The sequence below is a fragment of the Misgurnus anguillicaudatus genome, chromosome 23 (genome assembly GCF_027580225.2).
Source record: "Misgurnus anguillicaudatus chromosome 23, ASM2758022v2, whole genome shotgun sequence".
NCBI classification, from domain to species: Eukaryota; Metazoa; Chordata; class Actinopteri; order Cypriniformes; family Cobitidae; genus Misgurnus; species Misgurnus anguillicaudatus.
Genome location: NC_073359.2, coordinates 8,722,130 through 8,828,458, shown reverse-complemented (window position 1 = coordinate 8,828,458; position 106,329 = coordinate 8,722,130). Strand labels below are relative to the sequence as shown.

The 106,329-nt window shown below is 37.5% G+C and overlaps 6 protein-coding genes and 2 long non-coding RNA genes across 13 annotated transcripts; 2 read left to right on the top strand and 6 right to left on the bottom strand.

The window, feature by feature from the left end:
• Positions 1-2,603: 2,603 nt before the first annotated feature.
• On the bottom strand, positions 2,604-9,450 carry LOC129454048 (vitellogenin). Its single transcript, XM_073862218.1, has 28 exons — positions 9,325-9,450; positions 9,168-9,188; positions 8,908-9,059; positions 8,564-8,815; positions 8,326-8,487; positions 8,098-8,246; positions 7,859-8,009; positions 7,601-7,758; positions 7,324-7,489; positions 7,108-7,233; positions 6,809-7,027; positions 6,511-6,728; positions 6,303-6,400; positions 6,050-6,174; positions 5,864-5,965; positions 5,651-5,770; positions 5,384-5,564; positions 5,189-5,297; positions 4,906-5,091; positions 4,676-4,787; positions 4,382-4,589; positions 3,975-4,300; positions 3,838-3,882; positions 3,666-3,743; positions 3,379-3,585; positions 3,151-3,293; positions 2,927-3,065; positions 2,604-2,827 (listed from the first exon to the last, which is right to left on the bottom strand). Exons 1-28 carry the CDS (start codon positions 9,362-9,364, stop codon positions 2,705-2,707), a joined length of 4,116 nt encoding a protein of 1,371 aa, XP_073718319.1. The 5' UTR covers positions 9,365-9,450; the 3' UTR covers positions 2,604-2,704.
• Positions 9,451-14,911: 5,461 nt separating this feature from the next.
• LOC129453184 (vitellogenin) lies at positions 14,912-21,765 on the bottom strand. The gene is made up of 28 exons (XM_073862217.1): positions 21,629-21,765; positions 21,482-21,502; positions 21,235-21,386; positions 20,891-21,142; positions 20,657-20,814; positions 20,424-20,576; positions 20,185-20,335; positions 19,927-20,084; positions 19,650-19,815; positions 19,434-19,559; positions 19,135-19,353; positions 18,837-19,054; positions 18,629-18,726; positions 18,376-18,500; positions 18,190-18,291; positions 17,977-18,096; positions 17,710-17,890; positions 17,515-17,623; positions 17,229-17,414; positions 16,999-17,110; positions 16,705-16,912; positions 16,283-16,623; positions 16,146-16,190; positions 15,974-16,051; positions 15,687-15,893; positions 15,459-15,601; positions 15,235-15,373; positions 14,912-15,135 (listed from the first exon to the last, which is right to left on the bottom strand). The coding sequence occupies exons 1-28, from the start codon at positions 21,666-21,668 to the stop codon at positions 15,013-15,015; spliced, it is 4,131 nt and encodes a 1,376-aa protein (XP_073718318.1). The 5' UTR covers positions 21,669-21,765; the 3' UTR covers positions 14,912-15,012.
• Positions 21,766-26,271: 4,506 nt separating this feature from the next.
• Positions 26,272-39,896, bottom strand: vtg8 (vitellogenin 8). 2 transcript variants are annotated; one of them, XM_055217149.2, is made up of 30 exons: positions 39,750-39,896; positions 38,608-38,856; positions 38,366-38,527; positions 38,153-38,289; positions 37,908-38,058; positions 36,832-36,989; positions 36,592-36,757; positions 36,371-36,496; positions 36,005-36,208; positions 35,680-35,897; positions 34,012-34,109; positions 33,811-33,935; positions 33,639-33,734; positions 33,278-33,397; positions 32,497-32,683; positions 32,151-32,430; positions 31,921-32,053; positions 31,289-31,490; positions 30,923-31,194; positions 30,196-30,246; positions 29,869-30,075; positions 29,647-29,789; positions 29,298-29,436; positions 28,150-28,276; positions 27,890-28,073; positions 27,720-27,814; positions 27,507-27,601; positions 27,258-27,423; positions 27,010-27,168; positions 26,272-26,921 (listed from the first exon to the last, which is right to left on the bottom strand). In XM_055217149.2, the coding sequence occupies exons 3-30, from the start codon at positions 38,414-38,416 to the stop codon at positions 26,812-26,814; spliced, it is 4,200 nt and encodes a 1,399-aa protein (XP_055073124.2). In that variant the 5' UTR covers positions 38,417-38,527; positions 38,608-38,856; positions 39,750-39,896; the 3' UTR covers positions 26,272-26,811. The 2 variants fall into 2 exon arrangements, with proteins under 2 accessions (XP_055073124.2, XP_073718097.1); XM_073861996.1 differs by lacking the exons at positions 30,196-30,246; positions 38,153-38,289; positions 38,366-38,527; positions 38,608-38,856; positions 39,750-39,896 and having other exon boundaries at positions 37,908-38,056.
• Positions 39,897-41,804: 1,908 nt separating this feature from the next.
• LOC129453451 (sialoadhesin) lies at positions 41,805-62,823 on the bottom strand. The gene is made up of 9 exons (XM_073862018.1): positions 62,469-62,823; positions 62,302-62,354; positions 45,288-45,635; positions 45,002-45,214; positions 44,540-44,869; positions 42,871-43,080; positions 42,685-42,775; positions 42,175-42,229; positions 41,805-42,095 (listed from the first exon to the last, which is right to left on the bottom strand). The coding sequence occupies exons 2-9, from the start codon at positions 62,348-62,350 to the stop codon at positions 41,913-41,915; spliced, it is 1,479 nt and encodes a 492-aa protein (XP_073718119.1). The 5' UTR covers positions 62,351-62,354; positions 62,469-62,823; the 3' UTR covers positions 41,805-41,912.
• On the top strand, positions 51,897-59,548 carry LOC129430914 (uncharacterized). Of its 2 annotated transcripts, none has more exons than XR_012365855.1 (3): positions 51,897-52,080; positions 52,787-52,876; positions 57,992-59,548. It is a non-coding gene; the product is annotated as an uncharacterized lncRNA (long non-coding RNA). The 2 variants fall into 2 exon arrangements; XR_012365854.1 differs by having other exon boundaries at positions 51,901-52,511.
• A 1,605-nt stretch (positions 62,824-64,428) lies between the features above and the next one.
• On the bottom strand, positions 64,429-68,656 carry LOC141359478 (uncharacterized). The gene is made up of 5 exons (XM_073862021.1): positions 68,330-68,656; positions 67,852-68,061; positions 67,666-67,756; positions 65,156-65,210; positions 64,429-65,058 (listed from the first exon to the last, which is right to left on the bottom strand). Exons 1-5 carry the CDS (start codon positions 68,583-68,585, stop codon positions 64,876-64,878), a joined length of 795 nt encoding a protein of 264 aa, XP_073718122.1. The 5' UTR covers positions 68,586-68,656; the 3' UTR covers positions 64,429-64,875.
• Positions 68,657-70,861: 2,205 nt separating this feature from the next.
• On the bottom strand, positions 70,862-104,521 carry LOC129453456 (sialoadhesin-like). Of its 4 annotated transcripts, none has more exons than XM_073862016.1 (11): positions 104,409-104,521; positions 101,753-101,805; positions 78,169-78,516; positions 77,882-78,094; positions 76,098-76,412; positions 75,193-75,402; positions 74,984-75,095; positions 74,718-74,772; positions 71,928-74,624; positions 71,428-71,511; positions 70,862-70,944 (listed from the first exon to the last, which is right to left on the bottom strand). In XM_073862016.1, the coding sequence occupies exons 2-9, from the start codon at positions 101,799-101,801 to the stop codon at positions 74,442-74,444; spliced, it is 1,485 nt and encodes a 494-aa protein (XP_073718117.1). In that variant the 5' UTR covers positions 101,802-101,805; positions 104,409-104,521; the 3' UTR covers positions 70,862-70,944; positions 71,428-71,511; positions 71,928-74,441. The 4 variants fall into 4 exon arrangements, with proteins under 4 accessions (XP_073718117.1, XP_073718116.1, XP_073718115.1 ...); XM_073862015.1 differs by lacking the exons at positions 76,098-76,412; positions 77,882-78,094; positions 78,169-78,516 and adding exons at positions 99,439-99,759; positions 100,330-100,536; positions 100,610-100,957 and having other exon boundaries at positions 104,409-104,520; XM_073862014.1 differs by lacking the exons at positions 101,753-101,805; positions 104,409-104,521 and adding exons at positions 89,241-89,293; positions 91,876-92,093.
• Positions 96,209-96,653, top strand: LOC141359479 (uncharacterized). Its single transcript, XR_012365947.1, has 2 exons — positions 96,209-96,473; positions 96,572-96,653. It is a non-coding gene; the product is annotated as an uncharacterized lncRNA (long non-coding RNA).
• Positions 104,522-106,329: the final 1,808 nt, after the last annotated feature.

The window sequence follows — 106,329 nt, the reverse complement described above, 5'->3', positions numbered from 1 at the left end:
GACCCCATGATTTACTCACCCTCAAGCCATTCTTGATGTACATCATTATCTTTAGTCAAAGTTTGTTTTTTAATTTCCTGGATTTTCCAAGCTTTATAAGGTTTTAAACAGGATCCAGGGAACAACTTTTGACTTTAAAGTAATCCACACGGCTTCAGGGGGTTAATAAAGGACTTCTGATGGTAATCACTGTGATGTTGTAAGAACATATTCAGATCTTCATAAACTACAATAAGGTTTACAATAAGGTTGTATTTGTAAACATTAATAAATGCATTAACTAAAATGAACAAACAATGAAGGATATAGTTTTCAGTATGTATTAAAGAGCCCCTATTACGTTGCCAAAAATAATGAATAAAATATGGTTTAATAAAAATGTGTTTGCGTGGTTTATGGTTAAAAACACATTGTTGCTCCTCTATGCTCCGCCTTTCTGAAACACGTTGGTTTGTACAAAGGTCATTGGCTGTGTCCGCAATTCTTGACCTACTGAACAGTAAACTGTAAATTGTTTAAGGTGAAAGATGGCATACTATAGTATATTTGTGATTTTTCTGTAAAACACGTACAGTATTTATGGCTAACATGGGAGCTTCTTTAAGCTCACATACGTCGCTAAAGGATTTACACACCACATTCTAAACCATATACATGTTAAAGACACTTACTAAATGTCTATTTAACATCTGTATGCTACAGAAATGAATGAAAACACTTATTTAAATTTGAAGTTGTAGTTTATTTGAACTGTTTTAGTTATTAACAAGAGTTGATTTCTGTGCAGTTGCTTGATCACGGTCTTCCTTAAACCATGTCCCCATTAATAAGAGCAAGATTGTGAGGTGATTAGGGTATGGAGTGATTAGGCAGATGGGTGCACTTAGACAAGAGGATATAGCCACCATCTTTGAGGATGCAAAAAGGAAATTGCATTAACTCATGCATTAATCATTGCTTAACCGAAAATGAATGTATTAACATCACCTGCATTTATCTAGTTTGTATTCAAGCATAGCTGTCATCTGACAATACATATTAAATTACAGTTTTATTATTTTACTCATACTAATATAATGAAATATTGGTCAGCAGTTGTCATTGTTATTGTGCATAACTGTTGGGGTAGGCTAGCAATGTAATTCTGGGGGTATGATATCTTAGAGATCTTATTATTTTTCAGACTATAAAACCCCAGTCTTCTCCAAAAGCGAGCTTTTCGAGCAGCTGCCCGACCTATCCAGACAATCATCATCTTTGTCCAGACATGTTCATCTGAAAAAAGATAATCATCGAGGGTGGCTTGAGGGTGAGTAAATCATGAGGTAATTTTCATTTTTCATTATTAAAGGTCCCGATTATCTTGATGGTTCTACAGATTATCTTATCAGATTTTTCCTTGGTGTGAGGTGTGTTGAGAGTGTCCAAACCCGACCGGAAGAACGTCTGAGCCGCCCCGATCGCGAAACGTATGTATTAAACATGTTTAATATTTACGATCAGAAATCCTGATATGTGGGGGGAACCCCGAGGACAATTCTCATGTTTGTGGTCTATCAGATTTTGAAAGTCTTATAAGATGTAAAATATCTTTTGTTGTGTATCCAGCATAAGCTTATAATGATTTTTATTTTTAGTGGTTCGGTCAGATATCGCAGGAAATATTTGAAGTCATTTGTCTTGGTTAATAGAAAGAACAACACTCGGCTATGTGGGTGTTCTGCAGATAGTGGAGCATTGTAGGCCTACATACACTTAAAATTGAAAAGTCACCTAACTAGTAGTATATTATGTATTTGTTAGTATATTCATCTAACACATCTAAAACTTTCTGGAAGGGGGTCCTCCAGGACCAGGGTTGAAGAACACTGCAGTACTGTATCCGACCCAGAGTCGTCTGCTGTCTGGGTGAGAGCTGAGAAGTAAAGTAAACCTTATTCTCCGACCTCAAGAGGTGCTCTAGTGACAAACACTAGAGGTCAAAACCTTCAGCCTCCATTTTAGAACCATTGACTCCTGCGCCAGTCCTGTTCAAGTCCCACTCGGGGACTAGTAGATCCGGTTACATAAACATGTCAATTTTTTAAGCACTTTCTCTGATTTCATGTGGGGAATCAACGGTTACTAAAACCTCAAATTGTGGAGAGCTTCCAGTGAAAAAGGGAAAGTGATAGAGCCAGTGCAAGTTAAGATTGGCAGGAAAAAGGCTTAGGAAATCCACAGCAACAGAGTTAAGACAAGGAAATTCCTGTTTACAGCATTAAGGTAGGCATTAACTTTTTCATTGTGTCTGAATGATGTCCTAACATCATTCAATGGCACTTTGATGGTTATGCTTTGTGTGTTTTAAATGTCCTTAAAAGTCTTTTGGTATAATTGTTTTGATAAGAGAAGTAGTTATAGTTTCATTTAATACAATATGTACAGTATTCCTGCTACAGTATGTCCATTTGTACAGTAGCAAGTATTTCCTTTCATTTAAACACTTCAACATGCACGCTTTGATGTAACAAAAGACTTTGAGCTAAAGGCTGACAATTTATATTGCATTCATTATGGGTGTTGCAGGTTGTAATAATAAAAATAAGAATTTACAAATCACGGATGCTTGCTGAAAATTTATTAGGATCACATTACAAACATTTTTAATTAAAATGTCAATAACAATTATATAAACATTTTTTATTTAAGTCTAATTTGTTAATTATTCCTCCAGTTGCTTCTTAAGCCAGGTCAGAATGTCCTCATCAATATGAATGGAAAAGGTTCCATCTGGATTGATGGGAACAGCATACGGGAGATGAATCGCCATTCTTGACATTGTCATCTAAAGCAGCAGAAACAAAAATAAATTAGTTGTTTTTCAAGTTATATATTACTCTTTGTGAGTCATAAACATTTAAATGAATGATTCTTGTCTTCTCACCTCTGGAATCCTAGCCATGACATTCAGAGTCCTTTGATTTGGCAAGGCTGCAGTCAGTTCAATCTCTTTATCGCTGTTTGTGGCTCTTTCAAGTTTGAATCCTGCCTGGAGAGCTGCCATAGAGATTTGCTTAGACAGCCTATTTGAGAAGTGATACAAAGAGCAGAGGTTATATTAATTTTTTTAAATAGCCTAATAATATGTTGTGTGTTGATTAACATTACTTTTTGGCATAGTTGGTGACACTTATTGGAAGTCTTTCCCATTCCAGCTCCAAACGGACGGCAGGGAATTCTCCAAGAACACCAGCCTCAGCTTTGGCAGTGACTTGATATTGTTGACACTCTGGACCCCAAGCAACCTTTGCCTAAAAAGGACATTTGAGGTGTGTTAAATTTACTTCAATTCAACTTAAATCTGTTTAGTTGGATTTTTTCAAGATCCACTCCTACCACAACTTTGTGCTTGCTAAGCAGGGCACCATCAGCACAAATCTTCATGTTGTCATTTTCAGCAATTGCGGCCACAACAAGCTGCACTCTCGCAGTTGGCTTGTCAAAATATGCAGCAAGTTGGTAGCCCAGGAGTTTTCGGTCAACTCTCACAGCACGGGCAAAAACAGCAAAAACAGGTGGGATAGAGTTTCCAAGGAACTTGGCCTAAAAAGATATGTTACTTTAGTAAGATAATAGTAGTTTTTGGATTTGTATTATGAACAACACAACACAAATTGACTCACTTGTTTCTGAATGACCTCAAAACTAGATCCAGTGCTTCCACTGCTTCTTGCCTTTGAGGCTCCATGGGGTGCCATGAACTGTAAGCAGAACAATGTTTTGTAACAAATGTTGTATTGGAAATCATAAAACTGTTTTACATTGCTGTTAACAACTATAATTTTGTATAGTTACCCGATCTTTGTGGAATTTCCTAAAAGGCTCAATGATGGTGGGATTCTGAAAATGCATATAAAATTATTGTACCTGTTTCTTAGAGAAACTTTATGACATCTAATACCTAACCTGTAAGCAACAATCCATCTCCTCACCTTACTCATGCGAGAGCTGGAGATGGAGGAGCTTGAACTGCTGGAACTGCTGGAACGGTTGATGCGGCTGCTGCTGCTTCTGCTGCTACTGCTGCTGCTTTTGCTGCTTCTGCTGTTTCTGCTGCTTCGGCTGCTGCTGCTGCTGCTGCTACTCTTAGAAGTAGCATTTTTGGCTTGAGCCTCCAGGATTTCCCTCAGTTTCAACAGGATGGTCTTTCCCTCTGAAGTCTCCTCATCAATAAGGTTGATTTGCTTATTGAGCATCTCAGCTGCTTTAGGGCCAACTTGGACTTCAAACTCCAATCTTTCAACTGCAGGACCATCACCTGCAGACAAAACAACAAATTTTTATATTTTTCTCTAAATGATTTTGATTTGCATGAATGTTATGTTGTTCATAAGTATACCTCTTGCTATAGCAACACGTGCTGAATGCTGTCCAATTATGTAATATAGAGGAGCATTCCTGATGAATGCAGCATTGCGGGAGTTCACCTCAACACATCCCTTGATTTCGATGTATGGGACAACATGACACATAGTCTTGTGGAGTGGAGCCGAAGTTCTCACAGACCGGACCTCAGCCGATGCACTATTATAATGTCTCTCTGAAGACTATCCAGAAAAAATTAAAACTTCAAGTAAATTAAATTTTAGGATGTTTCTGCATATCCAGGTTCAGGAGTTGATTAAAAACTTACCTGTTCACCAGAATTAGTCTGAGAGTTTTGAACAGATAACTCTGATACCAAAGGAACAATTCTCTCAGCAGTGGGATCTTCAATATTTCTGACCACAGCAAAAGTCTCAAAGCTGTCCAAAAAAGATATGAGATCCTTTTAGCTGTCTTTATTTTACTTTTTGTTACTTTGTTTGGTTCAGTTCTTACATTTTTGTATACATTTTATACCAGCTCTACCAACTGTGTTACCTCATGGTAGCAATATGTTCAGGAACCTCAACAGGCAGGGCCTCCACCTTGTAGTTGCCCTTGAGAAGGTCTGCTCTCGCAACTACTTTTCCAGGGACGATAGTACGAAGCTTTCCTTTGGCCATTACAGCAGCTTGGATCAAGGCAGTGTTTACTCCCATCACAGCAAAGGTCTGCAGAGCAATACTGAAAGAAGAGATATATAGAATCATTATATTTGTAAAAATATGTTTTATATTCTATCTCTGTCTGCATGTAAAGGTATGCAGCTTTTATGGTCAACCTTGGTTTAGCTTCAGCTTGCAGATGAATATCAGTCCTCTTCAGCTGGTCAAGAGTTAAGCTGTCATGTTGCTCAGGAAGAGGAGGTGTGATAGTGGCCTTAACATTGAAGGATGAACAGATCAAAATTAAAACAAGATGCCTTTTATAAAATAGGACAGAAAATGAAAAATAACCCACAAAAACGTACCATTGACAGTTGCGGCAGCAACAGCAGCAGTGTACAAACTGAGCTCCATGGGCACACCAACTGCTGTTGGCAAGATACGACGCACTTCAGCTGCTAACAGGGGTTTGGCATACTGCATGGCAAATCCTTCCTGCAGTGCTTTAAGGGCTTCCCTTAACAGTTCACGCTGTTTTTGTCCTGTAGCAAGCTGATGATAGTATTGATGAAAAATTAAGCATTCTGATGGTAACAGATCTGAAATTTATAGCAATCAGCGAGAGGACATCACAATACCGGTATTGCTTGTTCAATGAGAGTCTTGTCAATGTTGACAAAAGCCACTTCTTGTCCAAATAATTTCATGTAGACTGAAGCCAATGGCTGATTGTCTGGCAGAGACTTCCAGTTGGTGATCTTAAGGAATTGAAAGAGAAATCATGATGTATGCAAAATGCCATGCTGTTTTTTAATGATAACAATTAAACTCTAAACTTAGACATAACTTACTGCTTTTAGTGTGCGCCTTATCTTTGTGATATGGTCAGCACTTTGATCTGCAGCAGGTGATTGCTGAAGAGCTTCTTGGATTCCTTCAGTTCTCACACCAATCTGTTTTAAAGATGACACCAAGTAAATGCAATAAAAGTATCTTAAACCAGTCGGATATTTAGGAAAATACTACTAATTGTTCACCTCAAGAACATCAGCAGCAGCTCCAGCCAGGTAGGCACGTGTTTTAGCTATGACAGCTCTGGGCAGGATGGTGGCGGCATCATTGATCATATAGGCACTACCAGCAGCTCCAATCATTAGAGGAGCTTCACATTGACAGAGAAACCAATAAAATTAGTCAATAACATATTGTAGTTTCACATAATAAAGAATTAAACAATTGCTTATGGTGCATCTTTGATGACTATTATGATGTACTATTATTTTGACTTACTATGATAGATGTCAAGCTCAAGGGCTCTGCTGAAATGGTAACTAAGCCTGCCCAGCTTGCAGCTCAGGAGTTTGATAGCAACATTTGCTGCACCAGCACTGAAAATAGAAGCCATGATTATCTCTTGTGCTCAAATATTATTATATCTATATTATGTATTATAAAATATTATAAAATACTTAATTTGAAAATGGTTTCTTATACTTACACGTATGCCATATCAGGAGCAGAGATTCTGGTCAGTGACTTAATGTGAGAATAGGCAAAGCTTGCCACGTGCATGTTGGTCTCAAGTCTCAAAGCACCAGCAAGGCTGGAGACAAGAGCCACTGAGGGCTTTGACTCAAACAACACAATGCAAGCAACCATGCGCACTTCAGGGTGGAGAGCCCTGTCCACTAAGAGCTGCAAGGCCAGTGGCTGAACCTGAGGTGAGAAACAAAGAGTTAGAGAAATGTACACAGTTGGTTTTCTATGACTGAATTCCAACCATTTCTGAAATTTACCAATTTTGGCTCCTTCTTGGCAATGTTCCTCAGGGCCAGGATGGCATCAACCTGGACTTTAATGGGCAGAGTAGTAGCCGCAGTTCTCAGTCCTGGAAGGACCTTTGTGATTGTTTTAAGACTAGCAGGGTGACCAGCATTGCCCAGAACTTTCAGAACCAATGAGATTTCACGAATGTCGTTTTTGGCAATGGCTTCTGCAGCAATATCATGAATAGGCTGTGGAGTTTGATGGAGGCACAATCAGAAAACATTAAATAGTTAAAATCCTTATCAGAATGGTAGATTGATGTGTTCACCTTGAGGAGCTCAGGATTGCAGGTGGGTACTGCATCACAGTATTTGGCAATCATAGAACCATATCCAAGCATGACTATTTCACGTGCTGCTGGGATTGCGGCGACTTTCTCGTTCATTGCCAAACTCTGTTCAAAAAGATTATAATAAAAGAAACTGTAATCAAGTTTGGCTCAGGCAATATTTACAAATCTTTGATAAGAGTAAAATGTACCCACAGCAGTGAACTTGATTGTGTCCAAATCAGCAGTGACCATTTGCAGAGCCATCACAAGAGCCTGAATGAATTCATAATTTTTAAGTTCCCCAGCCAGAAACTTCTCCTTAAGGAATTTTACAACGACTGGTGTCCCAACAGCAGGAAGAGCATCCAGAAGCCAGCGCCTAACAGATTGATTGTTTTAATAGAAAATAAGAACAAAAGGAATATAAGAATAAAAAAAACTGATCTCAATGTATATTCTTATTGACATTACATGAAATTATAATTTTTACCTGTAAACTGGTTTGTCCTTGAATTGAGCCCAAATAGCCTCAGTATTCTCCATGGTGGCGACACGCAGAAGGTGAACGAGCTGAATAAACTTCAGTGGAGCATCATCATGGACCATGACCACATTGTTAGTGACCAAGTGTTTTAGGACCTCTATGATCTAATTAAAGACAATATTCAGGTGTTGTCCTGGTTAACAATATTCATGCCCTTTCTTAACATGAAAATTCGTAATTCGTAAATTAACTTTAATATTTAACCTGGGCTGGTGCATCACTGATCCTCATGAGTTGAATTGGGGATTGAAGAACCTCAGTTGCAAACTCGTACTGCAGGGATCCACGGTGCAGGTAATCGCCTTTATTGGCAACAACTGGGTTCTTCTCAACCTCAACAAAAGCCAATGTTTGTCTGAAACAAATTGTCATTTCTTAATCTTAACTCCTTAAAAATTGCTTATTCAATTTGTTTGTAGAATTTTTAACAGGACCAATCATACTTTGCCTCCATCAGAGCAGCACCATGCATCTCATTGAAGGGTGAAAACTGATGCACTTCCTCAACTGTTGCTTCAGTTATCAGTACACCATTTGCAGATGGTTTCATGATGTAGTTGTAAGTTGCAGTTTCAATCAGACTCTTATCCCTCTGTTGAAATAGAGAAAGTGCCATTTTTTAATATAATATAATATATAAAGTCTTTTAGTTCTTTTGTATTTTGTATTACCCGTGTGCATTCAGAACATCTCTCAGTGTATGCCAAGCCAATGTCCTTTATGATTCTGTCATGACAGTGGCTGAGGTCCTTAGACTTGGTGACAATAATGTGGTTTGTCTTTTGATCCTCATTGATGACATAGTGCGTCCTGCACACTCCCTGAGCTCCAGCCTTTCAAGAAAAGTATAAACAAATTAGATAGCAGATCTTCAAATGGATTATAAAGGTACGTTGGTCACGTTCTTACCTCTTGCAGTTCATAAATGTTCTGGGTCTTCTTGAGGTTGAGCTGAAGGATGTTGAGGATTCCTCTGTGCAAGTTCATGACAGTAGGGGAAACTCCTGCTGGGGCAAATACCTTTCCAACCACACCATTAGCATACTCAAACTTGATGGGAATTTGAAGCTGAGCAGCCAGTGCTGCAGTGAGCTTAGTGGCAGGAATGAAAGAATCCTTGGGCCAGATGCCACCATACTCGTGGAGCAGAGGATCCATGAGCTGTACAGAAACATTTTTACTTAAATATAGTAATGCTATTAGAGCTGGGGTCTGCTACTCCCAAAACATTTTAGGTTCTTAACAGTGTATACCTTCATCAGAAAGATATTTTCTGTCACAGCGGTGAGATGAACCTTGCTGCTGACTTTTATTCCTGCTCTGGCCAGACCTTCTTGAGGAAGACCGCCCAAGAGCTGAGCCTCATAGTTGTACACATAGGTCTTATCAGGAGCAAACTCAGGAACTGAAACGAGTTGAGATCATTATCAGGGTCAATTTTTAAATATTACATTTATGTTTAAAACAGCAAGGTTTAAAAGGAAAAATGTTTTAACAAAATCATAATACATACCAAGGTTAATCTGTTGACATGCTATAAGAAACAAAACAAGCAATCACATTTAGTTGTTTAATTAAGGATTATAAAGCTTTTCTTTAAACTGCTAATAAATGCATCTAAAGAGTTATTATATTTAAATAAAACATTCAAAATGTAAACTCTGACTTACCCACAAGGGCGACTGTCAAGGCTAGCACTACAGCTCTCATGGCTGGTGGTTTGTGAAAACTTCACAGAGGGATAGAGTTTTTATAGTGAATTTTTGCTGACAAAGTTTTGTTTGTTAAATCAATTATTAACATTTTGTCAAATGATTTGTACATAGATATCAATTAGATCCATATCAATTTGTACTTGAGACAAGTCAACTGATTTGAACATAGAGGTTAGGTTACCCTGGCCTGTCATCTGGTCATCCACTAGGACAATGTCCAGAGTACATCGTCAGCTCATGCAAAAAGTCCAATTAGGCAAAACTAATCACACATTGAATTCTCTAATATTTGTTTTTTAAATATTGCCAAAACGACAGTTTGATATGGGTCTGTGCATGCTTTAGTTTTCAGACTTCCGGTGAAACGTTGGCTGCCGCTTCTCCGTCCGCAATCTACTTTTAATTTTCTACGCTAACACACTCGTTTAATTTAATAAATTGGGATTTTATCACTTGGTGGTTTTATATTGTTTCATTGATACTGGAGTTCCACTGTTGGAGTGCTTTGTGATTTTGATTTAGCGCCGTGGGACTGATTCTGCTGACTGTGAACGCTAGCTGTGACTTGTGATCGGCTTTCTATATGCCGGGGTGTGATAACTACTTGTCTGGATTCTATCTCACGTGTGATTCAGTTTGGATATTACTGCTCTGATCATGTGGATTTCGTTGCTGTCCGTTGTCATCATCATTGTTTTGACCCTGTCTGGGCTTTGTGGAGAGTGGGTCCTTCAACAGTTGGATTTCATCATGATAAGGTCTCTTTTTCCGAACCTCGCTCATTGGAACATCATACTTCCTGACGTCTGTGTTCAAAAGACCTTGAAATCATGTCGGCTTTTACGTCGGCCGAAATATTTACACAGAGGATCACGACGAAATGTTTATACTACTGGGACTGGCATTAAAGTTTTATGTTCTCGATCCAAGGACTCTGAAACAAAAAAGCGTTTTCTTCGTGGCGTTTGCCATGGAAACTTGATATATCCACAACTAACTCATCAGAAAATGAAAAACTTGAAACTGCTCGATTTGCACATTTAAATGTGCGTTCATTGTCTAATAAGACTGCTGTACTCCATGATATCATACTAAACAATGCTCTGGATTTCTTTTGTATCTGTGAGACTTGGCACCAGCCAAATGACTTTATAAATTTAAACATGAGTGCCCCACCGGGATACACGTACATTGAGAAGCCACGGTTAAGTGGCAAAGGTGGCGGTGTCGTTGTTATCTACAGAGCTAATATATCTGTCACGGAAATTACTGTTCCTTGTGTATCATCATTTGAGTGCATTGCTTTTAAAATGAATGGTGTTTCACCTGTTCTTATTGTACTTATTTATCAACCTCCTAAACCAAACCCTCTGTTTTTTACAGAACTCTCAGAGCTACTTAGATCTTTTAGCTCGGTTTGTGAAACGATGGATGTGACTGGCAACATTAATATCCACGTGGATGACTCTAATCGTAATCTAACTGTTGATTTTATGGATGTGTTAGACTGTTTTAATATGACTCAACATGTGACATTTCCAACTCACAATAAAGGTCATACACTTGATCTGGTCTGTTCTGTTGGTGTGGACATTGATCAGCTTGATAGCAATGACTTGTGCATTAGTGATCATAAGCTTTTTAGTTTTAATATAAAAGTCTAACTTTTAAGAAGTACTCATAAAAGGGTCATTAATTTTAGAAATATCAAGAATGTTAACTTTGACAGTCTCTCCTGTCTGATTTCAGAGCATTCAGCTGTTGAAACGGTTGATCACTATAATTTCATTTTGTCATCTGCTTTGGATGTACTAGCCTCTATGAAAGAACGTGTTGTTTCATTTAGTAAATCATCTCCATGGTACACTACTGAGTTAAGGGCTATTAAGACGAAAGGAAGGCAGCTTGAACGCCAATATAAGAAATCTGGTTTAACTGTTCATAAGCTTATGTATGATGAGCATTTGAGTGTATATGCTGAAGCACTCAAAGCAGCAAGAACACAGTATTATTCGGCTATCATTAGTGATGGTGCTGCAAACCCTTATAAGATTTTTAAAACGATCAACAGCATTCTTGCACCTGTTAAGTTGCCTATCTGTTCTTCTGTTCAGGAGTGCAACAAGTTTCTTCGTTTTTTTATGGAAAAATTTTAAAATATACACAAGTCAATCAGTTTGTTACCCTGCTCTACAGCTATTGAGATCTATCCATCAAGTTTCCTGGAAAGCTCATTTTCTGGTTTTAACATTGTCACTGATAATTGTATTCTAAAATTGGTGATGGCAATGAACACAACTACATGTACTCTTGACCCAATTCCAACATCAGTTTTAAAGGGGTGTCTTCCTTCAATTAGTTCCTTTATCATGAACATTGTGAACACCTCTCTTACTACTGGTATAGTTCCAAAAGCTCTTAAAGTTGTAATAAAGCCCGGATGTAATAAATCTGATCTATCAAATTATAGACCCATCTCTAATTTACCCTTTCTTGCTAAAGTTCTAGAACGTGTTGTTGCGGCACAACTCGACTCACACTTGTCTTCCAACAAGCTTTTTGAACCTTTTCAGTCTGGGTTTAGAAAGGGACATAGTACAGAGAAAGCTTTGGTTCGAGTTATGAACGACCTGCTCATCTCAGCTGACTCTGGAGCCTCTACCATCTTGGTCTTGTTAGATCTTAGTGCTGCATTTGATACAGTGTGCCATTCTATCCTGATAAATAGGTTGGAGAGGTGGCTTGGTATAACTGGTACTGTGCTGAGCTGGTTTAAATCTTACCTTACTGATCGTTCCCAGTTTGTTGTCCTGGGAAACAACAAATCTCAAGTTGGACAGGCCTCTCACGGTGTTCCTCAGGGATCAATTTTGGGTCCCATTTTGTTTAGTGTCTATATGCTTCCTCTGGGGCAAATTATTAGGAAATATGGCTTGGGGTATCATTTCTATGCTGATGACACCCAAATCTACATCAGCTCCAAGTCTGATCCTACTCGCACCTCCACAATTCTATCTGAGTGTGGGCAGGAAATAAGAACATGGATGCACCATAATTTGTTAAAATTAAATTGCTCGAAAACAGAGGTGCTACTCATTGGCACACCAGCAGTCATTCACAAAGGGAATAATCTTAATTTAATTATGGATGACAGTCTAGTACTTCCATCTGTTCAGGTTTGTAACCTTGGAGTGATTTTTGACACTCACCTGACACTAGACTCTCACATTAAGAGTATTACAAAGTCTGCTTTCCATCATCTTAGAAACATTGCAAGGATTAGACCTTTTCTAACACCACCTGATGCTGAAAGGCTTACTCATGCTTTTGTTACTTACAGAATTGACTACTGTAATGCTCTGTTTGTTGGCTTGCCGGCTAAATCAATTAAACGGCTGCAGTATGTACAGAACTCAGCGGCACGTGTTCTTACACATACTTCATCACGTCAACATATAACAGGCGTGCTTTATAGTCTGCATTGGCTTCCTGTGCAGTCGCGTATTGTTTTTAAAACACTCACTATAACTTACAAAGCTTTGCATGGAATTGCCCCTTCCTATATTTGTGACTTAGTCAGTCGTTACAAGGCTCATCGCTCCCTTAGGTCTGCTGATTCTCTCACTCTCCAACAGCCTTTGTGTAGATTGAAATCTATGGGGGAAAGATTGTTGTCTTTTGCTGCACCCAGGTTATGGAATGTACTTCCCCTGGCTATCAGAGAAGCGAATTCACTATCCAGTTTTAATCCAGTGTAGTGGCCTTTACCTACATGTTTTTGGCCTGTGGGAGAAAACTGGAGTCGAGTAAACCCACAGGGAGAACATGCAAACTCTACTCAGAAAGGCCGCCACTTGACCTAACCAGGGCTTGAACTGGGGACCTTCATGCTGTGAGGCAACATTGCTACTGGGCTGCCCCAATTATAAAGTAAAACATAATCAAAAAGTTAGCATTTTGTTTGATAGAGCTGTGTAAATAAGTTAAACTCTAAGTAATATGTGCCATTTTACCTTAATACCATTAGGCGTTTAAACAATTTTAAGAGTTTGGTTAAAAGGTTATATTGAATAAACGAAAAAGCATTTTTCCTTTAATCTCGCTTTTAAACTGCTTTAAATAAAAGTAGAGCAAAATATGACATAAATCGTATTTTAATGCAGCTGACCTATTGCCTTTATTGTACTTTTTTCCTTTGATAAGCTGGACAGCATCAAGCTGGTGTGTCTCAACTTGATTACTGTAACGTGGGTGCTTAAAGAAAGCGAAGGAGAGTGGAATCCATGTGCAAAAGAGGTTTAATAAAGTTAATCCCAAAAGGGCAGGCAAACACATCCAGTAGCAATCCAAAACGTAATCCAATAACAGGCAATAAGTCAGGGCAGGCAGTAAAACAAACAATATCCAGATGAACAGGCTCGGGTCAAAAACAGGCAGACAAAGAACAAAAACAGACAGACAAAGAACAAAATAAAAGCCGGAACAGAACAGGGTGTCAAAATAAAAGTACAAAACACAAGACAAAACCCTTACAATTACATTTGAAAAATAATCATGATGTTAAGTTGGCTTGATCAGTTTTTATTTTTTTCCAAAACCATGCATATAGACATTTTTCTCTCAAAAATACAAACATGTACATACATCTAGCTCATATAGAATTGTAGCCCAGTTTGTGCTGAACACAGTGTTTTTTGCCATTAATATGTTTTTAAGCAACTGAAAAAAAGCACAAATGTCAGTGCATGTCAATAACTTCCCCAGGGCCCTAAAAAGCCCTTAGACCCCAGAGGGTTAAGAATATAAAAAGTCAGTGTTCAAAACTCGTAACCTTACCCCAATTCACAACAGTAATGCTGGGTAAACACCAAAAGATAATCAGGCTGATTTTGGGCCGATTTCCCTTCTTCCGACAATCCTAGCTTTGTCCTGATTATCGTGATGGTGCTATAGATTTTCTTATCAGATTTTCCCTTGGTGTGAGGTGTGTTAAGAGTGTCCGTTTTATAATTTTTCATTATTTTAATAAATTAAAAACATTGTTTTTAAGTATATGAGAACTATTATAATTTTAAATTACAGACCCTAAGTAAATTCCATTAATATATTTAATCAGTACTGTATATGCCCGACTCATGTATCGGACCGGTTTGAGCCCCACTCAAGCAAGTAGGACCGGTAACATTGGTGTTGTGACCCCATATGGGATTGAGGTTTGGGGGGTGAGTGTAATGTGCCCAGCTAGTCAGTAAGAGCTGAGAAGTAAACCAAACCTTACTCTCTGACCTCAACCTAGGTGATCTAGTGACAGACACTAGAGGTCAAAACCTTTAGCCTCCATGTTAGAGCCAGTTTTTAAGTGCTTTCTCTGATTTCATGTGGGGAATCAACGGTTGCTAAAACCTCAAATTGTGGAGAGCTTGCAGTCAACATGCACGCTTTGATGTAACAAAAGACTTTGAGCTAAAGGCTGACAATTTATATTGCATTCATTATGGGTGTTGCAGGTTGTAATAATAAAAATAAGAATTTACAAATCACGGATGCTTGCTGAAAATTTATTAGGATCACATTACAAACATTTTTAATTAAAATGTCAACAACAATTATATAAACATTTTTTATTTAAGTCTAATTTGTTAATTATTCCTCCAGTTGCTTCTTAAGCCAGGTCAGAATGTCCTCATCAATATGAATGGAAAAGGTTCCATCTGGATTGATGGGAACAGCATACGGGAGATGAATCGCCATTCTTGACATTGTCATCTAAAGCAGCAGAAACAAAAATAAATTAGTTGTTTTTCAAGTTACATATTACTCTTTGTGAGTCATAAACATTTAAATGAATGATTCTTGTCTTCTTACCTCTGGAATCCTAGCCATGACATTCAGAGTCCTTTGATTTGGCAAGGCTGCGGTCAGTTCAATCTCTTTATCGCTGTTTGTGGCTCTTTCAAGTTTGAATCCTGCCTGGAGAGCTGCCATAGAGATTTGCTTAGACAGCCTATTTGAGAAGTGATACAAAGAGCAGAGGTTATATTAATTTTTTTAAATAGCCTAATAATATGTTGTGTGTTGATTAACATTACTTTTTGGCATAGTTGGTGACACTTATTGGAAGTCTTTCCCATTCCAGCTCCAAACGGGCGGCAGGGAATTCTCCAAGAACACCAGCCTCAGCTTTGGCAGTGACTTGATATTGTTGACACTCTGGACCCCAAGCAACCTTTGCCTAAAAAGGACATTTGAGGTGTGTTAAATTTACTTCAATTCAACTTAAATCTGTTCAGTTGGATTTTTTCAAGATCCACTCCTACCACAACTTTGTGCTTGCTAAGCAGGGCACCATCAGCACAAATCTTCATGTTGTCATTTTCAGCAATTGCGGCCACAACAAGCTGCACTCTCGCAGTTGGCTTGTCAAAATATGCAGCAAGTTGGTAGCCCAGGAGTTTTCGGTCAACTCTCACAGCACGGGCAAAAACAGCAAAAACAGGTGGGATAGAGTTTCCAAGGAACTTAGCCTAAAAAGATATGTTACTTTAGTAAGATAATAGTAGTTTTTGGATTTGTATTATGAACAACACAACACAAATTGACTCACTTGTTTCTGAATGACCTCAAAACTAGATCCAGTGCTTCCACTGCTTCTTGCCTTTGAGGCTCCATGGGGTGCCATGAACTGTAAGCAGAACAATGTTTTGTAACAAATGTTGTATTGGAAATCATAAAACTGTTTTACATTGCTGTTAACAACTATAATTTTGTATAGTTACCCGATCTTTGTGGAATTTCCTAAAAGGCTCAATGATGGTGGGATTCTGAAAATGCATATAAAATGATTATACCTGTTTCTTAGAGAAACTTTATGACACCTAATACCTAAACTTTAAGCAACAATCCATCTCCTCACCTTACTCATGCGAGAGCTGGAAATGGAGGAGCTTGAACTGCTTGAACTGCTTGAACTGCTGGAACTGCTGGAACGGTTGATGCGGCTGCTGCTGCTTCTGCTGCTACTGCTGCTGCTTTTGCTGCTTCTGCTGTTTCTGCTGCTTCGGCTGCTGCTGCTGCTGCTACTCTTAGAAGTAGCATTTTTGGCTTGAGCCTCCAGGATTTCCCTCAGTTTCAACAGGATGGTCTTTCCCTCTGAAGTCTCCTCATCAATAAGGTTGATTTGCTTATTGAGCATCTCAGCTGCTTTAGGGCCAACTTGGACTTCAAACTCCAATCTTTCAACTGCAGGACCATCACCTGCAGACAAAACAACACATTTTTATATTTTTCTCTAAATGATTTTGATTTGCATGAATGTTATGTTGTTCATAAGTATACCTCTTGCTATAGCAACACGTGCTGAATGCTGTCCAATTATGTAATATAGAGGAGCATTCCTGATGAATGCAGCGTTGCGGGAGTTCACCTCAACACATCCCTTGATTTCGATGTATGGGACAACATAACACATAGTCTTGTGGAGTGGAGCCGAAGTTCTCACAGACCGGACCTCAGCCGATGCACTATAATAATGTCTCTCTGAAGACTATCCAGAAAAAATTAAAACTTCAAGTAAATTAAATTTTAGGATGTTTCTGCATATCCAGGTTCAGGAGTTGATTAAAAACTTACCTGTTCACCAGAATTAGTCTGAGAGTTTTGAACAGATAACTCTGATACCAAAGGAACAATTCTCTCAGCAGTGGGATCTTCAATATTTCTGACCACAGCAAAAGTCTCAAAGCTGTCCAAAAAAGATATGAGATCCTTTTAGCTGTCTTTATTTTACTTTTTGTTACTTTGTTTGGTTCAGTTCTTACATTTTTGTATACATTTTATACCAGCTCTACCAACTGTGTTACCTCATGGTAGCAATATGTTCAGGAACCTCAACAGGCAGGGCCTCCACCTTGTAGTTGCCCTTGAGAAGGTCTGCTCTTGCAACTACTTTTCCAGGGACGATAGTACGAAGCTTTCCTTTGGCCATTACAGCAGCTTGGATCAAGGCAGTGTTTACTCCCATCACAGCAAAGGTCTGCAGAGCAATACTGAAAGAAGAGATATATAGAATCAAGATTATATTTGTAAAAATATGTTTTATATTCTATCTCTGTCTGCATGTAAAGGTATGCAGCTTTTATGGTCAACCTTGGTTTAGCTTCAGCTTGCAGATGAATATCAGTCCTCTTCAGCTGGTCAAGAGTTAAGCTGTCATGTTGCTCAGGAAGAGGAGGTGTGATAGTGGCCTTAACATTGAAGGATGAACAGATCAAAATTAAAACAAGATGCCTTTTATAAAATAGGACAGAAAATGAAAAATAACCCACAAAAACTTAACATTGACAGTTGCGGCAGCAACAGCAGCAGTGTACAAACTGAGCTCCATGGGCACACCAACTGCTGTTGGCAAGATACGACGCACTTCAGCTGCTAACAGGGGTTTGGCATACTGCATGGCATATCCTTCCTGCAGTGCTTTAAGGGCTTCCCTTAACAGTTCACGCTGTTTTTGTCCTGTAGCAAGCTGATGATAGTTTTGATGAAAAATTAAGCATTCTGATTGTAACAGATCTGAAATTTATAGCAATCAGCGACAGGACATCACAATACCGGTATTGCTTGTTCAATGAGAGTCTTGTCAATGTTGACAAAAGCCACTTCTTGTCCAAATAATTTCATGTAGACTGAAGCCAATGGCTGATTGTCTGGCAGAGACTTCCAGTTGGTGATCTTAAGGAATTGAAAGAGAAATCATGTTGTAGGCAAAATGCCATGCTGTTTTTTAATGATAACAATTAAACTCTAAACTTAGACATAACTTACTGCTTTTAGTGTGCGCCTTATCTTTGTGATATGGTCAGCACTTTGATCTGCAGCAGGTGATTGCTGAAGAGCTTCTTGGATTCCTTCAGTTCTCACACCAATCTGTTTTAAAGATGACACCACGTAAATGCAATGAAAGTATCTTAAACCAGTCTGATATTTAGGAAAATACTCCTAATTGTTCACCTCAAGAACATCAGCAGCAGCTCCAGCCAGGTAGGCACGTGCTTTAGCTATGACAGCTCTGGGCAGGATGGTGGCGGCATCATTGATCATATAGGCACTACCAGCAGCTCCAATCATTAGAGGAGCTTCACATTGAGAAATAATCCAATAAAATAAGTCAATAACATATTGTAGTTTCACATAATAAAGAATTAAACAATTGCTTATGGTGCATCTTTGATGACTATTATGATGTACTATTATTTTGACTTACTATGATAGATGTCCAGCTCAAGGGCTCTGCTGAAATGGTAACTAAGCCTGCCCAGCTTGCAGCTCAGGAGTTTGATAGCAACATTTGCTGCACCAGCACTGAAAATAGAAGCCATGATTATCTCTTGTGCTCAAATATTATTATATCTATATTATGTATTATACAATATTATAAAATACTTAATTTGAAAATGGTTTCTTATACTTACACGTATGCCATATCAGGAGCAGAGATTCTGGTCAGTGACTTAATGTGAGAATAGGCAAAGCTTGCCACGTGCATGTTGGTCTCAAGTCTCAAAGCACCAGCAAGGCTGGAGACAAGAGCCACTGAGGGCTTTGACTCAAACAACACAATGCAAGCAACCATGCGCACTTCAGGGTGGAGAGCCCTGTCCACTAAGAGCTGCAAGGCCAGTGGCTGAACCTGAGGTGAGAAACAAAGAGTTAGAGAAATGTACACAGTTGGTTTTCTATGACTGAATTCCAACCATTTCTGAAATTTACCAATTTTGGCTCCTTCTTGGCAATGTTCCTCAGGGCCAGGATGGCATCAACCTGGACTTTAATGGGCAGAGTAGTAGCCGCAGTTCTCAGTCCTGGAAGGACCTTAGTGATTGTTTTAAGACTAGCAGGGTGACCAGCATTGCCCAGAACTTTCAGAACCAATGAGATTTCACGAATGTCGTTTTTGGCAATGGCTTCTGCAGCAATATCATGAATAGGCTGTGGAGTTTGATGGAGGCACAATCAGAAAACATTAAATAGTTAAAATCCTTATCAGAATGGTAGATTGATGTGTTCACCTTGAGGAGCTCAGGATTGCAGGTGGGTACTGCATCACAGTATTTGGCAATCATAGAACCATATCCAAGCATGACTATTTCACGTGCTGCTGGGATTGCGGCGACTTTCTCATTCATTGCCAAACTCTGTTCAAAAAGATTATAATAAAAGAAACTGTAATCAAGTTTGGCTCAGGCAATATTTACAAATCTTTGATAAGAGTAAAATGTACCCACAGCAGTGAACTTGATTGTGTCCAAATCAGCAGTCACCATTTGCAGAGCCATCACAAGAGCCTGAATGAATTCATAATTTTTAAGTTCCCCAGCCAGAAACTTCTCCTTAAGGAATTTTACAACGACTGGTGTCCCAACAGCAGGAAGAGCATCCAGAAGCCAGCGCCTAACAGATTGATTGTTTTAGTAAAAAATAAGAACAAAAGAAATATAAGAATAAGAAAAACTGATCTCAATGTATATTCTTATTGACATTACATGAAATTATAATTTTTACCTGTAAACTGGTTTGTCCTTGAATTGAGCCCAAATAGCCTCAGTATTCTCCATGGTGGCGACACGCAGAAGGTGAACGAGCTGAATAAACTTCAGTGGAGCATCATCATGGACCATGACCACATTGTTAGTGACCAAGTGTTTTAGGACCTCTATGATCTAATGAAAGACAATATTCAGGTGTTGTCCTGGTTAACAATATTCATGCCCTTTCTTAACATGAAAATTCGTAATTCGTAAATTAACTTTAATATTTAACCTGGGCTGGTGCATCACTGATCCTCATGAGTTGAATTGGGGATTGAAGAACCTCAGTTGCAAACTCGTACTGCAGGGATCCACGGTGCAGGTAATCGCCTTTATTGGCAACAACTGGGTTCTTCTCAACCTCAACAAAAGCCAATGTTTGTCTGAAACAAATTGTCATTTCTTAATCTTAACTCCTTAAAAATTGCTTATTCAATTTGTTTGTAGAATTTTTAACAGGACCAATCATACTTTGCCTCCATCAGAGCAGCTCCATGCATCTCATTGAAGGGTGAAAACTGATGCACTTCCTCAACTGTTGCTTCAGTTATCAGTACACCATTTGCAGATGGTTTCATGATGTAGTTGTAAGTTGCAGTTTCAATCAGACTCTTATCCCTCCGTTGAAATAGAGAAAGTGCCATTTTTTATATAATATATAATATATAAAGTCTTTTAGTTCTTTTGAATTTTGTATTACCCGTGTGCATTCAGAACATCTCTCAGTGTATGCCAAGCCAATGTCCTTTATGATTCTGTCATGACAGTGGCTGAGGTCCTTAGACTTGGTGACAATAATGTGGTTTGTCTTTTGATCCTCATTGATGACATAGTGGGTCCTACACACTCCCTGAGCTCCAGCCTTTCAAGAAAAGTAAAAACAAATTAGATAGCAGATCTTCAAATGGATTATAAAGGTATGTTGGTCACGTTCTTACCTCTTGCAGTTCATAAATGTTCTGGGTCTTCTTGAGGTTGAGCTGAAGGATGTTGAGGATTCCTCTGTGCAAGTTCATGACAGTAGGGGAAACTCCTGCTGGGGCAAATACCTTTCCAACCACACCATTAGCGTACTCAAACTTGATGGGAATTTGAAGCTGAGCTGACAGTGCTGCAGTGAGCTTAGTGGCAGGAATGAAAGAATCCTTGGGCCAGATGACGCCATACTCGTGGAGCACAGGATCCATGAGCTGTATAGAAACATTTTTACTTAAATATAGTAATGCTATTAGAGCTGGAGTCTGCTACTCCCAAAACCTTTTAGGTTCTTAACAGTGTATACCTTCATCAGAAAGATATTTTCTGTCACAGCGGTGAGATGAACCTTGCTGCTGACTTTTATTCCTGCTCTGGCCAGACCTTCTTGAGGAAGACCACCCAAGAGCTGAGCCTCATAGTTGTACACATAGGTCTTATCAGGAGCAAACTCAGGAACTGAAAAGAGTTGAGGTTCAATTTTTAAATATTACATTTATGCTTAAAATAGCAAGGTTTAAAAGGATTTCTTTTAACCAAATCATAATACATACCAAGGTTAATCTGTTGACATGCTATAAGAAACAAAACAAAAATCACATTTAGTTGTTTAATTAAGGATTGTAAAGCTTTTCTTTAAACTGCCAATAAATGCATTTAAAAAGTTATTATATTTAAATAAAACATTCAAAATGACTTACCCACAAGGGCGACTGTCAAGGCTAGCACTACAGCTCTCATGGCTGGTGGTTTGTGAAAATCTCCACAGAGGGACAGAGTTTTTATAGTGAATTTTTGCTGACAAAGTTTTGTTTGTTAAATCAATTATTAACATTTTGTCAACTGATTTGTACATAGATATCAATTAGATGCATATCAATTTGTCAACTGATTTGAACATAGAGGTTAGGTTACCCTGGCCTGTCATCTGGTCATTCACTAGGACAATGTCCAGAATACATTGTCAGCTCATGCTAAAAGTCCAGTTAGGTAAAACTAAATCACACTTTCAATTCTCTAATATTTGTTTTTTAAATATTGCCAAAAATTTTGATATTTGATATGGGTGTGTGCATGCTATAAACCAGGGGTACCCAAACTCGGTCCTGGAGGGCCAATGTCAACATGTTTTTGATCAGAGTGCCTCCGATGTGCTTCCAAGCAGATCTCTTAGCGCGCCATGCACCACAGGAAAATCTAATAAGATAATCGGTACAACCACAAAGACAACAGGGACTTTACCTAGGATTGTCTTAAGGGTGAAAACTGGCCCAAATTTGCCCGATTACCTTTTATTGTGTGGTGGCCTTTACCTACATGTTTTTGGCCTGTGGGAGAAAACTGGAGTACCCAGAGTAAACCCACAGGGATAACATGCAAACTCTACTCAGAAAGGCCACCACTTGACCTAACCAGGGCTTGAACTGGGGACCTTCATGCTGTGAGGCAACATTGCTACTGGGCTGCCCCAATTATAAAGTAAAACATAATCAAACAGTTAGCATTTTGTTTGATAGAGCTTTGTAAAGAAGTTAAACTCTAAATATGTGCCATTTTACCTTAATACAATTAGGCGTTTAAAAATAAAGTGTTTGTGAAGCAGACACATCTAAATATAAAGGCTGATCACTTTAAGTCTAAACTTAAAACATTCTTCTTTAACAAAGCATTCACATAAAATGTCAAGTAAATGTACCTATCCCGCAATAGCTAGTTTGTCTAGAACAAAGTATTCACATAACTCATCTGGGTAATATACTTATGCCGCAATAGGACGCCTGTCTGGAACCAAGCGGATTTTAAACCACAATACTGTATGACACTTGCATTACATGCAAACGGCCCCTATGCTAATAGGATTTTGTTTTTCTCTCCCTGTCTCGTCCGGTACCCCCGAGGACAATGAGACAAACAGACCCAGAATTGTTATCCTCCTAGGAGTTTTCCCACAGCGTTTTTCTCCTAGGGTTTTTTCATCCCCGGGAGAGTCAGCCAACATTGGCTTAACTTAGCACTTTACTGTATACGTTACATTATTATTACGCTCACTTATGGTTTATTCTTAGCCGCTGTATTCTTCTTCTTATATGATCTATATTCTCTTTATTTTAAATTTAATTTGTTTAAATAATATTTTGACATATTTTCAGTTATCGAGCTATATGATGATGTTCCGGTTTGGTATAAAGGTGAGACTCTTATTTTGAAAAGCGGCAGCATACATTGTAGTCACGGTTGTAAAAAAACATATCTACACTATGGTTCATCAGCTCCTTAAGTTTTATATTTTGATAGCACCCCCCTAAAGGGCATAAGGTGTGTATGTTCATATATTTAAACTGTTGATTTAAGTAAATGCTGTGTTATATTTGTCACGATAATGCAGTCAAAGTGTTTATGAACATAATAATAATAATAATAATAATAATACCTTACATTTATATAGCGCTTTTCTTAGTACTCAAAGCGCTTTACATATGAATGGGGGAATCTCCTCAAACCACCACCAATATAAAGGCTGATAAGCATTTTCCACTTGTTTGTTAGCTCTTACGGTGATCTGTTGGAGTTTTCAAGGCTCAATAAAACTTCATTAAAACCATCAGTAAAGTTTTGGCTGTTATTAGGATGGGGTCTGCTATAGTTTTGTTAAAAGGTTATATTAAATAAACAAAGTAATTTTTACTTTAATCTCGCTTTTAAACTGCTTTAAATAAAAGTAGAGCATTATATGACAGAAATCGTATACCTCTAAATTTTTTAATGCAGCTGACTTTTTTATTAATTTGCCCTATTGTCTTTATTTTACTATTGTTTTCCTTTGATAAGCTGGACAGCAGCAGGCTGGTATGTCTCAACTTGATTACATTAGGAAAATAATCATGATGTTAAGTTGGCTTGATCAGTTTTGGGTTAGGGTCACCCTGGTCCCTAAGTCTGTCAGCAAAAAAAAAAAAAATAAAGTTCAAATTAGTTTATTTAACTGATTGAAAGATAACAAACATAAACTTTGCACACCTTATGCAAGCCATTTTCACATAGAGAAATTTTCCACAGGTACAAGTTTTAAGTTCAAATAATTAAAATGCTTAAAAAACATGTTTTATTGTCTTAAAATCAATTATTGTTTTAAAAATCAATATTCATTCAAAGCAGTGACTGCGTTAAGCAGCTTTTAGCATGTTCAATATACAGTATTATGTTTGATATATGTGTGTTTAATATATGTACATTAAGTTGTTTTTAATGTCAAATTGAATTTACTGTATGCAATGACCATGTTTACAATGTTTTATACATGCATGTTAAATGTACACTGTAAAATATTTCTGTAAAAATTACAGCATGACTGGGTATTACTGGCAACTAGCTGCCAGTAACTTACTGTAGATTTTACATTTATGTTATTTACTGGAAACAGTTTGTTTAAAGTTAAATGAACATGAAACATTTTCAGTTTTTATCTTCTACAGTAAGTTACTGGCAACCAGCTGCATAATAACAGCTAATTTTTTACAGTGTACACATGTTAATCATAGAAGTTTAATTATATTTTAATGTAATAGAGGTTAATATTTTTATTAAATATAAATAAAAAAATAATGGTAAATAATAATAATAATACAATTCAACAAGCCACACAAGCATTGGTTTTAGATTACTGGGAAATTGATAGAATAATCATTAAAATTAAATAAAGGTTACAAAAAAGCCTCTCTAATTGAGACTACACATTTGCACCACTAATGTGCATATTATTACCTAAAAGGTAAAGGTAAATATCTGTACCAAATTGGTACATATTAGGACGTTTTTAAAAGGTACCATCCCAGTGACAACATTTGTACCTTTTTTCTGAGAGTGTACTATGATTGCTGCTACCCAGTCTCACGAAATTATGTACCTATAGTCACGTAATTTTTTTAATTCTTTTTCGTGATACTGTCATGAATTTCCGTGTTTCTTCATGATCGTATCACAAATTTCTGTCTATGCGTCATTGTCACGTTTTGGTTACTCAACTGCTTTTTCATTGTTGCTACGATTTAGGGTTAGATTTGGTGTTTGCGTTAGGATGTCACTTTAAATATTGGTTTATATTATTTTTTTATTTCTTTGTTTATATTTTCTGATTTTTAAACCATTGTCGTCTGGCGTTAGGGTTAGAGTTGAGTTTGGGTAAGGATGTCCTTTTATGTAAATCTAACCCTAAACCGAAGCGACAATGGTAGGAAAAAATGGGGTAAGCAAAAAAATTCAAGAAATATTTGCTTACCCCATTGGCAGATTTTTCTTTGCTTGTTTTATGCACAAAATCACTCAAATTTGATATTTTTGGTCTAAAAACTAGACTTATTTTCTTGGGTCGTTTGGTTTATCAAAGAAAATAGATCTTAATTTAAGAATTTTTAGATATATCAAGGCAATGGCAACACGCATTATTATGGCAATAAGGTCACACGCTGTACATTCTGCAGCATTCATGTCTTTCATAACATTACATAAAGCAATTAAACAGTGTTCAAAAAGTGTGTTTTATCTGAACACTTCCTACACTCTTAGTATTTTTGTCTTGTTTTCAGTAAAATATCTAAAAATTCTTAAATTAAGATGTTTGTTTTATGCACAAAATCACTTAAAGGCGGAGTCCATGATGTTTGAAAGCCAATGTTGATATTTGAAATCACCTAAACAAACACGCCCCTACCCCAATAGAATCTGGACCTTCTGTTGATAGACGCGCCCCCACACATATGCAACCCGGCATTTGATTTGATTTGATTGGCTATATGTGTGTTTTGGTAGTCGGCCCGTCTCCTTTTCCAAACCGTTTTTCAAACATCGTGGACTCCGCCTTTATTTTTGGTCTAAAAACTATACCTATTTTCTTCATCAAGAAAAAGCATCTTAATTTAAGAATGTTTTGATATTTTTACTGAAAACAAGACAAAAATACAAAGAAATATTTTTTTTTATATTTTTTGCAGTGTAAGAACCACTTTCTCCAGCTCAACTTTGACTTTGTACAATGTACATTTACATTGTACATTAAAAATGTAATCTAGATTGTTTTGCACATCTACCATTATACACTATTTCATACTGCCCTTTGGCTTACCACAATGCATTTCCAATTTATATGCATTTAGTCCCAGACTAACATGAATGTTTCAGGGGCCTTCATTTAAAAACACACTGCACTTGCACTGGCATATCTTACCATGAACTGTGGGGATAATTTGTACCAAGCATTACATGACAAGCTGTATGCATGTATGTGACCAATACAAGTTGCACATACTGTATGCATGTGACCAATAAAACTTGAAACATTAGTGTTAAGTCATTTATTGGATTTAACATATTAACATACAGTAGTTGTGAGAAAATGGTGACTTGTTTTTTAAGATAGTAATTGTAAATCACATTTCTGTCTGGTCATTGATGATTGTGTGATATTAAAAAATACAAAACATGGCTACAAATACAATACAATAGACAATGATTTATTTGACAATTTTAGGCCATCATCTGCAGATTTATTAAACCTTTTTTTCATGTGGATATAATCTGTTACAGGACCACCTATACACGGAAAAAAATGATTCATTGAATTCAATTTTTTTAAGGTAAGTGGTTGCAATCAATTTATTTAAGCTACATTTAAACAAAAGTTTTACATTTTATTTTACTTTACTAATCTTTTTTGTTTAAATGTAGTTTAAATAAATTGATTGCAACCACTTACCTTAAAAAATTGATTAAATTCAATGAATCATTTTTGTCAGGGAAAGTCATACGTTACATATATTTATTTTCTTACTTTAAATTACTATTTATTTCTTACTAAAAGTCACAATCAGATGCACTTTAGGCATACAGTTTAAACACAGCTTTCAGAGCAATAACAGTCCATGTGAACTTCAGTTTCCCTCAGATCTTCTTTATTCCTTAAGTTGCTGCTCAAATTTTCAGAATAGTTCAATCTGGAGTCTAAAATCAAAGCATCAAATCATAATTAATGCTAAATAAATACAAAAATCAATATAAATTGGGGAAATTTTGAGGTAACACATCTTACTAGATGGCAAGCAGTAGTATTCAACAATGAGTTGGCTGGTCATGACTGGCACACAACCGGGCAAACAACGCAACAGAGGCCCAACAGAGTAACATTCAGAATGATATTTATCCAACATCTGCCTTGCCAGTTGAACAGTTTCAAGCTTCATGTGACACCCTACAACAAAACATTGTACAATAAATTATTTGATTAGCTTACGTTTTGTTAATACAATGTTGTTACATAGTTAGCAGTTGAACACCTACGGTTAGTATCAAGACAACTTTCAGCAGTAAGCACCCATGAGTGGGCAAAGACTATTGGGCTTTTGGTCAGGTATCCACTGGGTATGTGATACTCCTGCCTGATTTCTCCATCAGCCTTTCCACAAAGACCACAAGTCTGCCCCCTCATCCAGTCCGCAATATAAATCTGCAGAAACAAGACTGTAAATTAGATGAAAATATCCATCCATTTCATGAAAAATCATTAATGATCTTCCAGTTTTTTGTTACCTTCCACTGGCCAGCTGTATAATAGACCTCTTGAAGACCATAGTTTGGGGCAAAGAGCAAGACACCTTGACCTTTCTTTACAATTTGTATGCTTCCTATGAAAAAAAAGCCTCATTCATTTATTTTGAAAAATTGAATTGCATATCATAACAACAGTAAAAATTACAGTAAAAGCCACATTTTTTTAGCAATGAATGTAAAAAGAATTTCAACCTGTTAGGTCCTTGTATGGGAGATGGTTGGTTGATAATTCAGTTCCATTTATTTTAAATTTTATCGCACTTTCTTGGTGATATAGTTCAACATCCCTGTTGTGTAAAGAAAGATTGTGATTTTCTACATACTGCAAAGATGAAATAAAGAACCCAGAAAGCTGTACTTACATGTCAGCCACCTTAACTTTCAGGGCGTTGTGCTCAGAAACATCATCCTTTCTCATTAAGACCATGAATTTATGCTCTGTAGTACAATCTTGAACCAAGACTTGGTAACAGGAATATGGAGTTTCAAAGCTGTACTGCCTGTTGTTGAATGTGGTCAATGTGTTTCCTACCATATTGCATTTAGCTAAATCACAAGATGAACAAAAGTTGCTGACTTATTTTTTACAAAACATAAAGTTTGTTTAACTGTTTTAACTAACCTGTACTAGTCTCTATATAAAGATTCCACATGATGCCTTTAAAATCTTGTTCTTCATTGGAATATGTAGACTCGCTTGTAAAAGGCAAAGCGAGAGGTAGAACCAAGCCAAATTTTGACAAGGTCATCTGTAAATCCACAGATTTTAAGGTGGTGTCAAACGAACTACGTATGTACCTCTGCCTACATTTTTCACAAATATGTTTCTCCTGGTACATATTTCTGCATCTTTCAGTTGGAGTGTCCACTAGAGGCACTGAAAGGACTTACATTCAGTGTCTAAAGCCACACAGAAAGTGCGAAAACGCCTTCTTACCAAAGCACTTGGGCGCTCCCGTAGCGTCTGCTGTTATTAAGTAACCTAATGGGCTCGTTATAGTCGTGCGTAGGTCCTATGGCGTAGCCGCGACAGCGTCGGTTCCACGTCGGTTTTCATTTATACTTTTGCGTCATTGTCCGCGTCGACGTGCAAACACACGGGCAGACTGCTGGTAGGCAGTATCCACACGTGTAACCACAGTAGCAGCGCGACCGTCACAGAAGAAGCTGCTAACACAAACGAAGAAGAAAAAGGCAGCCTGTTGTGTATGATTTGAAAAGACCAGCAATGATGGAGGTAAATAAACAGGGACTTTTGTTGCAGTTTTAGTTAAATAACTCCTCAACTTGGCTCATCTTTGTTTTCACCGTCGCAAATGGAAATACCCATGACGCAGTTTTTTTTACCTGACGGGAGGGGTTCTGGTGGACCAATCCGCGTAGAACTGTTGCGCTGTTAAAAATTTTGCGAGGTGCACGTCAGGCTACGCACAGGCTACGGATAGCCTACGCGGCGTAGAACTTACGCACAACTATAAATCGGGCTTAAGTGTTACACGCCCACTTGCGGAAATCGAAATTGGCAACCTATGGTCAGGATCAATCGTATTTCGCTGAAGTATGTCAAGAACTTGCCGTGTACAGGAAGCGTATTGGTGACTTACAGATGTATATTGATGATTCGTTACGGTCCCTTTTGAATGTTTTAATCGGCTGTGTTTTATTAAAATACAACTACATGGACAGTGTAAATACCAGGAAAAACGTATTTCAGGTTAGGCATGGGTATGCAGGTACAACCCCTTTTAGTGACAAAAGACTGTTACTTACTGCCGGGGTCTTGATAATGATGTCTAGGGTTCTTTCAGTTGGGACACGCATTATAAGTTCAATCTGTCTCGCATTGTTTTTTACATAGTTAGTGGAAAATCCAGTCATTTGAGCTGCAGCAGGAATGTACTTGGACAACCTTGAAATAAAAATTAAAATGACTACATACATTTTACCTTTTCACAGACCTGAACTGATTGGCGGTTTGTTTCCAAAAATATCATTAAAAAAGATATATACACGTCAGTATAATAAAAAATAAAGTATACTTGTAAAATCTATTTCCCAATCTCAGTGGTATTCAAGTGTGATAATAAACAGATTAAAAGTTGGATTAAGAGGAACCAACCTCTTGGCATACTTCTTGATGAAAGTGGGCAACTTCTCCCACTTCACTTTAAAATGGACCACAGGACTCGCATCTGAGGGACCAGTCTGTACTTTGATGGTTGCTGCATATTGCTGGCCCTGTGCACCCCAGGCAATCTTTGCCTAGATTAGAAGCGAGTTTTCAATGTTTTATCGTAACGGTTAGAGGTGACTTAACTGTAAATACGTTCGATTTTCTTACAGCAGCTTTGTGTTTGCTCAGCAGAACACTATCAATGCACATCATCCAGTTGTCTTTTTCTGCAATGGAGGCCACAATGATCTGAACTCTTGAGGTGGGCTTGTCCAAGTAAGCAGCTAACTGGTACCCCAGCAACTTGCGATCAACTCTTACAACTTGTGCAATGATAGCAACCAGTGGAGGAACAGAATCCCCAAGAAATCGTGCCTATTGCCATATAAAGACACATGAATGCTTACCACTTTGTTAGGAATACAAAATCAAACTGTTAATAAATAAATAAAAGGGTTAATAAAATTACAGACTGATCAAATGAACTGATCATACCCCTTTCTGAATGGCCTTAAAACCTTCACTGCTTTTTTGATTGGAGAGCTCCTGGAACAGATATGCCCTTTATTGCCTTATAAGCCTAGTATATATGGAAGTATATAAACACAGGAATACATGTATAAAGAGATATTAAATATATAAAATGAAAAATACTATGTATACTGTACAAATAACCAACATTATGTGTATGAGGAATGAGTAGGCAGTGCAACAAAATATTCACAAACCATTTTCGCATAATGATATATATTTTAAAATAAGTTAAAGGGGACATTTCACAAGACTTTTTTAAGATGTCAAATAAATCTTTGGTATCCACAGAGTACATATGTGAAGTTCTATCTCAATATACCATATAGATAATTTATTATAACGTGTTAAAATTGCCACTTTGTAGGTGTGAGCAAAGTGCTGATCTCTGCACTAAATGGCAGTGCTGTGGTTAGATTAAGGGGAGGTATTATTCCCTTCTGACATCACAAGGGGAGCCAAATTTAAATGATCTATTTTTTCACATGCATACAGAGAATGGTTTACCAAAATTAAGTTACTGGGTCGTTCTATTTTACATTTTCTAGGTTGATAGAAGCACTGGGGGCCCAATTATAGCACTTAAACATGGTAAACGTCAGATTTTCATGATATGTCCCCTTTAAATGACATTAACTTTTTACAAGGATGAATAAACTGAAGTGTCATCTATCCTAATAAAAAGACTCACTTTCGACAAATGGGAGCTGGAAGAGCTGCTAGAACTGAAGCTTTGGCTGCTGCTGCTTCTGTCATGGGAGTTAAATATATTGTGATTGAAGAACCTGGTTGAGCTTAAATTGTTGTTCCTCTGTTCACCCTCCAAAGTTAACTTCAGTTTCTGCAGTATGCTCTTGACTTTGGAGGTCTCTGTATTAGCATTGATCTTTTTAAGAAGTTTCTTAGCTGCTCTTGGGCCCAATTGGACATCCAACTCAAGACCCTCAACTGCAGGACCATCGGCTGTCAATGAAGAAATAATTAAATAACTAATTTTCACTAAGGTACTTAAGCCAAGCACACTTGCATTTCCATATGTTTGAATATTGGCACTTGCCTCGAGCTATTGTAATGTGTACTCCATGCTGTCCAATCATGTTATAAAGGGTGGTGTTTTCGATGAAGGCTGCATTACAAGACATAACGTCCATGCATACTTTGATTCCAATGTGAGGTAAAACAGAACATTGAGTTTTGTGAAGTGGAACATTAGTTTTCATTTCAGACTCCATAGCAGGTGGCATAACAGATTCAGATGACTGTGTAAACAGGAACAAAAAGATTAGCAATCTATTCGTTTTGCTTCTCTATCGCCATCTCTGTTTAAAACATAATATTGCAGGTTACAGTAAGCTGGAAAAATAGTTCAAATTTCATCATCAGAATACGCACGCACTGTCTGCGCACCGCCAGATTTCTTGTAACCTGTTACGCATGTGCGTACAGAAAAATGTAGTATGTAGCCCAGGAGATGCATTGCATTTTGTCGCAATGCCAATGCGCCAAATGTTTGCGTAGAGTGTGCAAGTACGTTCATGTACATGTAACAAAAAAAACTTTGCTCTGGGCTTTACCTACTTACTTTACGTGTATTGAAAAACAACTGAAATTTCCTGCTAAATCCGACCATTGCCTTAGCAGTTCTTGTTAGCTCTTACAGTTGAGTCACATAAGCAACCGTTGTCTTACCAAACCTCCAGTTGAACCCGTAGAGCCAAGTGTTTCTTTTGAATGTTGCACAACTACTGTTTCTGGCACAATTGGTATACTCCTTTCTGCAACAACCTCCTCAATGTGTCCAGCTACTGCCGAAGTATTACAACTAGTGTTAAACAGAAAGAAAATTTAAATTCAGTTATGGATGTAGTAAAGATAATGATGGTAAGCATATATATCTAACAAATCAAAATATTGTCTACCGCGCAGTTGCAACATGCACCGGAAAGACAACAGGAAAGGCCTGTATCTTGAAATTAGCATTTGGTATGTCAAACTTCGCTTCGATTTTCAGAGGCAAATATGTGTGGATTTTTCCTTCAGCTATTGAAGCAGCCCGAATAAAGCCAGTGTTCATCCCCATTACAGCAAAAGCTTGTACAGCAACGCTTGGTGAAACCTCGGCAGTTAACTTCACATCTGTCTTCATAAGATGGGCGATACTGATGGTCTCGCTTACAGGTGGTGTAACAATAGCCTGAACTGGACAAAATAGCAAATCAGGTTTACAATTTTTAAATAATGATTTTCTTTTAAAAACAGGTTTACCTTTCAGATTAGCAGCCACAACAGCGGCAGTGTACAAACTGAACTCCATGGGCACACCGGCTGCTGATGGAAAGATTCGGCGCATTTCTGTTACCAGCAAGGACTTGGCATACTGGAAGGCGATGCCGTTCTGCAAGGCTTTAAGGGCTTCAACAGCCAGCTCATGTATATGACCTCCAACAGCAAACTATAGATAGATATGGATTTATAACTCCAAAAATGTTCGAGTTGACTACACAGAAATCTGAGCCAAACAAGCATTTTTGCATTTAAAAAACATCCAGGCTAAAACAAGGCAAATTTTGGGCCAACAGTAAAAATTTCAATATACTGTATGTCTAACCATTCAGTAGCCTCCCCCCAAAAGAAATTAAAGAAATAAATAAATGAAACCAAACACTTTGTAATCACTGTAGACTTATATCAGGGATGGGCAACTTCGGTCCTGGAGGGCCGGTGTCTTGCAGAGTTTAGCTCCAACCATAATTAAACACACCTGTAGCAGCCAATTAAGGTCTTACTTTGCATTCTAGAAATTTTTTGGCAGGTGTGCTAAGGCAAGTTGGAGCTAAACTCTGCAGGTCCCTCCAGGACCGAAGTTACCCATCCCTGACTTTTATCATACATCTCGCAAGTTATTTTGGCCAAAACGACATGTAACCAAATTCAGGGTCATTTGGGCTACAAGTTGGTTACTTATAGTCAAAATATATCAGGTCTATGGTTAACCTAGATAGTGAAATGACGGCTATTTCTTTCTACATATGACCAAAATACATACCTGTGTTGCTTGATCAAGAACTGCTTTGTCGATGTTTGCAAAAGCAATCTCTTGTCCAAGGAATTTCACATAGATTGATCCCAAGGGCTGCTTGTTTGGCAGGGCCTTGAGTGCCTTTAGCTGCAGTGTATCACAGTAAACAGATAAGAAAATATGTCATTTTAAAGAAGCATTGAATTGATAATACATATTGGGGTAGTTTCCTGGACAAGGCCTATCCTTGTTCCAGACAAAAATGCATGTCATATCTTAAAATATATCAGTGCCAATGTTTTGTCTCAAGATGCACACCAGTATTGTTTCTGTAAGGTGGGTTTGTAATAACTACTTGAATATTATTATTATTACATAATATACTTACTGCATTAAGCACTTGTTTCATCCTGGGAAGTCTGTCCTCATCCATAAATGGAGATTTTAAAAGTGCCTCCTGAATTCCATCGGTTCTGACGCCAACCTAAAGGTAAGCACTATTTAAGGTCATGCAGAAATTTGAAAAAAAAGAAATTCAAAATAGTTGTTACTAACTGTACCTCAATCGTATCGGCTGCAGCTCCAGCCAGGTAAACACGTGCTTTAGCTAGAACAGCTCTGGGCAGGATGGTGGCAACATCATTGATGATGAAAGCACTTCCAGCAGAACCAGCCATTAGAGGATCTGACCAAGGAAACAGATTAATAACATTTATGAGGAAACCATTGCTGTGTGTGTGTTACCATTAAGACTTCCTTACTCTGATAACCATCCAAGAGTAATGCTTTGCTGTAACGGTAGCTGAGTTTGTCCAGTTTGGGGCTTAACATCTTGATGGCAACACTGCAGGCTGCAGCACTGAAAAGAGAAAAAAAACTATTGTGACTGGACGGATGCAGCTCTATTGAATGATATTAGTTTGTAAATTATTAAGGGAAAACAAAATCCCAAACTACATAACCCTACGTGAAAAAGGGTTTGCCCCCAAACTTAATAACTGGTTGGGCCACCCTTAGCAGCAATAACTGCAATCAAGCGTTTGTGATAACTTGCAAGTTGTCTGTTACAGCACTGGAATTTTGGTCAACTCATCTTTGCAGAATTGTTGTAATTCAGGCACATTGGAGGGTTTTCAAGCAGGAACCGCCTTTTTAAGGTCATGCCACAGCATCTCAATAGGATTCATGTCAGGACTTTGACTAGGCCACTCTAAAGTCTAATTTTGTTTTTCTTTAGCCATTCAGAGGTGGACTTGCTGGTGTGTTTTGGATCATTGTCCTGCTGCAGAACCCAAGTTCGCATTAGTTTGGTTGTCGTCTTGGAACTCTGCCATGCAGACCATTTTTGCCCTGTCTCTTTCTTATGGTGGAGTCATGAACACTGACTTAAACTGCGGCAAGTGAGGCCTGCAGTTCTTTGGATGTTTTTGTGGGGTCTTTTGTGACCTCTTGGATGAGTTGTTGCTGCACTCTTGGGGTAATTTTGGTCTAGAAATAGCTTTATAACATTTTCCAGACAGATAGATCCCAATTACTTTACTTTCACATGATGTGTAGCTTTTGACAATCTTTTTGTCTACTTCACTTTGTCTGGCAGGTCCTATTTAAGTGATTTCTTGATTGCGAACAGGTGTGGCAATAATCAGGCCTGGGTGTGGCTAGAGAAATTGAACTTATGTGTAATAAACCACAGTTAAGTTATGTTTTCACTGGGGAGCAAACACTTTTTCAAACAGGGCTATGTAGTTTTGGATTTAGTTTTTCCTTAATAATAAAAACCTTCATTTAATTATTGCATGTTGTCTCATGGCAATTTGTACATATTTACAAGAAGCTTATTCATACTAATTTGTACGACCTAAGGTCTTTGTACGATTTGCTCCCCCTGTGACGTTTGGGTTGGGGGCTGGGTTAGTGGTGATGTTTCATTATTATTTTTTTTATAAATCATCGTAAATTTTTGTATGAATTCATACGCATTAGCCAACTCGTCAAGTTAGGCTGTCTTATCTTCGTCTTAACCCCTCAAAGTCTTGGTCTTGACTTTGTCTCAACAACAGACTGTAAAAAATATGGACGTAGTGTCCATGACTTAACCCGTAGGTTTGTAAAGAGCATTTTTGAAGCCCAGAGAAGGCAGAACCTGCCGTCACCATCTTGGCAGCGGGTCACCGTGCGGATAACCGAAAATGGCTTCACAGCAGATAACGGAAGGTTGTCTCTGGGTCTCAACACACTCTTGGCTTGTTCTTGGTTTAGGTGGTCTTGACTACATCACTAGCCACTAAAAATATTTTTACAATTTTTATATTTAATACTAGAGAAAATTTGTGAAGAATAAGATGTTGAGATAAGCAGACGTTATAATTTTTGCTATATAAAAATATATTTACCAATGTATTTCAGGCATGTGTTGAGTGTAAACTCACACTGAAGACAGGTCAGGTGAAGTACTCTTTGTCAAAGCTTTGATATGAGAGTATGCAAGGCTGGCCACCTGTAAATTTGTCTCCTTCTGCAGAACACATGCAAGAGTGGTCACCAGACCCATGCCTGGCTTTGTCTCGAAAAGCGCAATCCATGCGACCGTGCGCAGCTCGGGGTGGAGATCTTTGTTCATAAAGATCTGCAGAACTACCTCTTGGACCTGAAGCGCAAACATAAATACACATGGCAACCCACATGATGTTACTAATGTGATCAATCACCAATTTAGTAAAATTGCAAAGCATGACTCAGATATCTCAAACTAACCTGTTTGGGTTCCTTTTTGGCAATGGCTTTTAGAGCCAAAATGGCGTCGACTTGAACTTTCAAGGGGAATGCAGATGTAGATAGAATCTTAACAATGGGTTTAATGCTAGCAGGGTGGCAAGCATTGCCCAATACTTTTAGAATCAGAGTGATTTCTGCAATATCATTCTTAGCAGTCACTTCAGCTGCAATGTCATGAATGGGCTTGAAGAAAAAGAGAAAGAAATAATTATCTCCAGATATGTGACCCTGCCTGCATTTTTTTTACATAAAATGTTCCTACATAATGTAACCTAGATTCACAGACAGGGTCATACATATACACTCATATAAAGTAAAATAAATAAAGTAAAGAATTTGTTTTACCTTTAAAAGTTCCACTGGGCATACATGAGCTCCAGCACAGTACCTGGCAATCACTGTCCCATAGCCGAGCATGGCAATCTCACGTAGACCTGGTATTTGTTGAACCTTGTGACTCAGAACCAGACCCTTTGTGTTTATACAGTACACGGAGAGGTTATAGACATTATATGACATGCTATGAGTTTGCACCTTGCGTAATATTCAGATATAAGTGTACGTACAGAGTAGATCTTAATGGTGTCCGAATCAGCAGTGACCATGTGCACCACAGCCAGAAGGACCTGTGTAAACTCAGAGATAGAAAGTTCACCTGCCAAAAATGCCTTCTTGACGAATTTCAAAGCAGCTAGAGTGCCAACTGCAGGAACTGCATCTAGGATCCATTTCCTTAGAAGAGTCATACTGTAGATAAGTAACAATGTCCACACACCGGTTTAAGACTGAATTAAACCTAAATGTACCTGACATTTGGTCTGGTTTTGAACTGAGCCCAGATTCCTTCAATATCAGCCAAATTTCCGAAACGCAAAAGCTGGATAAGATGAATAAATTTTAAAGGAACATCTCCATGGACCTCTTCCAGTTTTATGGTAGCAAGGTGATTCAGAGCATCTACTATCTTAATGAAAACAAATATAGAAAGCTATTATAATAGTATTACATACTCATTTAAAAACTGAAGACAGTGTTAAAGAGTTTAGAATAAAAATGTGTGATCCAGTCTGTGAAACTTATTCTTTGTGTATGATTGATAGTTAATAACGTTCTGTGAAAATATGACCTTGATATCTTTAAAATTGACTTAGATCATGTCAAATATTGAAAACAGATACAGACAGAAGATCAAGTGATTGACTTTGGACTTCTTATTACATTTACATGAGGTTTACATTAGGCATCAAGCAGACACTTATATAGAGATTTAAAAAGTGAGGAAGAAAAGCCTGAAGATTTGTCATTACGTGTATCTTCTTTATATGTGTGGAAAAATAAGTAGGCTATAATAATGTATAATATAATGTATAATGATAATATAGATTATGTATAATAATATATAATCAAAAAATATTACAATATAAAATATAATCATGTTAATTGTATATTTCAGCATTATAATTATGGCCTAGTATTTGATTTTAGCATATGTGATTATTGCGTACAAGTGGTTTTAACAAAAATATCAAATTTAAACGATTTTGTGCATAAAACAAGCAACAAATCTGCCAATGGGGTAAGCAAAAATAATGCTGATTTTTTACACACTAGATTCAAGAAAATGTACCCCATTGGTAGATTTTTTGCTTGTTTTATGCACAAAACCACTTAAATTTGATATTGTTGGTCTAAAAACTAAACTTATTTTCTTGGGTTGTTTTGCTCATCAAGAAAAAGCATCTTAATTTGAGAATTTTTAGATATTTTTACTGAAAACCAGACAAAAATATTAAACACTTTTTTTCTTGAAAATCATTTTTTTGCAGTGTGAGACTTTAGTTTTGTTTTCACAGACATGGTCACATATCATATATATTCTCACCTGAGCCTGTGGATTATTTATTCTCATTAGCTGAATGCTGCTCCAGAGAGTCTCAGTACTAAATTCGTATCGTAAAGATCCGCGGGCTAAATATTCAGCACTGATTAAAATTATGGGATTTGCTTTAGTCTCCAAAAAAGTAAGGGTTTGCCTGAAAAAAAAATACAAACATATTTTTACCATGCAAATCTGTACTTTTGTGCACAGTTTAAAATCATTAACAATAAAAGTATATACAAATTAACCTAATTTCCATTTGTGTCTCATAAAGATGTGTAAACTGATGAAGCTCTTGGACTGTTGCTTCAGTGATCCGAAGACCAATGGGTGTTGGCCTCATGATGTAGTTATATGTTACAACTCCAGTGATGCTTTTAACTCCCTATTTTGAGAAAATCAGCATTATCAAAATTGTTAACTTTAGCTTAGATAACTTCAGGAGAAGTTCTAAGTCTGACCTCTTGACAGTCGGCGCAGTTTTCAATGTATGTTAAGCCAACATCCTTCATTATCCTCTCATGGCAATGGTTAAGATCCTTGGACTTGGTGATGACAACATTGTTCGTTTTTTCATCTTCTCTGACAACATATTGAGTTCTGCAGATGCCATGAACTCCATCCTTATCAGAAACAAAACAATGCATTAAGACCACAGATTTAATATCTAGAATCATAAATATTTTATTTCTGTTGATCTCACTTCCTCGATCTCATAGATGTTCTCAGTGTTCTTGAGGTTGAGCTGAAGGATGTTTAATATTCCTCTGTGCAGGTTGACAATGGCGGTTGGGACTTGTGAAGGTGCGAATATCCTTCCAACTACACCCTTATTGTATTCAAATTTAATAGGAATCTGGAGCTGTGTGGCCAGGGCTGATGAAAGCTTAGTAGTAGAAAACGTACTTGTAGGCCAGACTCCATTGTACTCAAAAAGCTGAAGATGTGAGAGCTGAAGAAATGTCAAACTATTAATAGTCATACATTTATGTGCTGCTTTTCAATTATACGCTAGCTTGCCTGTGAAAACACAAGTTTTATATGTTTTGACATAAAATCATACTAACATAGTTCACCCCAAAATGAAATTTTTGTCATTATTTACTCCCACTCATTCTTTATTCGGATGAACACAAAAGATGATTTTAAGCATGCAGTTGACGGTACCCACTGACTTTCATAATATTTGTTTTTTCTACTATGGAGGTCAATGGGTACCGTCAACTGTGTGATAACCCCCATTTATCAAAATATCTCCTTTTGTATTCATCAGAATAAAGAAACTCATACAGGTTTAGAACAACTTGATGGTAAGTAAATGACAAACTTTCATTTTTGGGTAATCTATCTCTTTCACGAGTTCACACTTACAAATAAGTTGGATAGATTAAATTAGTAAACGTATTTGGCGTGCTGTCCGGGGAGAGGGCTCTGAGCTCGGAAATGGGCCCGAACGCAGAGTATCTCCCCCCCCGGTTTAGGAATTAACTTAGAGAGTGAGAGGAGGCAGGGTGGTGGAGGGATTCTGAAGACTGCAGAGGATCTTTGGAGAGTTAAACTGTGACTTAAATATGGCCTGCTTTGTGCTGATTGGGTAGATATGATGATTACTGATTGAGGACAGCTGGTGGTACTAGTATTTGTTGATTACTGATTATAGACAGCTGGAAGTACTTAAGTGGTTTATTTGACGTGCTCCTCCCGAACTACGTTAATAAAACATAATTTAAAGTGAAATCAATGATTAAAATCAAACTTTGATGCTAATCTCAGTATTACATTATGAGACTTTAGCCTAGATTTGTTAGTAAAAATACGCTGTGTTATTCTTGGTATACTGCTTACCTTAAGGATGTATGTATTTTCAGATATGGCACTAATGTACACCTTGCTGTTGATCTTGATGCCGGCTCTGGCCAGACCGTCTTGGTGAAAACCGCTAAAAAGCAAAGCTTCATATCTGTACACAAAGGTTTCAGTTCCTGCCAACACGGGGACTAAAACGCAAAATAACATTTACACATTTGAAGGCGCATAATATTTACACAATAAAATGAGATTTTACAGTTTGCTTATGCTTACCAAGATCTACATGGTGGCTTGCTGCAATATCAAGGAAAGTTTAACATTAGTCCTGAAATGTTGGTTTTATGGGTAATGGGTATTATGATTTTTTTACTAAGATCAAAATTTTAGGTTACTTACCCACAAGGGCTATAGTCAGGGTCATGATGATAACAGCTCTCATGGTTGTGGCTTTAGAGTCAAGCTTTGCTGGCAAAATACTGATACTCATAATGTATGATTAACTAGAATCAACATGTATCCAGTCTAAGCAGCTTATTGGTTTAACAGAGAAGTGCATGAGAGACCAGAGTAACCTGGACTTCAGTGCTTGATCCATTTATCATTTAGATCTGGAAAGCCTACAATGTTTTAACAATATATTTTTATATTTATTAACATACAATACTGTGCAATTCTTAGGCCACCACCACCAGACTTGTTGTTTTAGAAGTTTTAATGTCCATCCATATTTATTTTTCAATCTATTTTATTAAGATACAAACAGAAAATACAGGAAATATGACCTCTCTTGGCGCTAAACACATCTTGAGTGTTTTTGTGCAGAATGAAGTAAAAAGAGTAATTTCTTTAAAATTAGAAATTAGGATTTTATTTTATTTAGGTTTAAGAGATCCTGCAGTTTCCTGCTATTGCTCAAGTGGAAGGGGAGTTTACCCTAAAAACATTTTTATAGAGTTTTTAATACTACATGCACATTTCCTCTATTTTGTGGATGTATTCTATTAAATAGACTGAGAAACAATTACATATGATCACTATAACATTGCAAAAACAACTAATCTAATTGTGGCATGCATGGTGGCCTAAGAATTTTGCAAAGTACAGTATACTAAAATATAAGCAAAAAATATATGACATATGCACAAAAATAAAAATATTTAAAGATTATTTAAGTATTCATTACTAATTCTGGTAACCCTTTACTTGAAGGGGTGTTCATAAGACTGTCATGACATCTTCATAATCATGATATGACACGTGCTATGAACATGAAGGCGATTTTATGCACATTTATGACAACTGTCATTGAGTGTCATTCGCTCAATTATGTCATTTTTAATGCAAAGATGACATTGTTTTAGACGTCTTTGTTATGACAACTTGTCATGACACCAGGGATGTATGTGTTTTATTTACTAATATAAACAACAAAGAAGTCTAAAAAAAATCTAAATACAAAACAAGTGTCTTAAAATTGCTATGATCTCAACAAGTACAATGCTTTTGCTGTGTTGATGCTTTTTCTACCGAAAGAGGAAGCTGGGACAAGCAAAAAAATCACAACTTCCCATTTAAGCAAATAACCTTTAGTTAACAGCTGTCTACCACTCACTATAACCACAAGCCAAAAGAAGATGATATTAGACAATGCATCTAAACGATAGAATCTCTAAAGAAAGACTGAACATTTAATACACTGAAAAAAAAACCTTGTAGACATCGGTTGCCCATGATTGAATAGATTTTATTCTTAAAATTAAATTAAAATGAATTAAAATGAATTTCATTTTAAGAAACCTTGATTCAATCATGTTGAACTGTTGTACATAATACATTATGTAAATCCAACAAGTTTGAAAAAAACATCATTTAAAAATAAACTTAATTCATCATGTGCAACCAGAGATTATTTTCAATGTTTGCAGCATCTGCTAAAAGTGAATTTAAAAAGTTTGATTGCAAAATGAGATAACTTTTTCCAATTAATATAAATTAAACTGCAGTTGGTTTGTAGCACAATAAAACACAATAAAAACATATAACATAAAAACCTCAAAGCTATTTGACATCAAAGCTAAAAGACTCAATTGGTCTGTTTGTTATTTAATTTCCTCTTTGCAACATACATGCTTGGGCTTAATGATACAACATGGCAACATAATAGCAACGACAAAGTTATGCAATGATTGAAACAGTCTGTTAACTGAACATTACAGTGGCGTACTGAACATCCTCGTTTTCTGTGGTGTTTGTGGTGTCTGGAGATGTCTGCTTTGTTTTTAAATTGACAAAATGAATGCTGCTATAATGAATATCTTCATTTTTGCAATCTTCTTTCTGTGTGTGTTCAGACGGTGCTGCATCAATGTGCACTGAGTCATACTGAAGATGAGAAAACAAAGCAAAGATGAGATTACGTGCATGTAAGGTTTTTAAATAAATAAAATCTTTTTGTTATCACCTGTGCTTCCTCTTTTGCATTCTTTACTTTCTTTAACAAGAAACAGCTTCTCATCCTTATAAAGAAACAGATTTAATTAGACATCAGTTTTAAAGAGTTAACCAAAGAGTTAACAGGGTCAGTGTTATAAATCACAATTCTAGAGACAAATACATATGAGGAGCTCAGATGGAAACACCTCTAAACAACACTTCTGTCAAAAATTAGATAATGATATTGTAGTGAACAGCGTTGTTCATTAAATACTTTCACTTAAATTCCACTTTATTTCAGCCTCAGCCATTCAGAAATACAGTTCTGTGGGCAGAATCCATTAATTTACAAGAAAACATGTCAGACGAACGTTTTGCATCTGAGCTCTTCGTGTTTTCTTCATTTTATGTCATAACTTTTCTTTGTTTAGAAACTTTCAGAGTGCGCTCAATTGTGTTTATAATTTAACAGCAAAATCCCAAAGTGGCCTTGGACTATACTGTATTGAAAAGCATTTTAAATTAAGGTTTTACTGACCTGTACCACATCAGGACTCCTATGAGTGTAAGAGTCAGAAACACAGACAATGTGATTGCTGTGATTTGTAACCATGTGGATTTCTCTGGTTCTGTAGAGGACAAAGAAATAAATAAGATTTATTATAGACAAACTGCAGCAAACATTTAACACTAAAGTCAGATGTATGATGAGATGTTGTGTTACCTCTTACAGTACATGAATACTCTTGTAGCTCCTCACTGTTGATTGAGTCCAGGTACAGCTTGTTTAATAATCTCAATCCATCTGTTACCTGTTGTCCATTCTTATACCAGATGTAAGTATGTTTGTTATCCAGAGTGCATTTGGTTGAACAGCTTAATATCACTTTTTCTCCATCTATCACAGGGTTTGGGCTGCTTATCACCTCTGTGTCTGAGATTTCATATAACAAAATTCACATGAAACATTTTTCAGAATTAAGCTTAAAATAGTTTGTCGATTAAATCAACTGGTGAAACATGACATGAGAAAGCCAATAATATGGATTTGATTCAGGAACTAAACTGATAAAATATACACTTCAGAAACATTTTGAATAGAAATGCAAACATTTAATGTAATATTAATACTTTAATAAATACTCAAATAAATCTAAGAAATAAAGCTGCTGGAATGACAGCAGGCTTTAACTGAAAAGCGTCTGACATTTTATAAGATCAGATGTCCTTTAGCAAATAATGATGTACTCATAGACATCACAATACAACTGTACATCAATGTCATTGACTCTTAACTCATTTAATCTCAGTAGAAGAATAAATGCAAGAAATTATTGCTGTCCCTTGATATTACTATCATACTAATTATACTATTAAAGGGGCCATGGCACAATACTTTTTTAAGATGTCAAATAAATCTTTGGTGTCCCCAGAGCACATATGTAAAGTTTTAGCTTAAAATACCATATAAACAATATATTATAGTATGTTTAAATTGCCACTTTGTTTGTGTGTGCAAAAATGTGCTGTTTTGGGTGTGTCTTTTAAAGTTGAAACTCAAATGTGCTGTGAATTTCTTTTTCTCTCTCTCTTTTTCTCTGCACTAAATGTCAGTGCTGTGATTGGATAGTGCAGGTTAAGGGGTGGTAATATTATAACAAGTGCTCCTTATGACATCATAAGGAGAGCCAAATTTCAACGACCTTTTTTTTCATGTGCTTGTAGAGAATAGATTACAAAACAAAATTACTGGGTTGATCTTTTTCACATTTTCTAGGTTGATAGAAGCATTGGGGACCCAATCATATCACTTAAACATGGAAAAAGTCAGATTTTCATGCCATGGACCCTTTAAGTTCTAGTCTTTTCATGACGCTACTATTATACAATATTCTTATGAAATGACACATCTGGACAAAATCAACTTTTACTTTATATTCTTATATTTTAATACTAGATTAGACTGGTAAGGGCTAGTTTGCTACTGGCCTGGTTGCTGGAGCAGCATATTTGAGGTAATAACTAGCAAAACTTGGTCAAGCAGTGGTCAAACTGCATGGTCTTTGTGTTCAAGTTGGTCATGTAAGTCTTGTAGCTAATTGAAAACTATGGCAAGAACAGCAAATCAGCATCATATGCAGAAAACAAAACTGAATATTCTGCTCTTCTTAGTAAACCTCCAACATTCAGTGTAAACTCCCTTGAAAGAAGAGCATGTTAAAATAAACCTGTAGCTTAAATGATTGACAACATTGCTTTTCATTTTGAAATCAGAATATGATGAAAAAAAATTCTCAGCTCTTTGGACCCCTAAGCACCAGTAGCATAAATATATTCATTATAAACCTGATCAGTGAATGCAGCTTTACAGAGAGTTTATTATTAGCAGTTACCTGTAACAGTAAGAGTGACTCCAGGATAACCAGAATAGCCATGTAATGTGTTACTGATGATCCTGAATCGATATTGACCAGAGTCACTCGTGTTGACGTCTTTGATTCTCAGTGTGTTGTTTATATACTCCACACGACCAGCAAACTGATGATCCTCACGTAGATCCCGAATATCCCCTACATTTCCTTTCCGTAAATGCCAGTATGTTTTCTCTACTGTATATCCAGTGGGATGTGAGTATGAAGAGTGAATATCTACTGTTGATCCCACTAAAGCACAAACTCTTGTAGAGGTGTAAGTCACACCCCAACAGCTACTGTTAGAAAGACCTGAAAGAGTCACAAATCACTGCTGTAAAATTAACAATTCATTTAAAATATCTGTACAAATTTCTGGATGCGTTAAAGTGACAGTTTTTGTTTGCACTTTCACTTTAATCTATCAGTAAATGTTACACTTACACACAGATGAGGAGGGATTGCCATACGTAGAGCAGGAATAGCTGTCGGTGCTTCCACTTGATGACACAAATATGGATTTAGATTTGTCATCTGTAAAATATAGCCCATTCTTGTACCAGGAGTAATCTTTTACAGTTGTCAGATTGCAGGAAGAATCACAGCTCAGTTTTACTCGTCCATCTGTAGATTCAGGATTCACCCTCACCTGTAAAACTAAAAAAGCAAAACCTTACATTACATGAGAAATGAAAAGAGTTGAACTGGACTGATGAGAATGTAAATGTACCTGTTACTGTTAGATTGACTGTGACTGAGCTGAGATGTTTAACTCCATCCTTCATAATGATCATGAGCTGATATTCTCCACTGTCTCTCTCTATCACATCTGATATTGTGAGCTCTGAATTGTAGTTTGTGATCTCCTGTTTCACTCGTCCTGAGTAATCTGAATCTAAAGTCAAATCTTCAGGTTCATCTTTGTTTCTCCAGTTTGTTCTCTGTTTCTGACTAAACCAAAACCCAGTTTTGATGTTGATGTTTGAGTAATCGCACCACACTGTCACCTGTGCCCCTCTCACAGCACAAATATTCTGTTTATTACAGGTCACAGTAAAGCTGTTCAATGTTAGAGACCCTGAAAAAGAAAAAGGGAAAATACTGATAGTTGTAACATACTGTACGATAAAGATACCTTTTTTAAGTAAAGCGAAAATCTTAAACCGGCCAACTTCAAGCTAAACATCTTAAACATTTAATCCTATGAAATACAGTACTCTGTATTTTTTTTACTCTTTTTTTAAGATACACACAGAAAATACAGGAAATATGTACACAAAAACAAAACAATTTTCATGACTAAATGTCTTCTTTAGGCATCGTCAGTGTTGTGACCTCTCTTGGCACTAAACACATCTTGAGTGTTTTTGAGCAGAATGAAGTAAAAAGACCAATTTCTTTAAAATTAGGATTTATTTTCATTTAGATTTAAGAGATCTTGCAGTTTCCTGCTATTGCTCAAGTGGAAGGGGAGTTTACCCAAATTACTTGACACTTCAGCTTATACTTTTATACAGATTTTAATACTACATACTAAAGGCCCGAATCACTTTATACCCAAACCCGACGTGCATAATTTTTTTTTAAAGAACCCGAGACAAACCCGAGAAAATTAGACCCGAGTCCGACCCGAACTAGTGGCATTTTTTTTTACCCGACTGGACCCTAATGTGGACGTCACTGACGTGTGATTTCTGCAGACTCACATGCAGCAGTCAGACAGAAAGAAACTCCGGTGGCCTCGCAACCAATTTGGCGAGCTGCTCCGTTTGTTTTACTTTGTTATCTGACGATGACACCAAGGTAACTGCTAAAATGTACATTTAAAATTGACTGACATGTCTGTCTCAATGAAAATTAACCTATAACCAGTCACACAATGCCGCAAGCGCTCTTGGCAAACAGAGGAAAGGTTCAAAAAGGACATTGACGCACACAAGCGAGAGTTCGGGTCTTCTTGGATACATTCGGCAAAAACACATTCATTTTAAATTACCCGAGACCCGATGCCGCTATTATTATTCCCGACCCGTGTCCGAAGCACACGTGAACTGTCTCGGGTCATACCTGTCACGATACGCAAGACAGAACCAAATTGCCAGACACGGATATACAAAAACTGGGAGTTTATTGTAACACAAAAATACAAATCAACAACACACGAGGGGGCAAAATAACATAAACAGAATAACAGAATATGAAGGGACACGAAGCTTGGTACACTGAACTATAAACTAACAGAACACAATACCCGGGATAACTAGACTAAACTGACAAAGTACTCATGGATGTAACAAGGCATGGAACAACATAACACAACAGTGAACAGGCACAGACTAACAAACACAAGGACCTTAAATAAGGGAGAACTAATGAAGACAACAGGTGACATGAATAAACCAATGAGGGTGAAAAGGGAGCGAGGTAAAAGTGACAAGACACCGGGAACACGTGGTCTAGTAAAACCAATCCTCAGACCACGTGATCCCACACAGAACATGGGCATGTCATGATTCTGCCACAAGACTAGATTAAACACAGGATAAACTGGCAGAACCATGGTCAGGTTTTCGGATCTAAGTGGACCCGTAAAGACCTCTACTTCATACACATTTCCTGTATTTTCTGGTTGTATTCTAATAAAGAGACTAAGAAATTATTATATATGATCAGTATGCAATTGCAAAAAGAACAAATCTAATGGTAGCATGGTGGCCTTTTGCACGGTACTGTAGTTACATGAATATGATATCTCAATGTTATTATTAATTATAATATTATTAGTGCTATCAGTGTTTGAGAGGAACAATATTACTGCACATTCAATACACGCAGGTTAATTTTTGTTAGTGATTTGTGGAATCTGTTGTTAGGTTTATTCAATTTACCTTAACAACAATTAAGACACATCAGACCAAAAATAAAGGTTTAAAACTCGCGAGGGAAAGAACCAGAGAGATTTCTTCTCAAGAAATCCTCAAGCTGTCTCTCACCGATTCTTTGTCTGCAAGCTCTTTTTATTAGATGGGTTGACACCCAAAAAAGATAAGTCCAAGACAACATACGTCATGGATTTTTAACACGTACACACACACATCTGAAAACATCTTTAAACTAGACTATAGGTAAAAGCTGTGTTCTAAATAGATAAGCAACTTTCCACCACCCTGAACTCTAAGGGGTGGAGGTGTCAAAACCTCAAAGTACAGTATGTACTCTTCTTCTATCTATGTGGTTACAAGAAAGAATGCAAAACATAGTTTGTTTTCTATTACAGAGAAAACCTTAATAAAAACACATCTACTTTGTTTAATAAAACACATCTAGTTGTTTTCAGTTATAGAGAAAACTAAAAAGTAACACATCTATAAATGGTAATAAAATAATTTTATCCAACATCTGTGGTACAATGAAAAGACAAAAATCTCTGAAACACTTTACAACAACTATGGATAAATAACTATGAACAAACACACCAGAAAGATATTCGCTCAGTTTTGGCACTTTTGTATGGACGCAATTCTCTTCTATAGACCCTTTTACTGTTTGTACACAATGATGACGTGACAGTGTATGTGAGCGCATGTTGGCAACGGAAGTATGGCAAGAATCAGCAGTGAAGCAAGACAGAAAGTTATTTTGTAAAGTTGACTTTATCAACTTTTTCAACAAAGCTACCAAATCCGTGTACTATAGTGGAGTGGATAGAAGACAATAACAGATGTCGAAATATAAAGTGGCCAGTTACATATATACGTATAATATATTAATGTAACAAAACACAACAACAGACGTTTTGATGCTGGGAAACCGTTTTGATAAACTTTCTGAGTTGCTAACCAGTTAGAACCAATGGGGAAAAACACCAATTCTGTTGCCAAAATGCGCGTGCAGGCTATTTGATCACATGAGCTGTAAAAGGATCTATAGGAATGAGATTAAAAAGGTTCAAGAAGAAAGCTTTGGTACATCTACTTACTCCAACAACTCACTGTAAAAAATATTTTTGTGATTAAGTTTTCTCAACTTATTTTTTTATGTGGACATAACTAAATTGTTTCAATTGTTCACTTGACAATACATTTTAAGTTCATTCAACTTTCAGGACAAATAAACAAGTATAACTGTTGTTTTAACTGAAAAATTCAAGTTCTAACAACTACAGTTTTTTTTGTTTATTTTGCTAACTTTGAAAAGTGTAGCTGACAAATTATTAAGTAATATGAACTAATTTCAGTTAGTTGGGTAAACTGCTGATTTAAGTTAAGCAAACTGATGTGAAGTTTTAAAATTACATAAATTAAGTTCAGCAAACTAAAGTATAGTTTTCAAAACTACATTGATTAAGTAAAGTTAACTAAAGTGAAGTTTTCAAAACTACATAGATTAAGTTAAGTTAATAAAAGTGAAGTTTTACAAACTACAATGATTAAATAAAGTTAACTAAATATGAAGTTTTCAAAACAACATTGATTAAGTTCAGCAAACTAAAGTAAAGTTTTACAAACTACATTGATTAAGTAAAGTTAACTAAATTAAAGTTTTCAAAATTACATTGATTAAGTTCAGCAAACTAAAGTGAAGTGTTCAAAACTACATTGATTAAGTAAAGTTAATTAAAGTGAAGTTTTCAAAACTATATTGATTAAGTAAAGGTAACTTAAGTAAAGTTTTCAGAACTACATTGATTAAGTAAAGTTAGCAAAAGTGAAGTTTTCAAAACTCCATTGATTAAGTAAAGTTAATTAAAATGAAGTTTTCAAAACTACATTGATTAAGTAAAGGTAACTTGAGTAAAGTTTTACAAACTACATTGATTAAGTAAAGTTAACTAAATTGAAGTTTTCAAAATTACATTGATTAAGTTCAGCAAACTAAAGTGAAGTGTTCAAAATTACATTGATTAAGTAAAGTTAACAAACGTGAAGTTTTCAAAACTACATTGATTAAGTAAAGTTAATTAAAGTGAAGTTTTCAAAACTACATTGATTAAGTAAAGTTAATTAAAGTGAAGTTTTCAAAAGAACATCAATTAAGTTCAGCAAATTAAAGTGAAGTGTTAAATATTACATTCATTAAGTTCAGCAAATTAAAGTGATGTTTTCAAAACCACATTGATTATACTTTTGTCACCATACAAATGGCTTCCCATCCATTAAAATTGAGTAAGAACAAACATAAGGCCGCTTGGGTGAGCCCTTTATGCGGCCGGAAGTCCTTTACAGCTGGAAGATGACAAAATGGACGCAACGACGCTGCCCTGGTTGTCTAGGAAAATAATGTGAGTACAGAGTAAATGTAACATTTTATAAAGTGGATTTACACACACACTCATACACACCCATATATGTGTTTGTGTATATGTATATGTATATGTACACCCACGGCCACTTTATTAGGTACACATATCGAACTGCGTGGTAATGCAAATTTCTAATCAGCCAATCACATGCCAGCAACTCAATGCATTTAGGCATGTAGACATGGTCAAGATAATCTGCTGCAGTTCAAACCAAGCGTCAGAATGAGGAAGAAATGTGATTTAAGTGACTTTGAAAGTGGCATGGTTGTTGGTGCCAGACAGGCTGGTCTGAGTATTTCAGAAACTGCTGATCTACTGGGATTTTCACACACAACCATCTCAAGGGTTTACAGAGAATGGTCCAAAAAAGACATAATATCCAGTGAGTGGCAGTTCTGTGGGAGCAAATGCCTTGTTGATGCCAAAGGTCACAGAAGAATGGCCAGCCTAGTTCGAGCTGATAGAAAGGCAACAGTAACTCAAATAACCACTTGTTACAACCGAGATATACAGAAGAGCATCTCTGAACGCACAACACGTCAAACCTTGAGCCGGATGGGCTACAGCAGAAGACCACACCGGGTGCCACTCCTGACAGCTAAGAACAGGAAACTAAGGCTAAAATTCACACAGGCTCACCAAAATTGGACAATAATAGATTGGAAAAACATTGCCTGGTCTGATGAGTCTCGATTTCTACTGCGACATTCAGATGGTAGAGTCAAAATTTGGCGTCAACAACATGAAAGCATGGATCCATCCTGCCTTGTATCAACGGTTCAGGCTGGTGGTGGTGGTGTAATGGTGTGGGGATATTTTCTTGGCAAACTTTGGGCCCATATAGTACCAATTGAACATCATGTATTGTTTCTGACCATGTTCATCACTTTATGACCACAGTGTACCCATCCTCTGATGGCTACTTCCGGCAGGATAACGCGCCATGTCATAAAGCGCAAATCTTTTCAGAGTGGTTTCTTCAAATGGCCTCCACAGTCACCAGATCTCAATCCAGTGGAGCATTTTTGGGATGTGGTGGAGCGGGAGCTTTGTGCCCTGGATGTGCAGCCGACAAATCTGCAACAACTGCGTGATGTTATCATGTCAATATGGACCAAAATCTCTGAGGAATGTTTACAGTACCTAGTTGAATCTGTACCACGAAGGATGAAGGCAGTTCTGAAAGCAAAAGGGGGTCCAACCCGGTACTAGTAAGGTGTACCTATAAAGTGGCCGTTGAGTGTATATATATATATATATATATATATATATATATATATATATATATATATATATATATATATATATATATATATATATATATGTTTATTTATTTATTTATATATATATATTTATTTATATATTTATGTGTGTGTTTGTTGCGTATTTGGTTCACAAATCTGTAATTTCATGGTAATTACATTTATTTGATTAATAAGCATACTTTGGGATTATCTTTAGTGCCGGGCATAGATTAATCTAGATTAATCACATACAAAATAAAAGTATTTAGTGCCAGGCATAAATTAATCTAGATTAATCTCATACAAAATAAAAGTAATTTTTTGCATGACATATGAGTTTGTCTGTGTTAATATATATATAAATTGAAGAAACATTTACATGTGTATATATATTTTAATTTATATTTTTATTCTATATTATATTAAAAAAAATATATAAGTAATACATTTATTAAATGTATGTGTGTGTGTGTTTAAGTATACATAATATTTACACACAGCACAAACTACTTTAATTTTTTGTATGAGATTAATCTAGATTAATCTATGCCCAGCCCTAATTATATTCTTGAAAATAGAAGATTCACTGATTGTGTTCTCTCGTGTTGACTCGTAGGTTTTATTGGCCGTTTCTTAATCCGAATGCTGCAGCCTCCGGAGGTCGCATATGCAGGCTGCATATGTCATCAAGCCTGGTTTATTTGAGTTAACTGAGCATTACATTTGCAAGACAATAATATTACAACAATTTACAATTAACCTAGAATAATTGTCACCTTTATAATTGTTTATATTCTGAAATAAGACAGTCTTGATGACGTATGCAGCTTGCATATGCGACCTCCGGAGGCTGCAGCCTTTGGATTGATTCATTACCAAACCGGACAAAACCGGATACCACGTCAGTCAGTCAGTGACAGTCACCGCATGTAACTTACGTGTAGTTAGAGTGCATCAGTGCAAGCCGCCTGATCCAGGTAAGTTTTTATGTCGGTTATTAAAAGTTAATAAAAAAGTAACTGTCCGTTTGAAACGAAATGGGTAAAGAAACAACAATGTCTGTGATATTTAATGTCTCCGGTTTAATTACAATTCGGAATTTTAACCTTCCTGACTGACTTAGCGCCATTTCACCACAGTGTTTTTTTAAATTGTTTTAAGAAACCTTGATTTTCTGGTGAATTACCCATGGTTTTATCACAGAATATTTTTGAGTAGAATTTTAGACTGTTTGTACATGGAAGATTTGTTTATTGTTTTGACTCGCAGGTTCAATTAAGTTGATTCGCAAAACTTGATTTTATCATTACCAAACCGGACAAAACTGGATGTCGTCTCAGTCACCGACTCGCCGCATTTAACATGTGTATGTTAGTTAACAGAGTGCAAGCTCAGCCGCATGGTCCTGGTAAGTTTTTATGCCAGTTAATAAAAATTAACTGTTTATTTTAAAACGAAGTGGGTAAAGAAACAGGTATTACTTTGTCTGTAATTTTTAATGTCTCCGTTTTAAGTAACTTACTAATTATTCGGAATTTGGACCGTCCTCGCGCTATATCACCAGTGTTTGTTCAAATTGTTTTAAGAAACTATGGTTTTATCATACACGATTTATTTTATATTTTTTTAGACTGTTTGTACATGGAAAATTTGTTGATTTGGACTTTTCGTGTTGACTTGCAGGTTCAATCAACAATTCGAAAAAGCCCGGACGCCGCCTCAGTCACTGCATTGTGTTTAACTATTTGTATGCGCACTTGCGCAGAGTGCAGGGTAAGTTTTTATGCCTGTTCTTAAACGTTATTACAAATTAACTTATTTGAACCGAAAGGTTAAGTATTAATTTGCCTCTGATTTGTAATGTCTACATTACAACTATAGGTTTGTTTATTCTGCTTAGTCATATTGACTTTTAAGTTCCATAAAGTAGACTAAGAAGTGTCACAGAATCGGACAAATTACACAAATTTGATGCTGGGAGAATGAAAGAGACATGTTTTTATATTGACCAAATTAAATATGTTAATGTATCTTTCGCGCTCTATGGCAGGCAGGGTGGACAGATAATTTCTCAACATGTTTAATCTGAGTGATTTCATAAGTTATTTACGCCTGCCGGCTGTGTACGAAGGTTGCTTTGTTCTGCTATTTTGAATGGAAGCCAATGGAAGGTCTAGGCTGATTTCCCCCAAAAGTGGGCGTGAACCTGTTCAGAGACATTCTATGACGTTTCGCCGGTTGTGCGTATTGTTTTGTACCGGTGTAGCAGCCGGTAGAATGTCTGTTCCCTTTGTCACTTTTTGTACACCCAGCTGTTTTTTCTGAATATTTATTTCATAGTTTTAATTGTTGTAAGCTGTATTAGATTCTACAGACTCTGTAAATATGCTATACCATACTAGAAATATAAATTAATAAAAAACACACAGATATTCTTGGGTACCTGCGCCTGCGCTGTCGGCAGAAAAGCTTTATCGACTGGAGGGGGAACAGACATTTACGAGGGGAACAGGATCAGCTGCTACACCGGGATGCGTGTCATTTAGCCATCAAAACACAGTATACATCAGGGGTCTCCAACCTTTTTTTATTGGAGAGCTACTTTCTAAAAAATAAAAGTGGTCGAGAGCTACTTGTGTCACGTTATACCTAAATTAGTGAGTTCATAGACACCTGTCTATTAACTCACTGTGATTTGAACTCTTTCCCCGACAGCATTCTTTTTTTTTTAAAGTTGCCAGCCAGTGCCAGGATTTTTTTTCTTCACAAAATTGTAATACCTTCCAGAAAATGCTTTTCTTCAAACATAAACATACATCAAATGAAAGAACAGATCTGTTTAAACAACAACAACAAAAAACTTTCATGTTGTCTTTATTTATACTTTTTTATCAACTCTTATATGGGTAGGATTCGTCCAAAAATACCACATTTTGAATAAAAAAATCAATTATTAAAGATCAGATTTAGAAAGATGATCCAAACATAGAGTATTAACTGCTTTTGGATTCATAATAGGGATGTGCATGTATGTCACGTATGGCTGGTATCTCTTGACATTTGATGTTTAAATATGAGATGATATTGCACTTGTGACGACTGTATTTTCATTTTTTCAAAAAATGAATCAGAAAATGACGCATCCATTTTAACCATATAGTGGCTCGACTCGAGATGTGCGCGGATCGTCCGGTTGCCGCGGCGCAGGCTTCACAACGTTGCGCGGACTTATCTGTTTGTTTTTGAATCATACATATTAAATTCATGGATTAAAGTTGTCCGTCGTAGCGACGGATTTCCGTCAGTTGTAAAATTATCAAATTAACTTTTCATAAACACGCCGTGTATTCACCTTGTTAAGTGGGATGTGATCAAAGCCTGGAGTGGAGCAAAATCACGTTCCTCTCTCCACTGTAAGCGTTCTGTAATCACTACACACCAGATCCACTCCGCGTTTTCTGTCTGTATCTCACGTTAAGCTAAGGTAAATCTTTGTTTCTGCTAGCATGGACATACTTGTAATGCAGGGAGGATCCGATGTTTTGGACATCGAAAAAAGTGTATAAGACCGATGGAGATTAAGGGGCCAGTCACACCAAAAGCGTTTATGGCAGTTGCAGGTGCCTTTTTTGAATGATATTCTATGGACAGGACGCGTTTATGCGCGCCGAGCGCCTTGCAGTTTTTTGCCACCTGCCGCGCACGCGTTTTTGAAGGAGCACTGAGAGCGGAGAAGCGCTGACGTCATTCGAGTCTTTCCATTGTCCAATCAAATGAGGGGAGATGCGGGCCTTACGTTGTGGTGAGGGAAGTTTACAGTTGCTTTGAAGAACCGGACTCCACTCGCTTACTCTCTCCTGCGTGTTTGTGCACCTCTCACCCTCAAACAAGGTCAGAGCAAGTGCCCTCTTTTTAAAGTTTCTGCTAATATGACAGTTAACAGCAAAAGAGCGCTCACGCTTCAATATTTGATTGACAAGACAGCTGATTCGGTGGTTGCTTAGCAATATGAAAAGCCGCGTCACACTGCTCTTTTTTAAAAAAAGGCAGTGTGTCGCGCCTTGCGTTTGCAAGCGTTTAAAGCGCTTTTGGTGTGACTGGCCCCCAACTTGGCTTAGCGAAATGAGGAAGATTGGCAAACCTTTCAGTTCGTGGGCTAAGAAAATCAAACAGCCAGGTAATTTACTTGTCTTTGCACAGTAAGCCTAGGGTCCTGTATTTTGGGGGTAATTGATTTGTCTCGTACGTGATCATTTTTGACTGCTACGCTGATCTAACCAGTGGCTATGGCTAATACAACGAATTTGTTAAGCTCATGGGTAAACTTCACGTGGTGCCACAAGAACCAAGAGGCAGTCAGATGACATCAAAATCCCGTGAGAGCGAACCGAGAACTCATTAGACGAGACTGCTTCCGAAATGCTCTCGCAGTACTTTGATGTCATCCACCTGTCAGTTCTTGCAGTTGCATGTGCGCGTGGTCAGGAAATCTTGACGTTTGTACATGTATCCACATTCAAAAACAAGTGTTTTTAAATTGAAACAATAACAACAGGGTTAAATGTGCGTGCTGTTTCTGTATGAGGGTAATAAGCAAGTCGCCCATTCGCTTGAGCTTGTGAGTATTTTTGCCGCTTTATTGGCCTTAAATACACATAAGGTTATGCGTCAAAAATCCAGTCTTTGCAAGTATCCTTAAACACGACCATTTAGGGCTTAGGAGAAAGTAAACAGCAGAAAAAAGGGTAAGTTACCTTTTTTGCTTATATCTGTCACTAATGTTAATCAAACAATTAATCTCTTACTGCTCTTGACTAAATCAATTTATACCTTTACTAAGATATATACATTATTGTTTATTATCCTTATTTCATCACTGACTGTTTATCCTTAGTGAGCTTGAATTTTGTTCTTGTGTAATATACGCACGTTGCGCACAATGCGTTGTTTTAAGTGCATAACATTGCGCATTAAATAGCACCTCAGCTCTGCCTCTATTGTAAAATAATAATTTGTTGATAAAGGGTACAGTCATTTAATGTACAACTGTCACTATGATTACATCCTGTGCAAATTGTACACGAGTTTTATTCGAGTTGCTCGTTCAGGGTTTATATTCATACATAATGTTACTGTATTAGAGCTGTGACTGTAAGCTGTTGTGTGAGCAGAACAAACCCTGGATTATTTTTTTATGTGTACTGAATAATATGATATAAACATTTCTGTACCACTTTTAAAAAAGTTGTATTTGTTCACATTATTAAATGCATTATATAACATGAACAAACTATGAAATATATAGAGTATATAAACATTAATTAATTCTTGTTTATGTCATTAAAGTAATTGATGTTAGTTCATGGTGCATTAACTAATGTTAACAGTTTCAACCTTGATTTAAAAAAATTTATAAGTAAATGCCAAATTAATAAGATTTACAATTAATAAGTAATTAAGATTCATTAAAGGTGGTGATATTCATATTTCTTTTTATATAGTGAGTTAGCTGTTTCACCTTGATCTGAAATGCCCTGCAAACTACATCTTACAGAATCAATTTAAGTTTGTCACAAGTAGATTAAGATGACGGGATAACGTTTTTAACCCTTAGTGCAGGAGTCACAAGTGTTTTGTTTTAGACAGATATTAAAGGTTCAATTAAAGGACTGTGTTAAAAGTAAAGCTGTAAATTAACAAACTATTATTAAACCTATCATATGTTGTAATTAAGTGTTAACACTGTTTATTCACAAAAAACCATACTCGCACTGCTGCTGTATTTCATAGTGACAGTTGGCAACCCTATAAATCCCACAGTAGACTTCAATATGGCATTAATGGCAAAAAAACATCTCCCCTTAGAATGCCCTATTGGTCTCGCCTATTTACAAGGAATATGACTTGGCCTGAAAAAAATTTCAGTCAGAAGAATTTTTTTCACTTTAATCCATGTAAATTACTGATGTCATATGATACGCCGGTCTACACAGCTCAACACGACGTCAAACAAGTACCCAGTCTTTACCACAGGCGCTTGTAACAATAACCAGACATCCAAATGCGCCATAACCACAAAATAAATAAATAAACCCACGAGCGAGCTACCTGCAATTAAGTCGCGAGCTACCAGTAGCTCGCGAGCGACGTGTTGGAGACCCCTGCAATAAAGTCTTTAAATCTGATAAAACATTGTCTGGTGGTTTTGATGAGATTTCAAGTGGTCGCCCTTCATTTCCAAATGAATAGCAGGTACCGCCTGTGGGCGTCACCTCATTACAGATAATGAAAAGGAACAATGCAACCACTAGCATCCTCAGATCTATAGAACATGTTTGCAAAGGCGCTCCCATAGAAACTATCCCTGCGGCAGGAAAGCGAGATATAAAATGTAAAAGCAAAACAATATAAAATGTGGACAAACTCAACTAAGTTAAACGAGGAACTTCATCTTGTATCCTATGTATCATCAAAGCTTTCCGACTTTCACGTTCATGTGAATTTTGTAAGTCAGGAAATTATTTACAACATATGAGTGGAGTATAAACTAGCATCATGTGCAGTGCTGGTGTGATGCTGTTTACACCACAGAGCGCAAAATATTTCAGTCGACCGTTCAGGCATTTAAAGGCGCTCTAAGCGAATTCACGCGTGTCCTCACTATCCGCTAGCTGCCTGTCCGCAGAATCTTGATCTATTTCACAACAGGGGTTTTAGAATTAGCAAGTCATTTAACATTTTTTACAATTACAGGGGTGGTTGTTTACCTTGATTTAGAGTTTTATTCATGTGAAAAATATAATTAAAGTTTAGGTTTTATCTAATTACTTTGTGTTTCTTTTAGTTAATCCAGTAATGAAATCTTTTTCTTTTTCTCATTCTTTTCAGCCAATTGATGATGAAAAAGTTATTGTTCACAAAGTGTAGGTGGCCATCCTGACAGTGAGTGATGACACCCGAAAAGATAGTGTCTTCCCAGATGACGTTGTGGATGTGGCTGTGATACTGGAGGAGAAGCTAGTGGTTTTGAATCTCCAGGATGTTCCAAATGCTTTTGCAATACTGTTTGGACTCCTTTACACTTTGAATATAGACTATCCCAAAGAGTAACGATACACCTTTGAGGTGATCCGGCGCATTTTTATGAAGATTGACGGAGAAAGCTGCTCAGCAAAGGTTCATGGTCTAAAAATAAATTGATTCAGTGAGGTAACACTGGGTAATGCAACTGAATTGTTAGCTGAAATTGAAATGTCATGAAGCCAATCTATAATGTTAAACAATGTTGTTTATTGAGTTTGTTTAATGTTGAGACTGTAATTGATAAACTTGTTAAAGTTAGGAGCTTAGAAAAGTGTAGTAAAACTAGTTTTAGCTGAGATCATAAGTGATTTGAAGCTAGTTCTTTATCTTGCAATGCGAATAACATTGTTCTACAAGTTACATGCTTTGGGGATCTGGTCAATGCAGCGATGTAGCACTGGTACATGCAATCAGTTTTATGTATTTTTGATGTATTTGTTGAAGTTTGAGACCGTAATTGATCAATTTGCTGAAGCTTGGGAGCTTAGATAAGTAAAACTTGTTTTAGCTGAGATTAAAGGGATTGTTCACCCAAAAATGAAAATTGTCATCATTACTTACTCTCATGTTGTTACAAACCTGTATTCATTTCTTTGTTCTGATGAACACAAAGGAAGATTTTTTTTTAGAAATGTTTGTAACCAAACCGTTTGTGGACCCCATTCACTTACATGTTATTTTTTTGCCTACTATGAAAGTGAATTGGGTCCACGAACAGTTTGATTACAAAAAAAATTCAAAAATCTTTGTGTTCATCAGAACAAAAAAATTTATACAGGTTTGTAACACCATGACAGTGAGTAAATGATGCCAGAATTTTCATTTTGGGTGAACTATCCCTCTAAAATGCATTGAAGCCCGTATATTTTGTAAATTGTAGGACAATATTGTTCGCATTGCATGTACCATTGCAACCTTGCTGCATTGACCAGATCGCCAAAACATGCAATCAGTTTGATGAATTTTTAATTAAAGTTTGTGAATGTACTTGAACACTTTTTTAAAGCTTGAGAGCTTAGAAAAGTTTAACACTTGTTTTAGCTGAGATTAAAAATAGCTTGAAACCAGTTTAGATCTAATGTAGGGCAGGTTCTCTAAATTGAATGCTTTAAAGTGATCTTGTTTGGATATATCCTTTGCTCAGAATATGAAGAGTTTCATTGCAAAACGAGATAACCACCGTTTTTTTAATTGTCCAAAAATCTTGTTTTTTGGTTGTGCATTCCAATTAACTTAAATTCAAAAACAGTTGGTTTGTTTTGATTTAAACCTTCATAACTTAAAAAATACAGCTAAGTAGCACCATAAAACAAAATAATAACATGATAACATAATAATAAACATGTTTTGACAAAAATGTTATCTCGGTTTTCAACGAAACTCTTCATATGATTTTTTTTATTAATGTTGAGTAATGTAATAACTTTGTTATTACTAGAAGGTTATTTCTTTCTTGTTGCTTGTACTAGAGGCATTGTGACTTGAAACACCTTTCTTTGAATGTTTTTAGGTATTTTATTTTTGCAATAAAATGTATGCGAAAGGTGGACATTAAATTAATTTTATATCATTTTTGTTTAGATCAGAAGTGATTTTAGAAATTGTTTACAGATTCAGTATTGCTGCAGGTTTTGAAGTATTTACATTTTCCAAAAAATCACTTTAGTTTGCTGAATGTAACGGATATAGTTCTGAGGACTTTACTTTAGTTCGCTGAATGTAACGGATGTTGTTTTAAAGACTTTGCTTTAGTTTGTTGAACTCAACGGACGCAGTTTTGAGGACTTCGCTTTAGTTCCCTGAATGTAACGGACGTGGTTTTGAGGACTTCGCTTTAGTTCCCTGAATGTAACGGACTCAGTTTCAAGGACTTCACTTTAGTTCCCTGTATGTAATGGACGCGGTTTTAAAGACTTTGCTTTAGTTTGCTGAATGTAGCAGACATAGTTTAGATGACTTCACTTTAGTTCGCTGAATGTAACGGACAAAGTTTTGAAGACTTCGTTTTAGTTTGCTGAATGTAGCAGACATAGTTTAGATGACTTCACTTTAGTTCGCTGAATGTAACGGACAAAGTTTTGAAGACTTCGTTTTAGTTTGCTGAATGTAGCAGACATGGTTTTGAAGACTTCACTTTAGTTCACTGAACTCAATGGAAGAATTTTTGTAGACTTCGCTTTAGTTCACTATATGTAATGGACGCCGTTTTAAAGACTTAGCTTTAGTTCACTGAACTCAATGGAAGAATTTTTGTAGACTTCGCTTTAGTTCACTGAATGTAATGGACGCAGTTTTAAAGACTTAGCTTTAGTTCACTGAACTCAATGGAAGAATTTTTGTAGACTTCGCTTTAGTTCACTATATGTGATGGACGCAGTTTTAAAGACTTAGCTTTAGTTCACTGAACTCAACGGAAGAATTTTTGTAGACTTCGCTTTAGTTCACTGAATGTAATGGACGCAGTTTTAAAGACTTAGCTTTAGTTCACTGAACTCAACGGAAGAATTTTTGTAGACTTCGCTTTAGTTCACTGAATGTAATGGACGCAGTTTTAAAGACTTAGCTTTAGTTCACTGAACTCAACGGAAGAATTTTTGTAGACTTCGCTTTAGTTCACTGAATGTAATGGACGCAGTTTTAAAGACTTAGCTTTAGTTCACTGAACTCAACGGAAGAATTTTTGTAGACTTCGCTTTAGTTCACTGAATGTAATGGACGCAGTTTTAAAGACTTAGCTTTAGTTCACTGAACTCAATGGAAGAATTTTTGTAGACTTCGCTTTAGTTCACTGAATGTAATGGATGCAGTTTTAAAGACTTAGCTTTAGTTCACTGAACTCAACGGAAGAATTTTTGAAGACTTCAGTTTAGTTCGCTGAATGTAGCAGACATAGTTTTGAAGACTTCACTTTAGTACACTGAACTCAATGGAATAATTTTTGTAGACTTCGCTTTAGTTCACTGAATGTAATGGACGCAGTTTTAAAGACTTGGCTTTAGTCCACTGAATGTAACGGACGCAGTTTTAAGGACTTCGCTTTAGTTCACTGACTGTAATGGACGCAGTTTTAAAGACTTGGCTTTAGTTCACTGAATGTAACGGACGCAGTTTTAAGGACTTCGCTTTAGTTTGCTGAATGTAGCAGACATAGTTTTGAAGACTTAGCTTTAGTTCACTGAACTCAACGGAAGAATTTTTGTAGACTTCGCTTTAGTTCACTGAATGTAATGGACGCAGTTTTAAAGACTTAGCTTTAGTTCACTGAACTCAACGGAAGAATTTTTGTAGACTTCGCTTTAGTTCACTGAATGTAATGGACGCAGTTTTAAAGACTTAGCTTTAGTTCACTGAACTCAATGGAAGAATTTTTGTAGACTTCGCTTTAGTTCACTGAATGTAATGGATGCAGTTTTAAAGACTTAGCTTTAGTTCACTGAACTCAACGGAAGAATTTTTGAAGACTTCAGTTTAGTTCGCTGAATGTAGCAGACATAGTTTTAAAGACTTCACTTTAGTACACTGAACTCAACGGAATAATTTTTGTAGACTTCGCTTTAGTTCACTGAATGTAATGGACGCAGTTTTAAAGACTTGGCTTTAGTCCACTGAATGTAACGGACGCAGTTTTAAGGACTTCGCTTTAGTTCACTGACTGTAATGGACGCAGTTTTAAAGACTTGGCTTTAGTTCACTGAATGTAACGGACGCAGTTTTAAGGACTTCGCTTTAGTTTGCTGAATGTAGCAGACATAGTTTTGAAGACTTCACTTTAGTTCACTGAACTCAACGGAAGCATTTTTGAAGACTTCACTTTAGTTTGCTGAACTCAACAGACATAGTTTTGAAAACTTGACTTTAGTTAACTAAACAACTTCACTTTAGTTTGTTGAGCTTAAATCAGAAGTTTACTTGACTAAATTAAATTGGTTCATATTACTTAATCATTTGTCAGCTACACTGTTTAAAATTAGTAAAATAAACTCAAAAAAGCCCATGCAAAAAATGAACAAAATATAATGAGTTAAGTGAACAAATTATTTTTTACAGTGTACTAAACTGTCTGTTACGACCTGTGAGGTCTGTGTGTTGTACTTGTGTTGCTGTGGTGTTCATACCTTGAATGTGTAACAGCAGGATCAGAGATGAGAGTCTGGAGTTCATCATTTCACTTTGAAGAAATATACAATTCTGCAAACATGCTTTAAATAACATTTTAAATAACATCAATGCCAGAACAGCTAAATTAACCTCACGTAAGAGAAAAAAATCATAACATACTTACTTAGTTGTTCACATTTAAACATAAATAATTTTTATATCGCTGCTCCAAACTCCAGCACAGTTGTTGATGTCAATGTGTTTTAAAGCTGCCATTAAACACAAGAAGATCAAGAGGAAGAGGAAATACTCTGGGTGCTTCTTAGATTCATGGTTCCTCTTTTCTTCACTCCTCCACCAATCCGCAACCCAGAAAAGTCAAACTCAGTCATGAAGAACATTTCAAAAGTCTAATAGCAGAGCGAGAAGCTGAGGATGGAGGAGTGAGGAGGTTTTCAGAGGAGTTGTGAGAGAGGATACACAGGTGTGTCATAAGTGAACGTGTTGGGTCGACAAAACCTGATGCACAAATAAATTCTCCTCTCTTTTCACATCATCAAATCAGATTCAAACACATGAATCTCAGTATTTATCATTAAGTTGTGGTTCTTGTGCACTGCTTTCAGACAGTATGTTTAATACTAATGTGTAATAGGCCTTACATTTGAGATAATATACTGTTTTTGACTTCATTCTGGTATATAATATACAAGACATGGGTAAGTTTTGTTTGTTTTTATGACAGAGAAGATAAAGATAAAAAGAAATAGAAAAATACGTTAGTAAGTAAGGTGTTGGCGGAAGAGATGGGTTTTACCCGATTCTTAAAGAAGGCTATGGAGTCAACAGATCTTGTTGCACCGGCAGATCATTTCACAGATGTGAAACAGAATAAAAAAAGGTAGACTTTGGGATTTGTAACTTAGCATGTTGTAAACAAGTACTAAAACCTATTTACACACCAAAAGAAATGTAAAATCATAAAAATAGAACAACTTCGTTTTTCAAGTGAATTCAACCTACTATTTTAAGTTTTGCCTCGTGATAAGTAAACATAACTTTAAAAAACAACTTTGAAATGTTTTAACTCAATTTGTAACTGTGGGTTCACACCAGCCGCGTTTGAGGCGTCAAATTCGCGTCTACCACGTCTAGTTTACCGCTTGAACATTTTGAGTTTACTTGCTTCATTCGCATGTGAAAGCTGCATCATGGGAGGGGCTTCTGCGACTCTGCTCGCTTCCTGTAATCACGTCACTACTATAGCAAGCTCCTGATTGGTTAATGTGGCACGTTATTCCGCCAAAGTTAAATTTTTCCCCCGTGGCAACGCACAATTCGCACGGAATCGCGTTTACCGCTCATCAACCAGACCTCCAGACGCACATCAACCCGTCTTCAGATTGACTTAAAGGAACAGTATGTAAGAAATGTATATCAATTAATCATAAAATGGCCCTGATATGTCACTAGACATTAAGAAATCATTTTCATTTCACATACTTATGTCACTGACAACATTGGTATGGCCAGGATATTGTCATTTAAAAAGTGGAGTTGCAGCCCTCAACTGATGTTTATGTTGTCATGTTGTGTATTGGCCACCAGTTTTGTGATTGCAGTACCAGTTTTGGCCACAATCCTACATACTGTTCCTTTAACATTGAAATCACTCGCGCTTGAAGCCTCTACCACGGCTAGTGTGAATGCAGCATTAAACTTGGGCACCTGTAACAGCTTATTATAACGGCTGGATATTTTAAAATAAAACCTTCATTAAAAAGTGTGGTTTAATAGACCTTCCGGAAGGCCAGCAAGAAGAGCATTGCAGTAGTCCAACCTGGAGATTACAAGGGTCTGTATCAGAAGTTGTGCAGCATGCTTTGTAAGATATGGCCAGAGTTCCCTCTGGTGGAGTATGAAGGCACTCAACCTGATAAATGTTACAATATGACCCCTAAAAAGTGTCATATATACACATATTTAAGAACATTGTACATAAACGGTTAGAATTTGCAACAAGACATACATATTTTACCAGAAGCCTAAATTAGAAATGACTTACTGAAAACCTTATTCAATCAATATTTATATGTTTTACAATAAAACAGTATTTGACAAAACTTTGACATTAAAATTAATATAGTGACACACTGTAAAAGTTTCACATATACAGCAGGGATTAATTGGCTATATTTACTACTATAAACAACCAAATAAAGTATCAAAAATATCAAACAACTTTCTTCACTATGACCACTATCTCACTATGATCTCAGCTAGTGCAACACTTTTGCTGCGTTGATGCATTTTCTCCTAAAAGAGGAAGCTGGGCTAAACAAAGAATCACAACTTCCCTTTTTAGCAAATAGCCTTTAGTTTAAAGTCCTATCACAATACATTTATCACAGCGCACTATACACACAAGCCAAAAGAAGATGAGAACAGAGACTGCATCTAAATTATAGCATCTAAAAGAAAGACATTAGGAAATATATATAATAGATAACATCAAAGTAATCAGACATCAAAGCTAAAACACTCATGACAACATAGCACTCACAAAGCTAGGCAATGATATCAACAGTCTGTTAACTAAACATTACAGTGGCGTACTGAACATCTTCATTTTCTGTGGTGTTTGTGGTGTCTGAAGATGTCTGCTTTGTTTTTGAATTTAAAAAATTAACGCTGCTATAATGAATATCCTCATATTTGCAATCTTCTTTCTGTGTGTGTTCAGACGGGGCTGCATCAATGTGCACTGAGTCATACTGAAGATAAAATAAAGTTCAGTTAGGATTACAAACAAGAAACATTTTAAAATATATGTGTGAAAATATATGTAAATCTTTTATCAGACATTATCACCTGTGTCTCCTCCTTTGTATCCTTGTGATTTCTAGACAAGATACAGCTTCTCATCCTTATAAAGAAACAGATTAAATGATGCATCAGGTTTAAAGAGTTAACATGGTCACCCCATACGGAAATGTAATATATGACATATATGTCCCTATATCAAAACCGATCTTGGCATATATGTTACATATATATGCAATATATTAATATCACATATATAGATCCTCTGGATATATGAATATATAGGTTTAAAACATATATGAAATACTCATATTAAAATGTATATAAATACATATATTAATATCACATATATAGATACTCATGATATATGAAGATATATGTTTTAAACCTATATGAAATACTCATATTAAAATGTATATAAACACATATATGAATATCACATATATAAATAATCTTGATATATGAGATATATGTTTTAAACCTATATGAAATACTCATATTAAAATGTATATAAATACATATATTAATATCACATATATAGATACTCTTGATATATAAAGATATATGTTTTAAACCTATATGAAATACTCATATTAAAATGTATGCAAATACATATATTAATATCACATAAATAGATACTCTTGATATATGAAGATATATGTTTTAAACCTATATGGAATACTCATGTTAAAATGTATTTAAATACATATATTTAAAATATGTAAATGTATGAATTCTTATATGGGTTTGTATTTTACAACCATATAAGATGGATTTTTACATGATACTGTATGCTCCAACCATATGATATCAATATGTTTTATGTCTAGATTTCTAAAACAACATAGCCTATATAGGTCTGTAAATATATTGTTTAAAAATGATTAGGGTCATAACATTATAACCCTGCCTAGTTTCAAACTGCATGCATTTGGCACAATACTATACTTTTATTATGGAGTTATACTCCATAGGGGCGGTTTCCCGGACAGGGATTAGACTAGTCCTAGACTAAAACATTTTTAAGAGCTGTCCAAACTGAAAACAACTTGCACTGACATATCTTAAAATACATCAGGGCCCTTTGTTTTGCCTCAAAATGAATACAGGTAATGTTTTTAGTAAGGCATGTTTGTTAAAACTAGTTATATTTCCTAATTAAACTAAGGCCTTGTCCTGAATTAAGATAATCCCTGTCTGGGAAACCGCCCCCATATTACTCAATGTACAAGCTAGAAATTAAGCTCTGCACACCACAGGTCTACTAAAGGGTTAATGGTGCCACATGGTGATCAACAGTAAAAATGACAAATTTGACCTCTTTGCAAAAGGAAAAACCACCAACATTCAAAAATGCATCATAACAAGGTGTCATTGCTCTGCAATCAAAAAATGTGGTTATAATGGAAGTCAATGGGGCAAAAACAGCCACTAACAATAAATGATGAAGAAAACAATAATCAAAAGCCAATGTTTTTACTTTACATTTGACATGCCCAAGACTGCGAAAAAGGTTAAAAAAAAATCCAGTCTACAATCACTTTTTGTATTGAAAATTTGTCATTTAGATTTTCCCCAAATCCACTTATGAACTTGGCAATTAAAGAGTTAAAATCATGGAATTTTTGTAAAAAATGGTAGTTTTGATCAGTACTGACTAACAAATTTATGCAAAAAAAGTGAAAAAATAATCTGATACATTTTTACAGATGTTTAATTTAGTGGATGTATTAAATTTGAACAATGCACAAGGGTTAAATTTGCACGGTGTACCCATGCATAAAATAAAAACAGGAGGAATAATAAAATGAACACTTTAAAATACAAGCTAAACAGCGCCTACTTCAGTAACACACAAATAGCTTAAGTTGTTAGCCCCTCCCGTCCAACGGCTGGGTGGATCAGTGGATAGTGGAGGTGACTTTCAACGTGAGGACCCGGGTTCGAGGCCCGACTGGACTCATCAGGTACATTACAAATAATAAATTGTGTTTGTGTGTTAAGTTGTGTGAATGGGTTGTACGTCCTACCTGTGGTCTGAAACATGTAAAAAATTAGATAAAAACCACGGTTCAAATTTAATTATTTTATGATATATGATAAGTATATGTATGCAACATATATTAGACATGTATGTGAAGTCATGTATGTCACATATATAAATAATTATATAGATGATATATATGTCTATATATGTTTTTTGCACACATAGACATATATTTGTATGGGATAGACATATATGTCAATATATGAAATTGTTCCATTTTCGAATAGGTGTCATATATGGTTGTACATATATGTACATATAAGTTTCTACTTTATATTACCATATATTTCATATAGGGATATTTCATATATTCACATATATTACATTTCCGTATACATCACAATTCTAGAGATCAAGACATATGTTTTTTTTGTTTTTTATGTCATAATTTTTCTTTGTTTAGAAACTTTCAGAGCAAACATTAATTAATTAAACAACAAAATCCCAAAGTGGTCTCAGACTTTAGGATCTCACTGTATTGAAACACATTTTAAATAAAGGTTTTACTGACCTGTACCACATCAGGACTCCTATGAGTGTAAGAGTCAGAAACACAGACAATATGATTGCTGTGTTTAGTAACCATGTGAATTTCTCTTGTTCTGTAGAAGACACAGTAATAAATGAGATCAATTTATTTCAAACTGCAGTAAACATTTAACACTAAAGTCAGATGTATGATGAGATGTTGTGTTACCTCTTACAGTACATGAATACTCTTGTAGCTCCTTATTGTTGAATGAGTCCAGGTATAGCTTGTTTAATAATGTCAATCCATCTGTTACCTGTTGTCCATTCTTATACCAGATGTAAGTATGTTTGTTATCCAGAGTGCATTTGGTTGAACAGATTAATATCACTTTTTCTCCATCTATCACATGTTTTGGTCTGCTTATCACCTGAGTATCTGAGATTTCGTATAACAGAATTAGGCTTGAAATAGTTTGTTGATTAACTTAACTGGTGGAGCATGGCATGAGAAATTTGAAATTGATTTAATCCAGTAAATAAACTGATAAAATGTATACTTTAAAAACATTCTGAACAGAAATCCAAAGATTTAATGTAATATTAATATTTTTCTAGAATTCAGAGTGCTAGGATGGAAAAATTATTTATCAACAGCAAATCAGTAGTGAATGCAGCTTTACAGAGAGTTAATTATGAGCTGTTACCTGTAACAGTAAGAGTTACTCCAGGTAAACCAGAAAATTTCCCATCTGATCTGTTAGTGATGAACCTGAATACATATTGACCAGAGTCACTCGTGTTGATGTCTTTGATTCTCAGTGTGTTTCCCACAAACTCCACACGACCAGCAAACTGATGATCCTCACGTAGATCTTTGTCTTTCTTAGATGGATCATTCATCAAATACCAGAATGAATCCTCTACTGTATATCCAGTGGGATGTGAGTATGAAGAGTGCATATCTACTGTTGATCCTACTAAAGCACAAACTCTTGTAGAGGTGTAAGTCACACCCCAACAGCTACTGTTAGAAAGACCTGAAAGAGTCACAAATCACTGTTGTAAAATTAACAATCAATTTAAAACATCTGTATAAATAAACTCATATATAGACGGTTACATCGGACGTACGTTATACACGTCTGGATCCAAACCTTACTTCCGGTTTCGTTTTTTTTAATGGTCTGACTAGTTGCTAAACTGATCTCTTGAACAAATGCCTCGTCGAAAATAACAAATGTTTTGGTTTCCTTTGTAATCTATGTGTTGTTTTTTTGCTTGTTATATAAATAAACTACGTTATATAAATAAAAGAACTTCGTTGTTATTTATTTTTAGCGGAGTTTACCGGAAGTTACGTGCGGAAAGCAACAGCCGCTTGTTTATGTTGTTACTGCTGAAACGGTCTATAGATAAACACAAGATTGTAAAAATTTTGCTCTTTCACTTTATAGTGAAAATTAAACTTTTTGCTTATAATATAATATATATTAAACATTAGACTTAAGGATACTGTAACTCAGAGAGAATTTAAAATTCGAGAAAATCCTTCACTACACCTTTAAAAAGTCCCGCTGATACGGAACAGGTGAGGGGAAATCGGCGAATCGCGGGGAATTATGGGAAATTGAGTCCGGGTTAGAATTCGGGGGAATGAAAGTGCTGAGTCCCAGGGGTGTTAGCGCTGACATCCATAACAGATACAGTGTATAAAAGCTGTAATGGCCCAAAACACTGACCACATTTGCATACAGAAGATTTAGAGTTTAGATTTTCTATGAAGTCAAATTTCCTGTCCAATCAAATGCTCTCTAGGCGCTGAAGTGTCCCGCCATACCTGTCAACACTCCGTTTTCCCAGGAGTCTCCCGTATTTCACACCTATCTCCCCACCCCTCCCGTTTTGTTATTTCTCCCCAGAAACTCCTGTAATTTTAACAGCCCTACCTCGTTATATGAATAATCACATCAATATGCAGTATTATGTGCAGGATTTTGGAATCCAAATGTTAACAGGCATGGTCCCACCCCCTACATTGAGCGAAACCTCTGTCTGAAATCACAAGTGCCTGAAATAAGACACGTGTTAATACATTTACTAGTTCTTTGGCACTATGTAAGGGATAAGAAACTACTCAGACTGTGTACTCCCCTTTGGGTCATGCCGCATTACCACCTTAGGTGTGCATTATTTTCTAAAAATTCAAAGGCCCACCAGCAATTATTCCTTTTATAATTTTTATTAAAACTAAGTCTAATAGAGTCCTGATTTCGATATAATATAAAACTGTGACGCTCACAAGCTGTCAAATGCGGCTTTGCTGGACTGTGCTGTAAATGAAACGCTATTGGTTATTTAAAAAGGGGGGAGGGTTTTTTCGATAGTTTCGTTCTGACTTCTAGTCAGTGTTGGCAACTTGAGGACTTTGTTGCTAGATTTAGCACTTTTTCAGACCCCTTTAGAATAAAAAAAAACACATAGCTATAATTCTATCTACTTTTTGGATGAGTTGTAGCTTGAGATCTGTATGCATTTTGTGTGCCCTGTACTGTCCCGCGAACACAAGGTTGTGTATAATAGAGGGCTACACTGCTTCCTGTTTCAGTTAAAATGACGTCACCACATCAAATGATGTTGCACGTTTCAAAGCACTTCAGTGAGCCTTTAAACTAAATATTGAATCACACTTACACACAGAAGAGGATTGAGAGTATTTGCCAGCCTCAGAGCAGAAATAGCTGTCAGTGTTTCCTCTGGATGGCACTAATATGTTTTTGCTGTATTTTAAATATTGTCCATTCTTGTACCAGGAGTAATAATCAGACGTCAGTTTGCAGGAAGAATCACAGCTCAGTTTCACTTTTTCTGTAGATTCAGGATTCACCCTCACCTGTAAAACTAAATAATCAAAACCTTACATTAAATGAGAAATGAAGAGAGTTGAACTGGACTGATGAGAATGTAAATGTACCTGTTACTGTTAGATTGACTGTGACTGAACTGAGATGTTTAACTCCATCCTTCATAATGATCATGAGCTGATATTCTCCACTGTCTCTCTCTCTCACATCTGATATTGTGAGATATGTGTAGTCTTCAGTGATCCACTGATCCACTCGTCCTGAGTAATCCGAATCTAAAGTCAAATCTTCAGGTTCATTTTTGTTCCTCCAGTTTGTTTTCTGTTTCTGACTGAACCAGAATCCAGTTTTGATGTTGTTCTTTGAGTAATCGCACCTCACTGTCACCTTTACCCCTCTCACAGCACAAATACTCTGTTCATCACAGGTCACAGTAAAGCTGTTCAATGTTAGAGACCCTGAAAAAGAAAAAGGCATAATACTGATATTTGTAACATACTGTACTGTAAACTTAACTGTTTTTAAAGTAAAGCAAAATCAAGGTTTTAATCTTTATCGGACCAACTTCAAGATAAACATCTTACATTGACATGTTTTAACAGTTATAAATATTTAGGTATCAGAAATCTTCAAGAGATTGAAAAAAACATGAAATAGCTACATGAAAATCAAATATTGCAATGTTGTTATATATGTGTTTTTGCGGAACAATATTACAGCACAATCAATCCACTACAACAATTATGGAGAAATAACTTTTAAACAAACAAACAAACAAACAAACAAACCAGAAACATAAATTCACTCATGTTTTGCACTTTATTGTATGGACTCAATTATCTTCTATAGGAATCAGATTAAAAATATTCAAGAAGAAAGCTTTGGTAGATCTACTTACTTCAACAACAACTAAACTGTAGTGCACTTAATAGTGTTCATACCTTGAATGTGTAACAGCAGGATCAGAGATGAGAGTCTGGAGTTCATCATTTCACTTTGAAGAAATTCACAATTATGCGAACATGCTGAAAATAAAAAATATATATGTTTAAGATTAAACATTTGGTATAAACTGTTGTAGAGTTGTCTGACTTGGTTGGAGTTGCAGCAGTGGTTTGTAAGGTTTTTGGTTTAATAAGCTGATAGCTATAAAAAGCTACTGATCTCACTTCCTTCCTTTTTCTTATTAAAGCCAACGTGAAACACTTGCACCAGTCTTAAACAGTAAAATGCAGTCTAACACAAACTGAGTGAATCAATTTCTGTATTAGTAAATGGTCAATAAAATGAGCTAAACTCTTAACTATGAAAATATTAAATATTATACACCCTCCATGATATTTCGGCCATGTTTAACACACTAACTCAAACACTAAGATCAATACCAGAACAGCTAAATTAACCTCACATAAGAGAAGAATAAAAATCATAACATACTTACTTAGTTGTGCACATTTACACATAAATTATTTTCAGAATGCTGCTCTAAACTCCAGCACAGTTGTTGATGTCAATGTGTTATACTGCAGTAAGCACAAGAAGATCAAAAGTTAGAGAAAATACTCATTGTGCTTCTTAGATTCATGCTTCCTCTTTTTCTCGCTCCTCCGTCCACCAACCTATAACCCAGAAAACTTAAACTCAGCCATGAAAGACATTTCAAAAGTCTAATGGACCCCTTAAAAGTTTGTAAACATTGCAACGTCTCTGGGTGGGCGGGGCTTAGCTGGAGGCAAAAAGAGGCACGGATGCAAGCATAATCTAGCACGTTTTAGGAGGGATTTAATATAATGACGAGTGGATAACATTACAGAAGCCTACTATTTAGATAAGCCTGGTGTAGTTCTTGTATCTTGTTCTCATTGCAAACATTTTTACCAGGTTTTGGATATTTCCTAGACAACATATGAATTACTTTCAGGTGGTTTGGGGAATTTTGTCAAAGCTTATTGTCTAATGTACCAGAGTAAGCTATTACGTGGCTATTATACACATTTTGTCAGGACGTTCTTGCAACCCGGTGGCAACTTGTCTTTGACCCCGGTACTGGGTCGCGACCCGGTGGTTGAGGACCACTGCTCTAGCTGCCATAAAACGGAGCTTTGATGTACAGAATCTGTCAAAATGTATACAACAACCACCATGAACGCTCTTTCAAGATGAACACGACGCCGCTTTCAGTACGAAACCACTAGCAATGGTCCGACTAGCACACACTTTTATCATTTCTTACCACAATGATCCTATTAATGTTTACTTAACCAAAGTTTAGCACGTTTGTAACATTTTAACATTCGTAAACTTTTGGACAGAAACTACAAACTTACCCACATTTGTCATTTGTAACTGTTTGGACAGACAGAGTTACCAACGTTAGTGAATGTTTCCATTGCATCGTGGTGGATTAAGAAAATTATACTTTCAGTGTTACTAGTAGTGTTTTGTAGAAGACACAACAATATAAATGTTATGCACCAAAATTCAGGATTTTATTAAAGGAAATAAAAGAAATGACTTAGGAAAAACCCAGATGCACTGAATGTCTCACCCTGACATCCCCAATTTCTGGGGACGTAAATAAAATAAAGTCTCATTACACAATAATACCAATGCTTAGCTATTTCACGTGCACACGCAAAACTAAACTTTAGATTTTTTTACTCCAATGTCACCTTAGGGTCTCTGTATAAACCAAACAGTGAACTAAAAATAAAAAAAATATATTAAAAAATTACAACAACTGGGTATTATAAGATCTATATTGTTCATTACATTGAAGGTCAGTATTTATTATTTCAACCCATATTCATGAAATGCGTATAAATAGCACACAGTTGAAAAGTCGATCAATGCATATGCCAAATTCCAATTTTGCATTTACATTTAGTCAATTAGCAGACGTTTTTGTCCAGAGCGGCTTACAAATGAGGTAAACAATAGAAGCAATTATAGCAACACAAGAAGAGCAATACATAGGTGCACTAGAAATAGTCTCATCAAGTCCAACACAGTATACATAGCCAAGTGTTGGTTATTATTATTATTTTTAAGAATGTACAGATAAAGAAAAAGGAAATTGGAGAACGATAGTAAGTCCTATATTAGGAAGTGAGGTAATGGCGGAAGAGATGGGTTTTAGCCGATTCTTAAGAGTCAGCAGATCGTGTCGCGATCGGCAGATGATTCCACAGTTGTGGAACAGCTCCTGAGAACGTACCCGATAATGTTTTTCCCTTTATGAGATGGCACCACAAGCCGTCACTCGGTGACAGAGCGCAGGGATTGAGAGGGTACAAAAGGCTGTATAAGCAAGTAAAGGTAAGGGGGTGCTGAGTCTGCTGACCCAGTGGTGGTTTTAAAGGCCAGGAGCAGAGCTTTAAATTTGATGTGAGCTGCTATAGGAAGGCAGTGTAACTTGAAAAAGAGAGGAGTGACGTGCACCCTCTTTGGCTCATAGAAGACCACTCTTGCTGCTGCATTCTGAATCATCTGTAGGGGTTTGGTTGTGCAGGCTGAAGGTCCAGCCAGTAGCTCACTGCAGTAGTCCAGCCTGTACAGGACAAGAGCTTGGACTACCTTCGTAGCATGCTCATTTTGAAAAGGTCAGGCGGATTTTTGGGCAGTGCTGGCAACATGCTCAGTGAAGCCATGTTTTCGAATGACAGAACCCAGGGATGTCATGTATATCGAAAAGAGCAGTGGTCCAAGCACGGAGCCTTGTGGCACCCCGGTATTGAGACGTTGGGGTTCGGAGACATCACCTCTCCAGGATACCCTAAATTACCTACCTGTGAGATAAGACTTGAACCATAGAAGTGCTGTGTCGGAGACACCCTTGGCCTCGACAGGAGGATGTGGTGATATTTCTTCTTCTTTACAACAAACAGGTTTGGGATTAATGATACAACATGGCAACATAGCAATAACAAATTTGTGCAATGATTGCAATAGTCTGCTAACTAAACATTACAGTGGCGTACTGTACATCTTCTTTTTCTGTGGTGTTTGTGAGGTCTGAAGAATTCTGCTTTGTTTTTGAATTTATAAAATTAATGCTGCTATAATGAATATCCTCATATTTGCAATCTTCTTTCTGTGTGTGTTCAGACGGCGCTGCATCAATGTGCACTGAGTCATACTGAAGATAAAATAATGTTCAGTTAAGATTACAAACAAGAAACATTTTAAAATATATGTGTGACAAATCAAATCTTTTATCAGACATTATCACCTGTGCCTCCTCCTTGACATCCTTGTGATTTCTAGACAAGATACAGCTTCTCATCCTTATAAAGAAACAGATCAAATTATGCATCAGTTTTAAAAAGTTAACATGGTCAGTGTCATGAATCACAATTCTTAATTTGATGTCATATTTTTTCTTTGTCTAAAAACTTTCAGAGCACACATTTAAATTAAACAACAAAATCCCAAAGTGGTCTCAGACTTTAGGATCCCACTGTATTGAAACACATTTGAAATAAAGGTTTTACTGACCTGTACCATCCTATCAGGACTCCTATGAGTGCAAGAGTCAGAAACACAGACAATATGATTGATGTGTTTAGTAACCATGTATCTTTCTTTGGGTCTGTAGAGGACACTGAATCTAACCAGTTCAGAAAAAAATAAGATCAATTTATTACAGACAAACTGCAGCAAATATTCAACATTAAAGTCAGATGTATGATGAGATGTTGTGTTACCTCTTACAGTACATGAATACTCTTGTAGCTCCTCACTGTTGATTGAGTTCAGGTACAGCTTGTTTAATAATCTCAATCCATCTGTTACCTGTTGTCCATTCTTATACCAGATGTAAGTATGTTTGTAATCAAGACTGCATTCAGTTGAACAGCTTAATATCACTTTTTCTCCATCTATCACAGGGTTTGGGCTGCTTATCACCTGTGTACCTGAGATATCATAAAACAGAATTCACATGAAATACTTTTCAGAATTAGGCTTGAAATAGTTTGTTGATTAACTCAACTGGTGAACAATATGGCATGAGAAAGCCAAGAATATGGATTTGATTCCTGAAATACAAAACATTTTGAATAGAAATGCAAAGATTTAATACTTTTCTAAAAATAGAAATAAAGAAATAAAGCTGCTAAAAGGAGTGTCATCAATCAACTGGGCAAAATGTTCTAGCGTATGTAGAGAAAAATAGACTGCTTGTTCAACAGAGACCAACCACAGGTTTTGTTTAATTGTATGTGATGTTTAATAGATAAATAATAAATAAGTGTACATTAAATTATTTTCTCATTTAATCTTAGGAGAAGAACTAGCAACTAGCAAAAAAGCATCCTATGCAGAAAATAAAACACAAAATATGCTGCTCTTCTTAGTTATTTATTCCACAAACATTCAGTGTAAACTTCATGGGAAGAAGAGCAGATAAAATTAAACATGTAGCGCAAATGATTGACAATATTGGGCTTCTCAGTTTTATAATGTGATGTTACTGTTTCTAGAACACTAAAAAAACTTACTTAAATATATATACTTATCAGCTGTCTGGACACCAAATCAGTAGCATAAATATATTCATTATAAACCTGATCAGTGAATAAAACTTTACAGAGAATTTATGAGCAGTTACCTGTAACAGTAAGAAGGACTCCAGGATAACCAGAAAATTCTTTTGATGTGTTAGTGATGATCCTGATTTGATAATCACCAGTGTCTTTCGTGTTGACGTCTTTGATTCTCAGTGTGTTTCCAACAAACTCCACACGACCAGCAAACCGATTATCCTCACGTAGATCCTGAATGTTCCCTGAATGCCAGTATGTTTCCTCTACTGTATATCCAGTGGGATGTGAGTATGAAGAGTGAATATCTACTGTTGATCCCACTAAAGCACAAACTCTTGTAGAGGTGTAAGACACACCCCAACAGCTACTGTTAGAAAGACCTGAAAGAGTCAAAATATCCTGCTGTAAAATAACAATCAATTTAAAATATCTGTATAAATAAACTCATATATAAGATTGTACACATTTTGCTCTTTCATTTTAAAGTCTTTATAAAATCAAAATTTAACCTTTTCCTTTTAGTATAAATATGTTAGGCTTAAGGATACAGTATATATAAGCTGTTATGCTTTGCATATATAAGCATTCAATATTAAAAAAAAATCATGTGCACAAAAAGCAGTTTAGATTTTCTTTGACGTCACCCTACCAGTGGCAGCCGGTGACTGTTTTTTTTGAGGGCGCACGACGCGTAGCTCATGAAAACATGTATTAAACCCATCATGTGTGGCTCATCATTTCAAAATACATGTCTGCTGCAAACACTTTAAAGGGGTTTATGATAAAACAGATGCTTGTGTGCCAGATAATCAGAGTTTAGTGTTAGGTTAGTGACTTGAGAGGTTTTTTTATGCAAGCGTCTCTTTATCATAAACCCTTTTGATGCGTCTGCAGCAGGCATCTATTTTGACATAATGATGCTCATAGGTTCACATGACTCAACGGACACATATTTTGAATTCACGCCTCTCAGAAGAGAAGTCACTGCCGCCACCACACCCTACACTTAGCTTACCATCAAATTTCCTGTCCAATCAAATGCTCTCTAGGTGCTAAAGTGTCCCACCCCCTACATTGCACTTAACCTCCGCCTAAAAATAACGAGTGCCTGAAATGAGACACTTGTTAATATATTTACTACTTCTTTGGCACATAGGGCACTATGTATGGGATACGAAACGATTCAGATGTACTCGACTTCGCATTGTGCCACATTACCACCTTGGGTGTGCATTATTTTCTAATAATTCAACAGCCTGTCATCAATTATTCCTTATATAACAGTTTTATATTATATCAAAGTCAGGACTCTATTAGGGTGTTTTCACACATCATTTTTCAGTTAGTGCAGTTCATGTTCACATATGTTGTTTTTACTGTCCTTGAAAAGCCGCACCGTGCACCACGTGACAACGGTCAGCACTGTCAATGGTCTCTGACAGCTCTTAACATGTCATGACCACCCCCCACGTTTCCAACAACCAGCCTGACAGGAAGAGTGAAGCTAGCAAGATATGGAGAAAAATGATGCACGTCTTTGCAAAGTTTTTTGTTTTAACGCGAAATTGTGCAACTGATCTACTAAAGCTCTTCTCACTAAACCGTTTGCTAAAAATCCCGTTATGTCACTATTTGTGTGTGTGGAGGACAGTAGTGCGTACCAGAGTGAGGCTGTTGTGTTTATACTGACCCAAACAAACCATACTCGGCCCATCATTGGGCTGACCTAAACAGTGCATGTGTAAAAGCACCCTTAGATTTTATTTTAATAAAACTGTGACGCTCGCAAGTTGTCAAATGCGGCTTTGCTGGACTGTGCTGTAAATTAAAAAGTCAAAGTCAAACTTACACACAGAAGAGGATTGAATGTATTTGACAGCCTCAGAGCAGGAAAAGCTGTCAGTGTTTCCTCTTGATGGCACAGATATGTTTGTGCTGTTTTTAAAATATTGTCCATTCTTGTACCAGCGGTAATTCTTTTCAGATGTGAGATTGCAGGAAGAATCACAGCTCAGATTTACTCGTCCACCTGTAGATTCAGGATTCATCCTCACCTGTTGAACTAAATAAACAAAACCTTACAATACATGACAAGTATAAAAGAGTTGAACTGGACTGATGAGAATGTAAATGTACCTGTGACTGTTAGATTGACTGTGACTGAACTGAGATGTTTAACTCCATCCTTCATAATGATCATGAGCTGATATTCTCCATTGTCTCTCTCTATCAGATCTGATATTGTGAGTCGTGAGTAGTCTTCAGTGATCTCCTGTTTCACTCGTCCTGAGTAATCTGAATCCAAAGTCAAATCTTCAGGTTCATCTTTGTTTCTCCAGTTTGTTTTCTGTTTTTGGCTGAACCAGAATCCAGTTTTGATGTTGATGTTTGAGTAAGAGCACCTCAGTGTCACCTGTGCCCCTCTCACAGCACAAATATTCTGTTCATCACAGGTCACAGTAAAGCTGTTCAATGTTAGAGACCCTGAACAAGAAAAAGGCATAATACTGATATTTGTACTGTAACATACTGTACTGTAAAGGTAACTTTTTTTAAAGTAAAGCAAAATCAAGGTTTTAATCTTAATCCAACCAACTTAAACATCTCAAATTTAATTATTTTAACAGTTATAAATATTTAGATATACAAATTATTTAAGAAAATAATTACATATGTCAATGTTATTATTATTAACAACAATAATAATATTAGTGCTATCAGTGTTTTAGAGAAACAATATTACTGCACATTCAATACACTACAGCAATTAGTGTGAAAGCATGCGCTTTGGTTTGTCTAGTGTTTTCCCTTTCCCACTCTCCTAATTTATTATCCCATTATTATTTCATGATCATCGCCTGTTCCCCTCTTGATTTGCTGCATTATTGAATGCACTTGCATTTGCTGTCGTGTGTTGGTTTGTTTTGTGTTACATTGTGAGTTTTTGAGATCCTGTTACTTTGTCAAGTCATTGTTCCTGTCTAGGTTACTGTCTCTGCAGTTGCCATTCCCTAGCATTCAGACAAAACACCAGAAATCAACAGGCTATAATGATGCTCATTAAAGATAATGTTAAATATTTTTAGTAGAATATATCTGAACATTGGTATATCACTAATACGGATCATTTATACGCATGGGCGGCGGAAGCAAATGAAAAGTGGGTGGGTCCCCACAACAGAGAAGCGTTTAACTTTAACGTTACCTAAGAAGAAGAACAATGGAAGACGAAATGGACGAGGATATATTCCAGAAAGTGAGTCATTTATCCTCATTTATATTTGCTATCATGTAATATGCTTATGGCTTGTGCAGTTCAGCCTAAATAAGCGACCTCAGCAAACTGCACGCTTCGGATTGAAAAACTTTCGCATTGACGCATGAACTCATGTAATGTAATGCCGTACAGTGTTAAACAAAGTTATTCACTTTCGTATCGTTCATGGCAACTTTCAGTAAGGCTGAACTTCAGGATCTTTTTGTCATGGGCTTGCCAGAGCTTTTGTACTAGACTCAGGTCTGAGTGTATCTGGCAAGACCATGACAGTACTATGTTCTGTGTGGGAGCATGTGGAGGCCTATGGTTAACGCATGCACCCAAACTAGAACCCAGCGAAGATGTTTGCCGGTAGCCGCCTGGCGATACGGGGTAGGGGTTCACGTCCCGCATACGAATTCTATGACCCACTCGTACGCGGACCCGAAGTTTATGCCAAGCGGCGACCAACCGGACCTGCTGGATCCCGCCAGACTCAGGCCAGCTTGAGGGGCATTAGGACTGGGGCTACCCGGCTGGAGAGGTCGACTCCCGTCTTCCCGGTGCTGGAGACTACTCCCGGGGCCAGTCTCGGTCCTGCACTCCCTGCGTCCAGACGGAGGAGTAAGAGGACGAAGAGGGCCTCGGAACCGGCGCAGCCGGAGACTCGTTACCCGCCGGCGCAGCCGGAGACATGTCACCAACCGGCGCAGCCGGAGACTCGTCACCCGCCGGCGCAGCCGGAGACTCGTCACACGCCGGCGCAGCCGGAGAGACGTCACCCGCCGGTGCAACCGGAGAGACGTCACCCGCCGGTGCAGCCGGGGACTCTTCACCCGCCGGTGCAGCCGGAGACTCGTCACCCGCCGGTGCAGCCGGGGACACGTCACACGCCGGTGCAGCCGGGGACACGTCACACGCCGGTGCAGCCGGGGACACGTCACACGCCGGTGCAGCCGGGGACACGTCACACGCCGGTGCAGCCGGAGACACGTCACACGCCGGTGCAGCCGGAGACACGTCACACGCCGTGCAGCCGGAGACACGTCACACGCCGGTGCAGCCGGAGACACGTCACACGCCGGTGCAGCCGGAGACACGTCACACGCCGTTGCAGCCGGAGACACGTCACACGCCGGTGCAGCCGGAGACACGTCACACGCCGGTGCAGCCGGAGACACGTCACACGACGGTGCAGCCGGAGACACGTCACACGACGGTGCAGCCGGAGACACGTGACACGCCGGTGCAGCCGGAGACACGTCAGCCGCCGGCGCAGCCACCGGAGACACGTCACACGACGGTGCAGCCGGAGACACGTGACACGCCGGTGCAGCCGGAGACACGTCACCCGCCGGCGCAGCCACCTGCGCAGACGCATGCGCAGTCACACGCGCAACCAGGACTACGTCACCCCTCGGCATCTCAGCCTTTGAACTTTGGGACTCGGTTTATGCACCCTGGACATTTTGTTCCCCCTGTTTTTGCCCCTCCACCCCTTCATCATGTATTGTTTTTGTTAAATCACCCCAATCCGTTTGTCACATATGTTTGTTTACCCTTGTTGTTCGTGGTAATGTTGTCGTGGTTGTCTTCTGTTGTGCAGTCTTTCGTTCCTTGTGTTTAATGTTTTGTTTGTTTTTGTTTGTGACGTCTGGTATCCGTCTTTGAAGATGGGGGTACTGTCATGGGCTTGCCAGAGCTTTTGTACTAGACTCAGGTCTGAGTGTATCTGGCAAGACCATGACAGTACTATGTTCTGTGTGGGAGCATGTGGAGGCATATGGTTGTGTGGCTTCCACATGTTCACAGTGTTTTGTGGCTGTCATGGTCTTGCCTGACATTGGTTATGATCCAGGTTGGATGTTAGAGGGCAAGACCATGGCAGCATTGTGTTTACGTGGGAACACGTGTGTTTCACATCATGTCTGTGTGACACGTGTTCCCAGTGTTTTGTGGCTGTCATGGTCTTGCCTGACCCTGGTTATTATCCAGGTGGGATGTTAGAGGGCAAGACTATGGCAGCATTGTGTTTATGTGGGAACACGTGTGTTTTCACATCATGTATGTGTGACACGTGTTCCCAGTGTCTTGTCACTTTTACCCTACTCCCTTACGTACTCGTGTCTTAAGTGATTAATTATGTTCACCTGTTCCCCATTGATGTGCTGTCTATATAATGCCCTCGTGTTCTCTGTGTGGTGTGCGTGCGTTGTTTGGAATACTCTGTAGAAGTGTTTGATGTCAAGATCTGTTCCTGTTTCCCAGTTTTGAGTTTGTGTTCATCACAGTGTTTGGTTTACTTTCTGTTTTACCCCCACGTGGGTGTTTCTGTTCTTATTTGTAAATAAATTCATAGTTATATTTTTGTACATCTTTGCGTTTGGGTTCGTCTTTTAGTTTTCCAGTATTCGGTGTAATCCCACCGTGACACTTTTAAGTGTGTGCTGTAATATGATTCCATATATTGTTTACATGCAAATCATTGCACTTTACACGCGACACCGTTTTTATGAGCGCCGCATTGTTTACGCAGAGACGGGAGTACTCGCTCACATGGACGCCATATGCGATGTGTTTTAAAAGTTCATACGCGCTTACAGAAACACATTAAAACATCGTTAAAAACAAAAGACGATCAGTTGATGGGCATCTGAAAACAGTCATCTGAAAACAGCTTTTTATAAAACTAATCACTGCAGATGTTTATCTGAGATGTTCTGAATTTAGTGTATCTACATTGTAGAAATGAGGGATGAGCCCATGGTGAATTCAAACCAGCCGTATTTATTATGTAAACATGTAGCGTATATTCAGCTTACAGCATACACAGCCACAGGCAACAAAACCGAAACTTAAACTCTTTAACCCGGCAGGCGAATATATAACAGCGCCAACCGGACTCCTGCGCATGCGCACTTTCACTAGTACGGTGTCTCTCAGTGTCCATACAGTGCGCAAATGCAATCATTCACAAGAATGATCTACATCCTTCTTCTTTAGATTGTGCTTCCTACGGCAAAACTGAATAAAAGGTTAGGTATTAACTTAAAACACTATAACAGTTAAATTTTCCATATTGGGAAATTTGTACTTGTAACATTCAAAACATCTTAACATTCTTTTGTGAAATAAGTGCATTAAGTGGCATCTGAAGACATTTTCACTGGAACAAAATTATTATTATTTTTAATAACATAGAGCTTCATGATATGCACTATAATCAGAGCTATAGAGTCCCATAGAGTCTATTGCAAAATAACAAAAAATATTTCTTTTTGTTTTTAAATGTCCTTGGTTTGCAGTCCATAACAGTGAGATGCTCATAGCTTATTCTTTGGATTAGGCCTACAGACGCGACCCGAGCGTGTCACATATAGTGTGTTACCTGGTGTTACCTTCGTTGGAGACTGAACAGCAGGCCTCTGCTGATTGCTGGTAGGCTGAGGTGTTACCTGGGTCTCTCGAGGTATGTGTGGTGTTTGTGGTGTGTGTGGGGGACTGACTGGTGTAGCCGGATTGGCGTATTGACAATCAAAGTCTGCTGGGTCGACCTGTAGTGGTGGTGGCTCGGCGACTGGGAGAATGTGGCGGCGATTTCTCCTGTAGGTTCCTCCGTTAGACTCGATGATGTATGAGCGTGGTTCCTCGCACACTTCCTTCACAGTGCCCAAGTGGTCGTGTCCCTTGATGGTCTGCATCCTTACGACTTGTCCTTCTTCAAGTGGCTGTAGTGGGCGGCTTGATGCATCATAGTACCGCTTTTGAATGAGTCTTTTATTTTGAAGTTGGGCAGTGACCCGCTTTGTGTTTTTCGGGGCTGGCTCCAGCAGTTTGGTGCTGATAGGAAAAGTCGAGCGTGTCTGTCGTGACATCAGACGTTCTGCAGGCGAGCCCAATGCTTGGTCGCGGGGAATGTTCCTGATGTTCAGCAGGTTAAGATACACATCAGTCCCATCTCTGTGAGATTTTTCCATCAGTAGTTTGGCACTACGGACTGCTCTTTCTGCCAGTCCGTTTGACTGTGGATATCCCGGGCTGCTGGTGACGTGAATGAAGTCCCACTGCTTGGCAAAATCCTTGAAGCGTTGGCTTGTGTATTGCCTGGCATTATCACTGATGAGGGTGTGAGGTGTTCCATGGACAGAAAAATGCCTTTTCAGCTTCGTGATCACAGCTGCTGAAGTTGTGTCGCGGAGAAGGTCAATTTCATACCACCCTGAGTATGAGTCCACCAGCACGTGGTACTGTTGTCCGTGCCACTCAAACATATCAGTAGCCACCGTAGACCATGGCAAGGCTGGAACTGGATGTGGCTGTAAAGGTTCCTTTTGCTGGTGTGGTCTGGTGCTATTGCAGACGGAGCATGATATCAGTTCTTCTGCAATGTCCTTGTTCATTGACGGCCAAAAGACTCCTGGCCCTACGTCTGGTTGCCTCTAAGCCTGGGTGACCTCTGTGTACAATATTGCTGTATTCCCGGTGCAGGGAGTGCGGAATTACTGCTTTGTGGCCCTTGATTACTATTCCATCTTCCACCACCAGCTCATCTCTGTAAGGGAAGAATGAACGAATGGATGGGTGGACGCTGCGTTCTTTGTCAGGCCATCCACGTTGAATAACTGTGCTGAGAGCTTGTAGCACCTGATCCTGTGCTGTGTGTGTCTGGAGTTCTTCTAGTCTGTTAGTTGAGATGTAGCTGATGGACATCACGTCAAATGTACTGTTTGCAGCTGGGCTTTGTGAAACAGGTTTGTTTGGAGCTCGTGATAGGGTATCGGCTAAGTACATGTGCTTACCCTTCTTGTAGACCAGCGTGATGTCATAAGCTTGTAATTGTAGTAACATCCTTTGCAGTTGGGCAGGAGCAGTGTGAATGGGCTTTTTTAGGATCGTTACGAGGGGTTGGTGGTCAGTTTCAATGACTGTGGGCTTCCCATACACGTAATCCCTGAATTTGGTGCACGCAAACACCACTGCCAATAGCTCCTTTTCGATTTGGGCGTAACAGGTTTCCGTGTCGGTGAGCGTGCGAGATGCGTAGGCGACTGGTCTCTCCTCCTGTAGACATGCAGCACCAAGTCCATAACATGACGCATCACAGGTCAGTGTAACTGGTTTCCTTACATCATAGTAAGATAAGACTGGAGGGCTGGATAGGCATGATTTGAGACGATCGAGCGCCTGCTGATGCTGTGGAAGCCAGCACCACGCAGTGTCTTTGTGTGTGAGCTGTCTCAGGAATCTGTAGCGCCCGAACGGTGTACTGAAAGTGGTGAGCATTGATGACTTATCATCGAGAGGTATCTGCCAGAATGAGCTCTTTGCGTCTAATACAGAAAACACCGTTGCACCTGACATCTGGGTGGCAACTTCCTCAACGCTACGCATTGGATAGTGGGGTCTCTTCAGAGCAGTGTTCAGGTCCTTTGGATTAATACACAGTCTGATTTCTTGTTTGTCTTTCTTGTGTGTTGCTACCATAGACGAGACCCAGTCTGTAGGTTCTGAAACTGTAGTTATGACACCGTTATTCTGCATGTTGTCGAGCTCGGCTTTGACACGTGTCTGCATTGCCACCGGAATACGATGTGCTGGACAAACTACTGGTTGTACAGTTGGATCCAGTGTCATAGAGTATGTGATAGGAAGTTTCCCTAGCTCGTCACTGAACACATCTTTGTATTGTGCGAGTATCTGTTGGGTGAAATCGTCATCGTTCTCAGTGCTAACATGATGAACGTGGGGGCTCATTGTGACAATACCCATGCGCACACATGCACGAAATCCCAGCAGTGGCACTACGCCTCGGTCCACGAGAAAAAAAGGTAGTGTGTGTTGCTCTCCATCTAAACAGCAAGGCAGTGTGACTATACCAGTAGTTTCTATTTTGCTGCCTCCATAAGCCACTAGGTTGGTGTCTTTGCTGCATTTTACTGGTCGCTCGCCGTCAGCAAGCTGTTGGAAGGCATCTTTTGACATCACGTTGCACTTAGCACCTGTATCTACTTTAATTTCAAAGGGCTTGTTATGTATGTGCAGTGTAACAAATCCTTCATCTGTTCTTTCTGTTTGAGGAGTGACGCAAACACCACTGCCAATAGCTCCTTTTCGATTTGGGCGTAACAGGTTTCCGTGTCGGTGAGCGTGCGAGATGCGTAGGCGACTGGTCTCTCCTCCTGTAGACATGCAGCACCAAGTCCATAACATGACGCATCACAGGTCAGTGTAACTGGTTTCCTTACATCATAGTAAGATAAGACTGGAGGGCTGGATAGGCATGATTTGAGACGATCGAGCGCCTGCTGATGCTGTGGAAGCCAGCACCACGCAGTGTCTTTGTGTGTGAGCTGTCTCAGGAATCTGTAGCGCCCGAACGGTGTACTGAAAGTGGTGAGCATTGATGACTTATCATCGAGAGGTATCTGCCAGAATGAGCTCTTTGCGTCTAATACAGAAAACACCGTTGCACCTGACATCTGGGTGGCAACTTCCTCAACGCTACGCATTGGATAGTGGGGTCTCTTCAGAGCAGTGTTCAGGTCCTTTGGATTAATACACAGTCTGATTTCTTGTTTGTCTTTCTTGTGTGTTGCTACCATAGACGAGACCCAGTCTGTAGGTTCTGAAACTGTAGTTATGACACCGTTATTCTGCATGTTGTCGAGCTCGGCTTTGACACGTGTCTGCATTGCCACCGGAATACGATGTGCTGGACGAACTACTGGTTGTACAGTTGGATCCAGTGTCATAGAGTATGTGATAGGAAGTTTCCCTAGCTCGTCACTGAACACATCTTTGTATTGTGCGAGTATCTGTTGGGTGAAATCGTCATCGTTCTCAGTGCTAACATGATGAACGTGGGGGCTCATTGTGACAATACCCATGCGCACACATGCACGAAATCCCAGTAGTGGCACTACGTCTCGGTCCACGAGAAAAAAAGGTAGTGTGTGTTGCTCTCCATCTAAACAGCAAGGCAGTGTGACTATACCAGTAGTTTCTATTTTGCTGCCTCCATAAGCCACTAGGTTGGTGTCTTTGCTGCATTTTACTGGTCGCTCGCCGTCAGCAAGTTGTTGGAAGGCATCTTTTGACATCACGTTGCACTTAGCACCTGTATCTACTTTCATTTCAAAGGGCTTGTTATGTATGTGCAGTGTAACAAATCCTTCATCTGTTCTTTCTGTTTGAGGAGTGATGGTGTTCACACACTTGTCATTGAGTTCAACACCGTCCACATAAAAAGTGTCATCACAGACGCTGTTGTCTGTCTTTTCCAGTTCCAACTGGTGAACAGATTTTCTATAGTCTTTGTGCCTTGCATAGCTTTTCTTTTCATAGCCTTGGCGGTGTGACATGGACTTACAGCATTTTTTGTAATGATTGAATTTTTTACAGTTATGGCATTGCTGGCCAAAAGCAGGACACTTGTCTCTCTGTGCAGTATGGCTACCTCCACAATTGCTGCAATTTGTAATGCATTTTGCCTCTTGTTTGCCTGCTTGAGGTTTATATCTTGACCTTTGGTGCCACCCACTGGAATTTGGCTGAATTGCGTCGACAGTGGTTGCTGTTTGGGGCATGGCTAGCGTTCTATTACTTTCTTCAGTCATCTCGTATATGCGGCAGATTGTGATAGCTTTTGTGAGAGTTAATTCGCTGTCACGTAGCAAAGCCTTTCTTATGCTGTCATTTCTGATGCCACATACTATTCTGTCACATATCAGTTCATCGGTAAGGTTTCCAAAGTGACAACCGTTAGCTTTGATCCTCAAGTCATTAATGTAGGATTCGATAGTTTCACCTTGCTTTTGATTTCGTGAATGAAACTTGTGTCTCTCCATAGTTTTGTTATGTTGAGGGTTACATACCTCCCGAAATTTTCGTTTCAGACACTCAGGGTCTTCTCTAGACTCTGCTTGGACGATAATGGCTCCCCCTTCACCTGGCGCTCTCACCTCCGCTGCATAAGCAAACGAACGCTCCCGTTCGATGGCCTCCGCTCCTGCGAGATTGAGGAGGATATATGCCTTTGTTTTGTCAGGCTTGTCAGAGTGCGCCGCTGCTATAAAGATGTCGTACTCCTGTTCAAAAACTCGCCAATTCTCTGCGAGGTTCCCGTCGAAAACGAGGGGGTCTGGTCTACGAAATCCATCCGCCATCACGTCTTTAATCGTAACTTTAACTTGTGTTTAACAAAACTCACAGACGATAGATTCGTTTCATCTTCTGACACCATGTAGAAATGAGTGATGAGCCCATGGTGAATTCAAACCAGCCGTATTTATTATGTAAACTTGTAGCGTATATTCAGCTTACAGCATACACAGCCACAGGCAACAAAACCGAAACCTAAACTCTTTAACCCGGCAGGCGAATATATAACAGGGCCAACCGGACTCCTGCGCATGCGCACTTTCACTAGTACGGTGTCTCTCAGTGTCCATACAGTGCGCAAACGCAATCATTCACAAGAATGATCTACATACATGATAGTTTATCTGAATGTAGTGCTATCAGTGATGTTTACCCATCAGTTATGTATATGGTATTTCTCTGGACAATTTATGCTAACAGCTGTTTATAACTCTCTTACAGGTCTGCAGTTTTTGAATAGGGTTTGTTCCCAAATAAACTGAAATTGTCCCACTGACGTTCATTTCTATTTTGATTATATTGTTAACTTAATAAACCTCAAACAAACATGTATACATTTGTCCTCACTTTCTTTAATGTAGTTCCCTCTTACATTCCTGCTTAAACTCTCATTATGCAGCTCATTATGGGAGTCTTTTGTTTCCTGAGCTGTCAATCAATCCTTCTCGCATACGGCCCCTCTAAACAAAAAGTGTCTTACAATTTCTAAATCAATATATTGTTTTATGTGAAAAAGAAGGCAGTATGATTTTCACATCATTTTAAAGAAAAAACTCTAGACTACTAGATTCTGTTTAGAAAAGTCTATGTTTATTATGGGTTTTGTGGACTTATATCAGTGACTTAAAAATTTTGCTTTTTTAAAAAACACGCATAAACATTATTTTCTCAAAAATACAAACATGTATATACATGTAGCTCATATAATATTGTAGCCCAGTCTGTGCTGAACGCAGTGTTATGAGACACTTGCCATTAATATGTTTAAAGCAACTGAAAAGAGACCAAATGTAAGAGCATGTCAGAAACTCTGCCAGTGTCCCAAAATAGTCGGACCCCAGAGGGTTAAAAATATCCGGAAAAAAAACATTTTTGAGGAAAATACATAACCTGCCATTGTTCAAAACTATCTGCTTGCCTTAGCTCGATTCAAAACGGTAAGCTTGCGTATAAACGGACTGGCATCACGTCACGTGCAAACAACAGCGCAATGTATGGAATCATATTACAGCACACACTTAAAATATCCTGTAGTGCATCCTTACTATTAAGATAACATAATAGTGAATGTAATACCGTGTCTACTGCACGACATGTAGAGAAATACACGCCACGTGAGTAACGCGTCCTCGTTTGTAAACAATACATACGCGGACGTGTGTAACTTACCCACGTGACATGAGTTGGTTAACTCATGTGCTCTATCACTTCATTTAAAAGTCTTTATTGTGTGTTTATAAGTGTTTACTGGCGGTTGTCATGACAAGATTTGTGAAGGGATGTCACACTTTGTTTTGTTTTGATATTATCTTGTTTTAGTTTATCTGTTGCTGGAGTTGCACTTAAGTTAGTTAAGAATTACAACATTTGAAAAGCATTTTAAACAACCATGATTTCTATTTTGTTTTTCATTTGTATCGTTTCCGTATTGTTGTCTGCAACTGTACATCTACTTTTATATTATTTTCTTCTATACAGTAGGAATGAGATTAAAAAGGTTCAGAAGAAAGCTTCGGTCCATCTACTTACTTCAACAACCACTAAACTGTAGTGCACTCAATAGTGTTCATACCTTGAATGTGTAACAGCAGGATCAGAGATGAGAATCTGGAGTTCATCATTTCACTCAGAAATTCACAATTATGCAAACATGCTGAAAATAACATTTAATACTAAAGCCAATATGAAAAACTTGCAACAGTCTGAGGGCGGTTTCACAATTGGTGTGATTGCCTGGTCCGAAACACGAACTTGATTGCTCCCCCCTGCCCCAGATGGACTGTGTTCACATATTATTTTTGTATCCGAACCGCGGTATGCTTGCATCGTCAAGCTGCAGTCGGCGCATACTCATGTTGCTTGGCAACCGCTGTAATAATAATAATAATAATAATAATAATAATAATACATTTTATTTAAAGCGCCTTTCAGAGCACTCAAGGACACCGTACAGTAAAATGACAGTCATAAAACAACTCGACAATACAACAGAACATCAACAGTAAAACATACAATATTTAAAACTGATCAGAAAAAGCTAATTTAAATAGGTATGTTTTAAGACATGATTTAAAAGTAACCAGACAATCACTTTCTTTTAGGGATTTTGGAAGAGAATTCCAGAGATGAGGGGCAGCACAGCTGAACGCCCTGGACCCCATATTGACTAAGTGAACGGAAGGTACTAGAAGGGAGACATAATTGGAAGATCGAAGTGTACGCTTCGGGGTGTAGATGTGAAGCAGTTCAGAGAGATATAAGGGTGCTAGATTATGAAGAGCTTTGAAAGTGTGAAGCAGAATCTTATACTCTTATACCTGATATTTAACGGGAAGCCAATGTAAGTGATAGAGAACGGGAGATATATGCTCAATGAAAGAGGTTCTAGTAATTATACGGGCAGCTGAGTTCTGGACCAGTTGAAGTTTGTGAAGGAGTTTGTGAGGTAAGCCAAATAGAAGAGAATTACAGTAATCAATGCGTGAAGTGACTAAAGCGTGAACAAGAATGGCTGTTGAATTCGGGCTGAGAAATGGACGAAGACGGCTGATGTTCCGTAGGTGAAAGTATCCAGGGCGAGTTATATTATTTACATGTTTTTCAAAAAACAAAGTGCTATCGAGGACCACACCCAGACTCTTAACCTGAGAGGATGGAGATATTGTAGAGTTGTCAATGGAAATTGTGAAACTATTAGATTTTGACAAACTGGAATTTGTGCCAACAAGAAGAACCTCTGTTTTATCAGTATTTAATTTGAGAAAATTGTGTGAAAACCAGGATTTAATCTCTTCTAGACAATCTGAGAGAGAGGTTGACAGAAGAGTAGAATTTGGTTTGGATGATAAGTAGAGCTGGGTGTCATCCGCATAGCAATGAAAACTAATGCCATATTTCCCGAAGATGTTACCAAGGGGTAGTAAGTAAATGATAAACAAAAGAGGGCCCAGAACAGAGCCTTGAGGGACACCAGCAGTGACAGATGACAAGTATGACCAGAAATTTTGGAGCTGAACAAATTGAGTGCGTCCGGAAAGATAGGATCTGAACCAGCTAAGAGGAATGCCAGTGATACCTATTGAAAGTAATTTATCTAAGAGAACATGATGGTAAATTGTATCAAAGGCTGCACTTAGATCGAGTAAAATGAGTAATGTTAAGAGTCCAGAATCAGCTGCCATCAGTAGGTCATTAACGAGTTTTACCATGGCGGTCTCTGTACTATGCAATGGTCGAAAACCAGACTGGAAATTTGCGAACAGACTATTTTTTAAGAGGTGGGCATGTACCTGAGATGCAACAAACTTTTCCAAGATTTTTGAAAGGAAAGGTAGATTGGAGATTGGGCGAAAATTTGAAAAATTATTAGGGTCAGCACCCGGTTTCTTGAGTCTTGGAGTTATAACAGCAAGAAGGTGCCAAATGCATAGAATTGCTTGCATGACTTTTGTTCTTATTTTTTTAAACCTTTGGTTTTGTGTTAAAAAAATAATACAGAAACACACTTGTGTCTGTCTAACGCAAATATACTAAAGTTGTTTAGAAAACAACAGGTTGTCCTGTTTTTCCCCGAAGTCAACTTTTGCGGAGGCATTCAGAAATCATCTATCGCTTGTCGTCAAGGTAAGTGCACGCACACAAACACACACACACACACACACACACACACACACACACACGTTTGTTTTGGTATCTTAGTGGGGACATGCCATATGCTTAATGGTTGTTTACTGTACAAACTGTATATTCTATCCCCCTTAGATTACCCCTAAACCTACCAATCACAGAAAACATCCCCACAACGTAATATAAACCTGAACACACACGCACACACACACACACTCAGTCTCTCGGAAGACATCGTTCACATCATCCAAACGTCCCAAACTCTGAAGTCAATCAAACCCGGGTGTGCACCAAAAGTGCTAATGTGAAACCGCCCTTAAACTATAAGTGCAGTCTAACACAAAACGAAGGAATCAATTTCTTTATTAGTAAATGGTCAGTAAAAGAAGCTAAACTCTTTGAAAATATTAAATACAATTTCAGTGTCAAAATAAATATTTTGCAAGACTTTGTGATTTTTTTTAATCCTCTGAAATTTTTTTGACCATGTTTAACACACTGACTCATTAACACTAAAATCAATGCCAGAACAGCTAAATTAACCTTACGTAAGAGAAGAACAAAAATCATAACATACTTACTTAGTTGTGCACATTTAAATGTTAATTATTTTCATGTTGCTGCTCCAAACTCCAGCACAGTTGTTGATGTCAATGTGTTTTACAGCTGCCAGTAACACAAGAAGATCAAGAGGAAGAGGAAATACTCTGGGTGATTCTCAGATTAAAGCCGCCCTTTTTTTCTCGCTCTTCCGTCCACAAACCCACAACCCAGAAAACTCAAACTCAGTCATGAAGGACATTTCAAAAGTTTAATAGCAGAGTGAGAAGCTGAGGATGGAGGAGTGAGGAGGTTTTCAGAGGAGTTGTGAGAGAGGATACACAGGTGTGTCATACGTGAACGTGTTGTGTCGACAAAACCTGACGCACATAAATTCTCCTCTCTTTTCACATCATCACATCATTCTGTCTTAATGTGATTTTAATTATTGAAGTTAAATTATAATTTCAGTAAAACACAACTGTTATGACCACAAACCTGCTTTTTTAAACTTAAAATATTAAATATTCTCACATTACATATTGTTGTGGAGTTGACTGACTTTAAGTGGCAGTGGTGGTTTGTGAAGTTCTCACTTTAAGTCTAAGTTCTGTCCTGTGAAAAAATACAATAGCCCTTGCTAGCTCTTTTCACAGGACACAGTGTTAAACTGAGTCTAAAACTGAAGAAGCATTTTTTTCCAGTAAATTGTCAGACTAGCAGACTAGAAGTTCTGGTTGTTCTGTTGTTGTGGCAGTAAACACCCCCCCCCCAAATGGTCTCTTTAGCATGTCGAATTCAAAAATTCTTATATGCTGAAGGGAGTATACATTTTTCATATAAAAGTGCTTTGTTTTGTTTTGCACATAAAATAAATATCAATAACAAAAAAGAGATTATTCATGCACACAATCAAAGAAAGTGCTGTGAATGCACTTATTTTGTAGAGGACCAAAGATAAAAGATGGTGTATCATTTGTGGCTATCTGTGCTATCTGAGGTAGTTCACGCTCAAGTTTCACGTAAATTAACAAAAGACCATTTCTTACTTTATTATTCATTCAACGATTATGTGATATGTGATGAAAAAGGACAAAAATAACAATGTAACCTTATTCCTGAGAGTGAGAGCTTTCATTTGATATATGACTTGCCCATGTTGGTCATATTTGAAAAATATTAAATTAAATAATATAAATTTTAGGTGGGGGAATAGTGTAAATTAAGTGTAAACAACTTTCTTACAGTAAAATATATGTCAAAGTCATGCATATCTGCAGAAAGTAGAGATTCTAAGCTTTCAAATAGTATGTCACATGGGGTCCAGTCCATGACAGAGCATTAAAAATTAAAGGAATATTTTATATTATGTAATAACAAGTAATTTTGGACCCGCTACAATGTGTCAGCATGTAAAGAAGCTATTCAATTTTACATTTAATTAACTTTAATTGCTATTATTGCAATCTTGTTAGTAAAACCCTGACTTAAATATGACCTTAACTTAAAAGCCGACAGAACGAGTAACAAGCAGTGTTCAGGAAAACGCATTACAAGTAATGCACATTATGTTATAATATTACTTTTCTAGAGTAACAAGTAAAGTAACGCATTACTTTATAAATGTACACATGAATATTTTAATTACTTTAAAAGAAGTAATGCAAGTTACTTTTCAGTTTAATTAATTCAATTTAAAAATAAAATAATGTACTGAATTAAACTGAACACATTAAAGTAGAATTACGCACACTGTGCGCCTGAGCAGGAACAGTTTGAGTCAGAAACAGAGATGGCATGCAGGAGCTTGACATTTTTGCAATTGGAAATATGCAATTTATGAATGCAGAAATTCTCAGTCATAAAAACACATGCAAGGCCTGAAAGAGATCAAGCTTCAGCCAAGTAAGAAAAATTCATGCAAAAGTAACTTAAAAGGAATTACTTTCCATGAAAGGTAGCTAGTAATGCAGTTTGTTGCTTTTTGAGGAGTAACTTAATATTGTAATGCATTATTTTTAAAAGTAACTTTCCCCAACACTGGTAACAAGGTTATGAGTTTTAGATTTTAGGTAAATTCTACTTTCAGTTGAGTCTTTAGCTAATTTGTAAGTTAGTTTTTGAAAAAGATTTAGAAAATTATTTGCACAAGAAAATCACAAGAATTTCAGTAAACTAATTGTTTTATTGAACACCAGTCTAAAGTTTTTGTGTGCGCATATTTTTCTAAATTTATATTGTTTTATTTGTGTAGCACTCCTCTATTGATAAGACTCCCAGTCTTTTAGCATGTTTTGAAGATTAGCTCACAATGCAATAATAACAGGAGTTATATGGAGTCAAAACAGTGCCGTATATGTTTGTAAAAAAAAAAAAAAAAAAATATTGCAAAGCAAAATAAAGTTTTGCAAAAGAAAATGCAAGCAAAAAATTAAGAATCGCAAAGAAAAATAAAGCATTAAGAGAGAAAAAAACAGTATTGCAAAGGAAAATTAAATTTCACAAATATAAATAGAGCAGAGCAAAAATACAAATACAAATGAATGCAAAAATCAATGACTGCTGTAAAAGAAATTGCACTCTGCCATACAACAACAATTTTGCAAACCATTTAATTCATTTGCAACTACTCATCTGCTATAATTCTGCGTTTCAAACAACTGTGTGTTTGCAATGCTGCCTTCCATTTGCACTTCTTTTTTTCTTTGCGATTCACTTTGTGACATTGTTTTGGCATCTGGGCGGAGTCAAGGGATTGGGGGCGTATTGAACTCCCCCGAGTGTGTTGCATCATCAGCGTAAGTTGCAGACTGTGCTGGAGCTGAATCAGGAAACACAGACATGCGGCTGGATCTGCTGTATGTGTAAATGATTGTTTTCTTTTAGTTTGCTAGTATTAAAATGGTGTTCAGTTAACTTAATATGTATTAACATGTATACTCAAGTTAAAGAAGTTAGAGACTAATTAATGTGGTGATTTTATTAGCGGTACACCTGCAGCAGACAATATAAGTAGAAATACTTTTGTACTTTACTAGGATAAAGCCATGTTTTGTTTAGCATTTTTATTAATGTAGTGGGGCCATGGTAAATGTGTGGTTACTATGGTTTTTAAAATACTATAGTTAAACTATAATTCCTGTAGGGTCCTATGGGTCGTGATGCATCATTATGTGTCCTTTTGTTATTGTCATATTGTGTTTCTGAGTTTGTAACAGCATGTTACCATTTAGTGAAGGGGGGCGGGGGTAATTTTGCTCGAAATGCAGAAACAAGCCATAACTTTGTTTTAGTGGTAACTCTTTTGTAGGTACATTTATAATGTCTATTGCATTATTACTATTACTGTTACTAATAAAAAACATCTCTGTGGGCCCCAAAAGTGTGTGGGCCTTGTAATCGTCCTAACTTTCCCCCTAGTGGTGCCCCTGTAAGCGTGTGAACTGACTGAAATGCGTGAGACTTGAGAGCCCTGAAACTTAGAGAAGATACTTTAAAACATTTTGTACAGCTTTAAACACATTAACCAAACATTGAGTTGTTTCAACCCAACATAAACGTTATTTCTACAACAGATGAGTTTAAAAAAAATCAACCCATAGAGTTGTGTTGATTGTATAACCCAACCTGTTGGGTTTGTCCATCTTTGACCAAACATTGGGTTACAAAACAACCCAAGTTGGGTTAATTTTACCCCAACATTTTTTAGAGTGTGTATGTAGATAAAAAATGGCACATTTGAAGGTTTTGTTAAAGGTTATTACATCATAGGTTGCCATCATATGTGACATGGTGAATAATATGTCCATTAGCATACCGCATCCACACTACACTATATAAAACATTAATTTAAAGCTTGATTTACTTTAGGTCTTGACTGTGAATAAACAAAGCTGTTAAAATAGTGATATTTACACACTCTGAAATTTACAGAAAACTTTATCCAGAAAATGTCAAATAAAATTTTTTTTTCATTCGGATGCAAAAAGTTTTGCAGGTTTTATTGCAACAAAAAGATTTGTGTACAGCAGGATAATTTATGTTCAAACTTTTGTTTATTAAATCAAATTGCATACTTCCTTTTGTTGTATTTTTTGTTCAAGAGTAGAAAATTAAATTTTCATACAAATAAATCTTAATAATCTTTTTGTTTTGACAAAGATTTAGACATTTTAAAGTCCTCTTGTATTATTTACGCCTGTCGGCTGTGTACGGACGTTGCTTTGTTCCGCTATTTTGTATGGAAGTCTATGGGAAGTCTAGTTTGTTTCCCCCAAAAAGGATCAGTGACGAAATTGACAGTCAAGTTCCCGGATGTGCCGGTAGTCCGTATGTGACATCACTGCATCAATGATGTCACTGCTGAGAGATTTTTGATAGGTGATGATGTCATAGAGAGTTGTGACATCACTCCAGCAGTTCAGCTGATCTACACACAGACATGTGCACCACTTGAGTCTAACAATGACAAACACATAGAAAGAGATGATGTTATAAAATCTGAGCATTAGTTTATTGTATTACAGAAGATTCTCTATATACAGATTGTCTCACCTCTTCATGTTTGTCATCAGTTCTGTTTTTAGATTTTAATTTCTTCATGCTGATGAAAAACCTGTAGGATCAGAATTCACACTCAGTAATTCAAAGTCTTCAAATCTGAATTCATATCAAAATATCCACAGTGTGTTGTGCAGTTATGAATTTTACTTAATATTCTTCTTACCACATCCACAGAGCTCCTAAAATGAGAAACTGAGGCAGAAACACCAGCAGACAGACTGTGAGATGACCCAACACTGAGATTGTTTCTGAAAAACCACAGAAATGTAGTAATACTTAAAGAAGACTCAAAGTAGCTCAGTGATGATGTGTTAATAAATCAGAATCATGGACTGAAACTATCTATTTTATCATTTAACATTAAAGTCAGATGTATGATGAGATGTTGTGTTACCTCTTACAGTACATGAATACTCTTGTAGCTCCTCACTGTTGATTGAGTTCAGGTACAGCTTGTTTAATAATCTCAATCCATCTGTTACCTGTTGTCCATTCTTATACCAGATGTAAGTATGTTTGCTATCCAGAGTGCATTTGGTTGAACAGCTTAATATCACTTTTTCTCCATCTATCACAGGGTTTGGGCTGCTTATCACCTGAGTATCTAAGATTTCATAACAGAATTCACATGAAATACTTTTCAGAATTAGGCTTGAAATAGTTTGTCAATCAACTCAACTGGTGGAGCATGACATGAGAAACCAAGATTATTTGTTTCAGGAAATAAACTAATGAAATGTATACTTCAAGACATTTTAAATAGAAATGCAAAAAAATAATGTTATATTAATAGATTACTTTTCTTAAGACTTAAATGGTTAGTTCATGCAAAAATAAATATAACATCATCAAAGTAGTCCATCCGACAACAGTGGGTCAGTTAGAACCCGTTAAAGCATAGAAAATACATTTTGGTCCAAAAATAACAAAAACTATGAATTTATTCAGCATTAAATTCTCCTCCGGGTCTGTTGTGAATCCGCGTTCAATGGCGCTGCTGACGTGTTATCTGGTGCGCCCGAGCTTCGTTTACAGTCTGAGGGACTAGGACATCCGCAGCATGCACACTTATGCAACATTTAAAAAAAATATAGCTGTACCAAAATACAAACAATGTAGAATAGCTTGAATACAGCGTACGTCTCCCTCAGGAGCTACACGAAGCTCGGGGGCACCAGATAACACGTCAGCAGCGTCGTACGTCAGCAGCATCATTGAACGTGGATTCATAACAGACCCGGAAGAGAAGACAACACTGAATAAAATGGAATTTTTGTTATTTTTGGACCAAAATATTTTTTAAGCTTCAACAAATTCTAACTGACCCACTGATGTCACATGGACTACTTTGATGATGCTTTTGTTACCTTTCTGGACATGGACAGAGTACCGTACATGGATTTTTAGTGGGGGGTCAGCAAGCTCTCGGGCTAAATATAAAACATCTTAAACTGTGTTTCGAAGATGAACGGTGGTCTTACGAGTTTGGAACGACATGAGGGTGAGTCATTAACTCTTTCACCGCCATTGACGAGATATCTCGTCAATTAAGAGAAAACGCTTCCCCGCCAATGACGAGATTTTCCGTCTTTCCGCAACTTTTTAAACCTGGAAGTATTGCCCTATGACAAGCTCCTGCATGTCCGTGTCTGTTTTAAAGATCGCTCTGAATGGGATCTCTATGAAAAGTCTGTCACAAAAATGGAATTATCTCAGCTTTTTGCTCAAAATGTGGTGTTTTTGCAGAAACCTACCCATATTCAAAAGCTGATTACAAAAGAACCACTGAAGGTAGGATGAAACGTTTGTTGTTGTTTTTTTTGGAAAGCAGAGGGTCTGTTCTTTCATTTGGTATATTGTATGTTTATATATTTAAAGAAGAACATTTCCTGGAAGGCATTAAACTTTGGTGAAAATCATGAAAAATGCTGGCGCTGGCTGGCAACTTTTTAAAAAAATGCTGGCGGTGAAAGAGTTAATGACATTATTTTCATTTCATTTTTTGATCAAATAACCCTTTAAAACACATAAATAGAACAAAAACAGCCTTCATGATGGGGTGTCATCGATCAACTGGGCAAAATTTTCTAGCTAACTTACACAAAATAGACTGCCTATCCAACAGAGACCAAACACAGGTTTAGATTTATTGTATGTTTAGGATGAAACTAAAATATAATTTCTTATAAAATCTCTACCTCAGGCATTAACTGAAAAGCATCTGACAAATGATAAGATCAGATGTCCTCTAATGAATAACAATGTACTCATAGAAATTACAATAAAACTGTACATCAATGTCATTAACTCTTAACTCATTTAATCTTATGAGAAGAACTAGCAAAACAGCATCCTATGCAGAAAACAAAACATAAAATATCCTACTCTTCTTAGCAATTAAAACCTCAAACATTCAGTTTAAACTTTATGGGAAGAAGAGCAGGTTAAATTAAATCTAAATATTTTAATTCTAGAAATGTGATCTTGCTGTTTCTAGAATCTAGAACACTAAACTGTAAAAAAAACCAGAAGAAATTACAATGTTATTGCAGCTGGGTGGGTTGCCGGTAATTTGCCGTAGATTTGAATTTATGTTGTTTACTGGCGGGAGTTTGTTCAAAGTTGGATGAATGTTGGATATTGGCAGGTCTTTGTCTTTACAGAATAAAACTATACAATGGCGGCCTCATGCAAAGCATTCTGGGAACCAGAAATCATCATCAACCTTTTTCTGTTTTTTGCTTCAGATTTTGTTTCCCAGAATGCTTTGCTTGATGCTGTTTTTTGGTTTTGCTCTGTAGGGACAAAGACTTGTGAGTGTTGAATGTTCATTTGGCTTTGGGCAAAATGTTGCCAGTAAAAAACAAAAATTTAAATCTACGGTAAATTACTGCCAACCCAGCTGCAATTTCTGCGTAATTTTTTTGCAGTGTAGGTTGAAAAAATTAGTTATAAGCTGTCTGGACACCAAATTAGTAGCATATTTATGAAAAACCTGATCAGTGAATGAAACTTTACAGAGAGTTCATTATGAGCAGTACCTGTAACAGTAAGAATGACTCCAGGATAACCAGACAATCCATCTGATGTGTTAGTGTTGATCCTGAATAGATAGTCACCAGAGTCACTCGTGTTGACGTCTTTGATTCTCAGTGTGCTTCCCACAAACTCCACACGACCAGCAAACTGATGAACCTCACGCAGATCCAAAGTATTATTGTTTGGTAAATGCCAGTATGTTTTCTCTACTGTATCTCCAGTGGGATGTGAGTATGAAGAGTGAATATCTACTGTTGATCCCACTAAAGCACAAACTCTTGTAGAGGTGTAAGTCACACCCCAACAGCCACTGTTAGAAAGACCTGAAAGAGTCACAAATAACTGCTGTAAAAGTAACAATCAATTGGAAATTGACCCATATGTACTGTAGATGATACGAGATTGAATTTTTTAAAAATTTTACTCTAAATTAAAATAAAAAAATCTGTATAAAGTATAAATACTTTTGCTAAAGGGGTCTGAAAAAGTTCTAAATCTAGCAACAAAGCCCCCCCCCCCTTAAAATAACCTATAGCGTTTCATTCACAGCATAGTCCAGCAAAGCCACATTTGACAGTGGGACACTTCAGTGCCCATAGAGAGCATTCGATTGGACAAGAAATTGAAGTGTAGAGTGACATCACAGAAAATCTACACTGCTTTTTTATGCACATGTTAAAAATGTTATTTGCAAATTTTGTCAGTATAGACTTTTTGGACAAGCTGTAACTTGAGATCTGTATGCATTTTGTGTGCCCTGAACACAAGGTTGTGTATAATAGATGGCAACACTGCTTCCTGTTTCAGGTAAAACGACGTCACCACATCAAATGATGCTGCACGTTTCAAAGCACTTCAGTGAGCCTTAAAACTAAATATTGAATCACACTTACATACAGAAGAGGAATGAATGTATTCGCTATACGTGGAGCAGGAATAGCTGTCAGTGTTTCCTCTGGATGACACAAATATGTTTGTGCTGTATGTTAAATATCGTCCATTTTTGTACCAGGAGTAATGGTCAGATGTGAGATTGCAGGAGGAATCACAAATCAGATTTACTTCATCTGTAGATTCAGGATTAATCTTCACCTGTAAAACTAAATAAGCAAAACCTTACATTAGATGAGAAATGAAAAGAGTTGAACTGGACTGATGAGAATGTAAATGTACCTGTTACTGTTAGATTGACTGTGACTGAGCTGAGATGTTTAACTCCATCCTTCATAATGAACATGAGCTGATATTCTCCACTGTCTCTCTCTCGCAGATCAAATATTGTGAGTCGTGATTGGTAGTTTCTGATCCACTGTTTCACTCGTCCTGAGTAATCTGAATCTAAATTCAAATCTTCAGGTTCATCTTTGTTTCTCCAGTTTGATTTCTGTTTTTGGCTGAACCAGAACCCAGTTTTGATGTTGTTGTTTGAGTAATCGCACAACACTGTCACATGTGCCCCTCTCCCAGCACAAATATTCTGTTTATCACAGGTCACAGTAAAGCTCTTCAATGTTAGAGACACTGAAAAGGCATAATACAGGTATTTGTAACACACGGTACGTAAAATCAAGGTTTTAATCTTAATCTGACCAACTTCAAGATAAACATCTTTCATTGACATGTTTCATTGACACGTTTTAACAGTTTAGGTATATTTAGGTATAAAAATCTTTAAGAAAATGAAAAAAAAACATGAAATAGCTACATGAAAATCATATATTGCAATTTTGTTTTATTATTAAAAATAATATTATTAGTGCTATTAGTGTTTTAGAGGAAAAATATTACTGCACATTCAATACACTACAAAAATTATGGAGAAACAACGTTTAAACAAACAAACCAGAAACATAAAGTCACTCAGTATTTGCATTTTATTGTATGGACACAATTCTCTTCTATAGGAATGAGATTAAAAAGGTTCAAGAAGAAAGCTTTGGTACATCTACTTACTCGCTCAAACTGATTTTGCCAAGTGGTTGATGTCCTCAGGGCAACATATTGTGTTGACCCAAGGACAACATTTTTCTAAATAAAACCTAAACCTACCCCAAATCCAAACCCTAACCATAACCAAACCCTAAAATCAGAGGGACATGATAAGTGAAAAACAATGGTCTAGAAACAGTTAATCCTTGTTGTAAGCTTAAACAAACTGTAAACTTATTTCTGAAATCTGGTTGGTTGATTGAAATGTTGTCCCAGGGTCAACGTAATGTTGCCCTGAGGACATCAACCACTTGGCAAAATCAGGAGGGCCCTACTTAATCCAACATCAACTAAACTGTAGTGTACTCAATAGTGTTCATAGCCTACCTTGAATGTGTAACAGCAGGATCAGAGATGAGAATCTGGAGTTCATCATTTCACTTTGAAGAAATTCACAATTATGCAAACATGCTGAAAAAATTATGATTAAGATTAAACACACATACAGAATATGCTAGTGTGAAGTTGTCTGATTTGGTTGGAGTTGCAGCAGTGGTTTGTAAGGTTTTCGGTTTAATAAGCTGATAGCTATAAAAGTTGCTGATCTCATTTCCTTCCTTTTTCTTATTAAAGCCAACGTGAAACATTTGCAACAGTCTTTAACAGTAAAATGCAATCTAACACTAACCGAGTGAATCAATTTCTTTATTAGTAAATGGTCAATAAAATGAGCTAAACTCTTAAATAAAATATGAAAATATTAAATATTATACACCAAGCGTTATTTTTTTATCCTCTAAACAATATTTCAGCCATGTTTTACACACTAACTCAAACACTAATGTCACCGGGTGACTATGATGGGGCGGAACCGAAAGTGGCGGAGAAAGGTTCCGCCTGACGACGGTTTCCGCCCGGGCCCGATTTTTAACTACACCACTTTACTTCCTGGTCTCCCTAGCAACGCAAAGCAGGAGAAAATGAGCAACAGGTGGGGTGAATTAGGTTGGCCGCCCACGATTGGAGGAGAGAGCAAAGACAGGACACATAAGAAGGCCAAAAGAAGCACAAAGCAAGCGAGTTGTTTTCGGGTGTTAGTCCCTTTCTGCCTTGGGCAAACTTTAACACACGCTCCGTCCCTGGAGGAGCCGAAGGGCGCCGTTGATCCGTGAACCACTTATAGTGTAGGGAAAGAGTGCGGCTGCCAAAAGAGGCGAAGAGGACGGGGCTGTGTGAAAAATTAAAGGGACACTACACCGGGGAGCTTGTTGGTGTACTTTGTGCACGCTGTGTTTGCTGCTGTGTAAGCCGCCGTATTGATCCATGTCGATCCCTTGGGGAAGAAAAGAGGCAAAAGGTGTCTAGGCGAAGGGATTTGTGGACGGATTTACTTACGAGTGTGATAATTCAGAGTCAACGAGTGCAGTTAAACAACAGGTTGTGAGAATAAACAACGAGTGAGTAACCGCTGTTATATGTGTATGCAGTATTGACAAACGGCTGCTATTGTGCATTCTGAGTGTGTTAAAGGTACCTGGCCCCACTGTGAAGGGAAGCGTGGGTGAGCCGTGGAACAACCGGAAGTACGAACTGGAACAACCTGAGAGCGGTTTGCTGTAGGTCGTCTGGCCCTGCGGATACAGGAAACGTGGGTGAGCCAAACGGGTAGTAGAGCAACATACAGGGGTTGTACTGATTTCTTCATTGTGTACCATACTATCTCTCCGGTGACGAGAGCGACGCCCAACCAGCCTCACTGATTGCTCGAGGCCAGGTGGTCCAGTCCCGAAATTCACGTGAGAGTGTGTCGAGTGCTGTGGGTGAGTGCAATTATCATTTGGTGTCTACACAAAGCTTGCTGTGTGTGCTGTGCTTGTAGTGTCTAGAACTGCCCCAGCCTCGGACGACTCGTGAGGGAAGAAGAACACGTTGTGGCTCGTGCCCCGTGTGAAGAAGAGACCAAATCTTTCGGCCCCCTGTGTGTCAGTAATAACCGCATCACTTTGAAAGTAAACAGTGGTGAAGCCCAACGTTACGTCCAAGTGAGTAGCAACTAAGTGTACTGTACGGATTCTGGGTCGTGGCAATATTTGAATCTATCCCCCAGAAGTCATTGGTGTGTGCGGAGCCTCATCGAGAGTTCGCCGGCTGTCCAAGCAAGGAGGGAGAGCTAGGGAAGCGTTCGGCTCCGTAGCACTCGACCCATCAGTCCCTACGACACCCTTGAGGCGTAAGCAGACCTGTGGAGGTATACGGTGCATGAACGTTGTTACGAAAGCCCACTGTCCGAAGGAAACAAGAAGTTCAAACCTCGTGAGTAACTTACCTGTGTGATGTGGTAATCTGTCTGTGCTTATAGCAAAGTCCTGGGGAGGAAAATGAACTGTGAAATACTTACCTTTGCCCTAGTGTACCGTCTCGAAGCGGACGAGAGGTCCAAGTCCCATGAGTAACTTACCTGTGTTATGTGTTGAGCCATCTGTGCCCACAGCAACGTCCTGCAGAACGAACGAACTGTGTAGGAGGAGTAAATTACTTACCTTTGTCCTAGCACACCGTCCCGAAGAGAGTGAGGGGCCCCCACCAGGAAAACCTAAGGGTGTAGGCGATACGGAGAACAAAAGATCAGACTAGTAGCAAGTCTGTGTTGAAGTCAAGTCACTAACAGTGTTTTACCTGTTTTGCCTCCAGGAGGAAGCGGAGGGCGCCACGGATTTGAGGACCAAGCCGTAAAGGAGCCCCTGCCCCCATTCCCCGGTCCAAACCTGTCCTGGAGGCGAGAAGAAACCACATTAGTTTTAATCGCCCTTTCCCCTTACCCTTGTTTTTTTAAATATTTAAAGAAAAATTATACTTTTAAACTGTAGTATACTTGTCTGTCTGGTCATTGGAGTGGTCTTGGGAACCTCCTCGAGGTGGAAGTTAGAGAGGGGCGTGGCCTTTTAGTCACCTTGGGTCCGCCCCGGCCGTGACACTAAGATTAATACCAGAACAGCTAAATTAACCTCATGTAAGAGAAGAATAAGAATCATAACATACTTACTAAGTTGTTCACATTTACACATAAATTATTTTCATATCGCTGCTCCAAACTCCAGCACAGTTGTTGATGTCAATGTGTTTTACAGCAATGAGCACAAGAAGATCAAGAGAAAATACTCGGATTCATGCTTCCTCTTTTTCTCGCTCCTCCGTCCACCAATCCACAACCCAGAAAACTTAAACTCAGCCATGAATGACATTTCAAAAGTCTAATAGACCCCTTGAAAGTTTGTAAACATTGCAACGTCTGCAGGTGGGCGGGGCTTAGCTGGAGGCAAAAAGAGGCACAGATGCAATGTTGACAAGCGTAATCTAGCACGTTTTAGGAGTAGACGGTGGGCCGAGGGGAGATTTCGTGTTATCAGACGATCTCTTGTGATGGATAACCCAGTTTTTTTTATGTAACCGCTACGCTTTTCAACAAAGCAAAAAAAAAATTGTTGCCACTTACACACCTTGCACATTACTATAATATCGGTAACTTTCTCCAGGTTATTTTCCCGGCGAATAGAGCAAGCAGCTACGTTTGGGGTCCGAAGTTCATGACGTATTTGTTGCCTTCATCCAATAGCGTGCGTGGAAAAGTGATGACGCGTATCAACAAACTGGCGAGTTTCGCTGGAAAGATTGAACTTGTTAACTAATTTTAGCCACAAATGCAGTTTTAATATTCAGTTTGACACAAAATGTGAATGTAGAGGTAACGTTGCCCATTCTTACCGTTTTTATTTTATGTAACCATCTTTGTCATGTCCTGTCATTTTTTTGTAATCTTTAATAAATACACCGTTCTATTTTTTTTACACCGTTCTGATATCTGTTATCGATTGGAAACACAACGTCATAAAGCTAGACAGACAATTATTTTCCCTGCTTTATCATGTTTACTGGAAAGAAATGTCAAAAAATGAAGTGCTGCATGCATGTATTTGAGGATAGTGGACCCACCATTCCCTTCACAGGCAGAAATTGATTTAATCAGTGTTTCTGTGGAAAGACCTTGAATGCAGAGAAAGCATTATACAAGAATAACACAGGCATATAAGTTACAAAGCCAGGAACCGACAAACAAGTTAATCAAACTAGCTAACACAAGCTACCACAGGCAGTGCTACAGCCATTTCACAAATATCACAAAGATAAAAAGTGCACAAAGGAGAAGAGAGGAAGTTTTTATTGAAGATACTGCAAAGGAAGGTTGGTAGTATATTGTATAGACATGCAGTGAAGAAAGTAGCATGGTTTACAGCAGTATAAATTAAATATGCAATGTTTAAGCAGTAGCCTTTAAATAGCAGAGCAAAAATGCATCAAAGACAAATGGTTTAAGATTATTATAACAGTTACATAGAAAATCCCTGGTGGATGGTGACACACACACATACATATATATATATATATATATATATATATATATATATATATATATATATATATATATATATATATATATATATATATTAGGGCTGTCAATAGATTAAAAAAATTAATCTAGATTAATCGCATGATTTCATGAGTTAACTGCGATTAATCGCAAATTAATCGCACATTTTTATCCATTCGAAATTTACCCTAATTTAACACTTTTCAGGTTTTTAATATTCTAATCATATATACATATATAGATGCTTTATGCAAATGTATGTTAACAACAGCCTGTTTACATTTTAACAGAATCACCAGCCATTGTTTTGTATATGAATTTTCCTTTCAGAAGATATTTCTTTCTCCATTTTTGTTTGCTGCTGCATCATTTGTGACCTGTGCTGGCAAGTTGAGTCGGAAATAGCAAATAGTTGTTCATATTTTGACATTCTCTATTAAAACATAGAAAAATGCATGATTTGTTGTCAAAATATGACAGAACTACACCTGTTTGAAGTTGAAAGAGTCAAATTACCACAAACATTTCCACATCCATA

Bases quoted from the DNA above. Each gene is read 5' to 3' on its own strand.
- LOC129454048 (XM_073862218.1), bottom strand. From the start codon at position 9,364: ATGAGAGCTGTAGTGCTAGCCTTGACAGTCGCCCTTGTGG. The intron at 9,189-9,324 runs GTAAGTCAGAGT...TGTTTCTTATAG, and splicing joins CTTGACAGTCGCCCTTGTGG to CATGTCAACAGATTAACCTT. The intron at 4,590-4,675 runs GTAAGTTTTTAA...TTTTCTGGATAG, and splicing joins AGACTAATTCTGGTGAACAG to TCTTCAGAGAGACATTATAA.
- LOC129453184 (XM_073862217.1), bottom strand. From the start codon at position 21,668: ATGAGAGCTGTAGTGCTAGCCTTGACAGTCGCCCTTGTGG. The intron at 21,143-21,234 runs GTATACACTGTT...GTTTCTATACAG, and splicing joins AAAATATCTTTCTGATGAAG to CTCATGGATCCTGTGCTCCA. The intron at 19,560-19,649 runs GTGGGTACATTT...CTTTTTGAACAG, and splicing joins ACACAATCAAGTTCACTGCT to AGTTTGGCAATGAATGAGAA.
- vtg8 (XM_055217149.2), bottom strand. From the start codon at position 38,416: ATGAAGGATGTTGGCTTAACATACATTGAAAACTGCGCCGACTGTCAA. The intron at 32,684-33,277 runs GTATGTATTTTG...ATCTATCTATAG, and splicing joins TTCTTGATCAAGCAACACAG to TTTGCTGTTGGAGGTCATAT. The intron at 28,277-29,297 runs GTAAGTAACAGT...GTGGATTTACAG, and splicing joins TCATTATCAAGACCCCGGCA to ATGACCTTGTCAAAATTTGG.
- LOC129453451 (XM_073862018.1), bottom strand. From the start codon at position 62,350: ATGATGAACTCCAGACTCTCATCTCTGATCCTGCTGTTACACATTCAA. The intron at 43,081-44,539 runs GTAACTGCTAAT...ATGAAATCTCAG, and splicing joins AGTCACTCTTACTGTTACAG to ACACAGAGGTGATAAGCAGC. The intron at 42,776-42,870 runs GTAACACAACAT...TGTCCTCTACAG, and splicing joins GTATTCATGTACTGTAAGAG to AACCAGAGAAATCCACATGG.
- LOC141359478 (XM_073862021.1), bottom strand. From the start codon at position 68,585: ATGCACTCTTCATACTCACATCCCACTGGATATACAGTAGAGGATTCA. The intron at 68,062-68,329 runs GTAACAGCTCAT...ACGAAATCTCAG, and splicing joins AGTAACTCTTACTGTTACAG to ATACTCAGGTGATAAGCAGA. The intron at 65,211-67,665 runs GTCAGTAAAACC...TTTCTTTATAAG, and splicing joins GGAGTCCTGATGTGGTACAG to GATGAGAAGCTGTATCTTGT.
- LOC129453456 (XM_073862014.1), bottom strand. The intron at 76,413-77,881 runs GTAAGTTTGACT...TGACTCTTTCAG, and splicing joins CATTCAATCCTCTTCTGTGT to GTCTTTCTAACAGTAGCTGT. The intron at 75,403-76,097 runs GTAACTGCTCAT...ATGATATCTCAG, and splicing joins AGTCCTTCTTACTGTTACAG to GTACACAGGTGATAAGCAGC.